Below are 144,179 nucleotides of genomic sequence, written 5' to 3'. Positions count from 1 at the left end.
TGATACAACAATTATAGCACCTTAAGCCATTTGATAAAAAAAAATATGAAAGCAGACTTTTCCAAACTTTTCAATAAATAGCCATGATTACCAATTTATTTCTTTTTCAAGATAGAAAGCATTTAAATAAAATACAAGTAACAGCGTATGGAATCTTATACTAGGTCTTGGGAATGTCATGATGGCCTCATACAAGCAGCAGACTTTTTTAATCAGCTATTGGTTTCCTTGTAAGCAGTCTTGATAATGCCATTTTTAGTGACACTTTAATTTGGAAATGCAGTTATTATTAAGCATCTAAAATAGTAACAATTATGAGCTAACGTTTCTGTTACAATGTGTTAATCCATCAAAATCTTAAAAAAGAGGTGGTCATTACTTGAAAATATTGCTACAATCAAATGTAAAAAACAAAAACAAAAAAAAACTCCTAAATTATTGATAACATAGTTCACTGAAGACATTGTTTATATTAGTACAAGGAATATGAAATACTTAAACTGTAGTATCTGCAAAAGTGTTCAAAATGCTGAACATCTTTTTTCCTGTCGAACAAAACAAAACAATTGATAACACAAAAATGGTAATATTATCAAAGGCACTGTATTGGTATTTCATTTACTTTCATTGTCATCACACTAATTAGGGTTGTTGTGCATCTTCAATATGTTATAATGATACACATTTTTATATTTTTAAAATTTAATCACATTCAAAATTTTTAATTTTGGAGAAAATAAAAAAGAGCAGAATATTGTTATAAATGTTGACAGAAGGCTAAAATTGAGAGTCTTGTTTCAGATACATAAAATCTAATAAAAAAAAAGTATATCTACAAAAATAAGAAAAAAAGTAACGTTTGGAATATTTCAAATGCATCTTCCAAAAAAACACTTAAAAAACTTAATATAAAACTTGATTTCAGGAATAAGATTAGATATGTACAGTTTTACAAATATATATGACAATGCAATAATAAACAAAGTTTTTACAAATACATCATTTTTAAACAATAATTTTCCACTTTCTCAGAAAACTAATCTCTATGATCCCTTTTCTGTATTTGTTATTGAACTGTTGTCTAATTTTGTTTCTTTGTTTTTGAGTTCTTCCATTTTCTTTTTATTATCTTCAATGATTGCAAGGCGAATTTCCTCTTTGGCTTCTGCGATAATATGGCCAGCATCTGAGTCTAAAATCAAACGGGCCAACTCTATTCCAGCCTCCTCAGAGAGTTGTAATTCTTCTTTAGAAACACCATTACTCACGACACTGGCATAAGTTTTCCCATTTTCTGTCCGACAAACCTGAAAAACAGAGCATTTACATTGAAATAATGTTTGTTATGTATTATTTTCATATCATTTACTGAACTACATCAGTCTGGTCATAATGTTGTCTTGGCTTGTTACTGTAATTATCTGGCACCCAGCCGATGCCTGTTAATAGGTCCTGTTGTCACTCAGTAAAATACTAACAAATACTACTTCTATCGGTCCTGTAATAAGCCAATCCCAACTTTGGGTCAGTGGTGACATGTTGGGGTCCATAAGTGTATTATTGTTAGATAAATATACAGTGTTATTATAAGAGATAATTCACATCAAAGGCTACAATAAAATCAAAGTATATCATCTTGATCTTGTTTGGTTACCTTCTTGGCTGGCTCCTGGTCGGGACAGAGGTCCTTAGACACATGAACAATCTTGTGCTTGGAGCCATCAATACTGAATACACCACCATCTATATTCAGCTGTAGAAATAAATAGCCATCATCAGTGTTTGTTCTCCAACATTATTTCAGTTTGAAAACTATGTAAACAAAAATCCTACAATACTGAACCAAAATACTATCAGATTAATGCCAAAGTAACTTGTTGTTAGAATGATACTTAAAAATATACTCTTTATATATCACTTGTCCATATCCACACTAGCTTGTAAAGTATAGTCTGTATTGCAGTATGATACACTAAAAGCACTAAAACTAGAGAACCAAACATTGTAGGTGAGACTGCTTACCTGGCTGTCTTTGACCTCAGTAAACACACACACTGGTACACTGCACCCTCCCTCCTGTAGAAAAAGACAAACAATGGACATCAGAGGATAGTTAACAGTTCATCAATAAACTATCATACAAAGATATTACTTCAATAGCCAAAGGAATATGACATATATCTTCAAAATGCATGGTTAAGTAAAATATAATCATACTGAACTTATCTTTTACTTATATAAAAAATTGTTTGGATATAATGGTTTTTCTAAAAGTGCTTTATTATATGTATAAAAAATCTTATGTTTATAGATTTATGTATTGACTTGAATACAAAATCATCCAACCAAATGTATGTATCACATTTGTGTATATATTCCAGATAAAGTAATGCTGATGAGTGATGACAAATACACTTAGTCTATTTATGCAAACACATCTTTTGCAGTCAACTTCTTCATATCATTATGTTCACTTCTGCATGTGTAAACCTGAAATTAAACCTGAGAAATGAATGACATACCAAAGTCTTAAGGAAGGCCCTCTCAGCAACACACTGTAGGACTGTGTCTTTGTCATGTATAACAGATAACATATCCAGAGTATCCTTGTCATCAGACCTGCACTCCACACCCATGGCTCCCTGGCTCACAGCATACATACACAAGTCAGGGGTCAACACCTGTAGAGAACAATTCAATGCAATAATATGATTAGACATGTATTTATAATACCAAAGAATGCTTATGTTATGAACTCCAACCACGTTTACATTATAATTGAAATTACTTGTGAATTGATCTTCAAGATCAGTAAATACAAATCAGGGTATAACATATACCTTAAGGTACTCCCTCATTGTCAGACTTATTGATACTTGAATTCATATGTTAGAATGGTTTTATTATCAAATGGAACAATATTTAAATTTTCAAATACTGTATTGATTCAAAAGTGGCAGTAAACAATATTTTCTGATAAAATCATTCTCTGGAGAAGGACAAACAGACTAGAAGTATACCTGATCTATTCTGTGACTCCATCCCATCCTATCCAAGCCAGCTACAGCAAGTATTGTTGCATCATATTTGTTGTCGTCATCTAATTTCTTTAGTCGTGTGTTCACATTACCTCGCTTAGATCACAGTTAAGGTACATCATATTTGTAAGGGATTATCAAACTGGCATAAACTATTGTATGGTTATTACCTTTGCTACATTCTGCTGGTAACTTCAGTCATGAAGAGTCTTGAATTTATGTCATTTTAATGATTATCTAAATCTTAAGTATACTACCGTCATCCTGAAATTACTCAGCTTGCTAATGTCCCAACTTGTACATACTTGTATATATACTGTACACATCTATTAGGTTTATCATACTTTCATTCATTGTGGGTTTACACACTTTTATTCAAGTGCATCAATTCTAAGTAGTTAACATATTGTGTTTCCTTCAGATGTCTAAATAGATAACCAGAACACAATGGCTACCTTATATGAGAGCCTGCATTGTCAACAGATATACATATAAATTTATATATTTGTATGAATTGCATTGTTATACATGTATCATACATAGATCTGCAGGATGACTTATGATCACAAACAGTATGGAGTGACAGATATAATTAATAAAACAATGATACTCATCAATATTTTTCAAATATCTGGAGTTACAATCTAATTAGCACTACCATTTAATTAAACATAGTCTGGATACTCATTATATAACTGTTGGAGTCTTAATTAGGGCTCTACATTTGTTGATGTGTTGTAGCAGTTAGTGATATCTACACATTTATACATGACTATTCTATCTATTACCTATGGCAAATGTAGTAAAGCTGAATAGTATGATTATTGTCTCCCTTGATTCTACAGCTGGAATCTAGCCTGTTCTCATAAAATAGGCAGGATTTACAGAGAAGAAACATTTGTGACAAACATGTATTTATGATATCTGATTTTCTTATTTCCATCTTTTTCAAAAGGATACAATATTTTCAAACTTAAATGTTGGGAATTTCCTGGCAATTTGAGACTGTCTTCTCAGGGAGCTTGTTCCAATAACGCTACAACAGAAGATGTCTTTTCTTAAACTATTGTAATAAAACACCCAGTGTGGACTACAACAAAGAGCTATCTCCAAAGTGAGTGATTCTGTGTCTGTAGGTCAGACATAACCTACCTGTCATCTGGTAGATCCTGGAGTGTCTTCCCTTTGTGTTTTGGGTGCATCACCACAGCATCATAGGGATTGTCTCTTCTGGAAAATGACATGATAAAACACAACATTTAGTACAAAAGAATCACCAACAGCAAATTTAAATTGCCTGACCTTTGTCACTCGGTTCTCAGCTAATTTTGAAAATTGGACTATTATCATAAAGATCTGTATTCATTCCTGTGTCACAAATACAATTAACTGATAGATTCTTGTTCTTATAAGATTTAAATGTGTAAAATGAAATCTTAAGAAAATTGCACTATGTTACATTAGTTCAATAACACTCTTGTAGCCATTGGCTCCTCCAAAATAGTGATACAAGAAAGCTTCATTTTGCACATGAAAAGTCACACTTGAAATTGCATATACTTACTTGTAGACACATCCAACCACAAGGTTCTTTGGAAGATTGGTGGGAAGATCCTTGAGAGAGTGCACAACAAAATCAACAGATTTATCCTCCAGAGCATTCTCCAGCTCCCTAGTAAAAAGACTCTTTTCTCCAATCTGACAAGTGAAAATACAAATTCTAAGCACGTGTACTTTATGCGTTATATCATCCTGTAAATTTGGTATTGTGTTTTTACAATTTTTATCAAAATTTACAATGTGTATTTGCTGATTTATTTGGAAATAATAAAGAGTATCAGAATACCTAATACCATTGTTGGCTTCCTAGCCATCAATATAATGAATCGGGACTCCAAATTGACTCCATAGCAAATTAACAAATAGTCTGATATGGAATAAAAAAACAAAGATTTGATTACACACTGTTTTTTCTAAATCAGAAATAGAATCTCATGGGTTTACTTATTAAAGTTACTCTTAAACTATACTTACCTTTGACAAAGCAGCATTTAAAATCTTGTCTCCAGTTGTGGCCATGGTAACTGAAAACATGATTGCCAATGAAGTTCACATATGGCATGATCAGACAAGATGTGAAATTTGATGAGCAATTCTATTGATATCATGAAAACTTGACAAAATGTTTTGTATATGTTTAAACTATGAATTACCAATCATATTTCTACTACACCACTGCATCAATGAAATGAACAATGAAACTTAAAAAATAAGAAACGTCTATAAAGTTTCTTATTTACGTATCCATTATAATAGGACATACACCTGTTAACCAGTAGCACACTTATCAATTAATGGGTTTCTCTGCCATTTTATGAAAAATGAAATACTCACCAACTTCAAATGTAACATCTGGATGGTACTCTTTTAATTTGTTGATAACTGTGTTTGTCTGTTTCAAAGCCAGCTGTCAAAAATCATCATCATTTAACAATTAGGCACTATTTAGACAACCTGTTAGAATTGTCTTAAAGTTCATATTAAAAAGTTCAGTTTCCAGAAATATGCATTTGTATAACTGCTGTTGATTAACTTATACATTACATTGAGACCAGTTGTTTCTCTGGTGGATTTTAAAAATCTTCAAAATTATCAATTTACATCTAACATTGAGCCTAAAATTGGAGAATCTTCTTCCTAAGTACAGCTTGATGGTTTTAAATAAAAGTACATTATATGCTAATATTAACTCTTATACAAGACAATCATCCAGCAGGTACAACAGTGGCCTTCATTATATACTGTGTTGACTATGATTGTATACATGTGTTGTGATTAAATTTTAGATCATTGCTTTGTGTTTTGTAGAATCAAACAATTCATTTGAGAATAAAGCTGTCAGAGCTAATTACTGTCATGCAGGTAAAAGATCTATTCATCACACCTAAGGATGTCAGTTTGCACTTCTTTAACTTCTAATGACTGGTACAACTAGAACTGTTATCAAAAGGCAGACTAAGATACCCCCTCATATGAAAAAAATTAAACAAAACTTTGCGTGCACATCTATAAGGTCCTTAACATTCCTATGAAGTTTCTGCAAAATGGGTTCACAAGTTTAGGAAGACTTGACCAAAAAAGATATGTCTACCGATAGCCAGACTTACTGACAACCTGATTCCAGAATATCTCTCCCCTAACTTTATTGTTGGGGGTATGATAATCATAACAACATTGCAACATATATGTAAAACACTGCTAAATACAAATAGCAATAAACAGAATGAGCTAAACAGAAGATTTATTTTGTTTTCATTATGTTTCAGCTGTTTTTACCAGAACTATATATTCCCCTTCAAGGAAAAAAAATGATTTATTCTTGAGATTTCCAGCAGGAACAGATATGCTTGTTGGCCAGAGCTAAGTATTTTTGTCCATTCATTCTGAACACTTTAGGCAGTGGTACATTATTTCATTTTAAAACATCTGCTAGAGGATAGAACCATACATCCCCTTGTGTGTTGCATTTCACATTTACTAGTCTTATGCTCTACTGGATAAGCTGCAATTCAAGTTCTCTTTAGCTGAGTGGTATACAAATATACCACAGCAACAGCTGTATCACCTGGGTTTATTGTATACTAATTAAGTTCTGTTCTTCTAAATACTGTAGCATTGTACTTAACATACAAATGTGTATAGCTTGTAAAGGGTTAATATCCAGAATTTCATAACTGGATTATTCATATCATATGATTAATGTCACTACTGATAACACTGTCAATTATGTCCTTTTCCTGGATTATATTATTAGACCCATTTGTATTCAAAGTAAACTGATATACTAAAACAGTACTGACAGAGGATAATCACAGCACAACCTGAGACTATGATCTTTGTACATGTGGCACAAGGTATTAACAATAATCATTTCCTGAAGGGATAAGTAAATTCGTAACTTCCTTTAAAGTCTATAAAAGTATGTTTGTCAACAACATGATATCTTATGTGTGCTTCACTTTGACACGATCACTGATTCAGTTTATTACTGCTATCTGCATACCACGCGTATTTTAGATTCTACCACAAATATTAAGATGATTAAGGGCGAATGATTCCGCATTCAGGGAACATTCGATGAATCTAAACTTGGCTAGTAGGCTGAATCATAAGGTCTCACAGCCTTAGGCAGTCTAGAAACATGTTTACAATCGAAATCAATTCAATGATAAATTAAACCATATATAATTTAAATATGACCAGCCCAGATTTATATCCATTCTTAAATAAGTACAATAATTCACAGCAATGTATGCATTACCTACACGGAGCATTATTGCCAGTGTAAATATTTGCTAAACGGACCATGTAGCTCAGCCTACATCTTATCTTCACCAAGTTCGTGTTCTATCCCTGAACACCACGTGTCAACATTTGGGACAGCAATGATGTTTACGTTTATAAAAGACACTAACACGCAGAATTATACATCAGCATAACAATATGTATAACTTTCTTACCTCACTCTTCCTTGAGCCGACTTTGACAACTCTATTTCCCGACATTTTCAAAGAAATCTTATGTAAGTCTCCGTATATTTCGTCTGCACGACCGCGTTGTTGAAGACCGGATAGAGAAGGTCAAAGGTAGCAGCCTCGTCTTGAGTATACATTTATATTACAACATCCGAAACGGAAGGTAGTTTTATTCCGGAAAATAGGTCAATTGAGAGAGAGAGAGAAAAAAAAACCCCAAAAAACACACACACAGCTAAATGCATATTCGAAGGATTGATTTTTAATAAAAAAATACTTGTTGATATATGACCTTTCCTTGTCAAAATTCAGGTATAAACATTTGAACTATTCAAATAAAGATGAAATTATATTTTTGATATATTTTTACAGAGGACTCGAGTGTATCTGATTTACAAACTGCTGTACTTGAAGCAAATACACTAAATCTGGAGATAATATTCACAAAACATGGACGTAACTCCTAATTTAAGCAAACGTAAATGAAAACAAACTATTACATGTAAAACAAGTCTGTAGTATATGAATTAATTCGTGTGAGTTTTAAAGTTTATTTTTCGTATAAAGAGGAACATTTAGGTGCTAAACATGCTTTGTATGTTTAGTCATCGATTATAATTATTCGATCTAATGAAGAGATGTATCTGCTGAGTTGTTGTTATTATTGTTACTATATGTCGCACGCATGTATTAACCTTAAGATCAGGAGATGTACAGAATCGTATCATGATAATGTAACTTTTTTTATCTAGTCCACGGAAAATCTGATGACTACATACATACAAGTGTACATGTACATAAAATGAATTTAAGGAAAAGTCAACCGATCACTGCTGAGTCATAAAAACTTCACTTCGACCGACATGATGTTTAGTCGACTGTGACATCTACACTTACAGTGGCCTCCCACCTGTATCTGAGACGTTATTTAATTGAGCGATAATTTACAAAATTTGCAAGAATTTAACAGATATTAGAGTATAGTACTGAAGGTATACACGGCCCCGACCTTAAATTATACAAAATATATTAAAAAGCTTTTCTGCCATTACATACATTAGTCCGCCAAGCCTGAGTTACTATTTATTATCGCTACATTTATAAGTACCTGCAGTTATATACAATGGGTGAATGCCATCGGCGACATAATCATCAAATTACTTTATAGATCAGCTATATTTTCCCTGAGAAAGACGTACCTAATATTGATGAGTTGACAGAAAACAGCTCCAGGAATTTTAAAGGCATTGTATGGCGTATATCAATATGACAACAGACACGTCACGGGGCCACTAGGTTTAGCATGTACATGTATTTCAACTTTTTTTCTCAGCATATACATGTAACCTCATCTATAAAAATGAAAACTACAGGTTCCTGCCACTTGGTTTAGGTGCCTTGAGCTGCTATGGAGTGCTAAAAAACTTTTTTCTTTTCTTTTTTTTTTTACATAAAAGTAAGTAACTCACTTTCTAGGTCGCAATTGTTCAAAATGTCGAATTGTTCAAGATCCTTTTGTTAAGGCCATCAGATTTAGAGTTATGATAAATGTTGGGAAAGGTGTATAGAAGAACAGTGCCTTTTTCTTGCTAAATTTTGATATTCAAGAGAAAGGTCAATTTTGAAAAATAAAAGTATTTGAAGGTCAGTATGGACAATATTCGTAAAACATATTACTACCGATGAAGGGAAGGTGTGAACGACACACTTACTATAGTATTGAACAAAGTATTGATACTATTGTATTGAAGTATTCAAATAATCGAGTCAAGTATACAACGACCTCTGTGATTGGTCGGGGGCGGAGTTTAGACAACCTGAATAGTTGATCTGACACCCAATTTGTTCCGGAAGGCGGAGTTAATGTACACTATCAGTTACATAACAATTACTAAGTAATCGCTGGAAAAATGTCCGACGACGGCAACAGTACGCAAAATTTTCTTCGATGAAATTATGTCCGATACGAACGATATGGGGAATCCTGTTTTTGTACAAGGCGATGTGGTTGTGATGGATAATTGTGGATTCCATCACCATAGACAGGGAGAGCGCATTTTAAGAAATATGCTGAAAGAATATGGCGTGTCCCTGGTTTTTCAGCCGCCTTATTCCCCGGGATACAACGTAACTGAATATGTATTCAATGTCATGAGACAGAGGCTTCGGGCAAATACCCGACTTGTGTCAGAATTTCTGGAACTTGCAGTAGTAAATGCTCTAGACATTTCGCCCAACCAACTTCAAAGTTTTTTCACATGTTGCGGACATGTATAATTTTCGATGGAAAGATAAAAAATAAAATAAAAAATATATGGGACCACAGAATTCCTTTACTTTTTAATGCAGTATGAATTATCGGCATATATCAGGAGGTCCCAGGTAAATCGTAATTCTTTGTTACATATAATAGAGCTTGGGCTTAAACCTAAATATTTTGAGCCAACCCTCCCCCCCCCCCCCTTTCAAAAAAAATAAATAAATAAATAAAACTAGTACAGAATGACTATATGACTATAATCACTGTTAAGATGTTATGAATTCTCCGGTCCCAGTGATCTAACCTGTTGATATATATTTTGTACGTAAATTAGTTTAGTACTGAGTAACTTTCGTTTTCTCGTTGTACCATCGATGGAAAAGCAAGGTATCATTGGGTGTAGAACGAAACAAATGGGACAACCCAATTAGGTCTGATCTGAAGCCACCTGTGACTTGGACTCTTCCAATTAACCTCTCGCGACAGTCGAGTGTTTGTAAAATCCCGATGTCTGCACAGTATTTTTTCACCTGGCTCCACCCACAATCGATCTAGACTTGGCTCTGCCAATCAGAGAGCTTGTTGCATAAATTTAAAGAATTCGATTGGTGAAGTACTTCAGTACAATACTATCAATACTTTGTTCAGTAATACAGTACTTGAAACGTTCACACCTTCCCTTCATCGGTAGTAAAGAGTCATCATAGCTACTAGAAGGCACATGATCTGATATTTGACAAGTAGAAACACGTAGATAACAAGCTGGAAAATTCACGACAGAAATGTCAGACTCGGTGTGTGTCACACCGTGGAGAAACATTCTAGTGATAAAGTGACAGCTGATGAAGTTGATCAAATTTGTCGGTCATATTGTGTAACTCACGAAGTTCCTCCAGATAAGCACCATTGTTCAAGAGAGAGACAGAGAGAGAGAGAGAGAGAGAGAGAGAGAGAGAGAGAGAGAGAGAGAGAGAGAGGGGGGGTGGGGTGAGGCGGGGGGGGGGGGGGGGGACAGAGAGATAGACAGAGAGAGACAGAGTGAGGGAGAGAGATAGAGACAAAGAGAGAGACAGAGAGAAGGAGAGAGATAGAGAGATAGACAGAGAGAGACACTATAGTACGTTTATTATCTATTTCAAAACGAACAATTCCTCACGTGGTTGAAGTCCAAGGAACGTATATCGCAAGTCAACTTATGATTTATTACGATGTCAATGTCGATTTTGTGTATCACCATATTATATAAGATTTCTTATGTTCTATAAGAATTGAAGTAAAATATGAACGACATGGCTCCTTGAATAGATGATAAGTTGGCTTGCCATAAGCATAACCGGTAATGGATTGTAGAGCCACCTGAATTAGATAAGTATTAGCAGTCTCCTAACTGATCAAGTTTACTGTTGTATATTTACTTCTAAAGGATCCCATTTGTATTTAAACACACCAGAGAACAGCTTACTTCCAAACGGTTCGTTTTAGTAAAATGCAGACTTTTTCCAGATTTTGATTTCCCCCTATTGATCACGTCCGTTGTATACACACAGAACAGAATTGGAAATCAGGGACACGTCAGACCTCCGACAAGTTGTGTGATAAACGTGATCATTTCGATTTCCTTTTTCTAAATTTCCCGTTCATATTTCGGCAGCTGACCAATTCACTCACACCTGGAGTAGCATGAATAACAGTTTTGGGAAAGTTTTGTGTCCGTCATAATGATTTCATTTGGAAATATTCTACTTCCTAGTAGACTCGGACTTATCTGATGCTCGTTAGTTTGTTGTTGTTTCTGCTGTGTTAACCTTGTTCTCATTCGGGAACGTGACCTTACTTACATAGATTGACCAATATATACATGGAGGGTTTCGCCGATGAATCAGAGGAGTCTTACTCTTCTGGAACCCCTGGTCTTGTTCACCTTGTACTTTTCAGAAATCTCCATGTATACCTCCTTCTGTTCATATTTTGCCCAATTTTCACGGAGTTGGAGTTTAATGAAGATTCTGTCGACATGCCTGTATTTTCTTTGATGTGGTAACGCGAAATCACAACCTCTAGTTTACAACCCGCCACATTGTATGTTGACATACAAACACATGAAAACGTCGTTTGACATGAAATACCTTAGGTAAGTTAAAGAAAATATGACCGGCAAGGTAAAACACGGAAAATCACTATAAATGATGTTTTCGTCATGTCAGAGTAAGTTGTCGTCTGTTAATTATGACTTGAGAAAGTTGGCTGACTGTCATGATTAACTTCTTATTTTCATCTTTGTCTTACCAGGGGAAATATGTGTTTTCTGTCTCTGTCTAAAAAAAATGGAGTCGATTGATAGGGTTTATTTTATCTTATTTATTTATTTTTGAAAATAATGTTTGATTGCTTTTGACTCTGATTTTTCTGAAGTATGTTTACCTCATTTTGACTAAGGAATGGTTTATACCTATGTGTCAGGCACGTATAAGTGTTCTGTCGATGTATGTATTATGTTATCACAAGCTCTGATGCTATTCAATGTTTTAAAATGGTAGACTTTCTTGTACAATCAAGTTTCAATAAAATTTCATCTGACAGTGTAGAAGAACTCGCGCTTATAGGGTTCTAGACAGACAGACAGACAGACAGACAGGAGGATTCTTACGTATCCTCACCAACTTGTTTGCAGAGGGTATACAAAGAGAATAAAAAACAAAATAAACAAATAGATGTTTAATATCTGTCAAAACAATACATAGTTATCACATTTAAAAGAGGTGTTTAAGAGATCCACACTTGTCAGGAACACCAGACCTCACCTTTGCTATTTGTGAAAGTTTGTGAAGTTTTCAGGCATGTGTGTGCATTTCATTTGTATCATCGCCAAAACCGATGATGGCATGGCGACCACTATCTTCCCAGATAGGCGTCGAGACAATGTTTGACATCGGTCTGCCTAAATATATGTCAAGTGCCTAAGGTGAACTTGTCTTAGAGTACTAGTGCTGCTGGGGATCTTCAGCAAACAACACATCATCGATTTCAGAGTTTTTTTTTCAAAATGTTAAAAAGTACGGTCGGTAGCGACGGCAGGGAAACGGGAAACGCAGGACCACAGTCCGATCGTCAAAATGTTTGGCTGTCGATGTACACTTAAAAAAAACAACAGAGTAACGACTGTGAAATGTCAACTGTTATAATTTGTTTTATAATCACTAGGACAACTTCGCTGTCAAATACACAAATAACATTTATACGTGTGTTTATCTCTATACAATTCGAGCTTGTACAGACATGCACCTATATTTATAAATTATATATCTATCACTTCGTTATAACCTGCGTTCCCTTACCCCGATATTTGCAGTAGTCGTGATAGGTCTATCGGTCTGTGATAACCTACGTACCCCTCCCCCCAATTTATGATTGAGTTATGATAGGTCTATCGGTCTACGATAACCTACATATCTTCACCAGGACCCATGAGTTATAAAAGGTCTAGCTGTCTCCCATGATAACCGGCTTACCTCCCCATCCTTGGGAGATTTTGATTTTACATAAAACCATATCATGTAGACGTCACGATTGCAGACGAGTTAATAAAACTGTAGGATAGTGACAACATTATGTAACACTAAGGAAAACCCATCCACCAACAGTAAAAAGTCTAGGCTACTGTCCCTCAATCCCCATCCCAGCACGAGTCTTCAGACAAACTTTAGTCTCATATAAAATGCAAACCGATTGGATGCGAGTACAACTCCTTTGAATTTTCAAAGAACATTTACATTAGTCGAATTATCGTTTTTTGTAATGTTTGGTTTTCAAATAGTATTCATCGAGTGAAGAGTCCTTGAATTTGTAAAATTGAATTGTTTGGTTAAGAATCAGTCACGATTCCAACCAAGGTTTCACGAGCCTGGTTGAGCTCGGCTTTGCGGGATAGCTCTTCTCCAGATCTTGCCATAATTATATCCACTGTCAAAGACAAAAACTAGCTGTAGAGGAAGTGAAATGTTCATGTTGTTTACACGTGGTCATGTTATGAAGGCGTTCTGAGTTGAAATTTGCTGAAATGTAAGTTGTTTGTTACCATGACAGTGTTGTTGATTGTAAGACAGGCGTTAAGAAATGATTTTTCTATAAAGTTGTAGTGTTAGGTTGGAATTAGCAGTATTTTCGCATTTTTAGTAATTTTTGAGTTTTAGTAATCAGAGGAAATTTTCGAATGACGCAATTTTTATTTCTCTGCTATCAATGTAATTTTTACGTAGTTTATAGATATATTACATGTAAGAATTTATTTATCATAACCAAATTGCTATACCTTATATCTCAAATATGATCAATAATTTCAAGAAAAATGAAAATTAATTGTTTCTTGCTATCTATAGGGACCGAAACACAGTCACACGACATTTGATCGATTAGATGTACAACCATACATTATAAACAGCGATGGGCGTTCATTCTTTCCATCAGACCTGTGAGGCATTCAGTACACTAAAAAAAGTCTTTATGACAGCCAAGATACACTCTGTCAGACCCATCGGCCTAAGGTGTAGGTAAAAGTGTTGATTAGCAGGCATGGTACCATCAACTACAGCATAAACATCAGATTGGTTTCTGAAAACGGATGCCATAAAATTTGTTTACGAAAATATGCCAGATTATCAATTAAAATGTTTAAATGAAGTTGATAACTTTCTATGTTGTTTATAAATTACACCCAGTGAGCAATGTTTGTCTAATCTCAGTGCACAGTGGATGTTTTAAGACTCAACGAGAAAGCATTCCAGAAGCAGAATATATTGTTTTGTGATAACCTTAAGTGCAGTCTAAAATAGACAGACCAAAGGAGACCGAGAGTCTGGCTATTAGACACCCAGTCGTCCATAAAGTAACTAAATATGGAATTATTCTGAGTAATTTGAAATATAACAGCGGAGTACTAAAACTACTGTCTCCTTTTATGATGATTGCTGTCGTTCCTATTATTACAAAGAGCTGAAAAAAAGATGTATTACGTTATGAGATGTATTTTAATATAGGACGGGAGCACGTAAAGAACGGAGAATGTTTATCACGGGCTAACTGGATCAGTATTCAGTGCCATAAGTCTTGTTAGAGCCCTACAAAATTGTATGCTGACTTTGGTTGAGAAATATTTGATGATTTGATAAAAATTATATTATGAAGTAGAAATAAGTTATACAGCTGTATTTCATTAAAAGTCTTTCTTACCGTCAGTTTTTTTCTTCCTAGAATATTCATATTGATTTGTGATTCCTTGCCGATCTTCAAAGACTGCTTTGATCCAGTCTAGACATTCACAACATGTACTATTAGAATCGAGAATATGTCATATATATATCATGTGTAACTCCATTATGGTTTCTTTCCATCAACATTTTGTCGTGGGAAAGAAAAAATGTTGATATGGCCTGCATTGATGAGATGGCTTTTAATGTATTTTCACTGTGTAAGTTATACATGTTATAAATCGATAACAAGGTACGCAATTCAATGCCTCACTAAAAAATATATATATAGAATAAACTGGTAAATTTGCAATTGTACCGATATTTTGTGATGTACGAACGTACATCGGCTTTGTTAATACATGTACATTAGATAAATGTAGCGTCACCTTTTCAGCGGTCTGGGTTCGGTTCTCAGAACGGACATGAAATCAACATGCATCCCTCGAAACCCTGTGTTGTGTGTCAGTCAAATACAGACATTTTTGCACGGAAATCGCAATACTGGGAACAAGCCCAAGAATATCGAATAAACCGCGACATGTAAACATCAAGGTTTAGGGTAGGGAAATTGTAAATACGAGGTAAACAGCTGATGAAGAAAAGACTGACGTGTCCTTGATATCATATCCTGGTGGATATATATATATATATGAACCTGGCCAATAAATCTCTTATTATTTAGAATTAAGACATGTCTGAATGTGAAATTGAAAGACTTCGCCAGACCTTTGTGACATGTTTTGATAAGCTATTCGATAAACTCAGTCTCGTATGGAAATCAAGATAAGTCTGTCAATAGAGGACATAGTTTAAAAATAAATAAAAATAAAAAAATAAATAAATAAAAATAAATTAAATAAATTTATTACATACATTGATATCAACAAAACCCACATCTTCCTCCAATTCTAAAACAGTAGGATCTATGGAGACACTTGAAAATATACACAGAAAATAAGGCTCGGAAAAGTAGTCGGTTTATGCTTTACCATACTCACAATGTTAAAGGAATAATGTAAGGTTCTCAAAATAACAAACATGGAAGTGACGACAAAAACAATAGATAACTTACAATTACCCCCATCAAACCAGCATAATAGCTAGTGAACCCTTCCACGTCAGTCACAAACAAGTTGAAGTTTTTGAAACCAGGTTACTACCAAGAAATTCCAAGACAACAGATCTTTATAAATTGTATGAATATATCAATTTTGAAAAGTTGAACAGTCTTTACTACCTATCCATTTAATCTCTTCGTAAATTTCAGTCTTGCAGACAGCGGGCGTTTATATATATATAAAAAACATTAATCCCACCATTTTTCTCTTTCTTTAGTAATAGTTTTTTCCCCCACAAAATCTATCTATTATCATCACTAAATTGCTATTATCAAGGAAAATGTGTGTAGGATGTATTTTTCTTAATCATTAACGAGCGGTGTTCGTTTTACAAACAGAAAATGTAAATGAGCTTTTTGAAGACAAGACAGTGAGCTAGGATTCCTTGTCTGCAGACACATGTCGTTGAATCTTTCAAATTCATGAGTTGTTTTCCTTTTGGATTTTAAAAAGTGATTCATGTTTAAGATTACATTTCTAATTATATCGACACACACAACGTCAGCTCGATATGTGCATTTAGTTATCAAGACATTTTAAGAGGAATTTAAATTTGTAAATTAAATCTTAGGCCTTGCTTGTTGTGTTCAGTTTACACATGTAAACAAAGACACGCTTCATATGACTTGTATATAAAGCGTTACTTCAGCACAAGATGTTGGCCTCACCAATCACATTACAGTTGATACGTAAAGTTATGATAATGACGTCAGCTAAAATCTAGAGTGTTTAGGTATATCAGCTTACAAATCAAAAAGCTTTTAATACGCCTACACATTTCAATGTAAATTATGCGATACTAACATAATGGTAGCGGGACATATATAAATTTACAATATCACTTTATAAATTTGGTAGAAACACGTTCATTTTCACCATATAGTTTTAATAAATTCAATACAAACACGTCCATTTTCACCATATAGTTTTAATAAATTCAATACAAACACGTTCATTTTCACCATATAGTTTTAATAAATTCAATACAAACACGTTCACTTTCCCGATATAGTTTTAATAAATTTATCACAAGCATATGTGTTATTGCCAACTCAACCAGCATCCGTGATACTTAATGATGACATGCAGGGAAAGCCTTGTAATCTAGTCTACATACCAGGTGTAAACTAACAAATGCTGATTAAACCAAAAACATGGTTAAAATTGTCAACGTTAATTCAGATATCTGTGGGAAATAAACTATCATAAAGCTGTGTTGGTCTCCTAGAATTCTTCAGTGATTGACGCTCTCCTTTCGAGTCCCAGAGTTTGGTTATTATATTGTCTGTATCCTGTCAGTCATTCATAAATACTTGTAATTGGACATCATAATGTAGACAGTGAGACTGAATTCCTTAGAGTATTGATAGAGCCATGTGCGGCAACACTGATCAAACTTTGTCATATTTTAACAGACACGTGCCAGATGCCTGTTACTCTTGAGATGAACAGTTAGTTTACAAGGAAATGTAATACAGAATAGATACAAGCAACAACACGAGTCCGTCGCTTAATAAGACTTTTAGTTGAAAATACCGATCTGAAGTGTTAGTTTTTAATAGTAATGCATTGTACTGTGATCTCATCCAGAAATCTGCGGCTTACTAAATACTTATACTGTTGTGGTCCTAACTGCCACGCTCCTTAAGATTTAAAGTAGGGTTTCTCAAGATAGCAAGAAATCCAATGGCGGAAGATCAGAACTGTCGCAAACAGAATTTAATTCCATAGATTACGAAGTCATTGTGAAAATGGTAGTTCATTTAACCACAAAAATGAATCGAAATGAAATGAAATGGATGTGTAACGAACACATGTTTTTAGACCTCTTTATCTACATATATAATTTTATTTCTGGATCACAGAAAGACTCCTTTGAATCCTGTAAGTACCGCAGATCTAGCTTGCTTCCTGCTTCGCTATGTTTAACTGATATTGTCCTACTTAGAGAATATTCGGTAAAGTCGAGGTTTGTTGAGGAAAGTATTATCACTTTATAGGAGTAATAGGAATATTTTTAAGGGAGATCTCTTATGAGTGTTTTAAATTCAAAATACCATCACAACAATAGTCTGAGTGGAACATATGGTTAAAATTGCTATAAGATTATCAATAATTAGGATGTGAAGATAAGTACATTTCGCTGAGCTTTTCAGACCAGATGAGCTGACATTTGTCATTATTAGGTCACTATCAGGCGTGTTTGCTTGTAGTGGTAGTGTAAGGCTTTAAAACTCCCAAATGTTTGCAGATATAAAAATAAACTCTGATAAAAACCAGTTCAATCAAAGGTCAAACGCACTTCAAACGAACTCATTAGACTAAGAATTGCTGATTAATGACACGTGATTCTCATCATTTTGTCGTAAAAGTTGAAATCAGCTGCTTAGGAGCAATGGAACATCAGCATTACATTTTGAAGAAAGAAAGCACTCACACAGAGGAGGGGGGAGGGGGGCACATGCCCCAACAGTAGTTTTCTTTTTGAAGATTTGATTGGCATTTTTCAACACCATTCCGTTTCCGGCCTGTGTTAACATTTTGCGGCAATGGATGGGATGATTGTACTAGTACTACATTAATATATTACAACAGTTATGTAATACGGAACATCAGTTATAAGATACGATTCATGAGTTATGTAAACGAAACAGCTGTTATATGATACGATACATCAGTTATATAATAGTTAACATTGTAATAACTATTCATGCTTCGGTGAATATTGTAATGTTACCACCACGTCGCCGAATATCATAACAGATACTCGGTATCCTTTATTGAATGTAGATAAATGTTCACGCTTCATTTCGTAATATATGTTTTATATTTTGGTGAATATTCATACCTCTTTACCAACCGTGCATGCTTCAGTGATTTCAGTTGTCTGATGACGTGTACCAATCACCTTAAGTTCGGGTAACATTTTCCTTACCTTGACCACAGTAACAATCTGCCTGACAAGACTGTCTGATTTATAGATACCATACCCTGTTCGGTACTCCTCCACTGTAGATACTAGAAATCTGTAGGTATTCGAATGACCTCTGTGGTATACGTCCGATAAAGTAAGTCAGGAGCACGTCGATCTTACTCTCTATAAAAACTCGTGCTAACATTGATCACGATTTTATCTTCAAAGCTGATTATCATAAATGGCATACTTTCTGCCTAGTATCTTGATTAACACCATGCTTAAATCACTTTCATCCGCCACAAGTTATCCCCTTCCTTCCTAGGAGTACTCGTGATCCTCAACCTGTCTGACTTACGACCGTCTGCGCCTTTATAAAAATATTAATTTCAAATGTAAATCTCCATAGAGTCAAAACGCAGCATTTGGTATTTATCAAAAGACTGTAAAATCGGAACTTTAAGTTCCGCAATCAAGAAAATAGTACCATACATTGTATACGTATCTACGATATACACAAATAGCGTCGTAAAAGTCACTCCCCTTGCCATTTCTCATTGTGTAAACCTTACACTTATCACTTACCGTTTGTTAGAGTTGCTATCAATGACGATGTACATCATTTTAAAACTGGAGCTGTGTTCGGTTGTCCACCAGGTGTTTAGACGCGATTCATGTAATGTCAAATCTAGAACTAGGGTCATACTACTATATGGACTCAGCAATACGTTGAGTTTAGTATACCATTCCCTGTCTATATGCCAATATAAGATCGACATTGAAAATTTACAGTCATTAATTTAGGAAGACATACACATGTAGGAATCTTCAACTATGACAGAATTTAAAAGTAAAAATTACTTTAGAGAAAAACTATCACGCTTCGATGCTGAAGATTCTTCATTACACAACGAACTATACTGTATAACGATTAATTAGCATTGATTAATGGGGTATGGCATTGCTCTACCTGACAGCACTGGTCAGCACTATCGGAATGATTTAATCGAATATGTCTGAATGTAAGTAATCTTCTTACATACGGATAGTTTGCCGTTGTTGTGTCGTATGGTTGGACAGGAATGATATTATCTTGGATTCTCCTTGCATCGAGGCACGTAAGGTTGTTTACTCGTGCGGTATTCGTATTGTTGGATCTCAAATACACAAACAGATCGGAAGCTAAAGTCGGTTCACAAGGACATTATCTTTCTACTGCTCCAAAGGACGGGAAATAGGGGACTGACATTAAGTGGGAGGACAGTGAACAGGATAATACTTTTAATATGCAAGTTAGTCGATATTTTTACTGTCTGGGGAAAACAGAAAACACATCCAATGAGATTATGTTTTTTTCCATATCAGATCATTATGAGGGCCATAAATCTTCCTCGTAATTTTCATCAAATTGCATCTATAGAAACCTCGTATTATGTGTTATCAGTCAACTACCGACATATTGCATGAAAATAATACAAGCCTTTGAATATCAAATCAACTGTGGCATATAAGCACCATTGGTTGGGCATGTTAGAATGTTGCTATCCAGAAATGACAAATTCACTATAGGCAAATTGAAGTCATCAGGCTTATCATGCAGATTGGTGGAAAACAGGTATTTTGTTTTCGTTGTAAGAAAAGATCGAGGTAAGGCTGATGTAGAAAAAATCTGTCATGCCCTTGATTTCAAATTCTGGTTGACATATATAGAATTGAAATAGTCATTACATTTATCAAAATACATCATCAATATATCTAAAATGAAAGGTTTTTATGACATGCTTTTATAAGCTCTTTACTAATTTTAGTCTGGTATTAAAACAAAACAAAGCAGCCAATAGCGGGGCAAAGTTTGTTCCCATAGATATTCCAAGAGCTGTTGGATGATCGTACTTGCAACCTTGAAAATATTTTCATTCAAACATATAACAATTTTCATGATTGTTTCCTTCATATATTTCGATATGGACGTATTTTCACGAAAATAGTTCAAGGAATGGTAGTAAGCTTTGAAAATAAATTGACCACGACAAAAGTGATGTTTAAATGGAAAGTTAGGAAATCCACTCTTTACGAGGGAGGTCAGTTTTCTGACTGCTAATTGGTAATCTGAAGGAGCAAGTTTAACTAGTTTATTTTGGAAAGATTAAGTAACATTCATATCGGGTTTCTTTCCTTAATGCCTGTTTGTAGTTCCTTTCATATGTACGTCCTTACGTAAACATGTCTGCACACAAGGATTAGTTACTGAATGCCTTACCTGTGGAGACAGTAACATAGACTGTCTCCTGAATGTCTTATCTGTGGAGACAGTAACATAGACTGTCTCCTGAATGCCTTATCTGTGGAGACAGTAACATAGACAGTCTCCTGAATGCCTTATCTGTGGAGACAGTAACATAGACTGTCTCCTGAATGCCTTATCTGTGGAGACAGTAACATAGACTGTCTCCTGAATGCCTTATCTGTGGAGACAGTAACATAGACTGTCTCCTGAATGCCTTACCTGTGGAGACAGTAACATAGACTGTCTCCTGAATGCCTTACCTGTGGAGACAGTAACATAGACTGTCTCCTGAATGCCTTACCTGTGGAGACTGTAACATAGACTGTCTCCTGAATGCCTTACCTGTGGAGACAGTAACATAGACTGTCTCCTGAATGCCTTATCTGTGGAGACAGTAACATAGACTGTCTCCTGAATGCCTTATCTGTGGAGACAGTAACATAGACTGTCTCCTGAATGCCTTATCTGTGGAGACAGTAACATAGACTGTCTCCTGAATGCCTTACCTGTGGAGACAGTAACATAGACTGTCTCCTGAATGCCTTACCTGTGGAGACTGTAACATAGACTGTCTCCTGAATGCCTTACCTGTGGAGACAGTAACATAGACTGTCTCCTGAATGCCTTACCTGTGGAGACAGTAACATAGACTGTCTCCTGAATGCCTTATCTGTGGAGACAGTAACATAGACTGTCTCCTGAACGCCTTACCTGTGGAGACAGTAACATAGACTGTCTCCTGAATGCCTTACCTGTGGAGACTGTAACATAGACTGTCTCCTGAATGCCTTATCTGTGGAGACAGTAACATAGACTGTCTCCTGAATGCCTTATCTGTGGAGACAGTAACATAGACTGTCTCCTGAATGCCTTATCTGTGGAGACAGTAACATAGACTGTCTCCTGAATGCTTTATCTGTGGAGACAGTAACATAGACTGTCTCTGTTTCTAAACCAAACAATGCAGTGATAAAGTCTCAATAAAACTGACCATGAAAATGAAGAGTTTGTCAAACTATGCATTGCAATCATTTCAGTGGATTTTCCTTTGATTGTAAAAAATATTCCTGAAAAATTCTGATCGGTAATATATGTATCTTCGTTTCTCTGAAAATGACATTTGAAAATGGAAAACAAAAAAATGCTTAGCCAAACTTTTTTAATTTCCTATTTCTAAAACCGAAGGGTGCCATTATTTGCATTCACTACTTCATCATATATAAGTTGATATTTCATTTGAAAAAAGTAGAAATAACAGGAAAACAAAGTTTAGTTAAAGTATAGTTTGTAGGTACAGGTAGATCACGTTATACTGATAATCCAAGCGACGAGGATCTCCTAAACACATTGACTTCTAGAATACTGTGCTTAATAACCCGTTTTCGTTCACATAACTTTTTTCACTTTATATCTTTAGGACCACAAACTCGTGATGGTATTGAAAAAACAGCAGTGTAAATATACATATCTTCATATACATACGTTATCACTGATTTAACTTGGTAAACATTAAAATTAGCAAAATGTGATAGGTATGTTTTGAATCATAGCCGAGCATATGATATGCTTTGCCGCACACGAAGGACACGCACGTGTTCAATGACCCCGTTGATTTACATGTACAAATGCCGTGAAGGGGAAAACAAACATCTTTTAACCGTTCCTTGTCAATCTTGCAGCGAGTTATTTATTTCCTTGCAGAAAAGCGAGTTTGAAAAAATATAATGAAACATTGATACATTACATGTGAGGACAGTAGCAGTCATATTTACACATTTTCTACTGCAGACACCTGTTGAATCAAAAGTTAGCTTGGTGGAGAATTTGTGTGTGAATGACTGCACGAATATCGTGTCCAATTTCATCAACAGTAATTATATATATATATACACACAAAAAAAGTTATTCTTTGGAAATCTTTCTCGCAACACATACAGTGACATGACACCTCATGGTTCCTTGTAAATCACGATCGTCATTTCATGTGAATGCACGTGAATGACGACAAATGGACGCCGGCTTGTATATGTAAGTGGATGTTATCCGTGTTCTTGTCGTGTCTAATGAAAACCTATGTGGCGGTGTGACAGGTCAGCACGCTAGGGAACCCATTACTCACGATCTGTTCAATTGCTTGGTGTACACCTTCATCAATTATTCCGCCGGTCAGGAGAAGTCGGTCGTATGAGGAAGAAACTAGATAGTGGTCACCCCATCACAGTGGTCTCCTCATCAACGTAGTCACATCATCACGATTTCACATTCCCCTGATGTGAGATGGATATACTACCGGACATGCCTCGGACGGGGTCCCCAACAAAACCTATAATTTGTGACATAAACTGGTCAACAACATTGAAACGGGCACTGACCACTTCGTGGCATTAAATGAATAAAAGAGTCAGCTCAGTAAGGGAACACTTTATTTAGAGTGGACAGGGCACTCTGTCATGACATCGTGACACGAAACATGTGAGAATGAACATCGAGAACGATTCTAGATTTCCTATCGGTTATTGACCTTTCACCGTTACAACTGAAAGACCAACGACCTTCCCATTGGAGTAATGACTGTCAAGCCTATATATCGTAGGCATTGTCCATTTGTACTATCCGATATATGACTTTTTGTATTGACTTCACATAGACACTCTTAATGATGAGTTCATGATAATTATTCGGGCTTGCTTCAAATCTGTTAAGAAATTATTTTCCTCAATAAAAAAACGTTTTACACAATGTTTTAAAGATACTAGTCCAGACAGAATTTTCCAACTTTTTTGCTCACCAAATCACTACATTTATAATACCAGATTGCCTTCAGTTATTGTTTCTGTATTGTGTTTGAAAATATGACCAGGTTGTTTGAATTAAACAAATTGGAAGCACATTTTAACATTTCACAGTTAAAGATTTGTTGAGAAGGCCAATTTACTGCTTTTGAGTGTCAATTTTGCTTCGCAAGTCTTTTTTTCAGTGGCATCAATTTTGATTTCGGCTGGTTAACTCGACCTTGCCTTTGATAAGCCCCGCCCTTATAAACAATGTTGAAGCTCAAATTTTCGCTAGGTCTACACTGCATACGTTTTCTTTACATGTATTGTTTTCCACTAAGATGTAATTTCAGAGTACCTGTTCGATTTCCGACAGCCATTATCTTTGGTTATATATATATATATAAAAAAAACAGGTTTTGAGATCAAAATACGGGACTTGAGATGCCGCTGTAAAAATGGAATTAAATTAATTCCAAACAAAGAAAAATCTCATTGGAACTTCAGAATATCATGAAAGCATGATATAATTCGCAGTGAATAAAATGTTTGCCCAGTTCATGACGGCATCATTCTAAAAGCGTATAATGTCTGTATGTCCAAATAGATGATGTTTGAAACTGACGAGCGTACGGCGCATGCTTATACTGGTGATCGCATCACTCGGTCCTCTTCATATGATATGTCTATTTCTGGTCAATAAAGGAAGAGATGCCTATCCGGCAGTGTCCAATGATTGGTCAAATAATTATATCAACGGACAATCGTCTGACACTATTATCATAACGGCTTGTCAATGGAGAGAACCGGATATAGCCCATGAATTTACCGGAAGTCGCTATTAGCTGCTAGGTAACATGTATTTCGCGTAATTTGTGGCGACGCGTTCGTCATTAATGCCAAATCAAATCACATGGTTTCCGTAAATTTATTACATGTATTGCATTCGTTTTATTGTAAATGACATAAAATGCGTTGGTTGGTACCGAGAAACATATAAAATATCATTATTTTATTAAATGTTTTTTTCTACAATGCACTTGTAATCAAAGGTCTTAGTATATGATAATTTGTGTAGAAACGAATAGATTATTGTACCAAAGACACACAAAAGAATGGTACCGTTAAATGCAAATTTATATAGTAAGATACAGCAGAGCTAGATAATGAATTAAACTATATCATACAGCTGTTTCGCCCTTCTATACTCATCAGTGACTAAGAAGACACTAAGAGATGTAATTATTAATATAGACGCAAAATACAAATTTGGTCCCGTGATGATAGTCATTGATTTTCGAAGAAAAAAGTGTTAATATAAATGAATACATAATTATTGTTATAAAAACTGACACCATTGTAATGATCTGCAGTTTTTTGCTGCTGAGATGGTTAATCGACCAGAAACAAAGATCCAACACACTGATGCGACATATACACTTCTAAATCATTTTTGTCAAATTACAAACAACTCAATTATGCATCAGCAGCTTTTCCATTTTGTTATCTAATGAAGAAATGTAGTCTTACGATGGCTTTTGAATTAGTAGTCTTTGAAGTCTACCAATGGACAATTAGCTGACGGAGCCATCATTCTTTTCCCGTGCGTGACTTTTCCCATATTGAATTGGTTTTTAAGCCAACAGGACCTCCCTTACCTTACAGTTCACACGTTACACAGTGTTTGAAGAGGTGTTCATAAGGATAGCTCTTAGACGTTAGTTACTTTCCGTGTTTCCTTTGTCTTGTTTGAGGGCGCTGATTGGTGTTCCGTGTAACACGGGCTTTCCTGTGTCGGTACAGCTCTGACCGCCTAATGACAGGCAGCCTCTCAAAAGCACCGCCGCACTCCACGCGTCGCCTAATGGACGTAGAAATACAGTCTGAGATGTGCTAATACCGGGTAGGCATTATGTTGTAATATGTCGCTTAAGCGTACGGACGGTCATTCGATTGACAGACACACCATTGCGGTTAAAGTGAAAGTGATAAATCGATATGCGTCGTTCATTATTAGGCAACTTTGAACTTTTTTCAAACTTCACACAGACTTGCATGTTTAATGTAAGAAAATATGGAATTTTGAATGTGATTTCACCCCCAGTGTATGAAGGACGACAGCTTGAAACATTGATGCAAGCATACATATCATTAACATGTATCGGATTCATATGCATATTGGTGAACTGCACGTGCTGTAGCCTTGTAGGCGGAAGTGGCGATGAATCTGACCAATAGCGTCCCAGTAGTCACAGTTTTTCATTTCGTGAAGCAATTATTAAATGCCTCAACTCAGATGCGCATGTTTAACTACATGGTTTTATGTCGCACGAGATATTGAACGACAATAACAACTTACATGAGAATGTAAACAAGTGTGCATGCTTGCTGTAGAAAGCTTCACATGCAAAACAAAAGTGAATATTTTATGGCTGCGGTAGGTTAGCCTAATCCAGTCAGTGCCTAGATGATATAGATACTTGTCGAGTGTAGGCTTTGAACCTGTAAAACCTGGACGACATGGGCAACGTACCTGGCCATTGTATGGGGCGGAACCGGAACCGACTCAGCGCATACCTCACACCGGCAGAAAAAACAATTCTCAAATCCACACTCGAGTTCATCAAGGATGACCTGCATGATCTCGGCGTGATCGTCTTTGTTAGGTAAGAAATGTCAGAAACAGTGTGAGGCAACATAATGTTTGTAAAGTAGGTAAAATACAAGGCTTATGTAGGTATTATACTTTGTAAGGTAGGTAAAATACAAGGCTTATAGAGGTAACATACTTTGTAAAGTAGGTAAAATACAAGGCTTATGGAGGTATTATACTTTGTAAGGTAGGTAAAATACAAGGCTTTTGCAGGTAATATACTTTGTAAGGTAGGTAAAATACAAGGCTTCCGGAGGTAATATTCTTTGTAAGATAGGTAAAACACAAGGCTTTTGGGGGTAATATTCTTTTTTAAGTAGAAAAATACAAGGTTTTTGGAGGTAATATACTTTGTGAGGTAGGTAAAATACAAGGCTTGTGGAGGTTATATACTGTGTAAGGTAGGTAAAATACAAGGCTTATGAAGGTAACCAACATTGTAAGGTAGGTAAAATACAAGGCTTATGAAGGTAACAAACTTTGTAAGGTAGGTAAAATACAAGGCTTGTGGAGGTTATATACTGTGTAAGGTAGGTAAAATACAAGGTTTTTGGAGGTAATATTCTTTGTTAAGTAGTAAAATACAAGGCTTATGAAGGTAACAAACTTTGTAAGGTAGGTAAAATACAAGGCTTTTGGAGGTATAATACTTTGTAAGGTAGGTAAAATACAAGGCTTATGGAGGTATTATACTTTGTTAGGTAGGTAAAATACAAGGCTTATGGAGGTATTATACTTTGTAAGGTAGGTAAAATACAAGGCTTGTGGAGGTTATATACTGTGTAAGGTAGGTAAAATACAAGGCTTATGGAGGTATTATATTTTGTAAGGTAGGTAAAATACAAGGCTTGTGGAGGTTATATACTTTGTAAGGTAGGTAAAATACAATCTACTAGATATTGCGGACTAGATATGGGGATGGATAGGTAAGATTGTAGAATCAGACTCGAATGTTATTTTGGGAAGTTATATCCAAAACTGATCAGTAGATGTGACTGATCGCTTTTTTACACTTGGTATATACATATGTATATGACATTTTTCTTGGAGTCCATATAACTTTTTAACTACTCCAAAGATAATGTACTTGGTAGCAAACAAAAAAGTCAGTGTCTGTTGATGTCGCATTTCAAAGCTGATATTGATAAATGCTTTAAAATGGATACCTTTTACTTCAAATTTCAACTAAAAAATTCAACACTGATTTGATAAAAAATTCAACTCCGGTCTCAGTATGGATGTTTAAAAACGTATCAGAAAAGTTTATACTCAAGAAAGGCATGGAATATTTTGGTACTGTTACAAGAAATTTACGTGGTATTTACCAGATTATTACAATTTTTTATATTTGTTGTGAATTACAGATTGTAGGATCATCTAAACAACAGAAAAAACATCTAGTGGTTTCTTTTTCGTCAAATTCAGCAGATTGATTTTACTTATTCATCTGACGAATAAATGATTTATATACTTTCATATTTTCAATAATCAGGTAAAAAGACTTAAAAACACAAATTTCCAGTAACGTGACATGCTATTTAATCCTATTTCATTAAGTATCCTTACTGACACTGTCAGGCGGGTTGTCTTACTCTATGTTTCCTAACATAATACTATTTGTCACGTGTGTAGTATGATATACACGGCGTTTGTGAAGGAATTAATGAACACTTAATATTGTTTCTTTTCATTCCAAATACATTGCATGCATGTCTTAATATGTTTTATCTATTGAATAAATATTGCTTAGAATTAATTGGATTGGGGATAAACACAAAGAAAAACCACTGACAAGTCACAGATATATGGGATAAATCTTAATAGGTTTTCCCCAAGTTATATACTAAAAATATTCGTGTCGTGGTTCCTCTGAAAGTATCAGATTCTTCATCAATTAGTATTTTTCTTTTTTAAATCTGTTTAGATTTGGTTATGGCACAAACGTTAATTGTCTGGAAGTTTTAACGTTGCAATGTTACAACTTGTATATAATTTTATCCAGCAGTAGCATTTCTGATGTATATCAATTAAACTGATACACGATCCGTAATTTAAGACACCAACCGTAGTGATGGTTAATAAAATAGAAAATATACGGTGAAGTGGTAGGCGTCATACAAGATATCTCTAAATGCACATCCGACCACTAGGACGATTTCCTCTTCTAGTGATTGTAACTGAGTTCAAACTGAAAAAAACATTCTGTACGAAAAATGTGTTGGTGATGTTGTAATTAAGAGAAGCTTGACTTCCCACACAGTTATTTAGCACAACTCCACCCCCTAATTTTTGGCACCGCTGTAGATCAGCTGATGACTTTATAACAAGGTTTCTCGATTTTCGACAAAGTTGTAAATGGAATCTCGTTTCACGTGTAGACACTGTCTGTAGTCATAAGCTAATGTGAAAAGCTTTGCAATACAATACACCACACATGTGTAAACAATGGCCACGCAATGATGAATGTCGGCATCAGATATAGTAGGAATATTTAGAATTCTCAACAGGTTTGGGAATGTCGTTTTGTCATCGCTGATTGAAAGGTGATATTCGCTGTTGGCGCATTATGTATAACTGTGAAACAAAGGTATCAGCACCTTTGGAAACATACGATTCTTCCAGCTGCTGTTAATAACGATCTATGTCAATTATAAATATAGTCAGCATTTGTTTTAACACGTTGAAACCGACGTCGGTTGGTAGGACGACACTTAGCTAAATATTTCTTCATATACTTAAACAATAATCATTTAACCGACTAACCATCAAACCAACAAAACAGGTATTGATAAAGCGCGATTGAAAACAACTTCGCTTCACACATACCTGATTTGTTATATATTCACTCCCAGTTCTCGGCTTCCTTCGCCATTTCAAAGTTTACGTATCTGATATGTCTGTATGAGGCAATTTTGTATCGGGTTTATCAGTGTGGGGAATTTTGTATTGGATTTGTCAATGCAGGTTATTTGTACTTGAAGCGGTAGCAAGGTGAATTTTACATACGCAAGGAAAATAGATGATGGTGTATTTGTTCCGTCCAAAGCGCCTTTTAATACTGTATAGGCCATCAGTTGTCAGCTAATTACGACACGTAAGGAAAAGAACTAATCTGAGCGATATCTGTTATTCAGCTCTTGTTAATGTCAGGCCTTGTCAATAGAAGGATTTAACAGTGAAATGAAAATTAATTGAAATTATGGAAGTCAGTAGCATCTTGTCATTTTGAGTAACTTTGAAAAATATCAGCCCTGAATATATATATATTATTCCCAGCATCAATATTATGCAAATTGCGCTGCCACTGTAGATATAACTGAACATTCATTCATCTATAAAGATAGGTACATTTGCACATGGAATTGACAGCACACAAATAATCATATCCGTATTCTTCAATCTTTTAGTGTCCGGTACCGAACGGATAACGTGGACATATTTGTTCAAATGCGGAACAGATTACATAATTCCCTTCTCATATCCGATCTAATACATTTTTCTGTGCATTAGAATAGCGGGTGATCTATCAAGGTGGCAGAGACATTGTTGGTCGGCGTGTTGGGGGTGCATTGTCAGGTTCTAACCAACAATGTAGTGTGGGACCAGGACTTGGACATAAGCATAGAGCACGGGCGATGACTGAAGGCTTCATTAATTAAGCTGTATTAACATATCAAAGCTCAGTGATAGTTAGATGTGAATAAAGAATTGAGATGGAGATTTGTCCAATATTGTCACGTGACAGAAGATCCGCGAGGATGGACTCCTAGACAGATAATGGCCAATGTTTAGTGGCATGTGAACCAAATTAATCCTAAATAAATTAATATTGCCAAAATCAATGTATATTTGACAGTGACATGAACATCTCGGTTCCTATATTCAGAAGCCAGTGATATTTTTCAGGGATCGTCTCCCATCTGACTCTACAAATCTAAATGTGGCTTGTTAGTTCCATTGATATTAAATCCCTCAGAGTAGTTTGCCATACACAACATAACTCTCCCTATAGGTGCCGCTGAATATGTTTAGATGTCTAAAACATAAATCATATTAGATGATATAAAACGACAAAAATCCGGAAAAAACTAAAAAATACCAACACTGGACAATTCACTAGAGTACATTAATTTCACTAAATATTGCATACTTCATTGCAATGTGCTGTGGCAAACAATCAGTGAATTATAAGAATGAGAAATGCATAAAGTAGGGATACTTTAACACCAAACCAATCAGCGTCAGTTTTATGGCTTTGGATTCAATAAAAACATTTGTTTCAGATAACAGGGAAAAGTTAATGTCACAAGAGAGTCAGTATTACACATTGTTAGGTTGTGTTTTAGTATTGAGTTTACATGTATCATTGTGTGATTGCTTGTATTCTGTTTGGCTGTGTGTGAGCACTGTACACGGCTGTGTCATTGTTCTGTCTGAATGAATGACTTGTCAGCGTCCTGTATGCCTGTCTGTAGGTATTCTGTGTGCTTGAGTGTAAGTATTCTGTCTGTCTGTGTGATTGTGTTCAGAATGACGGCCTATCAGTCTTCTGTATGACTGTATGTCAGTGTTGTGTATGAAAGTGTGTGTCATTGTTTGTATAGCCGTCTTGTCATACTCTGTATGTCTTTGTGTTTGTGTTATTTATGTCGGTGTATGTCATTGTTTGTATAACTGTCTTGTCATACTCTTTGTGTTTGTATTATGTATGTTCGTGTGTTTGTATTTTGTATGTCTGTGTGTTTGTATTTTGTATGTCTGTATGTTTGTGTTATGTATGTCTGTGTGTTTGTATTTTGTATGTCTGTGTGTTTGTATTATGTATGTCTGTGTGTTTGTATTATGTATGTCTGTGTGTTTGTGTTATGTATGTCTGTGTGTTTGTATTATGTATGTCTGTGTGTTTGTATTATGAATGTCTGTGTGTTTGTATTATGTATGTCTGTGTGTTTGTATTATGTATGTCTGTGTGTTTGTATTATGTATGTCTGTGTGTTTGTGTTATGTATGTCTGTGTGTTTGTATTATGTCTGTCTGTGTGTTTGTATTATGAATGTCTGTGTGTTTGTATTATGTATGTCTGTGTGTTTGTATTATGTATGTCTGTGTGTTTGTATTATGTATGTCTGTGTGTTTGTGGTATGTATGTCTGTGTGTTTGTATTATGTATGTCTGTGTGTTTGTGGTATGTATGTCTGTGTGATTGTATTATGTATGTCTGTGTGTTTGTGTTATGTATGTCTGTGGGTGTCATTGTTGGTATAGCCGTCTTGTCGTTACTCTGTATGGATGTGTCTTTGTATTATGTATATTTGTATGCGAGTGATTGCTGTATGAATGTGTGGCTTTTTCAGCGATTTGTCGGTATGTCAGTATATAACATTAACCATGCTTAGTTATAAAAGTCATCTTGACCGTACACAGATGTTCATGGTTACAAGCCACCGGGAACCTTCTCCTTAGAGACATGTTCGATTATCCTGACGCACTCTTCCATGTTGTGAATTACGTACTTGTCTGGGTATTAGTAACATGCCTTTGTATTCATGTCTTCAGTGTTATCCTCGAAACAACTTCATTCTTTAATCAGATCAGATTACATTGAGTAGATATTAATTCCTGATATTTATCATACTGTGTCCGTTTTCAATTCTCAATAACGACAATTTAATCCTATTTAATTACATTACATTTCATTTCATTTTCATTTTATTTCCCTCTCGAAGAAAAAAAAGAGCAAAAGATTGCAACATGTGGACTTTATTTTAGAATCTTAGTTGTGTTCCCCTCCCCAGGTCGAAGATATGTTACCCCTCCCAAGACCGAAAATGTGTTCCCTCTCCCCTGGTTGAAGTTGTGTTCGCTCTCCCCTTGTCGAAGCTATGTTACCCTCCCCAGACTGTGTTCCTCTCCCAAGATTGTAGTTGTGTTCGTTCTCCCCTGGTCAAAGTTGTGTTCCCTCTCCCCTGGTCAAAGTTGTGTTCCCTCTCCCCAGGTCGAAGTTGGGTTACTCCTCCCAAGATTGAAGTTGTGTTCCCTCTCTCCAGGTCAATGGTATGTTCCCTCTCCCCTGGTCGAAGTTGTGTTCCACCTGTCCTGGTCGAAGTTGTGTTCCACCTTCCCTGGTCGAAGTTGTGTTCCACCTTCCCTGGGTCGAAGTTGTGTTCCACCTTCCCTGGTCGAAGTTGTATTAACCCTTCCCGGTTCGATGGTATTTTTATGTTTCATCTCTGATCGATTGAGGGAGAAAGAAAAAATCTACCAGAGAAAGGTTTACATTTACCTATGAAATCAAGTGGATTGCGTACTTTTCATGGAGTTCAAGCTATGCTTACCATCTAGTCTTATTATATTCATTTGGTCCATGCTATACAATTTTTGTATGATTTAATACTATTTATCTGTTTCAAGCTACACCATTTATCTATATAATGCTTCACCATTTATCTATATAATATTATACCATTTATCTATATAATGATATACCATTTATCTGTATAATGATATATCATTTATCTATATAATGATAAACCATATATCTATACAATGATATACCATTTTTCTATATAATGATAAACCATTTATTTATATAACGATATAACTTTATCTATATAATGATATACCATTTATCTATATAATGATAAACCATTTATCTATATAACGATATAACTTTTATCTATATAATGTTATACCATTTATCTATATAATGTTATACCATTTATCTATATATTGTTATACCATTTATCTATATAATGATATAACATTTATCTAAATAATAATATACCATTATCTATATAATGATATAACAATTATCTATATAATGATATACCATGATATACCATTTATCTATATAATGATATACCATCTATCTGCATCATGCTACACCATTTATCTATATAATGATATACCATGATATACCATTTATCTTTATAACGATATACCATTTATTTATATAATGATATACCATGATATACCATTTATCTATATATTGTTATACCATTTATCTATATAATGATATAACATTTATCTAAATAATGAAATACCATTTATCTATATATTGATATACCATGATATACCATTTATCTATATATTGATATACCATCTATCTGCATCATGCTACACCATTTATCTATATAATGATATACCATGATATACCATTTATCTATATATTGATATACCATCTATCTGCATCATGCTACACCATTTATCTGTATAATGATATACCATGATATACCATTTATCTATATATTGATATACGATCTATCTGCATCATGCTACACCATTTATCTATATAATGATATACCATGATATACCATTTATCTATATATTGATATACCATCTATCTGCATCATGCTACACCATTTATCTATATAATGATATACCATGATATACCATTTATCTATATATTGATATACCATTTATCTGCATCATGCTACACCATTTATCTATATATTGATATACCATGATATACCATTTATCTAGTTCATGATTTACTATTTATTTAGGTCATGCTTTACCAATCATCTGTGTTATACCATGTATTTATCCGGTACATTCCCATCATTTCACTTGTCCATTTCTCGAGTCCATGGATCACTACTTCCGTATTAAGTGAAGACTAGTATTTCCGATTTCTATCATTAAGTATTGTTGTGATATTCAATGTTTTTTTGTACCCTTATTAATATATGTGTATTGTAATTAATGAAAATGTGTCACTTATCTTGTTAATAGTATTTCAAATACAAAAAATAAATAAAATAAAAATAATATTACGTACCGGTGTAAACGCCCTATACACCATCCAGCATCTGCCATTATTATACTACTACCATACACTCTACTGTGTTCTAGTCCTGTGTCCTATAACTCTTTAAGTTTCCATGTTACCTTTACTGTGAAATGGCTGCTATCCCATTTAAGATCTATCGATTACATAACCGTGTACATTAGATCTACTTAAGCAGACCTAAGGTTGATTTAAACAGTAATTGTGACGGGACTAGTACACGCATTCTCAGTGTCAGTAACAAACCACAAATAAATGTCAAATAAAACCCTTGTCTGAATATAAGTAGCCTAAATGTAAATAGTCTTTAGAAACAAAGTTATCAAAAAGAGTATAGAATTCCGAACTAGGAAAATGATATCACATTGCCGTTGATAAACAAAACAACAAGGAAATAATGACATATCAACATAACCACGATAAAAACTTCAATTCTATAAAACTATGGCAAAATATGAATAAATAAGAGATTTACACAGAAAAAGTACAAGGAGAATAAGACCAAGTGTTCCGGAAGAGTAAGCATCTTCTGCTTCATCGATGGCACCCCAATGTAAATCTTTGTCAATCCAAGTAAGTAATGTCACGTTCTCAAATGTATTCATCAGTGGAGCCAACAGGCAAACTAAGGAGCATCTTATACGTCCAGCTTCATATCGCACAAAGATATATAATATTTCTGAAGATCAGTGTGACGACCGTTAAACTACCATGACTGAAGCGTCTAATGTATGACGAGGAATGTTATCGGTTCTTTGTAGTAACTTCTGTTTGTTATTACGTTATAAATATCAAAATGTCTAAATCTTGATTAGTCTGCATTATCTTCAATTTATACATCCCGTTGTAATACCTTTGCTGCCAGATAATACACTACATTATACTATTTCTGATAGTTACCAGTTATGTATTAATTCTGTTACCGAACGTCCAAAGTTAACTTCTGTTGCTATGTGGTTACAGTTAAAGAGGAAGAAAGCATTATTATGTAGAGGATTGTTGTCAAGATGGAGATCGTTACTAATTTAACTTAAAACCAGGAGGCGTTGCCAGTGTTGTCGAGAGTTCGACATTAACCATATTCCTGTTATAATCTCTGAAGATAACGATAAACAGAGTAAGACGTGCATTATCACATAAACCTTACGTATAGATGATTTATGAAATTGAACAAATTCATTTCCTGTCAACTCCCCTAACCACACTACCGTAACTGTTTACTCACGAAGTGCTGGCTGATGACAAAGATAAAGCAGACACATGCTTGTTAGTATCTACAAACCAACAACTTAAAAAAGTGGTATGGAAAAGCAGATGTGATGACATTGAAAGTGAAGATATCAAAAGGGTCATGTTAATTTCGAGGTGAAAAATCCACGTTAGAGAGACATACTGCACAATGGGTATAGAACTGGTCGATTCATTGTCGGAATAGTGTTATTGTGATAGAAAAGGGTACATAAACTCGATTGTAATATAAGTTATTTCTATTACTCTTGTTTGCTTTTTTTTAAAACGTTACATTTTACACTCATTTTAACACCTGTTGTGTAGCTATTTATTCTACATATCATCACAGTCACATGACGTAACTGATAATTAACAATGAAAACGTCACAGACATACAGATTGTAAGATAACTTCAGATTAAACTATAATACATGTAATGCTGATCTTATAGTGATACCATAACATCTAATGACCATGACCTCTGGTCAAATAATTTCTTTTTTGAGCGGGATAGTTTTAGGTCTGCAATGACGCCACGATGCTGGTCTGGTTAAAAGTCAGGGTTTGGCTTGGAAGGCACCAGTGTGTTGATACGCACTTGACGCGCATGTAAAACAGACATCCTTTGATGAAATGTAATATCGGAGTATAAAGGAAGTTTATACTTACATGTGTCGGGTTTTGTTTCCTCTAACATATACATTAACAGATATCTGTGTAATTGTACGTGTATATGCCAGTATGTGTGACCTTTCAACTTGTTTATCTGCCCTTGAGCTGGTAGAAGTGAACAATTCACTGACAGTGTTCTATAAAAGCCTATAGACTGACACATGTAAACAGCCGTCAACAGAACATTCACTCTAAATCAGTCGTTCAGATATGTTTATACCGGAGGTCACATAACACTAACTTATATCTTATCCTCCCTTGTCTTAATACATCTTCATTTTAAATCAAAACGAAAATGATGGCAGATTGGCGCTATTTTCGTTCTAACTTTCCTGTAAAAGTAGTGTACATGTCTATATTTTAGTATTTCAAAGGATTAAGACGCCAAAATCACAAACGTTGTAATTCTATGCTTTGCGTCATTGCTCAATTATGAAAAAATCAAGAACCATAAAATGATTTAATCCCGTATGCTTTAGAGAAAGGTGATTCATATGTGTAATTGTGGATGAACGGAAATGTTTTAGTCAAAAATGTGATTCGGAAATAGATTCACTCACAAGTAAATAAATACGAATCTGAACAGCGATTGAAAAAGGTCGGATTTCCTATTTTTCTTGTAAGTATATACCATCGCTTTGATTTGTCGTGCTTTACCTTTCAAAGATACAATAGCAAACTTTAATAGATTCTGCCTTTGTAAGACTATTCCTGGAGACAAAGTGAAATGACGAAAGGGAGAACAAGCGTCAGATGCAAAAACTAAACTACCGCGGCACATATCAACCGGTGTAGGATGAAAATAGTTTGGCATGTACATTTTCTCGCGTATAATGTATCTTATTGATAATATAAGGTTAATTTAAATACATGTAACTTAATTAAAGTTTTCCCTTCGCTGTATCATATTGCCAGAATATCAACACTACATAGCAAATGGCCCTACACGTAATTGGTGGAACTTGCCAAAAAAAGTAGAAGGCGTGCTGAATTAAAGCGGAATCCAAATAGTCTTTCCCTATCGTGAAGAATGTCCTACCATTTCCCTAAGTTGATACAGTGGAGGTTTACAGAGAGATAGATTGTGATACGTTTGCGAGCCTGGCCCCACTTGTATAAAACATCTCAACTTGAGATTTCCTCAAGTCGAGATTTTCCTCAGCTGATATCTCCTCAAAAAACGGCTTGTATAAAATTTTCTCAAGGAACAGGAGGTAGTCATTTGCTAGGATGTCCTGAAATTCCTTGAGGAATTTTCAAACAAGATATTTTCAAGGAGATATTAGCTGAGGAAAATCTGGGCTTGAGGAAATCTCAAGTTGAGATGTTTTATACAAGTGGGGCCAGATATAATAAAAAAGGAGTTTCATATAAGCCTAAGTTAGTTAAGTTGAGTGATTATCAGAGCCTAGGTCCATCAGAGAGATTGTTATAAAAGAATGGGTAAGTCCAGTAGAGAGTTGGTCATCGGAGTCTGACCTAGTTCAGTAAAAGGGTTGTCATAATTACCTAGATTAGCCCATTGGCGGGCTGTCCTAAAAGTCTGGGTTAGCCTAGCAGAAAGGTTTTCATTAGAGCTTGGGCTAGTCCTTGAAAGGGATGAGTTCAGTATGAAAGTTGTAACAAGGGAATGAATTAGTAAAACTGATGTTTTAGGAAATTATTTACAAGCTAAGGTGCTCCTGGAATGTTACGTGAGCTGCACGTAATTTCATTGTTCATATTTTGTCCTTCGCTTATCAATTACGACTTATATTAACATATCGGTATTCTGTTTTAAATCCTGTCCCTTCTTAGTTAACGTACATATTCATTTGATATTTACACCATAAAATCACACTCCCAAATTCTATAGAGGATAAGATTTGGGTGGGCATAGGTCATGACGAAAGGTCAGTGGTCATATTGTTCACATTTGAAATTAAATCCTTGAGTGGAAAATATCTCATGAACCTTTCAGCTGATTTAGTTAAAGATGAAAAGACCCGTTTGAGTCGTATCTTTGAAAGAAAATATCTCAGATGTATGATGATAAATGTAAGGAAGTATATATGTGTAACTCAACGTAACTCCTTTTTGTATGTATTGGAATCTAGGAAATAATTTTTGTTAACACTGTTCTCACTAGGGTAGGCACAGCTAGGTCTCAGTTTCCTAAGTCTCTGCCAGTTCATCGTACACGGAGCCAAGATAGCATTATAAATCTGTCTTAGAGTAATGAGTTATATAAAATAATGTGTGTGCTTATTTCTATAGTAACTATACGTAAAGAAAAAATATACAATTGTAACCGCCTGAAGTCATTGCCATGTAAACCCAGCACTACATATTGAATCTAGGATATTTAATAGTGTCTTCAGTAATAACAAATATATTTCATTAGTGTGACTTATATTTTGGTATCTTTCACGAGTGCGAAGTGAAATATATTTGTCATTACTGAAGACACTATTAAATATTCTGTTTATTACATTTTCATCGCAAAAATAAACCAAAACAATGGCAAACTTACGATAACTATAAAATGGGTAAGTTGACCATGCTTTTTCCAGACACTATTCACTCATTATACAACGATGTTGTGCGCGGCAAAAAAAGTCCATTTTATGAAAAATCAGTAAAAATATACAGACTCATAAATAAATCATAATGAATGTTTATTTGTGTTTGGACATGGATTTTGCAATTTATTGATGTCACTTATATACAATAAAATGGTTTAAACGTTAACTGCAAAAATAAAAACAATGTTTGACGAATTCATCCGCACATGAAAAAGTATGGCGGCATCCTAGTCGCTGTCACTATCAGTGACACGGATTCTTTTAAAATGCCTTGGTTCACGCTTATCCCTCTCAGAACGGGGATGGGTTTGACCACTGATAACATAGTTAGAGTTACTGGCTTACATCGTCTGCTGACTATCAAAAAAGTGATATTTGTTTTTTCACTAGTGAAAATATCACTTTTATCAGTTTTAGATATCCCTATATCTCGCTGCTAAAATGTAATAAATGCGAAATATTCGGTTACAATCACTTTGTGTGATAAATCATCGCAAAACAAATGAAAATGAATAAATAAGGGTACCAAACAGTTATTCAAACTCAAACTCGATCAACTTGGAAAAAAATTGCACTGAAGAAAGGTCCTGTACCAAACTGAGAATCGCGGCATTGACAACGAAAGCATTAAAACGTGGACGTTATATATATCACTGGTGACCGACCCACTTTCTTAGCCTCGGATTACACTCTTGTATCACGACAGGTGTTGTTATTGATACCTGACAAATATTGACGTATTGACACTCTGGTGTTGATATATGTGTTGATGGTGACATGCTTTGTAATCGTAGCTTGAATCTGATTTATACTTATCACTCTTTTACATATCGACAAAGTATATTCCGAATCCCACGTTGAAGCCACATTGTCTTTACTTCATAGTCATCATAATAATATCTTGGGAAAACATTTGTTATGCAACACGTTTTATTCCAAGGGGATACACAAAACCTAAGGGTAAATGCTCCGAGTGATTCGTCCGAGCAGATCGACCCACAGACACGGCTTGGCGATGAGATTAGATTGAGTTATGTGTCTATCATGTAAGAGAGTTTACTAAAGGACATATATCAACTGTATGACATTCTTGTTTTATACATATTTGCACATAATAAAAAATTACGCGTTGATGTACACGCATATTTCATTGCTGATTTGCTTGACTATTTATCACATTGACGTGTGTTTATAAGATATAGTGATATTGTCATTTAAAAAATGGATTCCATTGGTTTTGGATTTGAATTATGGATTATTTTACACGTCGTAAGTATGTTGTGTATTTAAAGATTGATTTATATTCACCGGTCATTTCTTTAGTATAGGTTGTCCAGTTTTCGTATGTTGGACCTAATAACTCATACTGGCACCGTGACACCCATGAACTCATATACATATGTTTAGCAAATAATTGATACATTGTATGACGTATTGACCCAGTTAGCTCATTTTCATTTCAGAATATTTTATTGTCTTGTTGTTGATGACAAATGGAATTGGGCAACAGGCAGAGCCTATGAACGCCCTCTCCATACAACTTCAACAAGTACACAGACACATCAATCAAAATTTAAGATATTAAATAATAATGATAGCATTCCAGGAATAGAATTTAGAATATAGATTCAGTTGAATAATTATCTGACAGAAATGTTAGGCAAGCATTACCATCATTTAAATTATAGTGTTAAAGAATAGTAAGATTAGATAGGTAACATCATTATATATAACAAGATGGAGTCAAAGTTTGTCAATTGATCACGGCACGGGCTGCAGGTTCAAACGGTCCATATACCCACAATCCTGAGCCGAGTCCGTACAAGATGACAGGCGGACCAAACTTAAGATAACAAATTCAAATTAAAAATAGAAAAAAAATGTATATATAAGAATACTTAGGCTAAAACAGGCGACCGGTATCAGTTATGAATCTCTGAACCAAATCAAGAATAGATTTATTTATATTTGCATCAAGTGTATGAGATCCTTTAAGAAATGTATCAGTGGTAAGAGGTATAGAATCACAAAGAGTAGAAAGAGAATTAAGGAGGAGTTGTCATTGGATAGTAAAGAGGGGACAATGGAAAAAGAAGTGTGTAGGATCTTCAACTGGGTGGCCACAAGTACAGGCAGGGTTGTCTTTAAGGTGGGAATTTAATAAGTCAAAATTTAGATTACTTGCAGAGTTTCTTAGTTGACACAAGATTATGTTTGCCTTTCTGTTACCGTAATATTTAAAAGTTTTAATTAGCTCATTGGCATATATGAGTTCATGAAATTGATGAAAAAACGTCTTTTACATTTATCTATCTGTTAGTAGTTATGTAAGTCAACAAATGTTTACAAAATATACATAAAAATGCATTGTCCTTGAAAAAGAAACACTATAGTATCGAATATACAGCTGTTATCTTACAGTGAATGTATTAAATGTTCCAAGAAGTTTTTTTTCCGTGTCAAGATAATCTTCTTTTACAGAAATTAAGTACGTAGGAAGGCAAACCAATGTCAGTCCCATTATGAAATTAACGAACCATTTACTCAATACCCAAGAACATCCTTATCTCAAAGTAATTTGTGTCGACTTTTGACTGAAACATCAAGGTAACACAGACGAAATATACGTATTCAGTAACAGTTGAATTTCTACAACACGAATATGCTGAAGTGGCACATGAGGAACACATTAGTTTCAAAAATCTGTTTAAACTTATTGACCTTCAAGAAGGACGCATCTTACCCAACATAATTTTCTCGAAATAGCCTGACATCAATTGGAAACATACTTTGTTTATTTCATCAACAGGGCTATATAATTATGTTGTAGGTCAAAAATCATAGGCATGACTGGTGTGTACTTTGAAGAAATGTTTACTTCTTAATAAATTATTGTTGATCGAGGTTATGTGTACGCTTGTTATGCCAGCAATGTTTGTATTGAGAAACCCGTTATAGTTTCATGAGATAGATATATTTTCAAAGGTTTTTATAATTAATTATACCGGTGAGTTTTATGGCAGTTGTTGTAGCACTTAGAAATAACAAAGTGTAGTAAAGGCTCATCAAGGCACAACGTTACACTTCTTTATTGTCAGCAGTAAGGAGGCCTCGTTCAAACCGAGGGTTTCATTGGTAAAGTTTTGAAATGTACACATATATAATATTTGACATTGAAGCGAAATTACTGTCTAGTTGGCTGCTGCTTTGGTAATTAAACCTTTGAATCGCAGTGTCAGAAATTACTAACACATTTTCAAAACAGTGCTATTGATACGGAACAAGTAAGACTTATGAAAATATGGGGCAAGGTTATGAAGATATCTAGTAGTGTTTGTTGCCGGACAATCTGAGGTCGTTTACCAATACAGCAATTAATGGCAAAATATTTCAAATTATAGTATATGGTTTTCATGTTGTCGTACTGTCCCTAATGACCATAGGGCAAAGGAGATCGTTTGGTAAGAAAACATGTCGGATTAATACTAAACATAGGCTAGTTAGATGTTCACAATACAACCCTGCTATCAATGAAAAACGGGTTAACAGTACAGGATATTAATGATTAATTACTGTATCCGTGTTTTCAAATGATAAATATCAGATGGTTGCCTTGTTATTCAGTGAATATACCCGTGAACTGTTTTTAGTATTACACATATTTAATATTGCTTAGCGTGACGTCGCATTCGATAAAGAAATGACGTCATACATTCACAAATGACATTGGTACGTAACAATGGAGACCGTAGATAGAGAGCGAATCATTTTCTGCCATACTTGCGTGGAGAATCAATCATGTAATAAAAAGCATCTTAAATTCGTTGTCATGTAATTTATGATTTATGCTAAAGGAACGCTCAAATGAAAAAAAATATAATCATAAGTAGTGTATATATTAGTTACAAAGGTCAGAAGGCTGTGATCCAAGGATCCCTGACACGGCTTATCTTTTATGATATGTTGAAGTAAACGGAGATCTGGTAGTGACCCATCTGGCTTACTGAATCAGTTCGTTTGCAAACTTCCCAATATACTTGTGTAGAGTAACACTTATGCGAAAATTGGCAAGAGCATGAAAATTTTGCTTTAATTTGGAGACAAGATTGGCTGAAGTCCCACATATCAAGAAAAAAACTATTCTGGACGGAGTATTGGTTCACGTGGCTATGTTTGTGTTAACAAACCAAACAGATGATGTACAATATTCACGTATATCGAGGTATTAAACTGATACAAATATAGGGATGTTAAAATCGGCACACGTGTTTTCCAAAATGTTGTTGTAGAACTGTTCTTAATTAATAGACCAAGCACTATTCAATATTGACATATACATGATTTGGAACGCTTCTTGTTTCACTGTCAATGCAGATGTTGGGCTTAAAACTGAATTACGTTTTATTTATATCCAGTGACCGTAGGTTTATTCGAAAGATACTGATGCCGCAGCTGTTGGCATAGGTGCTTTAAAAATGAGAGAGTGGGAAAGGGATTATGAAAGCATTATATTCTCCCGACACATTGACTACTTCACCAAGTTGATGCACTTGGATACCGTAATCGCAAACATGCATTGGCATTAGAAATGTCCAAGGATGTCATTCCGTATCTTTGTCTTTATATGTCGAGATTGCACATTTCCCTGAATTGATATGTTGCCAGAAGTACCCATTTTAATTAAAACTCTTTTTAGGACTTCTTAGAAAAATAAGGTGACCGTCCCCAATTTATCACATTCTCGTAATGAGTCATAAACACTAATTTGGCAAACTGCGGTTTTAAGACCATAGCATTAGCATCTGTCAGAAAGTACATAATCTTATACACGTATTAATGAATTCGTAAAGTAATTGATCATTCCTAGACAATGTAAACCACATTTGTAGAATGAACGGGGGCTAACGAATAAAATAATAACTAACGTTTCTACTTTGAAAAGGAAGTATTGTCACTGAAAGACGCAATAATCAGTCTGTAGTGTAATTTTCCTAAAAGCGTTCGATTTTTAATACCTGTGAAGTGCTATCTGTAACACATGAGTTTTACTGTCATCGACCCAAATCACCTAGTTTGTCTCTTGCTATTTCCCGAACACCCTCACTATGCAGTAATGTAAAGATTTCTGGCAGCTTCACTATTGTAACATCTTGTACACAGATCTCTTGGTATAGGCGATAAGTGCAGCTCTGTTATAAATGACGTGCTATAAAGACAAACCGCACACAATGAGATGTCATTATACTTTATTTAGGCTGTCCTTTGTTATAAGTTCGTTCATGCTTAATAAAACATTGGTACCAGTTAACAGAAACGGGTCTGTGCTTGTCTTGTTCATTATCTATAACTTCAGACGCAGTATTGTTCGAAACATCGTAATGCTTTCTTAATCAGAAGTAAAGTATGAGAATATGTAAATAAACTCATTGTATGCACGTTTTAAGTGTTTTACTAATAGATATGTTTTCATTACAAATAATTGTTTTTGCCTAATCCATTTCATAAAATATAAACCATATGCCGTGCTTAAATGTTCTGTAGATAATATTTCACCGCAGTGCTGAAGCATCTGTGGGAGCTTAATTATAATACTAGGTGATGTTTAACAACAATGAATTGATTCCGTACTGCGTGGTAACAAATCTAAAGGCTTTTGGTAATTTACGCTTTGGAACCCATTTAACATTCTACGATTTGCAACACCATTTAATATAAAGAGTTTGTGTTCCATTACGATTAACTAAGTAATGGTTGTAGTTTCTGTGAAAGAAATAACTGTTAATGATGATGTATTGTGTCAGAGAACGTAGACACACCTCCTTGTGTGTTTGTAGCAGTGTGAGTAGACCTCCTTCCTGATTGTTGATGACAGAGTGAGTAGCCCCCCCTTCCTGGTCTTTATGACAAAATGGCTGAGCACTTTCCTTTATATTTGTGTAAGCGACTGCAAACCATCTTCCAGTTTGTTGATGACGTAGGTAGGTCTACTTTTGTGGTGTTTATGACTGGGACAGTAGACTACCTTCGTGTGTTTATGAGTGTTCGTGGGGTCCCTTCGTCTTCGTTTATGGTAGAGACAAAAAGTCCATTCTGTGTGTTTATTGCTGAGGCATCGTACCTCTTTCCCACTTGGTTACTGCTGGGGGTAATAGACCATTTTTCTCTGAGGTGATGTCAGCTTTTGACCAGTTTCCCTGTGATATGATGGAAAGACAGTAGGCACTTTCCCCTATTTTATGACGACACTGCACCATGTGATGATACCAAGATAATGGATTGTGATAATCTTTGTTCTAACATGACTATTCACTTTATCAGATTTTTTGAGACCGAACCAAAATTGAAGCGCCTCTTCCCTAAAATCGTGCGTGTAAATGAGAATAATGAGCTGGAGCTTGAGTTGGATGGGGAGATGCTGAGGAAACACGGACACAACGTCATGCACACACTAGGTGGCGCCATAGAAAACATGGAGGAGAGCGATTTTATGAACACAGTAATCACAGCAATCGGTTCTACACACGTTCGACGAAAGGTCAAAGGCAAAATGTTGTACGTAAGTATACGTGAAATGTGACTGGACCGTTCATGTATATAAAAGTACCTTTTGTTTAATATACCGTATTATTTCAATTGGGACATTACAACAGGAATAGAGTTCAAACAACCATGCTATTTCTCCTCTTTATTTTATTTTGCTGTACGTATTGAACAAGGGTATTCCTGTTATTGGTATTCTACAGAGTATATTTTTCTTAAGTGACAAAGCAATATCTTCAGTGAAATACAGAAGGACTGCTCCTTTTTCTCCAAGCAAAGTAACCGTTAATTCCTTGCGTCTGCATGTCTTATAATTACTACATATGGAAACTGACTTAATTCGATAGAATTTTCATTTTTTCAACTTATAATTCACAGGTCGAACTGAACAATAATTGCATTTGGTGATCGGAGTCGTGTAAACATAAAGATGGCCAATATTTTTAGCTATATTTATCTCCGTTTGTCTGTTTGTCAAAATAAAGAATAAAAACCACTAATTAATTACTGACATTACTTTGAGTGTTTTTATCAAAATTCTTATTTTTTTTGCAGTGTAGACGTTCAAAGAATATTGTATAATGTGTATGTGTAAATAGTAGGTCATGTATATATTTATGGGTACAGATTTTGGCTATATGAACAAACAATTATTAACTAATTCATAGAAGTTTCGATTTCAGTATCGAAATCGTCAGTCTCAATACCTAGCACATTAGACTTCTGACGAACCTAATATCCATGGCATAATGCTTAATCGTAAAGTATTGCTTACATATTAAATGAGTATCAGTAAATGGGTTAACTACGCACATTGTCTCTCCTGATAAAGATGATGATTGATTTCTGAAGAGTTGTGCATGTTTATTATCAGTAAATGGTTTGAACCACACTCATTGTTTTTCTTAGTAAAAATACAAAGATTGAATTCTGAAGAGTTGTGTGCGTTTATCAAGAACAACATGATAACTGGGGACACCAATAGGAGGGTTCCTTAAGAGTCAGACATATTAGCGCCCTCTAGGTATCTGGTATCCGTATTGATTTTGCAAGGATTTCGCATACACGCTGAAGCGATTGCGTGACCAAAGTATATCAAAACAATAAGACGCAGTTGTCTGAATTGTCACAAAAAATTTACTGCAGAAACAACATGCATATTCCCTTGGCTAATATGAGACTGCTGGTTTAGTTGGTCAGAACTCTTTAAATACCGATTTCCGCAGGCAACGCTTATACTTATACAAATTGACAATAATAATAAAACGCACCTTGTTGTGTTTGATTCATATACGTATACATTGAGCATGTTTTTGTGTTGTTTGTCACCATAAGAAGTACAGCAATGCTTCCACAAAGAAACGTTTGATAGCGTTGGCCTCTATTCTGATTGTTATGTCTGGTTGCTCTGATTTCTTCAGCACCTGTGGCCGTCCTTGGACTACGGACTACGTGACATGTTGCAGGAGCGATACACGCGCGAGGTAGCCGCTGCCTGGAAGAAATTATTCTACTACACCATCAACCAGATGAGAAGGGGAATGAAGGCCAGCAAATTCGGAATGTGATTACAATAAGTCCGAGTTTAAGATCATAAACCTATATATTGTCTATATCGCATGCATATATGAATACAAGTTTCTCTTCGGTTATATAACAAGGCATCATTAAGGCTGGGTAATATGTATTTCTATTGACTGTTAGAAGAAACGTATGTCCAAGATATGTTTTGATATTATGGTATCATGTGACAGCTGTATATGGTAATGTATTGTGTTGCCTTTCCGTTTCTATTGAGAAATGTCTGTATGTAAGGTTTTTGTATTATTATATTCTCAGCAGTTGATTTATTGTACCTGATGGTATGGCGTCTGTTAATGCCTAGATACAGGGTTTTGACATGATCGGTAATGATATTTTATATACTTTACGATAGGGAATGCCAATACGTATAAACTTGATAGAATGATTTCCGTTACTGCTAGGGAGTGCGGTCTTGACTTGGACGACAAGGTTATTTGAATACGGAATCGTTACTTATGCAAACGACGATCCGTTAATGCCCAGATGTAAGGACTTAGATTTAAATGCTACCTTGTGATGTTCCTCTAGTTCTTTCCATCATCATCAGCGACGATATCATTCTATGTACTTCAAAGCAATCATGTTTATTAGAGTAGGTTTTTTTTGTATTTAGGATCTAAACTAACCTTAGAAATAAGATATACATAATTAGTCATTGTCACCTTTACTTACACTATGAAATAGTCTTTTTTACCTGTGCTATATCAGTCAATTGCCAGCCTTAAAAACTAAAAGCACCTTTGCAGTTTTTTGGTAGTTTCCGTGACTTTCTCGGGAGCAAGGACCTAGCCAGTTAGGCGAGAGGTATTGGGCCAGATCTGGTCCAGACTTGTTTGTCCCTTCGTTGGTAAGGATCATAATGAAAATGAAGTACAAACGATATGAAATGATGCTGTAGCTTTTTATTTCTTGTGGAATGAGAAATAGGATAGTTAAATTAATTCAGACCACCGTTTAAGTGTAAAGGTCTACTTTAAGTCTTCTTTAACTTAAATATCCTAATATATTTTTCAGGAACAAAACCTCTGAGGTCTGATCCTAGAGAAGTAAAACAATATCCGAATATGAGGCCATGGCATATTGGCTGAAGCCACTTTGTGTTCGAGGCTTTGGTGTGTTTGGGTATGATAGCCCATGTTGAAGGACCAGGACTGACATTGCGGCCTTTGCTGTTTTGCTCGTTTTGCACATTTTAATGCCGTGCACGACTTGGATATCAGAATAAATATCCTTGTATTGTTGCCAGATAATAAAAACTTATCTGGGAGAAATAATCCAGAAAGACATTACATTTCCTGTCGTTTTGGTGAATATACATGTATGGAGAGCTACAGAGAATATATTGCTATATTTTTTCGATCGTGATGAACTATTTATGGTACTACACCTGACTATTTATAAGGAACTCTCGTGGTATTACTATGGAGATTCTTTTCATGTCGCAACTTTGTCATGTTTGGCTGGCCTTGATCTGAATGTTTATCTTGCAATATCGTTGTGCCTTGACACTTACCCAGCTTTCAACTGTTTTACAAACGTTATCACCTATATATTTAACAAGTTAATTTGTACTTAGCTTCAAGTTTGCCTCTGTTTTAGCGTAAATGTTATTTGTATTGATAATGTAATTACAATGAAATACAATGTAACTGTTTTAGATAGGGACAGAGGTAAGTATGGGCCATGTATTTACAGTTTGAATACAAAATCCCTCGATATCCTTTTGATATGTTTATATCCTTCAGTTAACCTAACGAGTCACGTTCGTTTATTCCAAACTTAGATATAGATCGAGTCAGAATCATTTGTGACGGGAATATGTTTTTTACGGGAGTCTTTCATGAAAATGGTCTTCAACGAAGAAATAAATTTTAAAAATTGGAAAATTATATTAAGTTTTAAAAATAAGGTTATTACACTTTACTTATAAAATAAATGGTTTAGGGTCACCTTTTTCTTTATAGAATTTCCTTTTTTTTTCGATAGTTCAGTAATTGTCAACAAAGTAAGTTCTAAGAAATCCGTTGGGTCAATGGACTGATTAATACACGTTAGTATATGTACGTTTGTGTATTACTATACTCAGTAAATATAATCTATCGATTTAAAAATTACCTCTTTTCAAGATATCTTAATATTTGAATTTTATTATTTATGATACCTTTATACATATATTAACAACTTAATACTCTAAAGATTTCACGTAACTATTCCATACAGCTTATCATCAGTGACGAAATAAAGGGTACTAGAATATGAGCCAAACTATTGAAGTCCCAATTAACGTATCATTTTGAAAATTTACGAGATTCAGAAAATTCCAGTCTGTAATTATGCAAAGATAAGATTAAAACATCTTTTAGATAAGTAGTATCTATTAAGAAAAAACTTTGAGAGGATATCGAAACAAATGAAAATTAAAGTGGGTGCTACTTAAAATTCAAACTGCAGTTCAGAAGGCCTTTTCTAAAAAAAAACCCGTGACCAATCTACATACTTAAATTGACAGGTGCGTTTACAGGATTTTGCACGTGCTGCGCACTTTTCGTGACGTTATATCACAGGTAAGATGCAGATATATTCGAGGGCTAGCTGTGAATAGGACGGGCACGTGTTAATAGTAAATACCAACCTCTCATGCCTGAAATATTTTCATTTCATTTCAGCAATGAACGTCAATGGAGGTATTCTTACAAAGTGAATATCAACAGCTTTATATAAATACCAACACACATTATTGTCTTAAGTATTTCTGATAAGTTAATTTTTAACAATATCGATATATATATTATAATTTCTATTAGTCTTTATAGTGAAATTTACATATATTGGGGTTTTTAAAATGTACGATTTGCATTTCTTTACAGTATCGCCGTTTCTGTCTGATTAAAATTACATTTCACATCCCCCTACATCTCCTGGTCTTTTAAAGATAAACCGATCAAAACATATGTTACTAAACACAATTTTACAATATCAATTTTCAATGCATTTCTCATATGAAACCGTGCCACTAGCCGAATGAATTGAAATGTATCGTGCAGGTCACAATATACCTGGATGACTATTTAGTTTCCCAGCAGAGTTTATCACCTGTCTCCCTAGATGTTGTGCCTAGTCCACATACATTACTTGCCAAATCATTATTATCATTATTTCCACATTTACTTATTTCCTCTATCAAGACCTCGTTAGCGATGCCGGGGACGAAACTGCTGGAAATCTATCTAACGGGTTAAAGGTAAACATGCAGAGAGTATTTTATAAGCATCCTATTAAAGATGTACAAATCTTTTGATAATGTATTTAATTGTGTGTTCGTCGGCATTCTTGTTTCAAAAACCAATGAATACATTCATAATGCAGCGATTTCTTACAAAGGAAGGGAGACAACGCTGTTATAACTGTACGTTTTATACTCAGGATTGCAATTGAAGGCGGAACATCCATACCTTACTTGGCTCGCTGTAGACACGTAGATCGAGGGCTGTATTTATTGTCTGACATTTATACAATAGCTACCACAGTTACTACAATGTGAATTCATGTCTTTACTAATTGACTTTCCCAGTGGTGTGACCAAATGTTGGTAGTAGTTATGTCCTATATATATATATATATATATATATATCATGTAGGTTTAATACATTACGATCACTGGATCCGTATTTTGGTACAGTTTGGATACTTTAAAAAGACAAGATAGGTCATGGCGCTCTTTTTTATTTTTCGGTAACCATTTCTCCTCAGTAATTAGGTATCAGATACAGTAAATTCGAAGTTATCATTCAATTTTGTAATTAAAGTCATTGTTAATATGAAATCCTGTTATTTTTCCAGGTGTACTAATCATTAAGAAAGAAATGTTTGGGATTTAATTTAAATCACTAAAAACATCTCTTAACTGAATCAGTTATGAAAAGGTAATTAATGACCATTGTACACTACATACACAATATGGTAGACCGTTCACTATGCCTTTCTCACTCATGTCTCGTTTTCATCTCATGACCCTGATACATTTATATATATGTGAATACTTATATGGTACATGATATTTGCATAGTTTGTGAAAAAGTGTTGAAAAAGCTTTATTAAACAATGAAATGATATAAATTATCTACATATTGACTATGTAGGAAGCCTGCGATAATTTTCTGTGTTTACAATAAAATGTACGTAGTTCTACTAAAATGAAATGGTTTTATTCGCTTTTTTCATTCCTTCGCCAGTGATTCAGTTTCTTATTCTTTCTGTGCATTTTCAGGAGTCTTTGTGTAAATCTGTATTTTGTTCATATTTTACCCTATTTTCATCGCATTTATATTTTAATAAAGATTAAGCCAATATATTCTTTGTCGTTCACGTTGAAATCACTGTATGCCATGTAGATTAGCTTTCGACATATTCAATGTATTATCTTATTTCGTGTTCATGAAATATATTTTGAGATTAGATATCAATACTGTCAATAGGAATCATTAAATATCTTGCTTCAACGTAATTTGTCTATTATCTGTGAATAATTTATTCTGTCAATTCAGAAGTTCTTGCAGTATACATACAATGAATGCATAACATTATTCTTTGATAACTAGACCAGTACAGAATCATCATTTCTGTAGAGATAATACGGTAACAGCGTTATCACAGGAGAAAGTGAGAACATTTGTATCTAATGTGTCAGTCTGTATCATACTGACGTTGGTGGTCGGAATGGAAACACACCAAACAAAACCACTGTATGGTCATATATCGCTCAATCTTGGTTTACCAAGATTTACATGGCGCGTATCGTCAATGAAGCTGAAGACGCTTACTCTTCCGGGACACGTGGTCTTATTTTCCTTGTACTTTTTCCTGAATCTCCGTATAAATCTTTCTTTTTTTTGCTGTTATTTCTCGTTTTATTGAATTTGAGTTTAGATTATGATTATGTTGACATGTTGGTATGTTTTTGTTTCTGTAACGTTTGCCATCAATATCAGATAGCTCAATTCAATAAATGCTTGGCCTTCAATCAAAACACAGAACAACTGATGAAGCCGGCAACAGTTACATTAACATTCATTTCATTTGTCTATCAGTTGAATCAACCGGCAAAGAGAAGTAATAAACAATAGTGTGACAAGTGTATATGCAAAAAATACATCAAATTTTCATTTGTAAGTACATTTCATATGCACGCGCTTTCCTTTTTTAAATAAATAAATAAAGTGATTGCGATTTTTTAAACTGTCTACGGAAAGCCTAAGACTTCAAATTCAGCTACAATCTCGTTATCGATAAGCTAATAATGAACCCATATTTTTAAAAGAGGACATGATCGGTAAATTTCACCACAGTAAATAACATTTCGTATCCACTGTATAAACAATGTTATATTTCTAACGCATTACATCTTCTAAAACAATTAATTAAAGAGGACAGAAAAGCATGGCAAAAGCTTACACCAATCCTTCTACATCAAATATTACGAAAACCGTAAAAACACATTTACCTGAAGCATTGATGAGAAAGATGGAAGACATAAAAGAACACAAGTTACATAGGAAAAAATCGTGGAACAAGACACCATAACATGTGTTCGATGATATGGCAATCAACATTTGAGCCTCAACAGATCAGATTTATTTTTCCTTGATCAGACATGATTTTATCGACTCACAAAAGAACGTCAACGTTATTTAATACATCTTATTTTATATTATGTAAGAGAAATGTTGGTGTCTGCTTTGTGTACGTCTACTACAAGTAAATGAAATTATTATAGACGAGGGCAGATTGATAAGACGTGAGTCTTGCATTGAAGAAGTTAAGCAGGAATGTTATTTTACAGCTCTACTATTCCCTGACTATTTATGGCTGTGTACGCGAAGACCGGTGTCATTTGGTCTGTTTATGCCGAAAAGTTAGCACTCTAAATTAAACAAGGCAAGTGACTTTTGCAAAATGGTCAAAATCACTCGGTGAGCAGTGATTCAATTTTTGGATAAGGGTCTAGCACCTAAGGATATCCATACTGATATAGTAACAACGCTAGAGAATAATGCTTTATATGCTACAGTGAAAAGGTTGGTGGTGGAATTTAAGCTTGTCAGACAGAGCCTTGGGGATGATGCTCGTCTTGGAAGGCCTGTCACTGTTGCTACCCCAAAAATGGGCAATAAAGTCCATGATATTGTTATGGATGACAGGTGACTTACAGAGAGATATATACCCAGTACAGTTGGGATTTTACAACAACAAGAGTACATTCCATTCTTACAGAAGATCTTGCAGACCGTTGGGTACCAAGGTTTTTAACAGTTGATCACAATAGCTTATACAAAGGAAGCACACTGTTCACCCCCGCCAAAGAAGGCAAAGACTCTTCCATCAGCTGGAAAGGTTATGACCTCGGTTTTCTGGGATGCTGATGGTATGCTGACAATAGTTTATCTGCAAAATGGACAAACAATCAATGTCACATATTGTGCATCACTTCTTATGCAGTTAAGAGAAAATATTACACTCAATCGCCGCGGAAAACTCATTGAACATCCGCCTTTTTCACTTGATCTCGCCCCATTAGACTGGCAAAATTGTAAAGATACTTAAAGGGATTATGTTGAAAAATAATGCAATATGTCCGCCAAAAGTCAAACCCTTCAATATATGCCTCACAACTTATCAGTCAGGCCTCATATATCAGTACGGATTTTGCACAATAAATGTTTGTTGAGCGAGTTACATTTGAGCCAACATCTATGGTGAAGTATTTCAGATTTACAATAATCTACATAGACATAGGGGAGTTTCTGCTATTATCTTTAACTAGTAATTTGATATAGGTGAGCTCTTCCTTTGTGTCATTGGCGTTTTTTTGTTTTTTTTTAATTCTAGGTGCACTAGATGAGCTAACGTGAAACTTTATTTTTTTATTGTTAGTTTTGCCTAATGTAGGTCTCTAATATGTCCGAGTTCAATACTAGTTTCGTACGCCATCGTTGCTTCTGAATGTATGCTGTCTTGTTTATCGTAAGGATAGATTAGAATATTGTCTGAGACAAGTTTCAAACAAGTCAATACACAAACAATGTTTTACTTTTACGTTCTATGAATCATACCAGTAAAGTAGTTTACTCACAACAATATTGCTGTTTTAACGATGTCTTTTTATTGTATTATGGTAACTGGTCACTTTAATATCCGTACATGTTTTTGTCGTCTTGGCCAAACTAAAACGTCGTTCCAGTCAAACTATAACATCGTCCCACTCAAACTATAATGTCGTCCCTGTCAAACTATAACATCGTCCCACTCAAACTATAATGTCGTCCCTGTCAAACTATAACATCGTCCCACTCAAACTATAATGTCGTCCCTGTCAAACTATAACATCGTCCCACTCAAACTATAATGTCGTCCCTGTCAAACCATAACATCGTCCCTGTCAAACTATAACGTCGCCCCTGTCAAACTATAACGTCGTCCCTGTCAAACTATAATATCGTCCCTGTCAAACTATAACGTGTCTCTGTCAAACTATAACGTCCCTGTCAAACTATAATGTCGCCCCTGTCAAACTATAGCATCGTCCCTGTCAAACTATAACGTCGTACCAGTCCAACTATAACGTGTCCCAGTCCAACTATAATGTGCCTCTGTCAAACTATAATGTCGCCCCTGTCAAACTATAGCATCGTCCCTGTCAAACTATAACGTCGTACCAGTCCAACTATAACGTGTCCCAGTCCAACTATAATGTGTCTCTGTCAAACTATAATGTCGCCCCTGTCAAACTATAACGTGTCTCTGTCAAACTATAACGTCGTCCCTGTCAAACTATAATATCGTCCCAGTCCAACTATAATGTGCCTCTGTCAAACTATAATGTCGCCCCTGTCAAACTATAACGTGTCTCTGTCAAACTATAATTTCGTCCCTGTCAAACTATAACGTCGTCCCTATCAAAATATAACGTCGTCCCTATCAAACTATAACGTCCCTGTCAATCTATAACGTCGCCCCTGTCAAACTATAACATCGTCCCTGTCAAACTATAACATCGTCCCTTTCAAACTATAACACCATCCCTGTCAATCTATAACGTCGTCCCTGTCAAACTATAACGTCGTCCTTGTCAATCTATAATGTTGTCCCAGTCAAATTGTAACTTCGTCTCTGCCAAACTATAATATTGTCCTTCCAAATAAACTAAAATTTGTCAATGTCAAAATATGGCATTGTTCCTGTCCAACTATAGCTTCATTCTTGCCAAACTATAACTTCGTTCCTGTCAAACTATAACAACTTTGAATGTATGCCTATAAGGTGATAATGAAACCTACCGAAGAAAAAGATAAAGATTGGTGACAGTTCTGCTATTGTAGGCCCAAGGTAAGGAAGACAACTCGTGTAAACATATATAACATATACAACAAGGGAGGCTACTCACAGATAACAACAGTAGATGCGTGACAGTCAATCCGTGACTAGTCTATAACATACACTGAGAGGAAATTGGAAGGGAAAACAAGAATGGCACGATGATCTTTCTAAACCACCAAGGGAATAAGCGTTTGATTAAATTATTAAATACCTGGGGGTCATTTACTTCGTTACACATGGAAAATGACGGCGATAATCGAGTCAGGCGAACTAGCTCTGCAGCTTTCTATTTTGTAGTACGGTTTTGATAATGTCAGTAAAGTGTATGTAATAACAGCGCTATCATTTAAATGAATTAGCAGACAGACTGTCATCTGTACAACTAAACGATAATAGAATTATTACTGTAATTTCGATTTAAATATTACTAACAAATGGCATCATTACAACTGCAATCGGATGTAACCAAAATCAGTACAACTAAATGGTAACATAACCAGTACAACTAAATGGTAACATAACCAGTACAACTAAATGGTAACATAACCAGCACAACTAATTGGTAACATAACCAGTACAACTAAATGTTAACATAACCAGTACAACGAAATGTTAACATAACCAGTACAACTAGATGGTAACATAACCAGTACAACTAGATGGTAACATAACCAGTACAACTAAATGGTAACATAACCAGTACAACTAAATGTTAACATAACCAGTACAACTAAATGGTAACATAACCAGTACAACTAAATGGTAACATAACCAGTACAACTAAATGGTAACATAACCAGTACAACTAAATGTTAACATAACCAGTTCAACTTTATGTTAACATAACCAGTACAACTAAATGTTAACATAACCAGTACAACTAAATGGTAACATAACCAGTACAACTAAATGGTAACATAACCAGTACAACGAAATGTTAACATAACCAGTTCAACTTTATGTTAACATAACCAGTACAACTAAATGTTAACATAACCAGTACAACTAAATGTTAACATAACCAGTACAACTAAATGTTAACATAACCAGTACAACTAAATGGTAACATAACCAGTACAACTAAATGGTAACATAACCAGTACAACGAAATGTTAACATAACCAGTACAACTAGATGGTAACATAACCAGTACAACGAAATGTTAACATAACCAGTACAACTAGATGGTAACATAACCAGTACAACGAAATGTTAACATAACCAGTACAACTAAATGGTAACATAACCAGTACAATTAAATGTTAACATAACCAGTACAACTAGATGGTAACATAACCAGTACAACTAAATGGTAACATAACCAGTACAACTAAATGGTAACATAACCAGTACAACTAAATGTTAACATAACCAGTACAACTAAATGGTAACATAACCAGTACAACTAGATGTTAACATAACCAGTACAACTAAATGTTAACATAACCAGTACAACTAGATGGTAACATAACCAGTACAACTAAATGGTAACATAACCAGTACAACTAAATGGTAACATAACCAGTACAACGAAATGTTAACATAACCAGTACAACTAAATGGTAACATAACCAGTACAACTAAATGTTAACATAACCAGTACAACTAAATGGTAACATAACCAGTACAACTAAATGTTAACATAACCAGTACAACAAAATGTTAACATAACCATTACAACTAACTGTTAACATAACCAGTACAATTAAATGGTAACATAACCAGTTCAACTAGATGGTAACATAACCAGTACAACAAAATGGTAACATAACCAGTACAATTAAATGTTAACATAACCAGTACAACTAAATGGTAACATAACCAGTACAACTAAATGTTAACATAACCAGTTCAACTAGATGGTAACATAACCAGTACAACGAAATGTTAACATAACCAGTACAACTAAATGGTAACATAACCAGTACAATTAAATGTTAACATAACCAGTACAACTAGATGGTAACATAACCAGTACAACTAAATGGTAACATAACCAGTACAACTAAATGTTAACATAACCAGTTCAACTAGATGGTAACATAACCAGTACAACTAAATGGTAACATAACCAGTACAATTAAATGTTAACATAACCAGTACAACTAGATGGTAACATAACCAGTACAACTAAATGGTAACATAACCAGTACAACGAATTGTTAACATAACCAGTACAACTAAATGTTAACATAACCAGTACAACTAAATGGTAACATAACCAGTACAACTAGATTGTATCATACAGACAGACAGTTTCTTTATTTCCTCCATGCAGAGATCACATATCATGCCCTATTTTACAAGTAATGAACACGTTTCAATTCAATAAAGGTATAAATGGAATTAATTGGTAAAATATTTAACAATTATTGACAGTTTTACACGTTATTTACATGTTGACGTCATCAGATACGTCATCTAAGAGATGTCAGTTCGCAAGAAGAATGTTTACTTCACAAAGCATGTATTCTACACATCGTGCGACTCCAGCAAAATAATTCTCCAATTCATATGGACAAGCATTTGCTGTAGGTGTTCACATAGCACATCGACATCTACGAAATTAAATTACACTTTATTATCATCAAAGTCTTGATATCTGTGGTGTCAGTACTTGTCTGTTCGTATGTGTAGGAATGCTAAAAGACGAAACATTCACTTAAAACGATATAAAGTTCATGTCAAATAGAAAATGAATTTTTATTCACACATTCCTTTTTCTTGAAAGGTGAGGTTTATATAATACATGTAAAACAGGAAAAAACAACTGCAGTTAATAACACAGTATCAGATCATATACTTTCCAACACAATCATATTTTATCGATAATCTCCATTTCCTGCTAACCCGTATCTCATAGGAAATAAGCCATTCAAACACTAATTGGAAAAAAGAGATTTTTTATGCTGAATACTACCCTACTACAAACATCGTGAAAAATATTTAATGACTTAACATTCTAATAAAGTAGTTAAGATCTGAAAAATTGAAATAATGTAAAAAGCAATTATAGATTAAAATATATAATGTGAATCTACCTTGTAAACATGTTGATAAATTGATTTGAGTTTTTGAACGAAAATATCATGTCCATTTAGTGAGTAAGTTGTGAATACATTAAAGCTGCGTTAAAAACAAAATTAAAGTAATCAAACGGACTGAAAGGAAGTCTTAATTTATTCAAAACAGAGCAAATGTTATGGTGTTGTAATTGATGATGAAATACTTCCAGGGCCTATGATATATCAAGAGTTTTGCTGCTAGATCGTTAAATAACGTAAATAATATTTCTATATGGGTTTTTCCAGAATCCCAGTGCATTTGAATTCATTTCAAACTACAGCGAGATGGCAAATATTGCATTACGCTATGGATGTTAGGGGACTTATTTGCTGTATTTGTGACGTAATAAATAAAAATTGCAGATCCCTGTAAGGTATTAAACAAGAGCTTTCATTACATAGCACGCACACAAACGATATGATGACTTAAAAACTGAGACAAATCCACTGGATTGAATATCGATATTTCTCTTCAGGGACGATCAGAATTTCTTAAAAAGTCAATTGTGAATGGAATCCTGCTGTTTGATAACTCTGGGTTTCAGAAAGTACGTGTTTAGGGATACATATTCCCTACCATTGTGATATGCCTCTCTGCTATAACACCACGGACGCTTATATTCACTACACGTTCACTAGCATGTGCATTTTACGATAGGAATGGTTATTCTCAAATAAGACATTTAATTAATATCAGGACGTAAAAATCTAGAAAAGATATGTCAAAAGCAATAAGATAACAATGATTTGTAATTATAATAATTAACTAATATTTCTGTGTTCCTTTAATTTAGTAATGTGTTGTTTGTAATCACTGAAGATGCATTGGTATGCTCTTTGCCATCAAAGGAAATTCTCCATGAGATTGAGTGTGGAAAGTACTGCAAATATATAAATAAATGTTACTGAAGCCAAAGGAAGACGCACAACTTATTAACATTAATGAAGAGTTGCGTTTTATATAATGATAAAAGGCAGTAGGCATTAAAGATGATACGGAGTCTATGACAGACGACGTAGGTGTTGTAACAAGTGTTATTAGTGTGTAAAATCTTTCTACTATAAATCAAGGCAGAAAATAAACATTCGTTTGTTTGGAAGTAAGCTTCATAATGGTTTAGAAGACGAAAAATGTGCACTTTATATTTTAACATGTACTTGGACAGGAGTCACTCCGGGTTCTAATTAAACAACAAGTGTTAACTGTAGTTTCCTCAGGGAAAAGACTTTTGTTGGTTTTTATAGACAACCAACATTAATGACAAAGTGTTACTGGATAGCATGCTTTGTTGGTTTTTATAGACAACCAACATTAATGACAAATTGTTACTGGATAGCAAGCTTTGTTGGTTTTTATAGACAACCAACATTAATGACAAAGTGTTATGGGATAGCATGATTTGTTGGTTTTTATAGACAACCAACATTAATGACAAAGTGTTACTGAATGGCAAGCTTTGTTGGTTTTTGATAGAAAACTGACATTAATGACAAAGTGTTACTGGATAGCAAGCTTTGTTGGTTTTTATAGAAAACTGATATTCATGGCATAATGTTACTAGATAGCATGCTTTGTTGGTTTGCGATAGAAAACTGATATTCATGGCATAATGTTACTAGATAGCATGCTTTTTTGGTTTTTATAGACAACCAACATTGATGACAAAGTGTTATTGGATATCAAGCTTTGTTGGTTTTTATAGACAACCAACATTAATGACATACAGTTACTGGATAGCAAGCTTTGTTGGTTTTTATAGACAACCAACATTAATGACAAAGTGTTATGGGATAGCATGCTTTGTTGGTTTTTATAGACAACCAACATTAATGACATACTGTTACTGGATAGCAAGCTTTGTTGGTTTTTATAGACAACCAACATTAATGACAAAGTGTTACTGGATAGCAAGCTTTGTTGGTTTTTATAGACAACCAACATTAATGACAAAGTGTTACTGGATAGCAAGCTTGGCTGGTTTTTATAGACAACCAACATTAATGACAAAGTGTTACTGGATAGCAAGCTTGGCTGGTTTTTATAGACAACCAACATTAATGACAAAGTGTTATTGGATAGCAAGCTTTGTTGGTTTGTGATAGAAAACTGATATTCATGGCATAATACTACTTGATAGCAAGCTTTGTTGGTTTTTATAGACAACCAACATTAATGACAAAGTGTTACTGGATAGCATGCTTTGTTGGTTTTTATAGACAACCAACATTAATGACAAAGTGTTACTGGATAGCATGCTTTGTTGGTTTTTATAGACAACCAACATTAATGACAAATTGTTACTGGATAGCAAGCTTTGTTGGTTTTTATAGACAACCAACATTGATGACAAAGTGTTACCGGATAGCATGCTTGGCTGGTTTTTATAGACAACCAACATTAATGACAAAGTGTTACTGGATAGCAAGCTTTGTTGGTTTTTATAGACAACCAACATTAATGACATACTGTTACTGGATAGCAAGCTTTGTTGGTTTTTATAGACAACCAACATTAATGACAAAGTGTTATTGGATAGCAAGCTTTGTTGGTTTTTGATAGAAAACTGATATTCATGGCATAATACTACTTGATAACAAGCTTTGTTGGTTTTTATAGACAACCAACATTAATGACAAAGTGTTACTGGATAGCAAGCTTTGTTGGTTTTTATAGACAACCAACATTAATGACAAAGTGTTACTGGATAGCATGCTTTTTTGGTTTTTATAGACAACCAACATTGATGACAAAGTGTTACTGGATAGCAAGCTTTGTTGGTTTTTATAGACAACCAACATTGATGACAAAGTGTTATAGGATAGCATGCTTTGTTGGTTTTTTATAGACAACAAACATTAATGACAAACTGTTACTGGATAGCAAGCGTTGTTGGTTTTTTTATAGACAACAAACATTAATGACAAACTGTTACTGGATAGCAAGCTTTGTTGGTTTTTTTTATAGACAACCAACATTAATGACAAAGTGTTACTGGATAGCAAGCTTTGTTGGTTTTTATAGACAACCAACATTAATGACAAAATGTTACTAGAAAGCATGCTTTGTTGGTTTTTATAGACAACCAACATTAATGACAAAGTGTTACTGGATAGCAAGCTTTGTTGGTTTTTATAGACAACCAACATTAATGACAAAGTGTTACTGGATAGCAAGCTTTGTTGGTTTTTATAGACAACCAACATTAATGACAAAATGTTACTAGAAAGCATGCTTTGCTGGTTTTATAGACAACCAACATTAATGGCATACTGTTACTGGATAGCAAGCTTTGTTGGTTTTTATAGACAACCAACATTAATGACAAAGTGTTACTGGATAGCATGCTTTGTTGGTTTTTATAGACAACCAACATTAAAGACAAAGTGTTATGGGATAGCAAGCTTTGTTGGTTTTTATAGAAAACTGATATTCATGGCATAATGTTACTAGATAGCATGCTTTTTTGGTTTTTATAGACAACCAACATTAATGACAAAGTGTTACTGGATAGCAAGCTTTGTTGGTTTTTATAGACAACCAACATTAATGACAAAGTGTTATAGGATAGCAAGCTTTGTTGGTTTTTATAGACAACCAACATTGATGACAAAGTGTTATGGGATAGCATGCATGTTTTTCTTTAAAGACAACCAACATTAATGACAAAGTGTTACTGGATAGCAAGCTTTGTTGGTTTTTTATAGACAACCAACATTAATGACAAAGTGTTACTGGATAGCATGCTTTGTTGGTTTTTATAGACAACCAACATTAAAGACAAAGTGTTATGGGATAGCAAGCTTTGTTGGTTTTTATAGAAAACTGATATTCATGGCATAATGTTTCTAGATAGCATGCTTTGTTGGTTTTTATAGACAACCAACATTAATGAAAAAGTGTTATGGGATAGTTAGCTTTGTTGGTTTTTATAGAAAACATAGCTTTGTTGGTTTTTATAGACAACCAACATTAATGACAAAGTGTTATTGGATAGCAAGCTTTGTTGGTTTTTATAGACAACCAACATTAATGACAAAGTGTTACTGGATAGCAAGCTTTGTTGGTTTTTATAGACAACCAACATTAATGACAAAGTGTTACCGGATAGCAAGCTTTGTTGGTTAATCATGATAATCATGGCATTATGTTACTGGATAGCAAGCTTGGCTGGTTTTTATAGACAACCAACATTAATGACAAAGTGTTATTGGATAGCAAGCTTTGTTGGTTTTTATAGACAACCAACATTAATGACATACCGTTACTGGATTGCAAGCTTTGTTGGTTTTTATAGACAACCAACATTAATGACAAAGTGTTATTGGATAGCAAGCTTTGTTGGTTTTTATAGACAACCAACATTAATGACAAATTGTTACTGGATAGCAAGCTTTGTTGGTTTTTATAGACAACCAACATTAATGACAAAGTGTTACTGGATAGCAAGCTTTGTTGGTTTTTATAGACAACCAACATTAATGACAAACTGTTACTGGATAGCAAGCGTTGTTGGTTTTTTTATAGACAACCAACATTAATGACAAACTGTTACTGGATAGCAAGCTTTGTTGGTTTTTTTATAGACAACCAACATTAATGACAAAGTGTTACTGGATAGCAAGCTTTGTTGGTTTTTTTATAGACAACCAACATTAATGACAAATTGTTACTGGATAGCAAGCTTTGTTGGTTTTTATAGACAACCAACATTAATGACAAAGTGTTACTGGATAGCAAGCTTTGTTGGTTTTTATAGACAACCAACATTGATGACAAAGTGTTATGGGATAGCATGCTTTGTTGGTTTTTTATAGACAACCAACATTAATGACAAAGTGTTACTGGATAGCATGCTTTGTTGGTTTTTATAGACAACCAACATTAATGACAAAGTGTTACTGGATAGCATGCTTTGTTGGTTTTTATAGACAACCAACATTAAAGACAAAGTATTATGGGATAGCAAGCTTTGTTGGTTGTTATAGAAAACTGATATTCATGGCATAATGTTACTAAATAGCATGTTTTGTTGGTTTTTATAGACAACCAACATTAATGAAAAAGTGTTATGGGATAGCAAGCTTTGTTGGTTTTAATAGACAACCAACATTAATGACAAAGTGTTATAGGATAGCAAGCTTTGTTGGTTTTTATAGACAACCAACATTGATGACAAAGTGTTACCGGATAGCATGCTTGGCTGGTTTTTATAGACAAGCAACATTAATGACAAAGTGTTACTGGATAGCAAGCTTTGTTGGTTTTTATAGACAACCAACATTAATGACAAAGTGTTATTGGATAGCAAGCTTTTTTGGTTTTTATAGACAACCAACATTAAAGACAAAGTGTTATGGGATAGCAAGCTTTTTCTAGTTGCTTTGTTTTTATAGACAACCAACATTAATGACAAAGTGTTACCGGATAGCAAGCTTTGTTGGTTAATCATGATAATCATGGCATAATGTTACTGGATAGCAAGCTTGGCTGGTTTTTATAGACAACCAACATTAATGACAAAGTGTTACTGGATAGCAAGCTTTGTTGGTTTTTATAGACAACCAACATTAATGACAAAGTGTTACTGGATAGCAAGCTTTGTTGGTTTTTATAGACAACCAACATTAATGACATACTGTTACTGGATAGCAAGCTTTGGTGGTTTTTATAGACAACCAACATTAATGACATACTGTTACTGGATAGCAAGCTTTGTTGGTTTTTATAGACAACCAACATTAATGACATACTGTTACTGGATAGCAAGCTTTGTTGGTTTTTATAGACAACCAACATTAATGACAAAGTGTTACTGGATAGCATGCTTTGTTGGTTTTTATAGACAACCAACATTAATGACAAATTGTTACTGGATAGCAAGCTTTGTTGGTTTTTATAGACAACCAACATTGATGACAAAGTGTTATGGGATAGCATGCATGTTTTTTTTAAGACAACCAACATTAATGACAAAGTGTTATGGGATAGCAAGCTTTGTTGGTTTTTTTATAGACAACCAACATTAATGACAAAGTGTTATGGCATAATGTTTCTAGATAGCATGCTTTTTTGGTTTGTATAGACAACCAACATTAATGACATACTGATATTCATGTTACTGGATTGCATAGCTTAATGACAAAGTGTTATGGGATAGTTAGCTTTGTTGGTTAATCATGATAATCATGGCATAATGTTACTGGATAGCAAGCTTGGCTGGTTTTTGATAGAAAACTGATATTCATGGCATAATACTACTGGATAGCAAGCTTTGTTGGTTTTTATAGACAACCAACATTAATGACAAAATGTTAATGGATAGCAAGCTTTGTTGGTTTTTATAGACAACCAACATTAATGACAAAGTGTTACTGGATAGCAAGCTTTGTTGGTTTTTATAGACAACCAACATTAATGACAAAGTGTTACTGGATAGCAAGCTTTGTTGGTTTTTATAGACAACAAACCCATATTTATCTGGTTTCGTTTTCCTTCGTGCTTTGTTAGGAAATTAGGTATCATATCTGGTGTTACGATGTTTGTAGTCACGTTTCACTCAGTTTCTTTAGTTCTAGGTCATGAAATATTCACGTTTGTAATCACATTCACGACCACTTTTGGAGGTTGATGGTGACGTCACTCTTGTGTGTATGGTTCCATGATTGCCAAAGGCTATTCTTGAAGCTAGGGATTACATTTGTACTACGGTCAGTCTGGTATGTATAAAAGATAATGAAATTTGGCTGTAATGACCACTGACCGATAGTGTCTATCTGTCTATTTTATTTATGTATCATAGGTAAAATATATAATCCCATTTTCTGTATAACGTTCTGTTTATATACAGTAGATTTGTATTAGAGTCTATGTCTTTCTAAGGGAGATATCACTTTAGTAGCCATAAACAGTGTACGATATGTCATTATCAATCAGGAAATGGCACCAAAACGTCAAAACCTTCATCATTATTGAAGCCACAAATCGAAATTTGGAAGATGTGACAGCAGAGGGCAATCTAATCAACAGGAATCAATCAACGCATTTAAAACTTGTCAATTTCAGGCACTTGAATCTTGTGACCTCACCACGTTGTCGGAAAGTCATCTCGTGTTTAACGGTCGATATATTTCATGGAAACTGGATTCAGTTTTCATTATTCATTTTCACAATTATCAGAGATTAGCTGATGTTAAGTAAATAAAACCTTGAATGTTTTCTTCACAAGTGTCACTTGTCTGTACTGGAACCCAAGACAAAAAGAAATACAAAAAAGGGAAAGTCAACATGGTAAAAGTTGAAGTTCTTTGAAATTTAAATATATTGTAGTATGTCATTGTTGTAAAAATAAAGAAAATGCCGATATATCAACATAATCTCATTTTAAACTGAAATTCAACGGACCTCGGGTAAATTGTGATCAAAAGAAATGGAGACTTAACTAAGGTGGAATTTCTACTCACGACTTGTGAGTAACGTATGTCGAAATCACTTTTTTTGAAATATGTTGACATGATTCGAGAAGAAGTACTCGATATAACCTGATAAAACGACAACTCGACATACGTCATATCGTTGTTATTGTTATATCTTACAATTACTAGAGACATAAATGACGTTTCTGCAACTGTGGCTTTTAATTGTCTTTATGCTCAGATGTGACATTGACTTATTGAAATGTACGAATGCCACAGACACACAATAGTGTAATATACAACACTGACAAAGGCACACATACAGATTATGTACTGCACAATAAGGACTGTCACAGACACACATTGATTCTACTTTCAAGGTGTCTTCCTTCGATAATCTTTCATTTTCAAAGAGTCTCTAGGTTAAGAAAATGCACGTATCTTGATCAGGTAACGATCGATATACAAATATCAGTGCGTTACGGTCACCTAAACTCACGTGTCATAATGGGTCACGTTTCCCAGTCATTGGACCTTCCTCAGTTTTGTTATAACAGTAGATAATCAGTAGCCATTTCTGTTCATTAATATGTATGAAATTTGTCTACTTATTTAAGAGCATTATCCATGGTGACTTAGGTAACAATGATAAGTCTATTTGCATTTTTTTCAAGATCTACATCTTCCATAGTCTTTAGAAACTCACAAGTTCACTGCGACTTATAGCTTACAGGCTGAATCCAAATACAAGAAAGCTATTTCAGATTGTAAAGTATATGCTAATGAAATAGATTTTGATTTGATGCCTTCGGTCATTTCTTCATAACTACGGACAATTTTACACGACTTAGGCAATCGATATACGTGTTAGCAAATTACTTCAGTGTACATGTACCAATGATCGCATTGGCATTCATAGCACATACAATTGTTCGACAGAAACCTTACAAGAACTCACACAGCGTAAATGGATAAACATTCCACATTTTTTCATAACATTTGCTAAGTGGTTTAAGTATCTTGGTGTCGTTTGAAGCCTTCATCAATAAACTTCAATCAAACGCTGAGAAATTGAAATTAATCCACCGGCATTAATACATCAAACGTTGAAATGCCAGATTTCTCTTTAAAATGTCGTAATTATACAATCCACAAATCTCTTGGAAGGATTATAATTGTTGAAAACATTGAAGTTTTGTTTAGTGATGGCTGGACGTGGCTTGAAGCGAAATGAGTGTCGTTCAATCAGAACCCAGGACGTCAATTTCTGTGCTGTATACTTGAGTAAAATTGAGCAAAATAGTTATGCGAGGTTTGACAAGAACACGCCATCACATGTCCTATACTCTAGTGCATCTAGAAACGGTGATCACGCACAATAGCACGTGGACAGAATAGATACAGTCGACACTCCTCCTTCACGTCTGAAGAGTTCCAACTCGCGGGAGTCGAGTGATACTGGTAGTGTATTGTTGGATCATCCTCTCGAACAGGTTGAAGTTTAGTTTGCCAGGTTGTGTTGTATTATCCGTTTGTCACCGACATCTAGAGATAATTAATATAACAAAATAACGAGAATATGTGGACCAAGAACTAAAATAAAAATGTTTCTGGAAGACATGAAATAAAGCGTTAGACCTTTTGACAAGCTGTGTAGCTGTTAGATCTCACCGTAATGCCTACTGTCATCAATAGAAAGGATGGCTCATAGCTTTCAGTTGATTTTTGCATCTCTACAAGATATATAATCGTGTATTAGTGTGATATGATGAATCTTATAAGTGCAAGATGATGAATCATTGTAAAGAATGAGATTATTTTAAAAATTCGTTTGAGCTTTGAGGAAATGACATGAAAATAGAACTAGAAAAAACATGTATCTATTATGAATGAGCAACGAATATTCAATTAAAAACATACGTAATCAATTCCACAAGTAAGAAATAACATGTCGAGTACAAAATGAATTATATACTAACACATATACATAACTAACATCGTTGGTGAAGTCACTTTTGACATAATCTAATTATTATTTTACTGCATCAGTAGGTCCATGTCTCGGTATCATTGGCATTGATGTAACACTCAGCGGGTTGGCGGTATCCTCCCCGTGACAGTGTCTCGGAGTGTTCGCTAATTAGATTCTCCTCCACTGGTGTTACTGTTACTTTGCCACGCCCACTAACCTTCATTGGCTCGCGGTGATGTTTTCGCCGCTATTTGTTTTCATTATCGACTGGAATTCAAGCGACCACGTGCGTGTTTATTTACAATGATCCAACACTATGTCAGTGTTAAGTGGTGTAAGGCTGTCGATTTTTAACACATCATAGAGCTCTGCAGTCTGATGACACCTCTCTATCTCAAGTTTGATGCATCAGTGCTTATCTCGTTGTGTCAGCTCCTGCTTATCCATGTTCAATCGCCGTCTCTTACTCTCGTCAACGGTTATTGTACGCGTGCTGAATTCCTTGTTATTATGACATTTTTTACATGTGTTGAACTCAGTACGACAAGGTTAATTGACTGAGACATTTATCAGTCTTGGATATATAGTGTTTACACTGTATGGTTCTCTCAGTGCACGCGCTGTTACTGAATGTGACTTCCGCAAAGAGGACACAAACCTTGGTCAGCTCTCTACCTGTATTTGATTCAAACCATAACTTATCTGACATAATATTACATTTTGAACATGGATTATTACGATGGTTCATCTAAATAGTGATGTGTAGATTGTTGTGATGTGTTAACTGTTATAGAGAACTTTACAAGACAACTTACATAATGGGAAACCAGGCTTTAAATTGTCCTTCCGCAGCCACTGGGGATACTCAGCTTAATACCTACTTGACACCCCGACAAATACACCTCGTTCAGGACACCTGGGACATCATTAAAGACGACTTGTCGAAACTTGGAGTTATCGTGTTTCTCAGGTATGTAAGCATGTATGGTATTTTGTTCCAGGTCTTCCCACGGCACACAGAGGCTAGCACATTTACCAATGTCTCATTAAAAAGCCGTTTGTCGTGTTTCACAGGAATATGAGGAATTAGATATAAAAACTCCATTGATTTATCGCTTCATACTCAACATTCTACTCGACAATTTTATAACGTATTATGTACATGACGTTCTGTCTAAGTTATCAGAAAAATGGAAAATAACGAAATTGATTGGGGGGTAATCTCGACATTTCTGTCTATCACTTTGGTTTTTCCACAGTCAACAGCATTTCTGACGAGTCCAAGAGGAACGAAACAGTTGTATGATACAGTTAAATAATAATCTGGCTCTATCGTATTTCATTCGTAATTGGTGTCAAAATGTGGTATTCGCTCGTGTGTCTTTTGTACAATTCTGAACTAAGTTATCTGATAACGATGGTACCTTCTACTGAGTCAAACCCCCTACAGTGTATTCAATACATTGTACTGTAAGTCAGTATTCCTGAGTGAGATGTTTTCATAACAGATTTATATAAAAGTATGTTTATCTACCAAAACGATTTTACCCTGCTGCTCCTGAAGACTGTTTACTTTTGAAATGGAATCTCGGCGTGTCTTTGCCTCTCTTTCCCGGCGGAGGGGCAGGTGGACCTATGAACTACAATAACACACAGCAGTCGAAATAATACACAGACGTTTCTCACTATCATTACGGGGGTATCAGCGGCTAACCCTCCCCATCAGCTTTGGTTGAATTAGTACATCAGTATGAGTGAGTATATGCCTTATTACTGTTAGACAGAAGCAGATGTGTTACCACTGAAAAAGTTCCCGGTTTGTTTTCTGTCAAAATGGTTTCAAAAGTTATTGTGTAAATATAAATAATTAAAACGTTATAAAATATATATACATAAAAACATTTCTGACACAGTGGGTGGTTTACATATTTTATTTGCGAGACAACAGCTTTACACTTTAGCAAAATCACCATCCCTGTTTCAAATGCGAGCACAGAACCCAACAGAAACTTAAATGGTCAAATAGATCAAAGAACATCAACCAATTCACAAACCATGTATGATACTATTTATATCTACACCAAGTGTAATTAACATCAATAAGGTCGATTATCGATATGTCAGTTTAAGCGATAAATATAGTTTGTAAATATTGTGACATTAAGTATGTATAAATTCTTGATTAGAATCATTTTTATAACGCTAACCTCCAGGCACACTAACGAGCACCATACACACCTAACAAAATATCGCACACGATTTCCCAGTGAGAACGCCAGGGCGACTGTACAATTTTCTTCATAGTCTTTATCAATATATATCTCTCGAAATTTTGTGTCGTAAATTGATCTGTCAGCTGTCGACATATTTCACGTAAGTCGTGATATTAAGTACTCCGAATCAGCTGCGACGTGTGGAGATTGTACATTTTGTAGGTTGGGAAGCAGGATAAATACTGTCTTGAAAAAAATATAATTCAGAGACAGAAATCATCACGCATCATTATTCAGCTTGGTTGAAAGATTTCCCTGTTTGTTGCGTAATATCAGAGATCGAGTTAAGTCGCTGATGTAGAAGAGTCTGGCCTGTTCTTGATTTCCAATTCTGGCGGGTATACACGATCGACATGGTCAATACATTTCCTGTACATTTTAAATACAATCCCAGTTTGTGTCATATTTCTGTTGAAAGTGACAGTAACGTTCAAATACTGTTTGTATCATATGACTGATGAAGGTGACAGTCATGTCCAAATCTTTTACTGCTTGTGTCATATGTCTGTTGAAGGTGACAGTAACGTTCAAATCTTATACTGCTTGTGTCATTTGTTTGATGAAGGTGACCGACAATCTAAAATATTATACTGCTTGTGTCATTTGTCTGATGAAGGTGACCGACAAACTCAAATATTATACTACTTGTGTCATTTGTCCGATGAAGATGACAGTCGGATGTCACGTATTAGAATAGAAAACACAGCGAAAAAAGGTTTAATTTTACGTAGGCATAGGTTTTAAATAGACGAAGACTTATAAGATTAGTATTATATTCAATGATACGATGTATCGACCCGGACAAAACAATAACGACGAGGGTTTGAAGCACACATTACGGTAGGGACATCTTGTCTAGGCAAAGTTAAGCTCTCGATGATACCTCGCAAATGACTGACGTTTGATTTGTCAAATAATTATGCATGCATATTTGAAGAGATGCCATATTTACCTGGCCATTTAAGAAATCATTTGATATCGTTAGGATAAAATCCGCTCGACAGAGCAAATTTCATTCTGAATTATAGAGTGTGACGTGGTGATGCTTTCGGGAATGATAATGTATAGCGGACCTGTACTGCAAACATGTACTTCTATATTGTAAAAGATGCACCATTGTTTCAAATACATGTAGTATCTTTTCTTCAAAAACAAAAGCACGCGATCCACTTCTTTCATCAAGAAAACAAGTGATCGGAGCTTACTTATTTCACTGAAGCGGAGAGAAGTCGAAATGTAAATATATCATATTATTGCAATTGCAATTGTGTAACATGGTAGGTGTTGCCGATGAAGCAGAAGATGCTTCTCTGCCGGAACATCTGGTATATTTCTTCTGGTACTTTTTCGGGAGTGTCCGTGTAGATCTTTCTTTTGTTCATAGTTTGCCCCAGTTTTATTGAATTCGATTATGATTATGTTGACATGATGGTATTTTCTTGTTGGTATTTACGACCCACCATGGCTGAGACTGACTGTATATTCCCATTGTTTTCATTATGCGTCAAGCGTTGAGACATCTTCAAAGAAAGTGATATAGAGTGAGAATATCACCAGTTAAGATTTGTATCAATTGAATGAAATGCTTTATTTCTGAATGTTTGCAGAGAAGAAATTAATGTGATAAACAGAATGTTACCTTCGTTTCCTTTTTATATATTTCTGAAACCCACAATGTTTTCAATCTCACCCGCCAGACACTCGGTAAAATAGAAAAAAACAACGTCGTTGAATAAATCTTATCTGAGATGAATCTTCCCATGTCAGATCTCCCCGTATTTATGTACAATCTGATGTAGACCCATTTTGTCTTGAACACTAGTAATGTATACAACGAAAAAACGATGGCAGGTAATGTACATGATTAAACTTTAATGAACACTTTGAACCTACAACAATATGCTCTATTGAACAGTATGGTCATCTAGATAGTCATGGTCAACTGAGAGCTGTTTTCTGTAGTAGAATTGATAAACCCTGAATCGGCTGTTATTAAGTAGGACAGTAAATGTATAGTGTTTTCAGCTGTTGAACAATGGGAAGACCTACGGAGCAATTAAACGTTGGCTATTATCATCAATCAATGCTGTTCTGTTGAACGATCCATTTTATAAATCTAGAGATTTGTGCTATTGAACACTGAACAACAACAGACAGGGTGCGATATGTTGGACACTGATACACATACTGAAATACTATTGTTGAAAAGTAAATTTATCTACATATCAGCTTTGTCCTGTTGAACAGTACATCTACAGATCAACTATGTCCTGTTGAACGGTACATCTACACATCAATTTTGTCCTGTTGAACAGTACATCTACAGATCAGCTTTGTCCTGTTGAACAGTACATCCACAGATCAGCTTTGTTCTATTGGTCACTGCAATATACCTACAAATCAGCAGTTGAACAGTGCAATGCATCTACATATCAACTATGTCCTGTTGAACAGTGCAATGCATCTACATATCAACTATGTCCTGTTGAACAGTGCAATGCATTTACATATCAACTATGTCCTGTTGAACAGTGCAATGCATTTACATATCAACTATGTCCTGTTGAACAGTGCAATGCATTTACATATCAACTATGTCCTGTTGAACAGTGCAATGCATCTACATATCAACTATGTCCTGTTGAACAGTGCAATGCATTTACATATCAACAATGTCCTGTTGAATAGTGCAATGCATCTACATATCAACTATGTCCTGTTGAACAGTGCAATGCATCTACATATCAACAATGTCCTGTTGAACAGTGCAATGCATCTACATATCAACAATGTCCTGTTGAACAGTGCAATGCATCTACATATCAACTATGTCCTGTTGAACAGTGCAATGCATCTACATATCAACTATGTCCTGTTGAACAGTGCAATGCATTTACATATCATATCAACATCTGCATATCAACTATGTCCTGTTGAACAGTGCAATGCATCTACATATCAACAATGTCCTGTTGAACAGTGCAATGCATCTGCATATCTACTATGTCCTGTTGAACAGTGCAATACGTCTTTTAGATAAGTTATGTTCTGTTGAACATTCCATTGCATCTATAGATCAGCTATGATATATTGAACAGTACAGAACATCTGGATTTTGATCCAGTTTGATTAATATACACAACAATGAGCTATTAAGCGGTATGATAAACCAACTGAGATGCGCCGTATTTGGCGTTTTGCTCAGGGGCAGGCGATGGACATAGATCGTCATAAATAGTTCTGCCACGGAACGGACATATCGATTTTTGTGAGGAATTATCTAAACCAAAATTGTACAGTTTCATAACTTCTTTAAGCGCTATCAGCTTTGGGTTTATTTCTTGGTTTGCATGCAGTCTATTCCCTTGAGCTAACCTGGTCTGTTGCCGCTTGCATTCTTCACCGAACCTTGCCGCGTTTTAGTTCATTTTCCATCTGTTTCACTTCAAATTCTATACACTAGAATAACAACTATTCTAAATATTATTGCAAACAACTTTAGGGCAACAGGTGTTCTAGAAACTTTTTAATTATAGTTTGTATAAGTGATTAGTATCATTGTCTGATTGCTTTGTCATTACGTTTAAAATATACAGAGCATACAGGTACATGTCAATATTTTTCTATGTAGGAACACCCTGCCTATATTAATAGATGCCAACGATCCTATTTCTGTGGAATTTGCTTTAAACCTACTGGTACTTTTCATTGGTATCTAGTCACAGAAAGATAAAGAGACTGTAAAGCCAGAGAAGAGCTGGTCTACATGGCAATGATAAGCCAGGCACCGTGGCTGGAGAGCGTTGTGTGACGGTATGATAGATACAACGACAAACTCACAGCCCCAGGGTATGATATAGTAAAATATAAACGATTTTGACAGCGATATAAAAAGACAATAATGTCATGGGGATGTATGTGCCTTATATAGTTGCACCAGCGATTGTGAAGCAATCCGGGAAAGGCTATTGGCCGTATGTACAGCGTGTGTCACATACAGCCTTAAGTCATAACAATTCTTACGCTGAAAACTGTACTGTACAATAGGACGTAGCAAGGTTTTATGTGAAAAAAGCTCTTAGCAACTGATATTGATATGCATTGTTGAGTGTATACCGGATTTTATATCAGAAATCTTAAATCTATCACATCACATTGATATTCATGGTTCTTCATTTGACAGAAAATGAGTCATAATTGACGAATTACAATTAAAAATGACTCTATTGGAGAAATATAAACCATTGTTAAGTATGTGGTGTTTATATTTTACAGTAATTGTTCCCTGCTATTTCGTGCTGCGAGTTGAGGGTTTCTTCATGTGATCGCGAAACATTGATGACATAATGTAACATTTCATGCCGATATATCACGGCACCTTTTCTAATTGTCTGATTTAACCAGACATCCGAGATCTCTTGTGTAGTAAGAAGGCTCCCCAATATACAGTGTTGTCCTCCTGAAATAGCAACTCTTAAAGCTAAAGTCTTGTTATCATTTTACTTCGTTTTCCGTTGTTTGTATCATGACATCGAGTCACTTGGCGCCGAAGACGATACATTCAGATATCAGAACTTTTACACAATACACTTCACACATCTTCATTTCTTATTTCATAATCGATATGTTATTAAACACATTAATTACATCAATTGTTTTATTTATTCTTGGCACAGAACTTTACCACCTAAGTTATAAATAAATAAACAACACAAATCACACCTATCATAGTTATTTAGTGGATATCGGGATTTTTATGATTTTGATTTTAATAAAATGTTTTCCAATGTGAAAAAGAAAATTAAGTTGTTCTTTGATGTCATTAAGCAGAGGAACTATCTGGCAAGTATTTTGTTAAAAAACGCCTTGTTGATATGACCGATGTCTGGATAGAGAGAACTCTTACAATTGAGTAATGACATCAGCCAGTCAGATGTCCTAAAATGTTCGGATATATCAGAAATACTGGTCAAGAAATCGCCATTTCCGTACAATACCGCCTCTGAAAGTCAGCATGACAAAAGTTGGACAATTTGTTGAAAGCTTTTATAGACCTCATCTTCGGTAATACGATGAATGGCTATAAATGTCATCCATTCCTTCACCTATCATATAGATGTAAGTAAAAGCCCATCACCAAAAGGAGAGAAGTCCTACAATTATGAAGCTGCTTATTATATTGCTTCTCAGTTCCAGATATGTTCTTGTGGCGGTATATCATTAGCGTATACGAGAAATCGGCACACTGACTGGTAGACGGCCAATATGGCGGTATGTTTAGATAGAGAAATCAGCACACTGACTGGTAGACGGCCAATATGGCGGTATGTTTAGATAGAGAAATCAGCACACTGACTGGTAGACGGCCAATATGGCGGTATGTTTAGATAGAGAAATCAGCACACTGACTGGTAGACGGTCAATATGGCGGTACATTTAGATAGGGAAATCAGCACACTGACTGGTAGACGGTCAATATGGCGGTACTTTTAGATAGGGAAATCAGCACACTGACTGGTAGACAGTCAATATGGCGGTACTTTTAGATAGGGAAATCAGCACACTGACTGGTAGACAGTCAAGATGATGGTACTTTTAGATAGGGAAATCAGCACACTGACTGGTAGACAGTCAAGACGATGGTACTTTTAGATAGGGAAATCAGCACACTGACTGGTAGACAGTCAATATGGCGGTATGTTTAGATAGAGAAATCAGCACACTGACTGGTAGACGGTCAATATGGCGGTACATTTAGATAGGGAAATCAGCACACTGACTGGTAGACAGTCAATATGGCGGTATGTTTAGATAGGGAAATCAGCACACTGACTGGTAGACGGTCAAGATGATGGTACTTTTAGATAGGGAAATCAGCACACTGACTGGTAGACGTTCAATATGGCCGTTCATTTAGATAGGGAAATCAGCACACTGACTGGTAGACAGTCAATATGGCGGTATGTTTAGATAGGGAAATCAGCACACTGACTGGTAGACGGTCAATATGGCGGTACATTTAGATAGGGAAATCAGCACACTGACTGGTAGAGGGTCAATATGGCGGTTCATTTAGATAGGGAAATCAGCACACTGACTGGTAGAGGGTCAATATGGCGGTTCATTTAGATAGGGAAATCAGCACACTGACTGGTTGTCTGTGAACCTGTTTAGAAGCAACCGTGAAAAGATCATATAGATCACAGCTGTAAGCTGTTGGTCACGCTGTCGAAAGTTATCCGGACTGTCATACAGACATATTCGGATAAAGGATGTGCGAGCTCCAGTTTATAATCCAGAACACTCTTGATTTACAACATGGTGCGCTAGAATCGTTGATATATGACACACGGTTTAGTAACACTGAGAAAAGAATGCACTGCTTAGCGTCAAGTACAGGAGTTACGCGTGCAAAAAAATTATGTACTCTTACAGGAACGAACGGAGGATCAACATTCTGAAAGAATGAGCAACTTGATATCTGAAATGTAACTAAAATACATGTAATGTTTTCATGACCCTTATGTCCAAACATCAACCAGAAAATACCTACTTTCGTCTTGTTCGAAAAAGTGGCACGAGCAATTGTTCATATCTATGATCCTCCTTCGTACTGTATTTAATTCGTCTGATTTTAGTCAGTACATTAAAAAAACAACATTACAACGATGTACATTCCAGAAGCACGCCACATGAAACAGCTCGTCAAGAAGAACACAGAAAAACCTTAGAACAATCGTCTTTATTTCATTTGTAGTTTCAAGAAAAAGTTTCTGCAATCAAAACGTTCGGAATTGGACGCTAATATGAAATTTTAACTTGTTTTTGTAACCTTTTGAAAACTGTAAAAAAGTCACTATTTTTTACGGTGGTTTCCACGTTAGACTGAATCATGATTTGGCGGTGTTCTCACCAAGAATCTTTATATCAAACTCAGGCCTTTGTTTGTAGTAAGTTGTTTGTCTCATGTTTTTTTTATTTCATCGACGTCTTGTAATACAAATAATTTGAAACCATACAATTTGTATTCTCAAGCTGGATGTGTATGGTTTTCGTTAGTATGTCTTAACTTTGGTTCCGTCATTGTTTACCGTGTTTGATGTTCGTAAGGATGCCTTAACTGTGGTTCCGTCATTGTTTACCGTGTTTGATGTTCGTAAGGATGCCTTAACTGTGGTTCCGTTGTTGTTTACCGTGTTTGGATGTTCGTTAGTGTGCCTTAACTGTGATTCCCTTGTTTTCTTTTTAAATATGAACTTCATTTATTTCACAACAATTGCGAAACAAGTTATGTCAACTTATACTAAGTACTCTTGTTGGCCCGGATGTAAGCGCGCGGGAGGTCTTATTGTGGAAGAAACCGGAGTACCCGGGAAAAACCCACGTGGTTTACCGTGTCCTGTTTGAGACCGTCGCATTAATTAGATTTACCAGTATTTACATGGCGGGTATTGTCTGTTTACAGTTGTTATGTTGCTATTTTCTTTGTTGTTGGTGTTGCTGACGTTTCGATATTACGCACGTGGTTGCTTAGAAGGTTATGATCTACATGATAGGTGTCATATAGCATTATATTCGAGATAGTTGTCATGGATACGAATTAAAATGGTCGTCGTCATGTTTTTAATTGGATATGATCACTTTCTGTTTTCTAGATTAATATCAACATGTAGCTTTAATGTTCAGTTCATCAGTGCATCCTATATAACATGGTTTCTCTTTACTTTACCCGGACGGTGCTTAACAATTCTTTCTTCCTATTGTTTGTTAGTTCTCTGGTTAAATTAGAATGTGTCTTAGTTTCTATAATTTTTATTTGTAATTATGGGTTGGTTTAAACATCAGTTTTCTGTTTTTTTTTCTTAATTGATTGCTCTAAGCAATATGAAAAATTTTTCATGACAAAGACCAACTCATTAACACAGCCACATTGAAACTCTGATTCGTTTCCCGGAAGCTTTGGGTGTAGAGGAAGTCTCATTTATAACAACTTTTTAAAGCATGTTTTATTGATTTTAAATACAGTATTAGGATCAGTCACATCGGCTTTTTATTCCATAATTAAAGCCTTCTCTTCGTTAATTCCGAAAGTTGCTGAGACGACCAAACAAATATTTCTAAACGAAGCTAGTGAATGGAAAATGACAGTTTTTCACGTCAGCAACTAAATTAAATAAACTTCAATATTATCTATGTGATTGTTCGCGCTCATTATTTCAGTTATAATGACTGAATTAATCAATTAAGAGAGGAACTTGTCACCACATTGGTCCTGGCGCTGTCTTACAGATGTATGACGAAGCAAGGAGGCGTTCTATTGCTGTAATCTGGGACACGGGGGTGGGTGGTTGGTTTGGGAAGGGGGAGGGGGGGCGGTTAGGATCTGCACATAAGTTCCGCATTGTCTTCCTATACACTTTACTTATTGTTAGAATCTCACGATATGATTCCCACATGTTGACAACTCTCGATATGATTTCCCAGGGTTCACACCTCTCGATATCATTCTCACGTGAATACACCACTCGATACGATTCCCTGTGTTCACCAGTTTGAAATATGGCGTGTATACCAGTGTGGTATAGGACGTGTTTACCAGTGTGGTATAGGACATGTTTACCAGTGTGGTATAGGACATGTTTACCAGTGTGGTATAGGACGTGTTTACCAGTGTGGTATAGGATGTGTTTACCAGTGTTTACCAGTGTGGTATAGGACGTGTTTACCAGTGTGGTATAGGACGTGTTTACCAGTGTGGTATAGGACGTGTTTACCAGTGTGGTATAGGATGTGTTTACCAGTGTGGTATAGGACATGTTTACCAGTGTGGTATAGGACGTGTTTACCAGTGTGGTAAAGGACGTGTTTACCAGTGTGGTATAGGACGTGTTTACCAGTGTGGTATAGGACATGTTTACCAGTGTGGTATAGGACGTGTTTACCAGTGTGGTATAGGACGTGTTTACCAGTGTGGTATAGGACATGTTTACCAGTGTGGTATAGGACGTGTTTACCAGTGTGGTATAGGATGTGTTTACCAGTGTGGTATAGGACGTGTTTACGTGTTTACCAGTGTGGTATAGGACATGTTTACCAGTGTGGTATAGGACGTGTTTACCAGTGTGGTATAGGACGTGTTTACCAGTGTGGTATAGGACATGTATACCAGTGTGGTATAGGACGTGTTTACCAGTGTGGTATAGGACATGTATACCAGTGTGGTATAGGACATGTATACCAGTGTGGTATAGGACGTGTTTACCAGTGTGGTATAGGATGTGTTTACCAGTGTGGTATAGGACGTGTTTACCAGTGTGGTATAGGACATGTATACCAGTGTGGTATAGGACGTGTTTACCAGTGTGGTATAGGACGTGTTTACCAGTGTGGTATAGGACATGTATACCAGTGTGGTATAGGACATGTATACCAGTGTGGTATAGGACATGTATACCAGTGTGGTATAGGACGTGTTTACTAGTGTGGTATAGGACGTGTTTACCAGTGTGGTATAGGACGTGTTTACCAGTGTGGTATAGGACGTGTTTACCAGTGTGGTATAGGACGTGTTTACCAGTGTGGTATAGGACATGTTTACCAGTGTGGTATAGGACGTGTATAGGTGGTACGTGTTTACCAGTGTGGTATAGGACGTGTTTACCAGTGTGGTATAGGACGTGTTTACCAGTGTGGTATAGGATGTGTTTACCAGTGTGGTATAGGACATGTTTACCAGGGTGGTATAGGACTTGTTTACCAGTGTGGTATAGGACGTGTTTACCAGTGTGGTATAGGACATGTTTACCAGTGTGGTATAGGTCGTGTTTACATGTTTACCAGTGTGGTATAGGACGTGTTTACCAGTGTGGTATAGGACGTGTTTACCAGTGTGGTATAGGACGTGTTTACCAGTGTGGTATAGGACATGTTTACCAGTGTGGTATAGGACGTGTTTACCAGTGTGGTATAGGACGTGTTTACCAGTGTGGTATAGGACATGTTTACCAGTGTGGTATAGGACGTGTTTACCAGTGTGGTATAGGACATGTTTACCAGTGTGGTATAGGACGTGTTTACCAGTGTGGTATAGGACGTGTTTACCAGTGTGGTATAGGATGTGTTTACCAGTGTGGTATAGGACATGTTTACCAGTGTGGTATAGGACGTGTTTACCAGTGTGGTATAGGACATGTTTACCAGTGTGGTATAGGACGTGTTTACCAGTGTGGTATAGGACGTGTTTACCAGTGTGGTATAGGACGTGTTTACCAGTGTGGTATAGGACATGTATACCAGTGTGGTATAGGACGTGTTTACCAGTGTGGTATAGGACGTGTTTACCAGTGTGGTAAAGGACGTGTTTACCAGTGTGGTATAGGACATGTTTACCAGTGTGGTATAAGGACGTGTTTACCAGTGTGGTATAGGACGTGTTTACCAGTGTGGTATAGGACGTGTTTACCAGTGTGGTATAGGATGTGTTTACCAGTGTGGTAAAGGACGTGTTTACCAGTGTGGTATAGGACGTGTTTACCAGTGTGGTATAGGACATGTTTACCAGTGTGGTATAGGACGTGTTTACCCACGTGGAATATGACATATATACCAGCTTCTGATATACGATGTCAGTCGATGATTATTTTGATAACGTAGTATTTATGATGATGATTGTCTTCTACTCTTACACAACCATGATGACGGAAGTCGATCACGAAACTGTCCGGAAGTCAATCGTAATGAAATGCAAGAGCTCACGAAACCTTGGAATTCAGAAATAACAACCAACAATCAATGCAGGCGATCCGATTGATCGACTGATTGTTAAAGCTTTAGATAAAAACTCCGAGTGTAGGACACACGCACGGTGGTGACGGGCTTATTAATTGCCGGTTGGTAAGGTGGTATGGCCCTCACGTGCTGGTTGGTAAGGTGGAATGACCCTCACGTGCTAGTTGGTAAGGTGTTAAGGTCGTCACGTGGTGGTTGATAAGGTTTTATGGCCATCACGTGCTGGTTGGTAAAGTGTTAAGGTCATCACGTGCTGGTTGGTAAGGTGTTATGGTCATCACATGCTAGTTAGTAAAGTGTTAAGGTCGTCACGTGCTGGTTGGTAAGGTGTTATGGTCATCACATGCTAGTTAGTAAAGTGTTAAGGTCATCACGTGCTGATTGGTAAGGTTTAATGGTCATCACGTGCTAGTTGGTAAACTGTTAATTTCATCACGTGCTGGTTGGTAAGGTGTTATGGTCATCACATGCTGGTTGGTAAGGTGTTATGGTCATCACATGCTAGTTAGTAAAGTGTTAAGGTCATCACATGCTAGTTAGTAAAGTGTTAAGGTCATCACGTGCTGGTTGGAAAGGTTTCATGATCATCACGTGCTGGTTGGTAAGGTTTCATGACAATCACGTGCTGGTTGGTAAGGTGTTATGGTCATCACGTGCTGGTTGGTAAGGTGTTATGGTCATCACATGCTAGTTAGTAAAGTGTTATGATCATCACGTGCTGGTCGGTAAGGTGTTAGGATAAGAACTTTCATCACGTGCCGCCTGTCACACGATGTGATTGTTTGGTTAGATTATTCACTGATAATTATATAATGTTGTTTTGAAAAATTATTTTCAAATGAATGCTGACTTGTCGTTGTTCTTACCCATACCTACTATTACATGTCTGGTATGATTCGTCACGATACGCCTGGTAATAGAGTGTTAACAGAATGGATTAAAACTGACCATTAGTGTGGGTCAGTTAATTAGGGCTTTTCACAAACTGGTGAAAAGACCTATTGTTTTTGTTCTGTTTCTTATTCTTATTATTATTATTTTTCTTATTCTTATTATTATTATTTTTCTTATTCTTATTCTTATTATTCTTCTTCCAATTTTGTGGGTTCGTAATCTTTTAAATTGTAAAAGCTAGACACACATTCTATTCAAATATTAGTAGATACGTATATGAACTTGTCGATGCCTATTTTTTAAGTAGGTCAAAAATTCAATATGACCGCCATGACGTCATAAGTTAAAAACTTAAAAACGAGAATATCTCGAAAACCATTGATTATACAGAGTTTGTGCAATTATATTATTTGTAGAGAATTTCCTTATCTAAATTTTTGTTCGACATGTTATCAGAAAATATGTCAATTAAAAAAGCTCGTTGTTGGGTAAAGTTTTCAAAATTTAACAAATTTTTTATTTTTTTTTCAATTTTGAACTTTTAAAAAAATTTCCTTCGTCAGATCGATGCAGAACGTTCTTCCGATGAATTTAGTGTTTTCAGTTCTTCTGAAACCTTAGCCATTTCCGTTGTACGCCATTTTGAAAATTTCCGTTGATTTTTAAAAATACCGACAAATACGAAAAACTCGTTCTAGATAAATATTGATGGGCTATATTTTATCAAATTGTTACTGAGAAGATTTCCCCAGATGTCTTCTACCATTTAGGGACATATTCAAATTCATCGGAAAAAGAAAATGGCCACCATGACGTCATATCCGATTTTACCTAAAATGCTGTAACTCAAGAACTGTTTCAGCTAGTGACCTCAGTTTTAATCATATTATGTAAATAAATAAGAAAACTCTTTTTACAAGAAAAAAACTGGGATCAAAGGTCAACTTCCGGTCTTCGGTAGGGGTCAAATTTCAAAAGTGTTATTTTAAGTTACAAACTTTGACAAACTTCTTCTCAAGTTCTGCAAAGCCTTGAGTCTTGATATTTCATGTGTAAGATGTCTGATCAATTATCTATCAAGTTTGTTAATATAAATGACCTTGACCCACTTTCAAGGTCACAGGGGTCAATTATGTAAAAATCGTTAAATGGTAATTTCTCCTTTGTTAATCTGCCCAAAGTCTTCAACTTTGGACATAAATATTCTGTGGACATTTCCTGTCGAGTGATATAAGAGAAACGTACCTCAAAATTCAACTTCCGGTTAGCGGTAGGGGGTCAAAGTTGAAAACTACTATTAAGGGTACCAATCTTTGAAAAACTTCTTCTCAAGTTCTGAAAGGCCTAGAGGCTTTCTATTTCACGTATATGAAGCATATGTAACTGGCAACAAAGTTTGATAATATAAATGACCTTGACCCACTTTCAAGGTCACAGAGGTCAAATAACTAAGAATAGTTAAATGACAGTTTCTCACTTTATAGAAGGCACACAATTATGAAAATTGATTACAAACCTTCTGTGGACACTTCCTATTGATTGTCATAAGAAAAACTTCCTTAAAAGTTCAACTTCCGGTTTTCGGTAGGGCACAAACTTGGAAAGAGCTATTTAGGGTACCAATCTTTGAAAAACTTCTTCTCAAGTTCTGGAAGGCCTAGAGGCTTGATATTTCATATACAAGAAGGATATGTAACTGGAAATAAAGTTTGATAATATAAATGACCTTGACCCACTTTCAAGGTCACAGAGGTCAATTAACTAAAAATCGTTAAATGACAGTTTCTCAATTTCTAGAAGGCTTACAATGATGAAAATTGATTATAAACCTTCTGTGGACACTTCCTAGTGATTGTCATTAGGAAAACTTCAAGCAAAATGTCAACTTCCGGTTTCCGATATGGGTCAAAGTTCAAATATACAAAATAGGGTACCACTGTTCAACAATCTTCTTGTCAAGTTTCACAAGGTCTAGAGAACTAATATTGGGAATGTAATGATCATCAGATGTTACATTATAAGGCTTGCAAATATGAATAACCTTGACCGACATTCAAGGTCACAGGGGTCAAATATGTTTGAACCTTTAAAAAGTGTATTTCCTCGTTATTATGTAGTTATATCTCAACGTTTCAAGATACAAATTTCATCTTTGGATATGTTGTAGAGATTAATAAACAAGGAATCTTTCTCATATATCGTTATCAGGATAAATGTCAACTTCCGGTCAACTTGTCTCCAAAGGAGTGAAAAGCCCGCTAAATTGTTAACAACAATTTCTAGTTTCTTCTTATTATTGGCCCAGCGATACATCCACTTTTACTCTCAGATGAGATTTTGGCAAACCCTTAACATTTCATTACAATTGTTTGACGGAGTCCGTCTTTCTTGTTTTATTCTGAACATGAGAGAAATATCCTGATATCAATGTTGGCAAATTTAGCAAATTTCGATCAATTTGACAATGTAGAAAAAATGCATATTGCATTGAACGTGATCTAAATAAAGGTGAACATACTGTTACATACTGATGTGGTTAAACGAAGAAAATAGAATCCTTTGACTTTTCGGAAAGAAAAAAAATATTAGGCATCAATGAATCACCCCTGCTACATGTTTAAATCATCTCTAATTGACAACCATCTACTCATTAAGAAAAACAAATAGTCGATTTGCCCATGTACGTTGTATTTGAAAATGTCCGAGCTATTGGGATGATGGGTTGTATCAACTGCTTAATGACATAGAATCACAATTAACTAGTGATATTGACATCTATCAAGTGGAGAAGTAAATCAAATGTTCCCTTCAGTCTAATTGACTTCATCGTATAAATAACAGGAATCGAGATCGATCGAATCTTATTGTTTTAATTCGGAATATGGAATGTAGGTTTTTTATAATCTTAAAGCACAAAACACGAAATCGCAATTAACAGGAACATACATTTCTAAACATTAATGATATGACGTTTTTTCATGGATTTCTTGCTTAATTAAGACTCTATGATACTGGAGCCCCGTCGACATAATTGTCTAAGATAGCCTAGTTATATTGAAACGGGAGTGCTTAATTAAACACGTCAGCAATAACACATTCTGTATCATTATAGAATACATATTATATCTATATACCTACCTCGTTAATTCTATGATCACGCATCTTCATTAGAAAAAGTGTTTGAGATTTTCACTTTACATACCATTGAGATTGGAAATATGTTCACTAAATCGTTACATAGTACATATAGAGTATATTCATTAATACATATAAATACGCTTACTTATAGATAGTCACGATGTGGCTTAAGTGACAAATTACAGATACAAGTGGCAAGTTAGTTTTTGGTATTCAGAGAGAAAAAAATGTTTGCATTTTCTATTGTTCCACAAGAATATTGGCTCTGATCAGCTCTTCTGCATTCTCAATAGTTCCACGAGATATATTGGCTCTGATCAGCTCTTCTGCATTCTCAATAGTTCCACGAGAAATATTGGTTCTGAACAGCTCTGTTGCCTTCTCAATAGTTCCACGAGAATATTGGTTCTGATCAGCTCTGTTGCCTTCTCAATAGTTCCACGAGAATTATTGGCTCTGATCAGCTCAATTGTATTCTCAACAGTTCTACAATAATATTGGTTCTGATCAGCTCAATTGTATTCTCAATAGTTCTATGAGAAATATTGGCTCTGACCAGCTCTTCTGCATTCTCAATAGTTCTATGAGAAATATTGGTTCTGATCAGCTCTGTTGCATTCTCAATAGTTCTATGAGAAATACTTGATACTGATCACCTAGCTGTATTTGCTGTAGTTCCAAGTTTTTCCTTCTAAGCTGTTTGTGTTTGCTATTGTTTCACGAAAAGTATTTGATACTGGTCACATGTACTACACTTTCTGTACCCTATTCATATCAATAAAGTCGGATATATGCAATCGCATTTTTTGTTGTGTGTTGTCATTGATTGGTTAAGACTCAAGGGTCAAAGTTCACCCTTAGTTCCTTATAAGACAATAAGCGAATCTCAGTTCACTGTTTTTATTGCTCTAATTCTGGATGATAAACTTGATATTGATCATATCATTTCATCTGCTCCATGAGAAAACGTTAATAATGTACATCCGTTTGTATTGGGCAGAATTTACAAGAAAGAAATTTTGTACTGACCACCTTTTTTATTTGCTACAGTTACATGTACGCCACAAAGAAGTATTACTAATATTGGTTTATTTGTATTTATAAGTTCGCAATTTTGTGACAGGTTTGGGAGATATTTGGTTATATCAATGTTTGTTTATTGTTTACTTGATAAAAGTAGTATATTGATCACTGGTAAATGCTTGATTCATTAGTTGGTATTGATCAGTAATCACCTATGTTTGTGTTTAAGTACCTTATTGGTACTAATATCTGTACTTGTTTTAGTTTTTGAAGGTAGCCTGCCATGCCAGAGCGGTCTCGAGCATTCCTAACTGCACGTCAGTCAGGTTGACGATAGTTTTTGATGATTTACCTTTAACAAGTTAGAAATCGCAGTCTACATGTATTGCCGTGCATGTTCACAAACTGTTAAAGCATTGGTGATAATATCTCTGATCTAACCTATACATCACAGCTGCTGTCAAAACAGGCATTCTATAGCACACTCCCATACTTGTCTGACGTTCAACATACTCAACACAAGTAGTTTACTGGTCTGCCCCCAGCTTGTACAGTATTGAGAAGTGTAATTTATAGACAAGTAAAGTATAGCTCGGAGATTCTTATTAGTCATAATGTCGTAGTCATGTGTATGTCGACACATTACTACTCATGTGTGCTTCACCGTCGTTCGGAATTCCAAGAGATTGTCTTCACTTACCATTCTCTTACAATGTTAATACTCTAACAATAAAGTTCGTGATTTCTACCGAAAGAAAAAACGGAAACTGTATGGTAATTTATAAACTGATTTATCTTACACTTGAACAGCAACTCAGAAACACTGAATTTTCTTTTTCTAGATTTTTTTCCCCCTAACATTAAGGATGACTTGGGTAGATAAATCTTCGTTCTAATTCACGATGTATTTTTCGGAATATTGTCAAATGTGTGGAAGTAGCTTGTGGTTATCTGTATAAGCTGTGATGTTAAGGATAACCTCAGCTTGACAGAAATGAATGATTTTGTTTAAAATAAAAGAATGGGAGAGAACAGATATTGATAAAACGTGCCAAACTCGTGACTGCAGACAAGGCGGGAGTATATATCATATATCGTGACACTGATTATAAAACCAGTCAGAAATTTACACCATCTAAATGGGCGCACGTGCTTCACACTCCAATCTTTATAAAGAAAACAAATAAGGAAGCACGCAGTATACATGAAAAGATTTAGAAACGAATTTATTTCATACAACTTAGTGGTTTTATAGAAAACACGAAGGGAAGTCAAGCATAGTTACAACATCATTCCATATTCCTAATTGATTACACTGTCAAACATTGACAACGTAGAGCTGAGGTGAATATATACAACAGTGACAATTAAGATATACCACTGAAATTATACCCACTCTTTTTCATGAAGTCCAAAATCAATGAAGAAACTGACGTTTCCAGTCTGATGTATATTCAGACAATATATTGAGGGTATACATATAACGATATTTCCCCGTTGTACAACATCTTAAACTTTTAAGAATCGGAAACGATAGAGAACTGACTTATCTAACCCACAGTTACAGCGGAAAGACATAGAATTAACATTACTGCGATATCTGCCTTGCTTGTACACGTAAATACCTGGTCTTGTTTAGATGGTTGAACAACTGTGTGATTAGATCTATAAATCTCTGAAAATAGAATAAACTAAGGCAAACTGAGCCCAGCCAGTAAGAAGTGCACACTCACAGTGGCAGTAACATGTAAATCATTTCCAGAAATTTAATTCGTTTTGCACTATTATGCAGTAACGACCTGTCATCAATTGAAGATAGGAGATCGTTTTTTAAAGACACTTCGAAGTTATCAACTGTATTGCCAATAAAGAACATTTTTTGTTTTCTCAATCATTTCATATCTAGAATGAAAATCAGGCGGTTGAAATGAACAGTTCAGACAAAATAAGCTTCACACACAACTGAGTATTTTGTTTTGTTTTTTAAGAAACCCACAAAACGTAAATACCAAGTCAACTAGGTTCCTGAAATTTCAATTAAGACAAAAATAATTACGTTTCAACATCGTTTTTCAATAACGCACTGTTTGTTAGACGGGAGTGTAGCCATGTGACCTTTGTTTGACCTTACGTGTACCTCACAGATTCATGTCGAAGTATGTGATTCTTACATCTTAGCATAAAACATATGCTACCCGTATGTTATGCGTGGCTAGACGAGTTCCATACATTTCTACTCGTGGTTTGGCGAGCACTATGCATATGCTTCTCGTGGTTTGGCGAGTACTTTGCATATGCTTCTCGTGGTTTGACGAGTACTTTGCATGTGTTTCTCGTGGTTTGGCGAGTACTATACACGTGCTACTCGTGGTTTGGCGAGTACTATGCATGTGCTTCTCGTGGTTTGGCGAGTACTATACGCGTGCTACTCGTGGTTTGACGAGTACTATACACGTGCTACTCGTGGTTTGGCGAGTACTATGCATGTGTTTCTCGTGGTTTGGCGAGTACTATACACGTGCTACTCGTGGTTTGACGAGTACTATGCATGTGCTTCTCGTGGTTTGGCGAGTACTATACACGTGCTACTCGTGGTTTGGCGAGTACTATACACGTGCTACTCGTGGTTTGACGAGTACTATACGCGTGCTACTCGTGGTTTGGCGAGTACTATACACGTGCTACTCGTGGTTTGGCGAGTACTATACACGTGCTACTCGTGGTTTGGCGAGTACTATACGCGTGCTACTCGTGGTTTGGCGAGTACTATACACGTGCTACTCGTGGTTTGGCGAGTACTATACACGTGCTACTCGTGGTTTGACGAGTACAATATATGCAGTAACTACACTATCCATGTTTAAAGTCTGATTTTAGCTTAGGTACAATATGTTGATGTCGTTGATATAAAAAAAATATTGCTGACATAGATAAACAATCTAGGTCATTGATATCTTATACTGATTAACTAGGCTGATTTTACATCGTTGACATAGACTTGATCGTAACATACCCTGATACCGTAATTGACTCTTAGCCTGTATATCTTTAGACGAGAAATTTGTCTTTCACGTAATTTACACGGTAGGATGCACACCACAGCATTTTTGTAATTTAATGGAGTGAATTCCTTTCCCAGGAAGAGGCCCAACGTGAGAACAAAACACTCCTTCATTACCGGTATATGGATCCAGTCATTGCTGGGTTCTGCACATTTCGATAACACTGAAAGTTATCGACATTTCAAACTTTTACCACCTTTAGGATCTATAACGACCCTGTTGACAAGCTTGTGCAATAAAGCAATCGTCACATGGAGCTTGTTTCGTGGGAGATAGTGTCGCCTGCTTGGAGTAGATCACATTCTTTAACTATTTGTCTGACGTATGACTGTAAAACATGCACGAATCTTTGTTCTTATTTCACAGTCAATTAGACAACTGCCTTAATGGACTTTCTGAGATCTACAGATAGTATCGATGAGTTGAGGACAAAACGCGCAACGTTAAAAACGAAACATATTTCATGTTTCATATACATCGGTACAGAAATGTAATTTCGGGAACTTCTCTGTTCCATTAACAGAATCTCCCAGTTGAGAATATTTCCTTTGCTGACATGGGAAACCTCTTGACGTAATATAGATGATTTATCTCTTTACCATTTTATGGGAAACTCCCAACTTATATGTAGGTTCTACCCCTGAAAATGTATGGAGATTATATCCGTACTTGTATATAGATGTTTTTCTGTACCCATGTGAGAAATTTTCTGCACCAATGTTAGAAACAAAGGCTTGAGTTGGTTTTGGGAACTAGTATTTGGGAAATGTTGAGTGTTTGACGGTATTAGTATTGGAAAGCCTCTCTAATTGTTCAGGAAACTGTGAAGTACCGGTGAAAAGATCATTGGCGCGAGTGACTTCATATTTCTGTACACAGCTGTTTGGTATGGCACTGCCTGATATTCACGTGTCCGCTGTCCGAATATAGCCTTTGCAACTCCCTACAGCACCATCAATCTCCATTTGCATTACTTTATTTCTTATTATGGACAATTATCATCCCAGCAGCTGGTGTTTCTCGCAAACTTGACATTGGTAAAGTTGTTAATAAGTAAGCATACTCTCAGTATTCAAACACCGCTTTCTGAATGGCGACCCTTGAGCTTCATGTATTTGACTCCCGTTCTGTCACGCCAGTACAACCGGTCCCTGTGCCACCTTGATTTTGTTATACAAAGACTCGCCCGATAAACGGTACCAAGAGAGGACTTTTCAAATACAAATATGGCCTAATTAGGAGTGAGATGCGTAAATCTATCTTGGTTATGTCGTCTCTTGTGTCAGTGGGATCGAAGTCATGATGTTGTTGGCAAACCATACATTACCCCGGAGACATCGGATCGACTAAAACCCTCTATTTACAAACACGCGCAACAGTAAACAGTGTGTAACTGACACATTTCGTTGGAAGTTGTCGTCGAACGTTCATTTCATTGTGAAACACAAACACAGCGACAGAAGACGCACGCACATGTACAACCTTAATATGCCGTTTCTCCATTGAGGTTTAGCGCGAACGGGATTATGAATGACATCCGGTTCAAGGACGATTGTCTTCGTCCGATCTGGCATGATCTTGTGATTCGTTATCAGATTAATTTCGGAGTATTGTTCTTAATCAAATTTCCTGCCTATATAACATATAACAACATTACGATTTTGATCACAACTCGATGCTAGTGTAAAGAATTGACCATTTGCCTATAGAACTATAATGTCACCCATTCCCAAACATCTCTGAAATCTAACCTACTGAAGTGGTAAGATATTTATCAAGTTAGTTGTTGTTTGCTTGTTTGTTGCCTCAATTTGTTCACGGGATCGAAAAGTAGAAAAGCCACCTGCGTTTCGTGTAATTCCCTGTGGTGTCTGCCAGCCGTAACTCTTTCTGTCAAAAAGAGTGTCCTCAAAGTTACATTACCGGCGTCTCGTATTGTACACAAAACTACGTATGGATATTCATACTACTCATTTTAAACATTGTTAATAGTGCCTTCTGAAAAACTAGCAGTACAAATGAAATGTTTTGTATTCTAATATTTTCTTTATTTCAATGCTTTTTTGCACATAATTATGCATAAAGATACACTGTGGACTTTATTTCCTTTTCCAAAAATCATGATTGCCCAATTAATCGGTTATCAAAGAGACATCGATAATGTTCCTAAGACTCCCGTAGACAGATATGGTTTTGATGACAAAACACAGATAGCATATTGAGATGTGATGTTAGTAAAGGGTGCAGACACAAGAACGTGATTGTACATGACGGATTAGCTTGCTTCAAACTTTAAAAATAAGAAATTCTAAACACTCATGTATTTGTATATTGACATAGTGTTATTTTTAAGATAATGATATCTAACTTACACAACTGATCTTTGATGTTGAAACTGACTAGAAAAATGCGATAGAGTCAGATTTAAATAGCGGTGTTGGATCATGAGTAAACATTTGGTCACTGGCTGTAATCGAGTGGACATGTCGGTGTAGAGGTATTAGTTCACCTGTCTACCCAATTTTCTACAGCTAACTATCTCTGCCTTTCTATCGATATTTCCTTAATCAGCCATCTACTAGCGTCGGAAATGAGGATTCCCTCTCCTAGCAATTTGTCATTGTTTTCACATTTTACTTCTTTGTTACCAAAACGGACCCCAAAATGCTGTTAATATGCTTTTGTCATTCAAATATTCTATATTGATGCTGAAAGCTGGAAGATGGACTTTTTATTTGGTTGTTTGCCGTACTTGGATGGCAGTGTATAGATATATATTTCAAACATATCAACCTCTGACAGCTGTTTTGAACATCATATAGGAAGCCAAGGTGTTTTTCGCCATTTTACATTCCATGTGACTGCTAGACGTGTTTAACTTACAGGAGGAAATTGATGGTGCTTTTAGACAACGCCACGACCTATCATTGATGATTCAGCTTGGTGTCCGACTCCCAGGCTTAAGGCGACAGCTCTTCGGAAATCGTCGTATCAATAACAACACCAATGTGATCAAATCCATTCGAAACTTTTAAAAAATCGAATGCAATAAAGGTTACGTTCTACCAAGCGTGTATTCATCATCCTGATTTCTATTTAGATTTGAAGCGTATAATTTCGCATTGACGTCACAGCAGTCTGGACACTGACGGTCCCATTTGTATATTTAAGCAAGGCCAGCAGTATGACTAACCTCGCGGGTATATGGTCCGACAGAGGTTGGTAGTATTCATGTAAGCACAGTATCCATGGTAGATGGTCGGACATGGGTCGACAACACTCATTCCCATTGTTGCATTGTCGGACAGAGGTCGACAACTCTCATTCCCATTGGTGTATTGTTGGACAGGTGTTTTGTCGGACAGGGGTCGACAGCTCTCATTCCCATTGGTATATGGTCGGACAGGGGTCGACAACTCTCATTCCCATTGGTGTATTGTCGGACAGGGGTCGACAACTCTCATTCCCATTGGTATATGATCAGACAGGGGTCGACAACTCTCATTCCCATTGGTGTATTGTCGGACAGGGGTCGACAACTCTCATTCCCATTGGTATATGATCAGACAGGGGTCGACAACTCTCATTCCCATTGGTGTATTGTCGGACAGGGGTCGACAACTCTCATTCCCATTGGTATATGATCAGACAGGGGTTGACAACTCTCATTCCCATTGGTGTATTTTCGGACAGGGGTCGACAACTCTCATTCCCATTGGTATATGATCAGACAGGGGTCAAGAACACTCATTCTCCCATGTTCCCAAAGGTATATGGAGACCAAATATACAAAACACCAGTGTTTCTATAGACACGTATTCGACCAGATGCTAGTTGTATTAAGTTAAACACCATCATAAGTTTTTTGACTATAAGAAGTTAGCGGCTCCGTACGTTTGTGGATGGGTTGGGGATTAAACACCCTTTGATCAATAAAATTAATATAACTTTCGTTCTGCGTCATAACGGTCCCCTTCTAGATGTCATTCATTGAACTATAAAATACACGTCTTTATGGTTAGTTTATATGGTGACATTATCATGTAAATGTAAATATTTTTATCCTGAAACTGGCGCTGCCATTGTCGGAATTCAGCTGTTACATATATTTTAATCGGCAGTGACGGAAAAGAACAAGGACATTAATTCGACAGAATAAAGAATTACTTTCTGAAATTACGTTCTACAGAAAATAACGGTTTAAATAAGCGATTTAATATGTTGTAATAACAACGTTATTTACGGAAATTGATAAAATCGCTGTCATATCCGTTGAAGTTTGGAACTATATTTCTGCGCGGAGCAATTATATTGCGTACGTCATCAGGCAAAATTCAGCGTGACTTCAACGACAGGTACACAAAGATAGAACAACGAAATGTTGAAGTTTCAATAGTCTGATTATCAATCAATGTTGCAGGAGAAATAGAATACATGATCAGTGTCTTAAAATATAAGTTGTATTTTGGCGAGGGTGAAGAAAGACAAAAGTTGTGAGTCTCTGACCATGTATTCTCCTTATATTTCAGTGACTGATATGTTTGCTTTTGGTTGATTTGTAACGGTGTATTTGCTCGCGATAAATGGGGAAATTGGAAAAGATGTTTGTAATACATGTTATTTGTTGTCTTCTGATAAGTTAAATATGATGCTGTATCTCATGTTTTTTTCTGTGTCAGTTTAAAGTTATCTGAGAGGTTAATATATGGCAAGACACTGTGGTTCATCCCGCGCATTTGAGATAATTACCAAAACATGGTCATATATCTATAGCGTAAGATACCTACCTACACCTTTGAGCTATGTGTTAAAGCAGAACTTCAAATACACTCTCTTTATGTACTAATGCATTGCAGTAATGATAACACAAAGCAGTCAGTGTTGTGTTTCGTTGGTTAATCAAGGACTACACTCAGAGACTATTTATATGTCTTTGACAGCGTTAAAATCGTTTTATTCTTATGGGTGAGAATGTTTTATGTGTACCGGATGTTCTATCTCTTTCTCCCTACATCAAGGATTCATCCAAATGTCCTAGAGATGTACTGTACATAGCATCCTGCTTGACCTTCAAATCTACATACTTTACCTCAGTCATGATGCGATAGTTTTAGCCATATCGCATCTGTGTTCTTGATTTTTGTCTTTATAATTTGACTCTTCGAATGAGGATTGTTTTTTAAAGAGAGTTCATGTTCTGATTGCGAGAGAAAAAATACATCAACTGGTCAGGTCACTGTGGCTAAAGAAAAGTAGTGGTTCAATAATGGACACGTTATATCACTAAACACAACGTCTGTATAGCTGTTAGTCGTTGTATGTAATGGATTTTTTTCTTGGTGGAATTACCATGGTTAGGTTACAGTAATGCTGTACTGTAATGATACATACGTAATATCAAATATCATCTAAACAGAACCTGGGTGATGTAACTCAAGGAAAAGGACTCAAATTCTATCTCATTTTCCACAGTTGAACTGATCAATATACACAGAAACAAGCGTAAAAGTCTTAACAATCGAGATGTTGTATAATCCTCGCCATATCTCAATGTTCGATCTTTATTTTTCGTGGTAATTAATTATGTTGACCGCTTCAATTGAAAATGAAATGGAATACGAACCGTTAGTCCCCTGTGTTACAGACCTGTACAATTAGCATACTTATAAATCAAAGTATCATTTCTCTTCATCATTGACTTCTAAGACACAATTTCGCAACCACTTGCGTTATGCACTCTTATTTTCTTTGAATGGTCAAGAATGTAACCGCGGTATTGTACATTATAATGTGATCATTCTCAATGGTCAATCGGCCTTGGGAGTTGCCATTCATCATTTCGGACATTCAATTTGGCACTGACTGACCGGAATAATTGATACGATCACAATGCGAAGACAGTTTAATCTATACGTTCAGAGTATGTGCTTACTGTGTGATGGAGTTTTGGCCAGTCCAGTGTGTCTGGTCATTACATCCATGTCCAGTCGCTCCCGTGTAATAATGTCTTAATCATTGGCCCAAAAAGATAAGTTAAAGTTGACAATCAGAAAATAGATTCGATTTTATTACAAAATTTTCTACACACAATGCTGTCAAATTAAGTAGGTCATTACTCACAAATCAAAATTCCTATATAGAGTTTATCATGTCAGTGATGGCACTTGAAGTAAGCTCTCTATATGTATTATTGCTATTGATATAGAATATGTAATTCGGATATACGTCTTTGTCGTTCGACACGAACTATATACACTTATTTTTGTGACATACAGTAGTTATATAATACATGATTATTTAGTAACCATAAAACAAATAACATGAAATTATAACATCCCATAATATTCGAGAGATTGTTATACCATACCCTCGACTTAACAATGGCGTACTGACGTCTAGTTGTTTTTAACAAGTATTACAGCTACCTCGTCTGTTTCTGCAGTATAAATATATACACCTTTTTTGAGCGTGCAATATTCTATGGTCCGCACCTACAAATAATACCCTGTAGTTTAAAACCTATCTCGTTGCGATACTTATGTCCTTTAACTATGTTTTTTTCTGTATCAAAACGTTATCCATACCGTGTGATGTAACGCTGATGTTGAGTGATTGTCTATAGTTAGGGGCTGGGGATGGGGTGGGGTGGGGTGGGGTGGGGTGAGGGGGATAGATAAGGCTACTGAGATTGCACACCTTGATGTTTTCACTGTTTTGAAATGGTTTAATTTTTACTTATAAATGGAAGCTGAAATGTTGTATCCAGTCTAGTTTAAGAAAACAACTGTTGATAGATGCTAATACTTAATATCTACAACTGGATATTCCAGTCTATAGAAATATTCTGTGCTGTTATCACTGATTCTTCAGTAATAATAATAACGATGGCTATTGATTTAAGCATTTATGAGAATATTAATTTATAATAAACTTACAGTTTAGATTTAGTATTTTTATTGCCATCAAGTTTCAATATCTGTAAAAATAACTTAAAGGCAAATAATTTCGACCATGGTGAAATTTATGGTTATAGAAATGTTACAAATAAAGGATTGTATGTTTAATTATTATTTTAAAGAATCAAGCAAAAATGAATGGTTATGGAAAATAATGCCAATTACTTCAATGATATGACTTATTTGCTGCAGCATCGGGTGTATTAATAGTTGCTACTGTTATGCCTATGGCCATAAAGCAATTTTCTGTAAAGTGCATAAAACAATTTAATGGTGACAAGTAATGGTTTATCTTGGAATTTAATGCGACATTTATTGGCTTTTAATTGGATTTTAATAGGTACACGTGATAGCTAAATATGCACATCAACTCATATTATCGCTTAATGCACTTGCTCTAGATGCTTCAGTGTGATTGTTTAAGTTAGCGTGTAAAACTTACGCGCTGAATGTATTCTGATGTCATATTACTCAATACATTCCCGATGTCAGATTACATGCTTGACTGTCTTTTGCACCATCTTGTTTTCAACATAGTTTATCATATTTAGAAGGAATGCACACTTGTTCGGTTATGACTGACTCTTGTCTTGGCATCCTTCCAAAGAGTAGGCCCTAAATGTGGTCACTGTTAGTACCAAGTTTAAACGAGGAACATTAGGAGATATATTCCTGCTGTCATGGTACAATGATGATGTACGCGTAATTGTTATGTAAGCAAGTACTGCTAATAAACGCTTGACAGACGTATGACATTCGTTAAAGAGTCTTCTAGACGTTGATGCTTTAATGATAATAAGATGTCAGCATCAGGGAGACGAAGAATACACTAATCATGATATATAGGTCCCACTGTTGTTCTGGAATATTTATTACCGTTACCTCAATCCCGACATAACAGAGTATACCGTGTTCTAAACTTGTCTGGTCCTGGTCTGTCCAGACATAATGCTGTGAACACCAAGTAAGGTACTTTATCTTTTACGTCTACCATTGTTCATATTACTTAACAGGACTGTTCAGTATATGGCACCGGAGATAGCCTCATGTCAGTCGAGAAACTATCATAAAACTGGTATAAAACAGTGTCGCTCTATACACTGCTAATTAAAAGGTTAAAAATAATTAGACAAGTATTTCTATAATTATCCAAATTTTTGTGTTAGTGACCGTTACGACTATACTGTAACTGATCTTATTACATCCGGACTTAATTAGAGAATCTGACCACGTGGAGACGTTCTGTAAGGTTTACCTACCGAAATATACGCGGTTAAATTTTAGTACACATCATTGGATAGAAGACCGTGGGCCATATTTGCGAGACCTTATTGAAAAGCTTCTAAAGTTTCAATATTGGAAACAAATCGATAAATAATGGGGCTGTATCTATTCAGTTTTAAACGAGGAATTGCGACGGCATTCGATCAGTGTAATTCCTTATGTCTGTCACTGGGTATCCCGGCTAGACGTTTTAATTAATCGCAGATTCCATGCATTATACACCAAATACATCAATATATAAATACCAATTAGCTTGCAATAATATTGAAAGAAAAAACTATCTTGTAATACAGAAGTGTTTCAGTAAATGATTAACATTGTTAGTTTGGGCAAGTGAAGCGTGTGGTACATGTTGCAGTGTTGTTCCGTACACGCCATGAAATGTTTTGTACGGTGAGAGTGTTTCGTTCCTCTTGGCTACTGTGACGACGGGATATGTAGCTCTGTTTACCTATCTGATAGCAAATGAAGTAGTGCACGTCCGACTATTTACCGAAACTCTCAGCAGGTCACCATGTATCAGCTACCTTTTAATTATTACATCATAACTTTATGTACACTGGTGCCAATGTACACACAAAATAATGATGTCATGATTGTTTGTCGTGATATGATCTAGTTTGTTGCCAAGTAGTCTGATACATATACGATCAAAAACATCAAAGATACATTTCCCGTCAAAATGGATTTCTCAGCTCATTTGTTCTTCATTTTTTAAACTATTGGATTGACAAAGAAACGACATGGATGGAGAAACATGCTAAAATGTTTAACACGTTGCTGGCATCTGCAAAAAGAAATCAACCAACGCGAAGTAGTCAGGCTTGCATCTGGGACCCGTCGATGCCATGGATTTGAACTGAAAGCCCAAACGACCTAAAACTGTCAGTTTGGCGTTCCTTAACATGGACGCAATAAGATTCGGATCACGGTAAATCCCCGTCGAGATTCCGCACTTGTCACTGGTATTTGTTCCCCTCTCTAATATGGTCGATCGTACTGACAGAACGACGTATATCCGATTTAGGATCATTACATGACACCTTCTCTCTGTCATTTAGAAAAAGGGCGTGGTTCCAACATGGTTTCCATGTCGATAATCAGTCAATCAAATTAGGTAAAGTTGATCACTCTAATAACATTATCGTTACCATACCAACTAAACGTTACTAACTGAATCAAACGTCTTTGGGATCTTGATTAAGGTCAATTATATTACAAAACATTACTATTACATCAAAGATGTCCTTTAGTCCTACAAATCAATTAGCCTAAGATCGCGTTAACGACCAGCCCTTCTAACATTGACATAAGTACTGCGGGCCGGACTTGCTCAAGCCTTCTGTCTAAACGACATATCGACTGCAGTCACCCATAGTTATAATAAATTTATCGCCATAATCATTCACACCATTGATAGCTACCACATCATAATTAAGGTGTGTTATCTATATAGGAATTAAAAAAAACCTGTAAGAATATGTCCGTGACCAACTGATCTGTAGAAAGTTGAGTATACATTCTGTAAACGGTGCTAACTTTCTAGCGAATGGTATTCAATGTTCAATGGCCCGCTTTTAATCATTAACCTTACTTTCCCCATCATCTGCCATTTCACTAAATAAATACTTGTACGCTTCCGTGCGGAAGTCAACCGGAAGCTCGCTCAGTACGACACTTTGACGAGCGCTTAACGTGAGTTTAAGTCCGGTCACTCTATGAAGACTGCAACATAAAACACTGAATCACGCTTTTAACGATCTCCGATAAGTGTTTAGATCTATTTGACCTGTATTAAATGAACTGATCCTAGATTTAACAGCATTCTGGTATCTTATACACTTATACATGAAAGACGACTATAAATTGAGCGATCTAAAAGGGAATATACAATTTCTGACTGCGGTTTTCTTAAATCGTTCTATGTAAACATGGTCATTCAAAATTCATATTCCACAATGAAGTAGATTGCTTATTGCAAAACACTATGGTTGCTGATTCTAAAGAAAAATAAATTCCGATGGTGAAACAACAGATACCATTTGTTTACCAATAGGAGTCATGCTTAAAAAAAGAAAAAGCTATTAATCACGTGTAATAAAAAACGGAATGTATAAAGAAGGTGAAAAAAGATTGGAGGATTCTGAAAAATAGCCAACAGAAAAAGCTAACTGATTACAATAGCATTACATTTGAAATATGGATACTCCGTAGAACTAGGGTTTTCTATGCTGGAGGGAAGTCTGGCCGATGTGTCATGTAAAAGGGTCTTTGTCTACAGCTTGTACTAGGTTATTGCTTTCATCTGTTTGTTGGACAGCAGTAGGAGATTGATTGACCTCCAAAGGAGAGGGAAGAAAATTAAGTTTCCATATCTGTGGGCACGATCGTCTTGAAACCAGTGGCGGCCATTATAGACGGTCAAGCTGCGGTCTAATAGTGTTACTGTAATAGTCGTGTATATAACGCACTATGATCGATGACATGTATTTATTAATGGATAAACCGACAGCACTGACCACCACTAGATATTGTCCAGACAGCTTAATGTCCAGTATCAGGAATTTGGTTATTTCGTTAAGGGTTGAGTGGTCACTTTTTCATGTATTATTGAAGAGAATCTTATGGAGAAATGACAATATTTGATGAAATGATCTCGTTATACATGATGTTGTTTGACCATTGTCCGAATATGAGGATGCAGAGGATGGTGTTTCCGCCGAAGGCACTTCAGACAGTTTACATGGCTACATATGTATATATGCTTTGGAAATTGATCAGATCAGCGGAGATGAGTTGGATGACTTGAACCTAGGTGCAAGGAAAATGGGGTGTCCGATATATGGCTGGTCGATCGCAACTTGACTTCTAGTCAATATCATGAATACGTTTTGTAACAGATATGCTATCGAAGATATCCTTCTGTTACTAAGAACAAAATGTTAGATTGTTTATATCACATATCTCGAAAAACTAATGGCGAACTTCATTATGTCACCATAGGTGAGATCAACCTTTGGAGAAATTATTGAACTGAGAAGGAATCAAGATGTTTCCTCCCACACTGAGTTGTCTAGCTAGTGACCTAATGCCTTGATCCGTGCCAGTTTTACAGGGACCTGTTATTCCGTCGATAATTAGTTGTTTTTTTGTTTCGATTGTTTTTTTTTTTCTTTTTTCGTTTATGCCTATTTTAGAACACATTACACTATGACAGAAAAAATAAAACGGTCGGTCAACAAGAATGGAATAATTCATTTACACATTCAATAGTAGACTAACGCTTTTTCAGGAAGGATTAAACATCTGACAACAAGGTAACACAAATCAAGGTCAAACCATCGCGTTACAACCCTGTGATCTCGATCTTGTCTACAACCATCTTTATTTCAGAAGTAATCAGTGAAGATTTTCTATAAGATATTCACGGCGATCTAACGAAGTATTCATATAAGACTTAATTATAATCAGTTGTGGAAATGTCTATGTATATGTGATATTCAATTAATCAACGATCTGGACGTGTTTTACAAGTGATGATATTTACTGTGGGAAGGTAACGGAGTGGGAAGATACTTCATTAGTGAAACGAGTTTCAAGCATTTTGATCAACGATATTAAACTTCCTATAGATCAAAATCGTATTCTGTCACCGGAAGTTTTCATATCTGCAATTATAAACATTCACACATTAAACTAACTAAGTGGCTCGTGCCGATATCATCAATAACTGGGTTTACTATATATGGTCTTTCATCATTACAGATTGGCGTGGTTTTTAGTAATTGGCCTCCCGGTACCCAGATCTCACGATACTTCTATAGCCCGCCTCCATCCAACCACGTCTCTTTAATGTAGCTTTATATTTGATGTATAACCCTATCAACAGTTTGAGATGATGTGATTTGTGATTGTACATATTTCATAATACTCCATACGCTCATTACTAATTTTTTCATAATTAGCTAGTGAGATATGTTAACAATATGGATAAAGGGCACGTCAGACATTCAGCGTTGTGCATGCTTTGTACAATGAAAATAATTGATGAATCGTTAAAATTTGAGATCGGGATAAAAACTAAACTTGATGATACAGTCGATATGTTAAAGGCGTATGCAATTCGAATAGTTGGGTCTGTACAGCCAGGGCTATCTTTCATATATACATCTATATATATGTAGATCAATCGTGTGTAATGACGAAGGGAATATGTGTCAGAAGACTATGTCGTCCTAAAACCACGTTCCTTGATTGAAACATCTAACTGAAATCAAACATAAAATCATATTGAATCTCCACCGTGAAAATATAGTTATGGGATAAAGTGATTTCCTATCGCGATACATCATTCTCCTGAGAGCCTATCACCTGCACTATTCGCAGCCAGACAATCAAACACTAACTAGCCGACATAAATCAGTGAAAACGCGTTCACACTTCCGCCCATCTTCCAGTCCAACTTTCTTTTTCTTTGGTTGAATTACGTCCTAACAAATAAGCTGGTGTTTATTGCACCTCTAAATCTTTTTTACTACCCGACATCGGGGTAATCCAGGAACTTAATCGGAATGCCTTACAGCGATACGAGATTCCATTATTAAAAGACCACCCTGTGTCTCCCGTTATCTCCGGCGCCACATACGCCTTCCAAGTGAATCTGGGTAATATTATTCCGTGATTCCTTTGACACATATCATCAACTGTTGAGGAAAACCCGTAGGCTGTCATATCAACATATCGTTTGTAGGTTTTTGTTTTGCTTTGTTTTGTTTCTTTTAAGGAAAGTACATTTCACCACGATAGCTCTCGAAGTCTCCAATACGTAGGATGAACATCGGTAGGGCAAACCTCTCGCTGATGTAACGTCGGTACGACATACCTCTCGCTAATGTCACGTCAGTACGGCATACCTCTCGCTGATGTAACGTCGGTACGACATACCTCTCGCTGATGTAACGTCGATACGGCATACCTCTCGCTGATGTAACGTCGGTACGGCATACCTCTCGCTGATGTAACGTCAATACGGCTTACCTCTCGCTGATGTAACGTCGGTACGGCATACCTCTCGCTGATGTAACGTCGGTATGGCAAACCTCTTGTTGATGTAACGTCGGTACGACATACCTCTCGCTGATGTAACGTCGGTACGGCATATCTCTCACTGATATAACGTCGGTACGGCATACCTCTCGCTGATGTAACGTCGGTGCGGCATATCTCTCACTGATATAACGTCGGTACGGCATACCTCTCGCTGATGTAACGTCGATACGGCATACCTCTTGCTGATGTAACGTCGGTACTGCATACCTCTCGCTGATGTTACGTCAATACGGCTTACCTCTCGCTGATGTAACGTCGGTACGGCATACCTCTCGCTGATGTAACGTCGGTACGACATACCTCTCGCTAATGTCACGTCAGTACGGCATACCTCTCGCTGATGTAACGTCGGTACGACATACCTCTCGCTGATGTAACGTCGATACGGCATACCTCTCGCTGATGTAACGTCGGTACGGCATACCTCTCGCTGATTTAACGTCAATACGGCTTACCTCTCGCTGATGTAACGTCGGCAAAACCTCTTGTTGATGTAACGTCGGTACGACATACCTCTACGGCATATCTCTCACTGATATAACGTCTACGGCATATCTCTCTGATTTAACGTCGGTACGGCATACCTCTCGCTGATGTAACGTCGATACGGCATACCTCTCGCTGATGTAACGTCGGTACTGCATACCTCTCGCTGATGTTACGTCAATACGGCTTACCTCTCGCTGATGTAACGTCGATACGGCATACCTCTCGCTGATGTAACGTCGGTATGGCAAACCTCTTGTTGATGTAACGTCGGTACGACATACCTCTCGCTGATGTAACGTCGGTACGGCATATCTCTCACTGATATAACGTCGGTACGACATACCTCTCCCTGATATAACGTCGGTATGGCATACCTCTCGCTGATGTAACGGCGGTACGACATACCTCTCGCTGATGTAACGTCGGCACGGCATACCTCTCGCTGATGTAACGTCGGTACGGCATACCTCTCACTGATGTAACGTCGGTACGGCATATCTCTCACTGATATAACGTCGGTACGACATATCTCTCACTGATATAACGCCGGTCCGGCATATCTCTCACTGATATAATGTCGGTACGACATACCTCTCACTGATATAACGTCGGTACGACATACCTCTCACTGATATAACGTCGGTACGACATATCCCTCACTGATATAACGTCGGTACGGCATATCTCTCACTGATATAACGTCGGTACGGCATATCATATAGGTAGGATAGGGATGCTGGAACGTGGCACGGAAGCCTAAACGGTCATGTAACGTCGATTCGATAACACTCCACTACACTGTTTTGGACATTGGTAGGCTACCGGTATGATCATTCCCATATGCTGACACAAATTATGTTATACAGATGGCCCATCTTGTTAATGTTTGTTAGTTCCAATCAATATCACTTTTCGTTTGTTTAGATTGTTTGGTTATTTTACGTCTGAGTAATAGCCTGGGGCATATGAAAACGACGTCCACAGTGTCGTGTCACTGACGGCTACCTTTATATTTCTGTCACGCCGAAATGTCATAACCATGTAAAGGTAGCATGACACTTCACCCGTTTACGTAATAATGGAGTAACCAAATCCCCTTTATTCCATTTTAATATGTTACGGCTCAGGGACAGAACCCATACCTTCCTCAGAGAGACCACAGACCAAAAGCGTGCTAGTGTCATAAGAGAATTAGACTTAGGACAAAGCGAAAAGATACCACGTAGACACACCTCTTACGATCATGTAGTCGGGACAGCAGGTATAACTCTTACACCCTGGTAGCTGGACCGGATCCTTTATTTCAAATCATTATACAAAGATCGGACACAAGTCAGCATACGTTTTGGATGCCTTTTTAATGATATATAACATCGTATATAATTTATTAATACGACATTATTAATTTGACACAAAATTTGTAAACAAATTAAAAGAAAGAAACAGTGAAGAGATAGGGTGATCAAGAAAACTTGGGCGACAGACCAGAGGATGGAAAAGTTTTGACATACATGGTGGAAAATAATAATAATGAAACGAATATAAAATACACGTTCCTTACTCAAAACAATAAACCCTCCCTCATCCGTATCAACTCCAATCCTTGTTGACTTTCTCAATAATAATACGAACTGCTCGGTCACCCCTGTCGTCTTAATTTTAAGTACATTATAGGAAACTGGGCGGTTCGGGCGCAGCATTTTGAAGACAGTGTACAAGTAATGACATTCGAACATTCCACACCATTGTAGAGTTTGCTTCATGAAGATGACTATTTTCGCTGAATGCAGACTTAGGATTTTGCTAATTTGTCAAATTGTCGTTCTCGGTTTATATCGCTGAACAGACAAGATTTCTGTACCAGCACTGAAGGTGATATTGTTCTATCACAAATTTAAAAAAAAAATAGGCGAAATATCAGGCGCGTTTGGTGGAGGATGTGTGTTCACTAAGTTTGTTTATTATTTCTTGACCATAGAGAATCTCTTCCTTTCCTATCAATGTTGTTCTGGAATTAAGACATTATTCTGGTTATATGTAATTCGGCACGCACTCCTGCTATAAAACCGTCGTTGAAGACAAATTCTGACCATCTCACATCGAATTGTCACAAATGTTACCTTTGCTACATATCTGATAGGATGAAAACATTATCAAATTTAGGATCCGACGTTTGAAACATTGATTGTTTGTCACCATAATACCACTTCGGTCGTCCGAGGACTTTGCTGAACTCGTTGAGCGCTGTGCTCAGACGCCAAAAGCGAACATGTTGGCACTAGAAGTGTTATTTAGTCTCCTTGTCATGTACGTGCCGAACTCCATGTGACAGAAAGCACAGACAATCTGTAGGACGAGCAGTTTATTAAATCTGCATTATCGAGCTACAAATGTAATAAGATATACACCAGGTCAACCACTTGTTGTTGAAAAGTTTTCCTGTAACCAAATAAAAACAACATACGGAGGATTGTTAACTACATGCAGAACTATATTTAGTATGGTAACAACTCACATTAACACATTCTCCCAAAGATGATCTCAATAGACAGTATCAGCAAGAACAACACCATTTGAGGGAACTAAGTGAATTTTTGTGCAACATTTCATCATTATTGTGCTTAAATACGGCCTCGGATTAATTCAAACTCGTAAAATGTCAGATTGTCAAATTTAACTGAAAGACATGATTTGCATGATAAAAACACATCTTAATTGTTAAGCCATGAATGAATCATCTTTGCTAATTGTCAAAAAAGATTTCATTTAACAACTATTTGGAATTTGATGCGAGCTCTTATCTTGGTTTCTTTTGAGCATGTCTGTTTCAGCAGGCGTAAATGTCGTATCGTGTGTCGCGTGACGTTCACGGAGGGTGTGTTGTGGACCACACAAGGCTAAACCATATCCAAGCGTTGGTTTATCAAGTTAATCATGTTGAAGAATGAAACAGAGACAGAAACGAAGATCGATTATCAATGTTATGGATTTTGCTCCGGTTTTCAATGGCGAGTTGTTATCACATTATCATATCAAACCAGCTGACGTCAATCAGTAATCATTTTTAGTACTTGTCTTTAAACTGATTTTGGCCTAAAGCCCATAATCACCGTTGGATCTTTAGAGATTTTTAAAATTTAAAGATATAGCGATACTAAATGAGTGAAAACCATTCCGGTGATAATAAATGATACATTTGTGAATAATTTTATTAGTATATATGTATAAAAGATAGTTAAATAAAACACAGTAAGATGTACTCTTTGACCTTCATACCCATTAGCTGACAGGATAGATTGCACTAAGGAAATCAAGCAGAAAATACGACGAAGGAAGGACACAATAGTTATGGAACTCATATAGGAAGTCGTGGTTTATGTCTCAAGTAGTTGGTGCGTGACAGGTTTCGTGTTTGATATCTGTTGCAATCCTAGGGATACATATAAGCCTGTTGAGATAAAAGATTAAACTGATTTAGCGTGCTGCAGATAGGGGAGAGGATTAGATAGAGAGGTTAGCATTTCTTATATAAAATCTGATCAAGGGAACAGAAACAAACCAAATCTGATATAGAACATCCATGGCACAACTTAGCATGCCTTTTTATATTATTTCTTTTCAATTGTGTCTTCCAGTACCATTCACATCGTTCACCGCACCAATTACTGTAAGAACTGTATTCGATAAATCTGTGTTTCCGATAAGAAAATCCTGTCAAAATATATTTTGTAGTGTCCATGTATCTTTATTTCTCTAAATGTTTTGATTTGAGTTTGATTACTTGTTTAAGTTTTGAACAAATGACTACCTTATTTTACTATCGGTAAAAATATGCTCGTGTATAAAGAAATGTGACGGCAGATACTACGGATGATGTTAATTCTGCAAGTGCGCGTTCTACCAATCTGACGTCACTGTAGGGAAACAAGTAGTGCATAAATTAAAGCAGGCACATACTGTCATATGCAAGACAGGAAAGTATTGTGCAAATTAAAATCTAAACTTACTAGCCAAAATCATCTATAAAACCATAAACCAAAGAAAACACATGACAAGGCTTCAAAGACTTCTAACAGACAAGGTGTTGGCAGGTCTCATCACAAGCAGCTGTGTGTGGATATTTACCTCGAAGAACAAACCACTCGAGAATTGTTCAATAAACCATTCTATCATTTTAAGCTGTTTTTTTCGCTTGTGTCATATTTTGCTAGACCTTCACTTGTCACGTAGAAAACGCTTTAATGTGTCTGTTTGTTCATACACTGCGAAATTTCGGGACAAATACAAAAAGTTCGTCGGTCCTTTCCCTACGTTTCTACACGTGTATTACATGGTTTCACTGAAACACATTCAAATCGTCTTAATTAGTCATAGGCATACCAAATTATACAAATATGCATTCATATATCTTCTTTCTTTTAGAGACAAATTAAAAACAGACAAACAATCTGCTGTCTTAATATACAAAAGTACTGACATGTCAGCACAATATTTAAAACATAAAAATGTGATTCCTAAAAGCATGAGATCATTAGTGACAAGACTCAAAATTCAATTGTATTGATTTATAAACGGTTGTTCACTCCGTTGGCCTAAATAGTCGTAAAGGGGAGGAAACCATAGGCCCTATCGGAGCCAGTGTCCTTGGTGATTTTATATAATTTCACACCAGATCAATGAATCAAATGTTTTCTGTATCTGATAAGTTAATTCACGCCATAGATCAGAAAACCAAAGGAAATGTTAAATATGATCATGATCTGAGTTAAATCTGATAAAACTGAGTTATATCTGGTAATAAGCTGAGTAAAGTCTAACAATGAACTGAGTAAATTTTTATAATAAACTGAGTGAATTCTGATCATATACTGAGTTAAATCTGATGATAAACTGAGTCAAATCTTATCATAAACTGAGAAAAATCTTATCATAAACTGAGTCAAATATGATCATATACTGAGTAAAATCTGATCATATACTGAGTCAAATCTGACCATATACTGAGTCAAATCTGATCATATACTGAGTCAAATCTGATGATAAAATGAGTCAAATATGATCATATACTGAGTCAAGTCTTATCATATACTGAGTCAAATATGATCATATACTGTGTCAAATCTTATCATACACTGAGTCAAATCTGATCATATACTGAGTCAAATCTTATCATATACTGAGTCAAATCTGATCATAAACTGAGTCAAATATGATCATATACTGTGTCAAATCTTATCATACACTGAGTCAAATCTGATCATATACTGAGTCAAATCTTATCATATACTGAGTCAAATCTGATCATATACTGAGTCAAATCTGATCATACACTGAGTCAAATCTTATCATATACTGAGTCAAATCTTATCATATACTGAGTCAAATATGGTAAAATCCCATCATCTGTATGTACGAATTGTTAAATTATGTTCTGAGAGGAAATCCCATCCTAAACAGAGTGAAATCTATTATTATTATTATTTTGTGAGAAGAACTCCCATCCTAAGCGGAAGGAAATTTTATCTAGAACCGAATGATTCCATTAAATAAGACTTGAAACCTTACGAAATATTACCTGTTTAGAAATTATCGCATAAGGACTTCAGCAAATCTGGGATCTTAATGTACCACAGATTTGATCATCAAATATTTTTCACCTTACATTTCAAAAACAAAGCTTTATACTCTTAATTCGCTCTGCTGATTTTTTTTCTCGACCAACGGGTTTGCTATCTCTGTAAGGTACTCAGCCTGGCGATTGAAACAAAAATTACATAAGATCTCGTGAACATCTTTGATTAACTAAAATAAGTTGTCTAATTAACCATTGATGTATGCTTTAATATATAAACTTGTATACACATCATGATAAGACAGATGTTAAAGGGTCAAGCTGTACTACAGCTCAGGGTACAAACATCAAAGACGATTTGGTTATTTTATCAGATTGTTTCTCGTCTCTTTATGAGCTTAAATTGTGTACTATACCTGTAAGGAATGATTTTACGTATCAAGTATGATTCTCATCATTGATTCAAAATTATAAAAACCACACGCGTCTAATTAATATAATTTAATTTAATTTCTGATATGCATGTTTATTAAGATAAATGCTGAGTGTTGGCAAAGAATTAAGCATATGCCCGACGTTCATCCTATCTAAAGTGCTGAAATGTTATTTTTATATACGCATGCGTATTTGATAAAGTACGTGCACTAACCAGTACGGCTGACCTTACGATTAATCATATTTGATAGAAAAAAAAAAAAAAAAACCCACAATTTTCACAAGAAACATTTCCTGCTATTTGTTGTATTGTATTCTGATTGATATAATCACGTAGTGTTAGTAGGGCCGAATCTAAACATGACGATAACGATAGTTGTTTTCGATCGATCTGCTCTGTTAAAATATCGACAGTGACTTCACGTTGGACATACAACCAATTAATTAATGCTGATGCGAGGTGTTCAGATACAGCACCGTGATCCCTGGTATTAGTTTATCCCTTAGCTTCGTCACACGAACGATCTGATATGATGATACAATACCATCACGCAAATATCATATAAAATTTACTTTTAGCCGTAATTTGTCACTAGGACATCTCTACAATCCAACATGATACGTTGTTAGTGCGAGGTATTTGTGTCAATTTTCACTCTTTTGATAAAATCAGGCAGAGGACCTCACTTCGTTGATATCAAAATATGATTATGTCACGTGATCACTTTCAACTTCATACCGACATATTCTCGAGTGGTCTTCTCTTAACAGGGAAACTGACATGAGCTGAAGAATATGTGACTACTTTTTCTAATATGAAATATGAATGGCATATCACAAATTAATACAAGTACTTTGTCGTCTTCTGCATAATCAAGAGATGTTATGTTAATCCGTATCAAAGTTATATCCTTAAAACTAGAGTCGGAGTAATTGTAAGGGAATAACTGGACACTTTGGCTTATCAAACTTGCAATACTTGTTTTTCAAATTCCACACGGAAACACATTTTTTCCTTTGAGAAAATGATGATGGTTTGAGATCTTGTCAATTATCTTCATCAACCGGCATTTCTTCGCATGTCTATCTTGATCTTGACAATAAAAGTCCTCTCTGAGAACGAATAAATGTTTAGAGTTGGGTTAATGAAATATTTCATTAAAACCAACCTTTACAATTTTCATCATATACAAATGTATGGTGTAATACAGAGAGCTAGAGAAGGAATACAAGGTACATGCGCAGTTCGGACGTGGTAGACGTCTACTACGCTTCTGGAGCTACAAGATGAACCTTCTGGTTTCATTCCTTCTGGAGCTACAAGATATGCCTTCTTGTTTCACTCCTTCTGGAGCTGCAAGATGAACCTTCTGGTTTCATTCCTTCTGGAGTTACAAGATGAACCTTCTGATTTAATTCCTTCTGGAGCTACAAGATGTACCTTCTGGTTTCATTCCTTCTGGAGCTACAAGATGTACCTTCTGCTTTGATTCCTTCTGGAGCTACAAGATGAACCTTTTGGTTTCATTCCTTCTGGAGCTACAAGATGCACCATCTGGTTTCATTCCGTGTGGAGCTACAAGACGTACCTTCTGGTTTCATTCCTTCTGGAGCTACAAGATGTACCTTCTGGTTTCATTCCGTGTGGAGCTACAAGACGTACCTTCTGGTTTCATTCCTTCTGGAGCTACAAGATGAACCTTCTGGTTTCATTCCTTCTGGAGCTACAAGACGTACCTTCTGGTTTCATTCCTTCTGGAGCTACAAGATGTACCTTCTGGTTTCATTCCCTGTGGAGCTACAAGATGTACCTTCTGGTTTCATTCCGTGTGGAGCTACAAGACGTACCTTCTGGTTTCATTCCTTCTGGAACTACAAGCTGTACCTTCTGGTTTCATTCCATCCTGCTGGACTATTGTTGCGTTGATGTTCAAAAATATTCTTCTTTTTAGAGAAGTGAATGCTGATAAAAAGGTCTGCTTTACTACTTCCTTGACTTTTCCACCATACACCTATTATTACCTAATATAGATTTTTTAGTAGAACTGCCACTGGCTCTTCTATAGTTCACCAAGAATGTAATCTCCCATGATACCAATAATAACATGTAGAACACATTTCATTGTGTTGACATTATCACGAACAATGTTCCAATGTTTCAACAGCGGTGGATATCTTTCATTCGGTAATGATAGTAATATCATAACTGATAGATACAGCTGGTGTGGTCATTTCATGCTTCAGCCTTATAATAGCACCATGTTAACAAGTTTATGTTCAATGAAAGTGATAAGCAAACGTTGACACAATGGGAATAAAACTGATATCTTCCATATGAGAGCATGTTAAATCGATGTGAGCGGTAACTGTATTGTATGTACCTCGTCCTTTTACCACCTCACATATCATAGTAAAATGAGAAACAGAAATAGATCATGTTTTAACTTCTGGTCGGTATCATGATCTCATAGAGATGTAGTGGTCTATTGCCGTATATAATATATAATATTGATGTTTGTTAATGGTTTTATTTATACTAACCGCCTCCTATTTTGAGAAAATGACTCAATTTGTCTTGAATCAATGTGGCACGTGCCTACAATTAAGCAGGAGACGCTTTCCCTTTTGAAACATTTGTTCCGGGTTTGTTGTCTAGTTCGAATTCAGCCTCCGATCGTATTGACGTGTTGTTGTTCTATTGTAAGGTTTCGTTAGCATTTTATCATAATCAGATGACGAGCATTTAAAACAGCTGATTTAAGTTAGGGCGCTATAACATCGTTTATCTCCGACGAGATGATATATTTCATTTCCATGAGTTGACTCCCGTTGTGAGCTGAGCGATAAGTGAAAACGTGAGATTAATCTATATTATTTTTACTTTCATCATTAAATAAATCATGTAAATATTTCATCTGTTCTAATCTTGCTTTAGTTCCATTGTACAGTTATTGTTTATATAATAGTTCATAATCTCGAAGCTCTTTGAAGTAAGTTTATATCTACATTGTAATATATTCGATTTCCTGAGAAGCGTTTAATTTAAAGTCAGATTCAGAGGCAAGTAATGCTTTAGTACAATGTATTCTTCATCCAAACTAGCTTCACTGCGCTTTCATTTATAACACGAACAGACATGGTAAAGATTTTTGGAACTATAGAGAATGATACAGTGCTAAGCAAAGAATCGTTTCTGCGGGTCACCGTAATCAGGGGAATAAATAAAATTAGCTGTTACCATTCGTCTTGGAGGCGACCCTGAAGTCTAGAAATAAGGGGTCGATATGATTCTCCTAATTGACCTCAGACGCCTTGTATGTCATGTTGGTTCCAAGACCGCTCTCAATAGGAAATCAGCTTACACAAAACGGTTTACTCATTCAGCCTGTAATGATACATTAGAGAACGCACCATCTGGACCCCACAATTTCAATAACGTGGTATTATTTAGGTTTGGAAGCTGATTGATTGTGGAAAGGTTATTTGGGTTCGAGTTATCAAAAGGGAAGTGACGTAGTGGCATTAGTAGAACGGCTCTAGCTGGTCATCAAAATATAAATTGCCTAAATTGCTTTATAAATCATACACTAGCCCCCGCTTCCTTTGGAAATATTGAGTTTCTGTTAGGTGAACGTCTGTGTCACACTGTTATATGCCTGCTAGTCGATATCTTATCTCGCATATATTTCCAGCTGTCGACTTCTTTCTTCTGAAAGTCTTGACAACACGTTGTAGAAAAATCGAAATCTTTACATTACTGTTCAACAAGCTGAAACTGAACACTGCGAAATGTAAATTAGACATAAAATATTTTAATATGACAGATCATATTTGATTATTTTTTCATTTCACATTTCAATTCAATTAAAATAGAGCAAAATGTGATCAAGGAAAGATGTACATGGATATGTCTGAAAAAGTATTAGCTGAAGATGAAGGAATGTTGCTATCCAGGAATGCAAATTTAACAGGGGGAAATTGAAATCATCATGCTTGTTGGGAAGCTGTCCATGTTATTTCGCTGTTGGAAAAATCCGAGATAAGCGGCTGATCCAGACGAGTAGAAGTGAGCTAGATAATTTGTCATTTTCAATGCACGAGAGAACGTCCTTGTCCATATTATGGAATCACATTCACTTCCTGAAGAGGGTTGCCACTGATATATGATCCAGGGTATATTACAATAGTGACATATACGCAAATGCATTTCATGTGCGAATTCTCTTGGTGACATGCTGATATGTCATAAATTTGATAACTAAAGGTAAAGTTCTAACCTATTTAAAATACAATGCAAATTTATGTCCGATTTACTCATGTTTGAGGTGACATTATGGTATTAATAGAGAAATGTGGCCAAGAAAGCATATCCCTTGACCAAGATGTAATGTCTCATAGTTGATATAGATTAGTCTGCATTTATCAGACTAAATACCAGAGACAAAATAGATTCTGTAACTCTACCTTGGTTGTCTATTTTTGGCGATAAAGGTATATAAGACAGATCTAAATGTCACATGTGTCAGGTTTGCAGATCGACTCGTTAATCAGATTCCTTCGAACATCTTTTATTATACAGAAGTTCTGACACAACAAGTCAATATCCTACCATCCTACTTACTCGTACCTGTCTTCTCTATTCTTTGTTTTTGTTGGTTTTAGTGTACTGAAGACATATTTTCCCTAAAACACTGTTTATTATTTATTTCAGTAGCATGCTGTAATAAAATATGTTCCGTAACAGACATGTATAGCCAATCACTTTAAGTTATATTCATATAGATCTAGTTCCATTACTATGGCGATATGATGAAGGAGAATTTGAACGGACGTTCGTTATAAAACAGACCCTACCTTAGAGGATTTACCAAAGTAGTGATAATCACCCACGAATATTTGTCGTCTAGTCTTATTTTCATTTCACATCGGGGAAAAGTAAACATAATGGCTATTTTGATGTGGTCTCCCGATTAACACTAGTAGTAAACATAACAGGATATCTGCTGCTAGAACTACTCCTCATTCTCTATATTACATAATACATTGACAAGTACACTATGAACGTGTACAATTTACGTTGTCCTTTGCTAGTAATATGTCAGTATCATTAACAGATGATACCATGAACATAAGTGAAGATAATATTACACTTAAAAGTGACAAGGATAAATCCTTCAAGACAGTTAGACCTGATGGTCAAAGCCTTAGTTTTATGTTGCTGTTTTCGAGTGATTGTTGAACTAACATTGACCTATGGTAATTATCTTCCAAAATCCATGTTGAACCATGATTGTCATTATGTGATCCAGATTCCGTCCCTTCGATACTAGAAACGCATTAACAAACACACACTTTATTACATTTGTTGCTGTCGTAATTATTCTTAGCGTTTGTTGGCCCTCTCCACTATTGCTAAATACAATCTCCCCAACACATTCTCCCCAATACATTCTCCCCCAATAAATTCCCTCCCAACACATTCTCCCAAACACATTCTCCCCCAATAAATTCTTCCCAATACATTATCCCCCAACATATTCCCTCCCAATACATTCTCCCAAACACATTCTCCCCCAATACATTCTCCCCTGTCACATTCACCCCAGCACATTCTACCCCAACATATTCCCTCCCAACACATTCTCCCAAACACATTCTCTCCCAACACATTCTCCAAATACTTTCTCCCCCAACACATTCTCCTCAGCACAATCTCCCAAACACATTCTCCCCGACACATTCTGCCCCAAAACATTCTCCCAAATACATTTCGCTCCAATACATTCTCCCCGAACACCTTATCCCAAGCATATTTCTCCCAAACATACACTTTCTCCAAATACATTCTCCCCCAGCACATTCTCCCAAACACATTCTCCCCGACACATGCTACCCCAAAACATTCTCCCCAAAACATTCTCCCAAACACATTCTCCTCCAACACATACTCCCGCCCCCAATATATTCTCCCACAGCACATTCTTTTCCAACAAATTCTCTCCATCACACTCTCCCCAACACATTCTCCCCTAACACATACTCCCAAGCACATCCCCCCCATAATTCTCCCCCCTTGGGGGACCTTTTCACCCAATACATTCTCTCCCAATATTCTCCCAAACACATTCTCCCTCTGGGGGACCTTCTCACCCAACGCATTCTGTACCAACACATTCTCCCCAACACATTGCAGAAGAGATTGATATTTTATCTCCCTAGGGTCAAAGGACGTTATGTTGCTGTTGAATGAAAAAAGTACATGTTAGACGAAATATCTTATTGATATGTTCATTTTGGCTTTTATAAGTTACCTTTCTTGACAAATCAACTAAATGTACGCTTCGCCTTGTTGATGTATTTAGTGTCTACAATATAGAAACGTTATCCTACACAGCGATAGATATAAACGTTAGCGAAGCGATAAACATGGTAACATTTTTTTTCCAGATAACTGATCGCCTTATAACGGATCAAGTAATACCTGTAAATCACTATTCTAGTTGTACTACATGCGATCACGAGCATTCGGTATTACAATGTTTCCCTGCTAGTCCTCATCAATATCAATTACATTTCAAAACAAATTTGTCTTTCTTGACACGTGACTTACACGTCATAAGTAAGATTTTTCTATCAAAGTTCTTCATTGGTTAACGATCGATCTATTAAAGTAAACAACGTTATCAAAACTCTCGCAGTGAGTAAAACTGCGAGGTTATATTACTAGATCTTCCAGTTTTAGATAATCTTTCTATAATGAAAAAAGACATTGCTTAAATCTTGCAATGAATTGGACAATTTCATATGATTACTTACAGAACTTACTTTAGTGGCATTCATAACAATAGATAACTGAATGAGTAAAGAATTACAAGAGAATGGTTAGAATTTGCTCGATGTATCAGAAATCTGTTTATATTTGTTTTGTTTTTTTTTCATTTCGCGAACAATGATAACTTCCTTCAACCGTAAATATTAATAAAATAATATTTCTAAAAGGCATCTTCAAAATGGTATGTAAGTTTATGCTTCAAATGTCTGCACTTCCAATAACATTTTTAAAGTGATATATTTCAAATGTGAAACATTATTTAAATAAGTAAAACCTGTTTTCATTTTCTAAGATTAAAATAATATAAAATCAACATAAATGAATAAATTAAATTTTAGAATATGAAAAAAACCTTATCAACCTCTTCAACGAATGGGGCAGCGATGCGAATTCTGCGACTTTCTGGCAGCTCTCTCGGAATATTTGTACGAAATAAAACCAGGGATTCCGATAGTGTGATAAGGTATGTCACTTGAAATTTGATTTATTGTCAAATATTTGTGATTTTATGTTTTTGGAGATCACACGGATGTTGGTCTGCATTACCATTGGGTACTACATTTCCCCATGTTTATTGAGTGTGGTTCACACATGTTATTGCAATGTGCTGTCTACCATTTTCATGTTTCCTCCTAGATATACTTTAGGACTTCCTTGACGTCTACAGATATATATTATATATATATATATATATATATATATATATATATAACATATTGACTCGAAGGTCATCTCAATATCCGGTACTATATTTGCGACATAGGATGCATGCTGTTTTCAACTTGTTTTTAACTCAGAGAGGGATTAATTAAATTGGTGTCTTAAGAAAGCCATTGATTATGCTAATATATTTCGAAAGCGATTAAGTTGATGTCTTTAGAGAAGGATTGATTAAGTTGATGTCTTTAGAGAGTGATTAATTAAGTTGATGTCTTTAGAGAGGGATAAATTTAGTTGATGTATTTAGAGAGGGATTAATTAAGTTGATGTCTTTAGAGAGGGATTAATTAAGTTGATGTCTTTAGAGAGGAATTAATAAGTTGATGTCTTTAGAGAGGGATTAATTAAGTTGATGTATTTAGAGAGGGATTAAGTAAGCTGATGTCTTAAGAGAGTGATAAATTAAGTTGATGTCTTTAGAGAGGGATAAATTTAGTTGATGTCTTTAGAGTAGGATTAATTAAGCTGAGGTCTTTAGAGAGGGACTTATTTTCAATGTGTAATGTTGCTTAACAGATAGTTTTGCTGTTTACAACAACGGTAGGATCTTCCTTTCCTGGAAACTCGAAGAATGTTTTTCCAAGTTATCAACAATTTTATATATAAAGAAAAGATATTTCCTGGTCTCTGTCACACTGCTTCAGTATTCCGTGTGCTGTTCCTATGAGATATCGCAAGCATCATGGATCACGGACTAAAAGACCTTGAGACAGGGATTGACTGAAACTCGGAAAGTTTTGTACTCTTCGTGTTGTTCTATTAATAACAAAACATTATCAGAAATCAATTTCTGTCAGGAATATATGACTTCTCATACAGACGGTCACACCTACTATAACTGATAAAGAAATGCATATTCTCAGCCAAACACTTACGCAAAACGTTCAGATATGCTTTTGGCATGAGTATTTGATTGCATTTGGTAAATGCAATTGTAGCACAAAGCTCTTTTGATTGCGGTACATCTCAAACCTTTACAACGTCCGGTAGACATGCACTTAAATATCTTCCTTTTGATAAAACTTTAGATCATACTCTCTCAAGTGAGAATGTACAAGTAAAAGTTCAGAAAACGAAGTAGTTCGAACTTATTCTGAGGCCATGTTTTGCCGTAAATAAACTCTAGCGCTGTCAGTATTACTATTTTATGGATTTTGAAACCAGCAGACGTGTAAATTGAAAATACATCACATCGTGGTTACATTGACGGAGTACTTCATACATGAAAGAAGCACCTGCGATATGAATTAGAGAACAATTAATTTTCATTCGGCTATGCTGTATATTAATTTTTAAAGATTGCAGATATTTCATGATATGAGAAGCTGGTGCTTTAGATGAAAGCGGCTGTGACCACCCAATACTTTATTTTTTGTTTTTTGTTTTTTCATTAACAAAATTCAACAATTTTGTCGCCTCTGATACACCTAACTAAGCATTGCAATGACTGACAAAGGAATTAGCATTACAGGGAGTGTATCGTTACATTACAAACACCTCGCAAACAACGCTATCAGTGTGTTCTACTGCCCAATAAATTTCTGCTCTTCTTACAGTGTTGTTACAATTCATAAAGCTGCTGATTGAAACTGACTACACGCACCAAATATTGATATACATCATGACATAAAACTGTGTAAATAACGGTCTCTGACGTCTCCAGTCCACACTATCCGATGTGTTTCCCTGGCGAGCTTTCCGAGGCTGCTTGTATGGTGGTATCTGTGGGATAGACTTACAGTAGATTGTGAAATAGAGAAGCTGGCTGTTGAGTTCTAACACGTGCTGTAGTTCCAGAACAAATTTCATCACTTCAAATCCACTTCAGCTTGATGTACAAAGAGCAAATCGTTTAAGATTGCGCTGTGTTTTGGCAGGGAACTTGTTTAAAAACACTGAAAACATGTGGAGTGAAATTGACAAAATTGATGAAGTGGTCTGTTCTCCTTGGCACATGTAAATACATATGTTATTGCTTTAAGGCTACTGTCGTCTACTAATGAAAGTTAGCCTCTATATCATACCTAATAACTGTCTGATTTAGTACTTACATGTAGATATTTCATTATTGTTTATCGTGTACAGTTTACGATTATATATATATATAACAATTATTTGAAATCTTGACGGAAGTACACTTTGTCAATAACAGTGAAATTCATATATATAGTTTATTTATATAGATTTTAACCTTAACACGGGAGTAATACATCAAACATTGCATCTGGATACAACACTACCGTGGTGAATTGCTTGCTTCGTATAGAGAGATTTCGCAGACTGACATCCACATGCTGACGACTTTGACCGGAATATCATCTCATGTGGAATGTTTAAAAAAAACAGCCACTAGAATAATGAATTAAAATGCCATTAAACTCTTTTCATAGTGTATAGGGATCGGATGGTGGTAGTGCGTGCAGACGGGTACCTCTGGAGGTCCCCTGCTAACCTTACGTTGGATATGGCATAACTACTTACAATAACTGACTAGAAAAAGGTACTTAAGACAACATTAAGATGCCTTCTCCCGACATTTTACGGTTGTTGTAATTATTGGAATGTATGTTGAAAACAGTGTAGTAACTTCACGTGGAAATTTTACGGTAATTTCTTTTGTAATTCTGATTTTAAGATCAACAGAAAATAATCCAAAAAATTTAATCACTTCGTTGAAATAACTTTCATTTTAATATATTTTATCAAATCAAAAATATCTAATTAGACTTGGGCAACAGGCCAGTCCTATACCAGCCCTCTCCCTTAGAATACATACATTTCAAACAATAATGAAGTTGTTACATAGCAGTAACGTAATAACACTGGCTAGGAACTTTAAGTTGTAGATTTAAAGAAAATTCAAAGTTTGGATAAACTTCAAATACACACTTAAATACTAATATCAAATCACTGGTGTTAAATTCATGAATTACAACAGAAAAGTAAGTAGTAACAATGCGTATAATCACTTTTAAATGTCGGATCTATATATGGATAAGGTTTGCTTAGCAGTAAAATCCTTTCACGGGATTCATAGTGTCCTTGACCACCACAGTTGTTGATTAAATCACGATCATAGGAATATCACCTTGGAAGGGGTTGGGAAACACACATCCTCACATTCATATACATATATGTTGCCTTCTACTGATATATTCTAGTGCTGTTTGGTCGTGTCGAGTATCCCAATCACACGAATCGTGTTAAAGAGGTTCAACTCTACCTGTTACTCCCAGAGAGGTAGAAGTGAATGGTTTTCTACACATTTTCTTCATGTTCCAATTCGAGATAACGAACATGTGTTCCCATAAGTAATGAAAATAATAAGAAATGTAATTATGTCAGATAAGATATTTTTGTTTTGATAAACCTGTACCTCGAGCATTTAACCCCATAAGGTATGAAATAACATTCATATCCTAGATGACATTAACATAGGATATATGTCTTCCGATTAACAAATGTACTTTTCATGCTTATTGTAAAAGTGAAGGTAGAATTTCAGCTGGGCTGGTTGAAACCCCTAGTAAAGGTGATTAGATTTAAATGAGCTCATCATCAAATTGATCTAGATTTTGATATTTTTTCTATGCGTTATTCATTGAGTCCCTCAGTCGCCTCCTTGGTTTTAAAATTTTAGGACCTTACCATGACGGAAGAGTCCTGGAAGGATGAAACAGTTGTATTATGTAGTTTACGTCATTATTTGGCTCTACCGTATCTTATTCCAAATTTTGTATTGAAAGGCGCAATTCACTTGTACGACTTTTGAACAATCGTTCTTCAAGATATTAACAATTCTTGGTCCAGAGTATCCACTCGTTTTCGAACATATGAAACATCTGCACCACATAACTTCATATAAAGAATACCAGCTAAAACAGCTTCGTTTTGATGGTGGATAATATATCACGCCAACGCAGGAAAAAATAACATTAATAAAATACAAAATGTGAGAGAAAAAGTACAAGAAAATATACCAAAACTCAAATATTCATAAATTTTTCATTATACTGGCTAGGGTAGTAAATGCTAGTTAAAAAGCCATCATGCAAAATACAAGGACAGACGAAGTGGCGGTGCCAGACTCAAGAACACCGACCTCCCTCCAAGTAATCAAAGCTGAAGGTTCCTGACAGCTATAGGTGCCGATATACAACCACATCAATCAAAAGCAAAATTAAATCAATATGTCCATCACATTGTTTTCCTTTTCGCATGTTAGAGTTGAAGATAATTGCTCAATCGTAACCGCCATTTTCAGATCAATACCGAGCATCCTACTTCCCTGGTGAAGCATTTAGCAACACAAATTAATTGGTACATAGGAATAGAGAGACAGGAAACGACTATTCTAAATTAAAATGAATTTTTCTTAGATTGTGTTTTCGGGAGGTGATTCAACTCAAAGCATGTGTCTTAAGACGTCTGTATTTGTAAAACAATTTGCGAAACTAATCAAGCTCAAACACGTGGTTAAGAAATCATGTATTGCGGAGGTTGCCAGATTATAATTCTCACTCCAACTGTAATCCAGATTTGTTTGTGACGTATCAAGTGGTAACCAAGCTGTAATATCATAACACACCAGTACCAAAGGAGGAAAGTTCTCATCGCAAACGGTAAGGAAACCACCAACATCAGTAATTTCCGTACTATATAGGTAATTTAATTGACATCAGGTAACAACTCGAGGTTCTCATCTCATACAGTAGGATTACCTTCTGTCTGTAGTTTCATTACCAGATAGGTTTCTGGCATTAGGTAACAACCAGAAGGTCTCATCTCATACATCAGGATTACATTCTGTCTGTAGTTTTCATTTCCAGATAGGTTATTGACATCAGGTAACAACTCGAGGTTCTCATCTCATACAGTAGGATTACCTCCAACGTCTTTAGGTTCCTTACTAGATGTGTTACTGCCATCAGGTAACAGCTCGAGGGTCTCATCCCATACAATAGGATAACTTTCAACGTGGGCGGTTTTCCTTACTAGACAGGCTACCGACATTAGGTAACAACACGAAGGTCTCATCTCAACCAGTAGGATTACCTTTTGTCTGTATTTTTCATTACCAGATAGGTTATTGACATCCAGTAACAACTCGAGGATCTAATATCATACATTAGGATTACCTCCAACGTCTTTAGGTTCCTTACTAAATAGGTCACTGACATTAGGTAACAACACGAGAGTCTCATCCCATACAGTGTGATTACCTTCTGTCTGTAGTTTTCATTACCAGGTAACTGACATCAGAAAACGATGTTAATATAGTTAGTTTGATATATGCAGATATAGATTTCCTAAACATTTATTAGGTTCTGTCGATTTCCAACGATGGAAACAAAAAGTATTTTTTAGGGTACAATCAATTTTGTAAAAAGGATTATGCCTTTTACCGGCTATAGAAGGCTATGATTGTGACTTCATAATGGTTAAAGAAATGATAAATTCCATCTTTGATTGGTCTATGTTCAAATATAGGTATGTTCTTTGGATAGACACATGTCAATATCCTGGTATAGACACATTTATGATATATCTGTGTATAGACACAAAGACCATCAGAATAGGACGTTTTACGTATGAGTAGTAAAGTATTTGAATTGATATATCGTTCTATCTTATATATGTAGAAAATAGATCCAAACAGACTTGCTTTTATGGTAAAGCAATATTCTTGCTAGGGTTGGAGCCGGCATGAGAACATTGATCATTTCCCCTGGCTATCATCATATCCATTAGAAATTGTTGAAACCACCATGGAAGCCTAAACATATTTATAAGGATGTTCCCATGCAAAAGTGGAGAACTATCGAAAGGGCGACCTTGACAGGATAACTGTATAGAATCTCCATGGTAGAGTAAATGACAATTTAGGCCCTTATCATCACGGATGAGTTCTAGACGGACAGAACAGGCAATTGATGCGGGTCTAATTCTTGTTTTAAAAGTTGCTATTCACTTGTGTCTTTTTTATGAATCTTGGCTTTGTGACACTTTGAAAATTGTGTTGATTTTTCATTCAATTTGAAAAGTGTACATAGACGGGTTATTGAACGCCTATAACAAATTATAGATGAGAAAATGAACGAGATCTCATTTTTGTTTGTATAGTCCCATTAGTTTGGTTACGATATGTTTTAGCCGGGACTTTTAATTCTTAACATAAATGAAGATCCACACGGCATACGTAGAAAAAAATGAGTGGCATTGACAATTAGAACAATCTGGACACCATATTAAAATGGCGAACATTTATATATGTAGATAATCCATAGTTAGCATGGCTACGTCATAGACATCTCCTAAGACTTGAAACACTTTACTGAAGCCATATTGATCTCGCTGCCATATTTGTATTTCTGACATATTTCACTAGATGAACAAGAAGCCAGACTTATCTCTCACCAGATGACAAGAGTTTAGGTGTTTGAAAGGATTTTCGGTACGGATGCGATCTCTTCGATATCCTCAAGTACCTTTTTTGAAGTTCGTTTTCCATTCCATGTAATATTGAATGATCCTTTGGTATTCGTTTAAACTTTATATTATTCAATATCCGAAAAAAAACTAGCTAGAATGACAATTTGAGAAGTAATCCTAAAGAACTCTATATTAGACGGCTTTAAGTACATATAAATATTACTATATTTTTATGTACATTCCATTACATATGTTCAACACACAAAGTATCCTGTTAGTTCTTTTTCATTTCATTATTAACAAAGGTCGTTATTTGTTTTTACTTAACAGTTGTTACAGCCGTTGTCGAATAATGCAGGTTTCAAAGTTAATATACATTGTTTAAACAAACTCAGTGATTACAAAAAGAAATATAACACTAGAATCGTTTAGACTTACAGACTGATTGTTGGCCAGAATAAAAAAAATATTTCAGTTGTGTTAATTCAGCATATCGGTATTTATCTATAACATCAGAATGAAATTATTACCCGGGATGAAAATTTCGAAAACATTGTAGTCTTAGTTATCGGAAGTAAGGACAGTAGAGGAAGTGTTCGGGAGTTACGACAAAATGGGATGGAATTAGATCATTGTGATAATTGACATCCATGGACTTGTTATGATGAGTGAGTGATGGGTTATACTTAACTTCGTCAGGATGAGCATACCATAAGTCAACAGAGAACAGTAAACAAATCTTAATTGAGTGCGATATCTATTGACAATAATTATTCTCGTTTCTAGTATCATGAGAATAAATGTAAGAATGAAGAGAGGGGAGTATGTTAGATAAGTAAGAGGCACGCTGACCATGAACAATCTTACGAATTTGTGTTATTTTGTGGTTTCGTCTTCTTTTGATTAGAAAGGGCCAACCAGTTTATAAATACAATTTCTCGTGACTAGTTCATCTGTTGACCTTACTTACAATTCTGATTGTTTCGAGCTGAATATTTCCTAATGTTTAGCTTTGGCCTTGAGTTATATCGTCCAATATCGCATTACCATATCCTGACAAAGGCCGAATAAAATTAAAATGAATAGTTTTACTCTAATTCATTAAGTGATGTTCACATTTGTACAATCTTTGACACTTTACCCATGTAAGTTGGGTGTCGTTCATCTCCAAAACGGGATGGACTGGTTTTTCTCCCACCATTCACAGCCGTGTTTCCCATTTTAGCCGGGAAAAATCACTTTGTTACGCCTTAGAGGGAGAAAGCCTCGTGCCTATTAGCACGTGCTAAACTAGAAGTTCGACTGAAACTACTTCTGAGTTGTAAACAAACATCGTCTGCTAGCTATCGGTATCCTGAAGCAAATCCAAACTTAATATAACAGAATTGGTAACAATCATGAACTTCAAAGTAGGAAGTGTGATGAGAGTAGGTGCAAATGGTAGGATGGGGAAAATATTTGACACTTTTCGCCCCATAAGATCATATTTTATGTCATGTCGGCAAGTGTACGCTTTGAAGTGACAGCGAGAAAAATGACTGTTTATATATGAATGTGGTATATATCGCATATGTTGATAATTTCATTGATATATAATATATGAAATACTATATTGTAAATAATTAATTGATAAACATGATTGATTTTTTATATCTATATTATGTTGCGTAATGATTTACATGCAAACGTCATGAAACGTGAATGGCGATATTCATGCGCCATCCAGATACTTGTTCCGTGGAATTTTTGTTGTTGTTGACGCCATGGCGGAAATAATGGGGTGGGAAGAGAAATCTCCCACCCTCGGGTTGATTTCTCTGTCACACCCTCTGAGGGTAGGGGAAGATTCTACTACTCACATTTCTACCTACTGTCATTGACACTGCCTTACTGGGATTGAAATCGACGAGTCAGTTTTTCGACCATTCATGGTTTCTATTATTTATCGTGTATTTGATCCATTAACAGAGCGAGAGACGTATCATCAGCAATGATTGTACAAAAGACACACAAGCGTTTAGCACCTTTCACCATTTTTTCGTCCTTCTAGAACTCGTCAGTGATGTTAAGGGCTTAATTGTGAAGCCTAGGAGGCGACTGTGGAAAATCCAAAGAGAACGAAAGAAAATGTCAGAATCTCGCCAAGGAGGTGCACTAGCCGCATAAAATTTCGTGATTTTCACGTGTCTGATACATTAAGAACAGCGTCAAGTACATTTGTATAATGTGAACTGTGTTACTATTCGAACCTTTATAAAACAATATATATTTTCGACGATGTCATTGATAAAAATAAGAAACAAAAATTAACTTTAAAATGAACCTTGAGGAGCTATAGCAGAAATTTGACTGTTAACCATTGATGCGATTATGTAAATAGTTGAGAACAAATCAAATAAATTACCAGTGATACCAAAATTAGGGAGTTAAGAAAGAAGGCCGCGATTCCAAAGTCGGTCGAATACTTTACTAATATCGAAGAAGGCCATTATAACCTTTATCTATAGCAGACCTATCATCAGACGTAGATAGAAGTTGATTAATAGTAGAATTACCGGATTTGACAAGATGAAATATTGCAATTGCCATTTAATATTTAAACATATATATTTTCCCACTAATTTTCCAACCTTGGTATTACGTCTTTAGATGTATTTTAAGAAAGAATAAAACGACTTGTGTATCTACATATCGCTATAGAAAAACATGGTTTGTTTTTAAGTAAAAACGTTTGTTACTAATAGTTAATCAGTTACCTGTATCTGGTTTTAAAGATGACATTTTACTATAACACAACAATATCTGTGCAGGGAAATTTAATTTCAAGATGCAAGATATTTCATCAAGATACAAGGTATGCCAGATGTGTTCACATTGTGAAATTTAATAATAATCAGTTAATGATAATAACTTTCTCTTCAAGTCAGCTTTTCATTTTTTAAGGAATTAATGGCTGCCTGTTTTTTTAATCGAGGTAATAAAAAATATTGAGCTAAGCTTCTCACTGGAAACAATTCCTCTATGGCCCTTTTCTGATGTTGGCCCAGAATTCGAATACCATCTACATGTACGTTGTACCCAATATTGTTATACACGTCTCTAATCCATTTATGTTGACATTTTCCCCGTTTCTCGATAAATCATCAATCTTTCTTTCTTTAGTGATTATTTTCTGCCTTGTTCGCTAAGAATGGAAACTCCTTCCACATTTAATGCAGTCTGTGGTATTGCCGGCCTTCTCGATCCAATAAATCGATGCTCATAATGAGATCAATTCGATAAAACAAAGGCGGTGGCGCTGGAACTGATATGTCAATGTCCAGCAGATAATCGGGCGGATTACTTCACTAATCTTACGACAAACGGCCTCGCTGTTTTTAACCTAGTGACAGTTTGTCTGTGGAGATGAATTTGTATCGCTCTTTTGTCCCCGCTCAACAATGATTCTAATTAAATCCATTTCCTCTAGTTATTTTCATTTGCGATTTCCTATTTTTGCGATACACAAATGAACTTAATGTAGTCATCGCATTTGATGTTTTATAAAGGTTGACCCAAGTATAAAATTTAGTACAAATTACAGTAATGTTTTGTCCTGTAGAAAAATCAACTATAATTGAGGCGTTTAAGATGTAAACTTGGGACAATTCCGAACGTTGTGGTATCAACCTAAACTTGATACCCTCAAACTACAAAGCAAACCAACGTTAACATGGCTTCATTTGTATATTTTCCGACAATCGCGTGCAGTGGCTGACTAATCAAATTTGCCATTCCAGAGCTCCGAGTAATATGTACTCGTTATAACCTCTCCAAGTGGTAACCCATAGATCAGTGGGTCTTTAATATCCAACAGTTATAGAGAAGTTCGGACAACTTTTCATATTTGTTCTGATTTGATGTTTACCTCGAGCGTTTTCTTATTGAAGATGTTCCTAATTCTTTTTCAAATTGAATTTTCCCTTTTTGCTAGCTGTGTAAATATCAAGATAAGATGTCTTGAAGAGGTATGATTACAATGTATGTAAAGAGAAAATTAACTTTGGTATTTGAAATGTTTCGCTGTATGTCACTGATATCAGTCAGCTTAACATCGTTATTGGTATGAAGATATGAACACGTGACAGTGGAATGTAACAATGAGACACGCGATAACGCTACACGAGCTTCAGCATGGTGTCAAAGAAAAATATCAGATGAAGTCTTATTCGATTTGTGTTTAATTTTAACGATTTAATTCCGGAACATTCCCTAATTGTAATGAATAATATGACTAACTTCATTTAAAACCAAACTAGATTTCAAGAAAAAACCAATATGTAAAACTGAAATTTAGAAATAATAGCCTCTCAAAATGTTAGCTACTTTGAGAATGCTGTATTCAAATGGAAATTCATTTGGGTGTTTTGATAAAGGGTTGATAACTCTCCTTTTGGTTGTATTAGCCTTAGAGCTTTGGTAACTATTAAGTCATATATATCATTATTATTATAAACTAAACATTCTAGGCAATTGTTGTGTCCAGGACATTGACTGAAGTGGTTTGGGGTTAATACGATACCAGGTGTTTTTACCTATAAGGGTTTTGGATATGACAGCTACATATATATAATACCATTGACCTAAGAGGTTTGGACAACTGTTATGTCAGATAGGTTCACGTTAGAGTTGTAGTTAACTGTTTATGTCGGGTGTATAAATTCATGTAATGCGGGTAACTGTCATGTCGAACGTATTATCTTGAGAATTCGCTGTAACTGTTATGTTGCAGTATTGGCAAAATGGTTTGGTAAACTGTTTTGTAGGGTTAATAATAGTCACCACAATTAGGAATTTATTTAAAATGAAGGCGATTTGGTTGTATCATTGGGGCTACTCTGTGTACCGTCAGACAGGGCAGCGGGCATCAACTACGCTCGTTATTGTTGAGTGATTATAACATCCTGTCTTTTCTATATATACCCGGTTTTGGCAGGAAAAGTTTCCATGGATAGGTCTCTCGTCAGTGATGAAGTAAGCGGAGTAAGGAAGTGACGGATATTCAATAAAGCGTTTCTTTTTGTTAGTTTGTAATCAATCATTTCAATTTTAATATCTTATTACATTGATATACTCTTTCCATAAAACATATTTTTAGCAGTTGAAATAATTGATATGCCACCAAACGTGATATTTTGCTTTGAGTTAACGCTTTTAACTCTGGCGTGGGAGAGTCAGCGTGTCCGTATTGTGATAAATCTTATTGACTTCAGGGTTTAGGTATGGTTCTGTCTGGCATAAGATAAGAGTTTTGATAAAATGAGGAAATATGATAAATTGAAAGCATTCTAATGCAAATATGCCGTGTTGTATTGTCATTTGTTCGTGTGTTTATTTACAAAGACAAGGCCAAACCCGTAACTGTTCACCAGATCTTATATTTCAGATGCCAAACATCAGTTGAATGATCTCATTATCCCTCTGACTTGTGTTCTGTAGATTATCAATTTAATACAATCCCGTACAACAAGTATACATATTTGAACCGATGAAAGTTGACCATATCAATCTTTAACAAATTGTCAACATGGTGCTAGTCACATGCAACTCTCTGCACACACTGTAACACGAATAAGCTGTGGCCGCTCCTGGCGTAATTTTCCTTCAGTACCTGTAAACTGACTAAGGATGGGTAATCTGTTACGAAGGAGGCATTCATGGATAGTGGTTAGTGGGAGACGCTGCCATTATAGACCTGTATTTCACATGTCAACGATCGTTTTAGGAGTTATATCGTCTGGGGAAAACATCGAAATATCATTACTGGCAAAAATGGTGGTATGACAAAACTGACGAGGTCGAAAAATAACCATTTTATTGACAAGATAGATATAAGAATACTGTCTCATAGTCTACCGTTATAGAATCAGAAGGGACATCATGTTGGAAGAAGACCAGAAATAAATCCGATGTGAATATCTTGTCGAGAGAATTACTTATTTGTTTCGCATCAAGCACCTAGCATCTCTTTTCTATAATTATTTTACTAAGTTAGTTGCTGATGTTCCTGGAAGTCACCATTTTTGAAATAAGCGGGTGTGTGGTAGTATTGACCATCAGTTACTTTTGAAAATCCTTGTGTACGATAGTTCTCTCTTAAAGAAAAAAGATAAATACCAAACGTTATTAATAATCATCATTGATCTATTTAATTCTGTTTCTGTTTCGGCGATTTATTATAAACATAGTGATATTGAAAAAAAATATCCGTTTGTAAAGACAAAGACACATTTAGGAATTGCAATGTATGTTCACACACATAGACATATACTCTGTCTATACATATATATCATACAGAAATGTATTCTATCATTTACAGACATATATAAACTTACAAACCCCTAGAAGTATATGACGAGGAGTTAGTGTCTATTCATCAAATACTTAGATCACCTCTGAGCGACACGTATCTATTAAGAGGTTTTCTGATGTGAATATATATCAGTGTCTAGCTAATGAGAGTGTCTCAAAGGACCCCGTGACTCTTTTATTTTCATTCCGGTCACCGATTCTCAGACCAATTTTGAGTCCGAATTTTTTCCATTTATAGCTCCTTGTACCAGTAACTCTTGTGATGAAAGGAATATGTAATTAAACAGTAACACAAATAGACCAAGCTTAGAGCCTACTACATAGATCTGCATGCGTTAAAGTAGGTAGTACCAATTATTCGTCTTGTAGATGGTTTAAGTATGCTTTAGACTTTCTCAAGTTACTCACAAAATTGACATTCTATTTCTAAGACTAATGATATAGCATCTTCATTACTTCTGATGTCCGTATGTTATTTTATAGTTCTACACCAATATTGCACTTTTGTCAACTCTTTAAAGGAAGAGTCGTAAAGACTGACTTTACGAATGTGTGCCAATCTAAATTCTGGTTAAATTATATGGAGTTGTGCACCTTTACGTATGTAGAATTCTGACAGGAACCGCATATGTAGAATTCTGACAGGAACCGCGTATGTAGAATTCTGACAGGAACCGCGTATGTAGGATTCTGACAGGAACCACGTATGTAGAACTCTGAGAGTAACCGCGTATGTAAGAAAATCTGACAGGAACCGCGTAGGTAGTATTCTGATAGGAACCGTGTATGTAGTATTCTGATAGGAACCAAGTATGTAGTATTCTGATAGGAACCAAGTATGTAGAATTCTGACAGGAACCACGTTTGTAGGATTCTGACAGGAACTGCGTATGTAGAATTCTGACAGGAACCGCGTATGTAGGATTCTGACAGGAACTGCATATGTAGAATTCTGACAGGAACTGCGTATGTAGAATTCTGACAGGAACCGCGTTTTAGAATTCTGACAGGAATCACGTTTGTAGAATTCCGACAGGAACTGCATATGTAGAATTCTGACAGGAACCTTCCTGGTTCAAGCTCTTTTGAACAAATTGACATTTATTGTTTGCTTCTAGACTCTATCAGCAGGGTAACCCTGATGTGTTGTAAATCCTTTATGTGATTTGACATGCTCTATTGACATGTCATAGTCCCAATCACTATCGCAATGAACAGCTGTATACGACGCCCGCTATCTTTTATATTTAGATGTAAAACTACTGTATGTCTGGTCAAGCTAGCGTAAAGCAGTCAAATTCTCCCTGTCGACTCTCTTTGAACGCGTCTCCTAAAGCATGCACATTACGTAAAACGTGTTTTATCGGCAGCGCTGTATAGTGCAACATGTCTTGCGGAAGCGGCAGACGAGAAAACCGGATGTTGCACGGTATGGTAACTCTTGTTTTCGTTCATATTGCAGCCATTAATTACATCACCTACGTTTTTATTCCGATCAACATGCAGACGTTCAATTGAGATTCGATTATGACAAGAACACATGGCTGTTAGGGGTTTTCAGACACCCGCGTAATCAAACAAGCAGGGAACATTACGACATTACCTCCAGGTATCAACACTAAAGATATGTCTAATTGTATTTCCGTTAGGTGCTTAATCATATCTGGTGAATGTCATCCCAGCAAACAATGTCCAAGCATGCCATACCGCCTTCAGTTGTGAGTACACGGCTACCAAGAAGGGACATGGTGGAATACCTAACTGTAGAAGGGAATGATTTTAGTACCATTCTTACGGCGACCGATTATGGAAGATTTCTGTCTTGCAAATGTAATTGTACTTGATTATAAAGTAATTTCATTCAGCGAGCCTTTTAAGCGACTTATACGCTGAATTTAGTTCTCGCATAACGTTTTTCCTTTACGTTCTTTACGTGATTTTATGGAAATCATCATGCGTAAGTGTCGAACGCATCGTTTTAAGATGTTTTGCTCAGCGTTTGAGGAAGATGAATGTCAGACGTATTCTTATAATAACGCAATATGCGCACGGTTCAATATATATCGATAGGACCGGAACGTTTGGTCTCGATCTGGCGGCGAGACTGACAGTATGTCCTGTCAGTGGGATGACAGCTCTAACACAATAAGTAACACATAGCATGTCAGTATATCTACAAATTTGCAATAGTGGTAAGGTTGGAGTCACTTGAACTCAAGATCAGATTAATACCGTCAATAAGCCTCGTTTTGGAGCCGTTTGATTAGTTTTTTGTTCGAATTAAATGCAAGGATATTATAAATTTCGGACACCGTCATTGTCTCTCAGAATGAATTTGTTCGGTAGAAATTGCTTCTTGTCAATTTTCCGTGTCGGCACTAAAGGAAGTGGACGTTGTGATTTGGATCCGGATTCTAAGATAATTAAATGACGACGTCTGCGACAGAGCCGTAGAATTTACCGAATAATCTTAATGAGTGCGTACGCAGTGGTCTGTACTTTAGAGCAAGGCCGGATGTAGACCGGAGACACGTGAACTAATACTTGCTAGGTCACCTCGAAACTGACTCTTCCTCTCTCTGACACCCACACCTGCCAAAACACGATTAATTCCTCGCTCACGGACATACCACTGTCACGCCACGAAACACATCACCAACCACAACAACAAATATATCATTGGTACCCTCTCATTCAGTCACAGCTAGAACTACATTACTTGGATCTTTCACAAAATCTAAATAATCATCGCGTATGCCAATCTGAACTTTACCAGCAAATACCTAGATATCAAAGTACGCGATGTATATTGTGATTATGGTTAATTACATCGTACAAGTATAACGTAATTCTAAAATAAAACAGATAAATTCGAAGAGCATGTGCATGTAATACAGTTATCTAAATGATTAGCATACTGAAGTATTGGAAATTGAAGTGCAATGATTTTTCAGAAGATTTGCTTCAAAATTATACCACTGAAGTTATATTGAAATAAAAATGAAAATGTTAGTTTTTATTGTCGTTTTAAATCACACTATTACTAGTTAATAGCAATAGAAACACTTGCTAATGACTGAGATTACCAAATGATCGATGTTGCCGTCACATGAAATAATTAACAGCCCTCAATATCTATCAGCGGTATAATCAACATTTTACAATTTTATTATCTTTTAAAGACGTCACACGTGATTTTATACAGTATCAGTAAATGAAGCAAATGTAATAATGGTTGATAAATTTATAAACTTATTACATTAATGTATAGAAAATTGCAAGTAAAGTAATTTTCATTTATATGTTGCACATATACTTGGTATTGAAGATAAAGCCGGCATTTTTTTTATATGATCAATTTCTTCAAGAACTAATTAATTCAGGAGTAGAATGTAGATAGTGGAGCTGCCTATGAAATCCGGAAAGATTCATTTCCAATACGAGTTGTTTACTTTATAAATTGGAAACAATTTTCAAACTTATTAAAGCATCTTCATTACTATCTGGCACATCTCGAGCCTTTTCGTTGGAATCCTATTTAATTTAATGAAAGAAGAATAAGATACCCAATAGAACACAAAGCAGTTTTAAATTGCGCACTTCCCGTGTCTATTTCTGAAACCTTAATCAGCGCCTGGCTTTATGGATAAAATAAATAACAGACTTTCATATTTTCGCTCATTATTCATCGTTCACAGACGAACAAAATGCACGAGTTTTAATAATGTAGTTTGTTAACCTAATTTTTGAATCAGCCATTTAAACTGATTACACATTGCACTTTGGATGAGCTTCAGCATTATTCTAAATGTATTGTTTAAAACACGTGATCTGAGGTAGTCGATACATTCCTTTTGACAAATTCAACATTGGTCCTAATAGTGTTGTCAATATTTTTATTTCTATATTAATACATTTTACGTGGCAATAAGATATAAACTTTTCTAATGACATGTATGACAGAAAACAAATGGAAAATTCACAATAGGGAAATTGAAATCATCACATTTATCCCACAGCTTGATGGAAAGCTCTCCATGTGGGTTTCGTTGTAGGAAAAGGTCGAGATAAAACAGCTGATGTAAAAGAGCCTGTCATATCTTTGATTTCTAGTTCTGGTGGTATATGCGATATATTTAGTCAATACATTTATTTTTATTTAAAGACAAGACGTCATACCATAATTTACTCGGTACAAAAATTTGTACAAGGTAATGAGATATAAGGTTTATTATTGACTTAAACAACATGAACAGAGTTATATCCCAGGACAATAAAGTGTACGTGTTAATGAGATATGAAGTTTACTATTGTCTTGTGTGACATATTAGTTTATCCCGGTACAATAGATTAAACATGGTAATGAGATACAAGGTGTTCTTGTATCTTGTATGACATGTACATCGTATATCCCAGTACAAGACATTGGAGAAAACTCTTCACATTGTGTTTTTCAGATTGTTTGAGACAGAGCCAGATCTGAAGCACCTATTTCCGAAGATCGTCCAAATGAACGAGCAGAACAAGCTGGAGTGGGACATAGATCGGGAAATGCTCACGAAGCACGCAGTTTCCGTAATGGAGGGGCTGGGCGCGGCAGTGGAGAGTTTGGATGAATCAGAGTTCCTCAACAGTGTCCTTATCTCTATAGGACAGACACACGTTAAACGACACGTGAAACCCCAGATGTTAAAGGTACGTCTCCTTAGGGCAGACAATCAAGTTTTATTTCATTTGCTGTAGGTTTGTATCTGACACATCTAAACCTTGATATCTAACTCCATGTGACTTTTCTAACCTGAGGTCTAAAAGGTATGACTTTCTAACACATAATTGATAATAGGTCACGACTAGAACTATGCTTTTGGGTATATTGTATATTAAGAACTTCAAAGAAAGAAATATATAGTAATGTCATTTTATCAAATGACGAATAACATGGCAGACATAGTATCAAATATATCACCCATGTTGTATAAGCATATTTGCAACACAAACAATAACATAATTTATAATATAGCCAAAAAAGTGGAGCACTAAAATGCGCCACAAGACTGCAACGCTGTTAATCATAATAGTTCAGCAGCTCTCCTCTATAGGCGTGTAAATCGACCTTTTAAAATCAGCGTGTTATTCATTATTGACCGTCTAAGACTCTGTAACGAATTCCCAATGATTAAAATTGTTTTTCTGATGATTAACCTATACATTGAACATCTCTAGGAATTTCATTAAATAGCTATCAGTATTAATGCACGGAGAAATTAGAAGCAGCTGTACTAATACAAAGTTATTCCCCAACTATTGACCTTCAAAAGGCTTAAGCAACAAAATCTCCGGGGCTGATGCTGGAGGCAAATCACATCTAAATCTGATATCTCGCTCTGCTTACCAACATGGTAGATGAATACGATAGTAAAGCCTTTTGACTGTATTCTAGCCCTTAAATATGTCTAAAATTTGCAAAATATCTTTTTTCTGCTGGCTTATACATAATTAAAAATAATCGTGCTCTTCAAATGAGCTAACTAATTTAAGCCGCCGTTGAGAGATAATAATTTACTTTATGCCTAACAGAAACATATTAGTATGTTTTTCTTTAAGACGTATCCTCTTCTGAACTAATAATATCTACCCTTCATCTCTTGACGGGATTTCCATGCTAGGATCTCCAAGAAGGTCTTAATAAGAAAATGAAAAGTTGTATATTACAGTATCAGAAAATGAAGAAAATCGAAACAGTACTGTTAGTTTCAAAGGGTGTGCTTTAAGTTACAACGGCCATGCTGTATGCTTCAGCAGGGACAGGAGACGCATTGTACGTTCAATGATATGCATGTGTCTCATGTGTCAGAACGTGGTGTACGCTTCCGAGGTGGCAGAAGATATGTTACACGTACATTGATCTACTGATGTCTCGTGTCAAGGCGTGCTATAAGCTGCTGAAGTGGAAGAGAAGGCGCAATACGTACTTTGATGTACTTGGTATCATGTGTTAATGAATCCTATACCCTTCGGAAGTGGCGGAGGAGACGCTGTATGTACTGGCATGTCCTGTGATATCACGTGTCAGGGAGTGCTATACCCTTCAGAGGTGGCGGAGGAGACGCTATATATGCTTATATGTCCTGTGATATCACGTGTCAGGGAGTGCTATACCCTTCAGAAGTGGCGGAGTAGACGCTATACGTACTGGCATGTCCTGTGATATCACGTGTCAATGATTGCTATACCCTTCAGAAGTGGCGGAGGAGACGCTTTACATTGATATATGGCTCGCGGTGTCACGTGTCAGGGAGTGCTATACCCTTCAGAAGTGGCGGAGGAGACGCTTTACATACTGGCATGTCCTGTGATATCACGTGTCAAGGATTGCTATACCCTTCAGAAGTGGCGGAGGAGACGCTATTCATACTGGCATGTCCTGTGATATCACGTGTCAATGATTGCTATACCCTTCAGAAGTGGCGGAGGAGACGCTTTACATTGATATATGGCTCGCGGTATCACGTGTCAGGGAGTGCTATACCCTTCAGAAGTGACGGAAGACGCTTTACGTACTGGCATGTCCTGTTATATCACGTGTCAGGGAGTGCTATACCATTCAGAAGTGGCGGAGGAGACGCTTTACATTGATATATGGCTTGCGGTGTCACGTGTCAGGACGTGCAATATGTAACATAAGTATCAGAGGAAGCGTGATACCGATATACGTATCACAGAGCGTGCTCTACATGTCGCAAGGCGTGAGTGTAAAAAGTGTCAGAGAACGCGAGCTTTTTATCTTAGAACGAGTTGTTGGTGTCTGAGGGCGTGTTCAAAATGTCAAAATTGTCAGAGGACGCGTGATACGTATCAAAGTAAGTGTGATATGTGTGAGATGATGTGGTTATGTGTCAAAGAACGCAATGTACATGCTTGAGGACACGATACGAGTTATATCGCGAGCGTTGCGTGCCACAGTGTATACATCTTACGTGTAATAGGGCTTTCTGTAATTGTTTATGTAAAACTCGACGTATCAGTAAGTGTTATAGGACGTTCTATGTGGTCAGATAACACACCACTAACATGCCCTATATGGAATCCGAAAAATCACTGTATAATTTGTTTACGTTTTTAACTGTGTGAAGCAAAAAAATGTCAATGACTCGTTAACTGGCTGTTACATATTGTTAACAATGTAGAGTACGATTATACATTTTCAATATTTTTGCCAAAATGTCAATGTCCTTAATTATGAGTTAAATTTCTTTCTCAAACAAGCATTGTTCTTGATGAATGATATTGCACATGTTCCGACAAATGTCTACATTTCATAAAACAACCGTGTACAATTTCCAATGTAGATAAATGACGGCATTAGTTGTCACTGCGATTTGTCTTCCTACTGCAGATACGCTCCACACTGGTCGTTTGTTTGATGTAGGTAATACTGCAGTCATCGGAACGTTACACGTGAATTGTTATTTGATTGCAAACATTTATCCAATATATATTGTCAACCTAAAGAAAATGTTTCGGGGGAAAATAATGACGTTATGTCTACTGAATCTTAATTCATGGAGATACCAAAAATGTTACTCAAAGTCCATCGCATCCAAACTTTTTAACTACAAACAAGCACTGCAGCAATTGAATGTAGATGACCTAAGAACTGCTACTCCGTCAGCTTGTTCTTCTTCTTTTTCTTCTGATAACTATGGTCCAACTGGGCACATAGTTACAGGTGATTTAAGCATTATTCAAAATGTTAAACTACGAGAGAGTTTCATGAAGGGTTCGTAATATCGTGAAACCCCGAAATTTGATTTTCAAGGCACTTATGGATTCTGTTGAAACTATGCCAGAGAATGAGTGAAACGAGAACTTGATGCGTTGAATACTCTTTCTGAATGAGTTAAATTCATTCGTTCGATCATTCTTTAAATAATTTGTAGCTTGAAATCTAAAATGAAAACCAAAGCGCTGGTCAGCATTCATCGATCCTGATGTTAAATCCGCACTTCAAGATCGACATGACAGGTATGTGTTTATGCTTGCAGATAACGTTATACCTGTCTGCAGACATCATTATATTTCCTGTATATGAAAGACTAGATTTGCTAGATTAAACCCCAATTTATACATAATGCAATCTTTCCAAAGAAGAAATACTGGCTGATCATGCTTTGATATTACAATCATTTAGATTGCCTATTAATGGCAAGAATAGCGACATCCTCCGTTTCTGTTGCATTCCTTAACTTCACAATAAACCATTTAAACAATGTTTGATTTCTTGCGCATATGGCTGTTCAACCAAACTTTTGTTTAAAAAATACGAACCACCACTCTTAGCACTATGAAATTTAAGTTTTAGATATTTTTTTTTTCAATGAAACCAATATGGACAGCTTTTCACCACGCTGTATGATAAACGTGATATCAATTTCCCTTCTGTGAATTTTCTATTTCTGGATAGCAACATTCATGTTTCCCCAATCTATAGTGTTGACATGTCGAGGTTGATTCGATATTCAAGGACATGTTACCATTTTCCCATTTCGGTCGTCATAGTGATCTCATTGAGAAATATTCTATTTCTTTGTGCGATATGAAGCTTCACGCGTTTGATGCTCGTTAGCTTGCCTGTTGGCTCCATTGTTGTGTAACTGTTCTAATTTGAGAACGTGACAAACATTATTTACTTGGATTGCCCAATATTTACATGAGGGATGTCATCGATGAAGCAGAAGACGTTAACTCTTCCGGAAGACATGGTCTTATTCCCTTTGTACGTATTCAGGAGTCTCAAAGTATTTTTTTTTGTTTATATGTTGCTCTAGTTTTATTGAATTTAAGTTTGGATTAAGATTATGTTGACATGTTGGTATATTATTATAAATTATCATTGCGCTTTTGGGGGGTTAAGGTGTTTAAAATTGCAGATTTTTTAGATGGACAATTAATTGATGATTTATTTTATTCTAATTATCTTGTGGATACCAGACAAAATTATTCGGCCTGAAGTGATTTTTCACTGGTTCTACGTTATTGATTTCAGTGGGTTATATAACCAATATTGATAGTTAGCGTTTTGTCTACAGAGAGAGAGACTGACGATCCCTGATATAGAGACAAATGTGTGAGACGACCTTTCTTGTCTGCAGCATTCACGCCGTAATAAACATCGTGTACATATATATAAGATAAGAGGTGAACGAATGATATCGTTTCTATAACACGTGCAGTGTATATGACATGGTACTGTTAACAAATGGTCTGTAGTGTCCTAATGCGGTAGAACAATTGATAATTAACGTCCATTGTAATGCTGACAACGTCAGATCTAACAGAAAGTCATTTTAGGAGTTTAATGTCAAACGTTTTATCAAAATAAATCGTTCTCTCTTTAATCTAAACTTATTGATACTGAATTATTTAGTATAAAATCTCTTCTTAAAATCTGCACCAAAATACCAAAATGACAACAGAAAAATCTCAAGAAATTCATAACTATTTGAGAAAAATCAAACTACTCATCAAAGATGTATTTTTTAGAATCAGTAAGTGTATATCGCAAGGATAAAGTTCGCGTTGTTAATGGATAAGCGTCTTAAGATTCCATTATCAAGTTAAGAATTAACAACATGTTGTACGTGTACGGATTGCAGTTTTCTTGTGCATTTACGTATATACTGTTGATAAGTTCTACATGAAAACAGGTCAACTTAAGTTTTTAAAAGTCCTCGGGACACAAACATCAAAACGTAATGGTAGTTAATGACCTATATAAGGAAAAAAAGAGAAAATCCCGGAGTTTTTCCCCAGTTGACACACCCCTCTTTTTCGCTGTCTGACTACTGGGGTCCTATGGCGTTATTGAAAGTGATCTTCTTTGTTCTTTGAAGACATATAAGTTCTAGTCGGGTAAAGTGCTGAAGTGGTACAAGTTCAACCAGATAAAGAAGATGAATTCCACATGTATCACATATACGTACGTATGTATTTATTTGACTGGACTTACACTTAGCTACATGAGGCTACAAAAAACATGAATGTTATACCCTTGCGACGTATGTATCCCAAATGACGTCACTTCCCTACAGACTGCATTTCTTATCTGATTTTGACGATACTTCACACACTCGTTTACAAGCATCACAGCTTCTATGATTAGAAAAATGATGTCACAATTTCCCGATTGTTAGGATAATTGACACACTTGTTAACGAACATCAACTGTTGCACGATATAAGGTAACAATTTAAACTAATGCATGTTTTCCACATTGAAAGACCGGCTTTTGGAACGTGCAAGTTCACTCAACATTTGCATTCCCCTTTGCAATTTGTACTACCTGTTAGACGCAAGGGTATTCATATCGTCTGCGATGCCATGTTCTGTTGGGGATCTAATGGAAAATTGTGAATGTGTAAAACACTTGCCATGACACCTCACGAACTACATAAAGACATTCAATTCTTCCAACACAACTTTCCTCTGCATTTCAAGAACGGGAAACCCATCAGATAACATAATGAAAAACTTAAGTAAGATCGGATACGCGAATCTCAAGAGCTAGAATGTATTTCATAATGTATTGCTACACCATTATCCTCTAATGGTAAAATGCGCTTCCTTCTTCACGTGAAAATCAGCATGGTTAAGCAGATGAAAAACGTGATTTAGCATGCATTGACTTTAAAGTGGTACCATGGTGACAGATATGTATTAAGGGACGTTGCATGTGTAATTAAGGATGAGCGTTGTAAACTAAGTTTTTTACTGGTATATCCCGTTAAATTAGCTTTGCCAATGTGCATAATATTAACTTTATCTTGTATATAGCCTATGCTAATACCTCCATGCATATTTACGGGTTTCATTACGATTTCACAGTTTAATGTTACCGATGGTATTGTATGCATGTACGTCCTTGGATCATGTGCTGGGCGCGCTGCATTGTCCTCGTGTGGGCGATAATCTCGTTCGTTTTACCAACAGCAGAGAACAATGACATTATTGTTCTTTAGCTGGATTTAAAGACCCATTAGTTAACCCAATAAGATAGTATTCAATAGAATTAAACCAATGCACTGAGTATTTTCTCCAAGGCAACATTAACCTGCTCGATGTACAAGACTGGATTTTATCTGTATTTGAAAATGGCAAGATATTGAATAAAGACTGAATAAGACTGCAAAATAAACTGAGCAGGCAGTACTTACTTCATATCAATAACATCGTCTATTACATGAAGGTATGGGGTTATTCCTACGTCGGATTTGTACCATCTGTACCAGGCATATAGAGATTTTGAGAAAACTTCTGAACTTGTAAATGAAATTCCCGTATCACACGATTTGCCCGTATATACGATATAACTATTATAACTCCATTTCAAAATGGAAATATTGCAGAGAACGACTCCAATGAAATTGATCCAGTGACGACTTTCTAGATACAGAGAAAACTGGTGACAGCCAGAAGAGGCTGGAAAGACGTAGCACCGTCTTATTGAAATAGCAGAGAACCGGCAACGACCTAATGAGGTCAAAGAGACAACGAATTCCTGGCACATTGCGGCGATAATCTACTGAAGTCGAGAAAAACCGTCGAATCCCTTCCGAAAACTAAGCGATCCGGCGACAACCTCTTGAAGCAGGAGTGAACCGATGACACCACACTGCAGTCAAGAGAGAACCGGGGACAACGTATTGAACTTGGAGAGGACCAACGACGATCTAGTGAGGTCGGAGAGACCTGGCGACGACTGTCTGAGAGATCCGGAGTTGAAGTTCTTATGTCTGATAAATCAGTGGATATTTTAAGTTCAAAAGAGCCTGACATGACCCATTAAAGACGTGGATTTTTCAACCGAGATTCATAATTAGTAAAGACAATAGCATCATTCATTTTGTCTTATGAATTATTCATGGAGACAGAATATGCAAATTACATCTAGGATTTAGATAGGAAACAATATGCTACCAAAGGCAAATAGCCAGGATCTATAAAACGTCTTTTAGTTGGATCACCATAACGCACGTGTTATCCCCTTCTCCATCCCCTACCGGGCACGTGTGCCAAGACAATCTGAATGCTGATAATAAACCACTGTCCGTCGCTGTTTCCTGTTTTATAAGCACTGATCTAACCTTGCTATTGTATAGCTACGCCAAGAGAGACGTCCGCCTACGAAGTCGTTTTATTGATACAATATCTTGTTGCCATGTAAGGTATAATTAATGACGTGCTGTCGGCGTTATTTCTAAATATTTTGACATCACCACATGGAAATCTGCATATGGTATCATGCTTTTGTGTAGGAAACAACAAGTGCCCTGTTAGTATATGTGATCAGAGAACAGCGGTATGTCTCTAACATCCGTATAGATTAATCTGTGAACATGACTTTCGTGACGGTCTTTATCGGTGTTTAGATTGGTATTCTAGTATGAGTACACAAATCAACACCTACACATATATGATAATATCGTAACTCTCAGTTTGGAGTAGAACCGGGATAACATGGTCAAAAGACGAGTTTCTGTGTTATATATGCTGTCGTTAACGCTTTCATTGTAACAAGTAATCCAATCAGATGGTGCTCGTTGTACATTGATGATCATTTCCTATAACGTTCCAGTTTGTCACGATATATTTCTGGCTTTGCGAGGAAGTATAATATAAGTGTATTACCTACCTAAACATGCAGTAGACACATGTTTTGTGATTTACCCACAAATGAATAATCAAGTTTAGAACTATCACTGCTAATATTGAAAACAGCTGCCACCCATAATTTGATGTTCTAGCAAGTACATATTGAACCATAATTGATAGTGAAACATTAAGTTACAATGTTTAACATTTCAAAAGTGAATAATTGATATGAAACAACTATTTCAATTAATGTGCTGATCAAGTTTAATAAGATCAGTCATGAAGAGACATTGTATTAGTAAGGGTTTCGCACTGTTGTTTCGTGCAGCAATTATTTGTGTGACCGTAATTCTAATTAAACTAAATGAGCAACATTATAAATACAAAATGTAAAAAAAAAATTAGGAAGTGTTAATATCTAGAAACGATGAGGACAAGAAATATCGTCTTTGTCCCAGAACATAATCAATATCACTATTGTATTTTTCTCAATTGGATTTAGTTGATAGTTATCGGACTTTGCATGCCAGTAATCCACGATATGCGGTGCTATGCTTTGATCATCCTTGTATTTTGTAGGCATATTATACCTAGATGATAGTAAATCCCGATGTAAACTATTTATTTTCAATCTTCTTAATTTTTTTAACATTTTTCAGATTTTAATATTTTTATCGTGTATTATTCATATTATTCATAGTATGTATCACTAGCAGCTCAACGTCTGATCCTACTGATAGATCGATGTGAGATTTGAATTCATGAATTTTTAAAATTTTTGTTTTTTAGAGACTTTGGCCGTCCCTGAATTATGGTCTAAAGCAGGTGCTGCAGTCTAAATACAACAAGGAGGTCAACGAAGCCTGGAAGAAGGTCTATCTTTATATCATCGCACACATGAAGCGGGGCATGGAAAACCCTGACCTTGAAATGGAGTATGACCACAGATGAGGCTGATGGGCGCTCCGTTTACTGTAAACACCATCGAATTGATCGTTCATGACGTAAAGCATGCATGGTTTGAAGGTCAGGTGACTGTTACGTAAATCATGATGTCGTGTCAGATTTTTACGAAACAAAGACTTTGTTCCGTAGGGTATGTTCGATATATAGATAGCGGGGATTGATGTCTAAATGTTTGATCGATGTTAGATTAATACATGTGTATGCTTTTTTCAATTCATTCTTAGAACTTTAAAATGAATGTTGAATTTCAGAGCCAAGTTTATTTTGGCCAGGTTATTATCTATTTATTGTAAACAATCGATACTGTCGTAAATCGGAGAAGTACACAATTACAGTCTCGAACCAACATTGCGAACCTTCAAGTTACACCCACAAATATTGTAATCAAGAAATCAGCAGTAGTTTTACACAAACATCGTATTTAACGAAGGAGATGATGCCATTGAAAGGGAAAATTATCTTGTATGAAAATTTACATATATTCATTGATGATGTCATCGCTTCCTGTTATTTGTGTACTACGTCATACAAACCACAGGGTATGATTTGTCTGTTTTGTGTTCCATATAGTTTTATCGCTTGTTGTGGATACGTTTACCTTGGTAACAAATTTAATAATACTGACAATTATTGCATTTTTTCGGGTGGTGAAATAGTTTTAGGGACCATTCGAAACTAAACTAATTGCATAGACAGGGATGAAGTTTTGTTATCACATAATTTGGTAAGAGTTTTTTCACAGAGTAGTCGCCTAGGCGACCTTGACTTAAATGTATGTGGAATGCCTCCATTACTTCTGCTTAAATATCTTGATGAAAATGTTGTTTTTTGTTGTAGGTTATTGTCAATATGAAATTGTAATGTATTTCAACTAGAGTGAGAATAATATGGTATACATTGTCTTTATATTAGAGTGACATACTGACAGAAAAGTTTAAAATGTCCTTTCATCCCAGTATCTTCAACTCTGTATGACATCAGTATTATAATTTCTTGCTCACATTTTCATCAGGCGATTGTTGCTAAAATTAGAAAAAAAATCTCCAAAGAAAAAACTTGATTGAAAACAAATGGTAACTTTGACTTTATTTTCAAAATTGATCAGTTGTTGGATATGTGTATAACACAGTGTATATGGACGTCTATAATGACGTTGCAGAAAGTAGTTTTTAAAAAT

The 144,179-nt window shown here is 35.8% G+C and overlaps 3 protein-coding genes across 3 annotated transcripts; 2 read left to right on the top strand and 1 right to left on the bottom strand.

Moving 5' to 3' along the window:
• Positions 1 to 950: 950 nt before the first annotated feature.
• Positions 951 to 7,619, bottom strand: LOC132558967 (porphobilinogen deaminase-like). The gene is made up of 11 exons (XM_060223592.1): positions 7,559 to 7,619; positions 5,433 to 5,505; positions 5,073 to 5,122; positions 4,603 to 4,736; positions 4,191 to 4,268; positions 3,999 to 4,074; positions 3,021 to 3,134; positions 2,523 to 2,681; positions 2,023 to 2,076; positions 1,655 to 1,753; positions 951 to 1,307 (listed from the first exon to the last, which is right to left on the bottom strand). The coding sequence occupies exons 1-11, from the start codon at positions 7,601 to 7,603 to the stop codon at positions 1,044 to 1,046; spliced, it is 1,146 nt and encodes a 381-aa protein (XP_060079575.1). The 5' UTR covers positions 7,604 to 7,619; the 3' UTR covers positions 951 to 1,043.
• An 18,464-nt stretch (positions 7,620 to 26,083) lies between these two features.
• On the top strand, positions 26,084 to 51,708 carry LOC132558930 (globin D, coelomic-like). The gene is made up of 4 exons (XM_060223549.1): positions 26,084 to 26,838; positions 45,399 to 45,636; positions 47,042 to 47,184; positions 48,219 to 51,708. Exons 1-4 carry the CDS (start codon positions 26,693 to 26,695, stop codon positions 48,238 to 48,240), a joined length of 549 nt encoding a protein of 182 aa, XP_060079532.1. The 5' UTR covers positions 26,084 to 26,692; the 3' UTR covers positions 48,241 to 51,708.
• A 16,672-nt stretch (positions 51,709 to 68,380) lies between these two features.
• LOC132558969 (neuroglobin-like) lies at positions 68,381 to 143,189 on the top strand. The gene is made up of 3 exons (XM_060223596.1): positions 68,381 to 68,997; positions 133,843 to 134,080; positions 142,826 to 143,189. Exons 1-3 carry the CDS (start codon positions 68,846 to 68,848, stop codon positions 142,985 to 142,987), a joined length of 552 nt encoding a protein of 183 aa, XP_060079579.1. The 5' UTR covers positions 68,381 to 68,845; the 3' UTR covers positions 142,988 to 143,189.
• Positions 143,190 to 144,179: the final 990 nt, after the last annotated feature.

This window comes from Ylistrum balloti, unplaced genomic scaffold (assembly GCF_031769215.1).
Source record: "Ylistrum balloti isolate Yb309-2 unplaced genomic scaffold, AGI_CSIRO_Ybal_v1 Utg370840, whole genome shotgun sequence".
In the NCBI taxonomy this organism is placed as follows: Eukaryota; Metazoa; Mollusca; class Bivalvia; order Pectinida; family Pectinidae; genus Ylistrum; species Ylistrum balloti.
The sequence above is the reverse complement of the archived record's forward strand: the minus strand, read 5'-3'. Positions and strand labels throughout refer to the sequence as shown.

Excerpts from the sequence above, each read along its gene's own strand:
- LOC132558969 (XM_060223596.1), top strand. The coding sequence starts at position 68,846 with ATGGGAAACCAGGCTTTAAATTGTCCTTCCGCAGCCACTGGGGATACT. Across the intron at positions 68,998-133,842 it reads GGAGTTATCGTGTTTCTCAG|ATTGTTTGAGACAGAGCCAG; the intron begins GTATGTAAGCAT and ends TGTGTTTTTCAG. Across the intron at positions 134,081-142,825 it reads TGAAACCCCAGATGTTAAAG|AGACTTTGGCCGTCCCTGAA; the intron begins GTACGTCTCCTT and ends TTTGTTTTTTAG.
- LOC132558930 (XM_060223549.1), top strand. The coding sequence starts at position 26,693 with ATGGGCAACGTACCTGGCCATTGTATGGGGCGGAACCGGAACCGACTC. Across the intron at positions 26,839-45,398 it reads GGCGTGATCGTCTTTGTTAG|ATTTTTTGAGACCGAACCAA; the intron begins GTAAGAAATGTC and ends TCACTTTATCAG. Across the intron at positions 47,185-48,218 it reads AAGGCCAGCAAATTCGGAAT|GAACAAAACCTCTGAGGTCT; the intron begins GTGATTACAATA and ends TATATTTTTCAG.
- LOC132558967 (XM_060223592.1), bottom strand. The coding sequence starts at position 7,603 with ATGTCGGGAAATAGAGTTGTCAAAGTCGGCTCAAGGAAGAGTGAG. Across the intron at positions 5,506-7,558 it reads TCGGCTCAAGGAAGAGTGAG|CTGGCTTTGAAACAGACAAA; the intron begins GTAAGAAAGTTA and ends GATTTTTGACAG. Across the intron at positions 3,135-3,998 it reads CATTTAAGTTTGAAAATATT|CGAGGTAATGTGAACACACG; the intron begins GTATCCTTTTGA and ends CTGTGATCTAAG.